General features: G+C 39.7%; 1 long non-coding RNA gene across 2 annotated transcripts; it reads right to left on the bottom strand.

The window, feature by feature from the left end:
* Window positions 1–30,037: 30,037 nt before the first annotated feature.
* Window positions 30,038–87,387, bottom strand: LOC116780792. Of its 2 annotated transcripts, none has more exons than XR_004354626.1 (3): window positions 87,256–87,387; window positions 60,902–61,001; window positions 30,038–30,287 (listed from the first exon to the last, which is right to left on the bottom strand). It is a non-coding gene; the product is annotated as an uncharacterized LOC116780792 (long non-coding RNA). The 2 variants fall into 2 exon arrangements; XR_004354625.1 differs by lacking the exon at window positions 30,038–30,287 and adding an exon at window positions 49,115–49,550.
* Between the last annotated feature and the right edge of the window lie 56,792 nt (window positions 87,388–144,179).

The raw sequence follows: 144,179 nt of genomic DNA, 5'->3' as shown, positions 1-144,179 counted from the left end.
CTCTTTTCAGATCTCATTTAGAAGACTTTGGTCAGAATATTGTCTGGTTGGCTCACATCTGTGTTCAGTAAGCAAGGGAAAGAGGTATAGCAACCAAGCACTTCCTCTGTATTAAGAATCATCCTGTCCTGTAAGCTCTATGTACAAGCTAGCTAAAGTCTGCCTTTAGGATATTCATGGGAGCAAATTTAATTTTCTCAAGTAGTTTAATAGGGAAAATTTGTTAAACTTATGAGAACAAGTTAGAGCATTGTGTGGTGATGCTCTCTCAGCTCAGCATTGTCACAATTCTCTGCTGAGTAAATTAAGGAAGATAGTTACACATTGGCAGCTCTGACTCAAAAGATGTTTCTGTTTTGCAGTAGGGATAACTGAGGCAGAAACTGTTTCTAACCCTGCCCTGATTCTACTCAGGCCCTACCCTCATCCCGGGGTATAGAAATACTTTAAACTCCACTTGCCATTCAGTCATCTTCTGGAATGCTACATCAGCAGGGCACTGCTTTTTGGAAAAGGGTTTGAGCTTTAATCTCTTTTACCCCTGCTGTCCTTCTGGGTGAGGAGATTAAGACAGGGTGCAGAAAGCTGGTTAAATTAGCTCTGTTCTAGAGAGTCTTCTATACTGGAGCAGTTTTTAAATATCATGTTTGCTGCCAGAATGGGCAAGGACCCCATCAAAGACTTTTGCCAGTAGGATTCTGTTAAAAAAAAAAAAAAAAGGAGTAACTGTAGTAAATGAGATACAGCCTTTTGGAATTGTACAAACATGTCCTTGGCTCATAGTCTGTTGAAATCATGTAACTTCCATTTGTTTGGACTATTTTTGTGATCCTTCAGTGGACAAGCTTTATGGCAAAATAGTTCTGCAAACAATTAGTGCTGCTTTATATTTTATGTTGTCTATTTTGGGAGAAGTAGTATGGAGAAGAGGTAAAAATGTATTCCAAACTTCGCCTAATACATGGAGAGAATAATGGTAAACCTTTTTCCTTGCTTTTCATTGATGATAATAAGCTAAGTGAAAACACTATTTTGAAAATATTTCCCTAACTGTTTATAGCTTTTACAAGTTTCAACATTAAAGTTATCAGGAACGCATAAATACTGACAAAATTACTATGAATGTATCAAGAGACTAGGTCAGAGGAAAAAAGATTAAAATGAAAAGTTGCAACCTTGCAGCTGCAAGGTTGTACTATAAATTGTTTACTGTGGAAGTTAACACATAAGTAGCCCTGGGCAGCAAGACAATCTAACGTATTCGGGCTTAAAAAACCCCCATTATTTTAGATACATTATACTGAAACCATAAATCCTAAGAACAATATGTCACTTCAAAACTAATTTAATCTTTAAAACAATGGCATTTTTATTAAAAATTGCATTTATTTTTTCTGAGTTTCCTTAAATAGCTCTGAGGATATACATATCTTCAAAGAAAACCATTTAATATCACACAGGGCTGAGACTTTAAACATGAGGACCTTCAGGAAATTCTAGTCTAGATGAGTGATTTTTTAAATTAGATTTTTTTTAAAAAATTATTTTAAGTAACTACCTGTATTTAACAATAGCTAAATACTCACTCTGGAGGAAAAGTGATGAATGGTATAATATACCAGGCAGACTTGCTTTTCTCCTAAGATTTCTATTCTTCCATTTGTTTCAGATTTGTTTAAGAAAAAGAATGTGAAAGACACGGTTTCAGAAACACACTGCCACTTTAAGAGGATACAACATGCCTATTAATAATTGTATTACTCCTCTATTATTGTTAAGAATAATGAAGGAATGGGAGCGTTGGCCCCCAAGCTGAATTTATCCTGAAATGTTTTCAATTAACTCTTGGCACTGGCAGGAAAGCATCAAACCTTTCCCATGCTGAAATATGGAAAATCTGCAGGGAACATCCCAGCAGGAGCGGAATTTCATTAAAACAAGCACATCATAATTCAACGACTTCTGCACCCTTTTTAAGCCTTTCTATTGATAAGGAGTCCGAGGTGATTTTTATGGATTTGCAAGGAGAAATGATTTCATAAGATCTTTTCAAAGAGTTTGTTTTGGCTGAGGCTTTTGAGTTATTATCTGCTCCCTAATGAAAAAAGAGTAAGATATTTGGCATAACTGTGACTACTAAATAAGAGGCAGGACTAAAGAGACTTTAAGCAAAATTTTATCCTTCAGACAACCACTTTCTGTAATCTCTATAGGAACTGACTCTGTAGGAACTGATTTTCCCAGATCTTTTAAAGAAAGTATTGCCATTAAAACCTGCCCTTTTGAACAACTACCTGTGGAGACTAAAACAGGCTTAGGGTTAATTACTCATTCAAATAGAGACATAGACATTTTAATATTAAATATACCACACGTATAGTAGTAGAATAATAAACTGAAGTGTGTATTGATTTGATAATATGCATATCACTTTGCCAGTACATGGGTTGTCTTAAAATGTTTGGCTATACTATATGTAAATAAAATTAACACATATGTGGGTTCTAGTGTATTTTTAAATACTGCTGAACACTTACTACTTTTTTGCTAATAAGTGCTGTATGATTTTATCTTGACATATCTCTCCACAACCTGCAAAATATTTTTTCCTGTCAGGATATAGCTAGGATATAGAGGCATGAATTGTTGCTCATTACAAAACACTAGCATTTATGTTTGTTAACATATGTTATAATCAAGTATTTATACTAATCCCCAGAAAAGGCTCAGGCTGCATTTATAGTGTAAGATTGAGTATCTGTGTCAGTCTTGGTTTCCCTGTTTTGAAGTGGTATTGAAAATTTATAGGAATGTCTTGTCTTTTTTCTACTCAGTGCTCAAAAAAAGCACCTACTTATTTGCTGCCATTCCCTCAATCTCACCACTACTCCTAAGGCAGAAAGAGCATCATGGAGACTTAGGAAAGAAAGCTGCTGAGGCTGGTACCACACAGGGACAGGTTATGGGGAAGATGCTGAAGAAGGAGATGATACTTTGGGTGTGCTTTCTGTTGTCAGAGTCATCTTTTTTTCCCATCCCTGTCCCACTCCTCCTAAAAGGCCTCCAGGCTAAGCATCTCCAGTGTTGATTTGAGCACACACACAGCTTTTTCTTCTGAGACTGGAGTGGTGCATGTTAACATGATGCCTCTGTTTGACATGTTAACAAGTAATTGCTCGATTCACATGGCTATCCTTTAGCAAGGTTGGACTGCAGGAGCCCTTTCCAGTCTGGCACGGGCAGGAAAACTTATATAAACAAATCAGTCTATGTGATTTGAAACCTGGCTGCCACAATATCACTGCACGTCTGTTATTCAACATGAACAGGACGACTTTGCAGACACACATATACCCATATTTTCACAGCGGTCTGTTTATGACCTAAGCAACAAAGATTTATTCTTAGATTTCAGCAGACTGATACTCTTACAGTTTTTCTTTCACATATATGACAGATGAAGAAACAATGTAGGAATTAGAGTATTAGGGATTCTATATTTCTGGAGGTACTGCAGGACTTTTCTGCCTTCAGTTTGCCATGTTACAGCTACACCTTCTGCATTCTCAACAGCCTGCAGCAAGAATTTACACTACTTAACTGCACAGTTTTAAGAAGGTTTTCCTTTTTTTGGTGGGACTTTGCCACCTGACCTTTCCCTTGCTCCACAGTGATTTTATAGCTCTTTTTCACATCCCTTTTCAAGCTTCCTTTTCTATCATTCTGATCATTCTTCTTGCTCTTTTCTGTACTACATAGAGTTTTATTATAACATGGTAGGGCTAGGAGGAGCAGAACTATAGGAAGACACTCTTCTTTTAGATGGTTTCTAAGCTCAAGAATATGGAGATAGATTTGAACTCAATGATTCAGGGAATTAATCGTGAAACAGTGTTTCTAGCTTGGGGTATCTGAAAAGTAATGACCACAAATGGCTACTAGTGCCCTAAATGCAATGACTTGGGTGTCTCAGTTCAGTTTGCAGTGGATGAGTCTAGTTGACGATAGAATGCAAGAGGGTTAGATTTTATATTTCTGTCAGAGTTCTGCATGATCAGTGTCTTTTTTCTCTTTTAATTTCTTTAAAAGGTGGATAACACACTGTGATCTACACAGATATGGAAATTTAAATTCAGTGATTTTTGTGATACTTTTGATGCGCAGTAACTGGGAAGATTTACTAGGGAAGGGATTGCACTGCACATTCCTAAGTTTATATACATTTCCATTATTTTTAACCAATATAGCCCAGGATTTCTGCTGCTGTGGTAGTCCATTCGATGAGCATGACATAGATTAGAAAAGAAAGAAATGTAGTGCACTACTAGTTGTTAAGGACAAAATCTACTTTAATCTCTTACCTTTCTTTTTGAAGGAGTTTTTTGCTGTTCTCATAATTAGAAATGTCACAATGTACTTACCCATAAGATGTCCAGAACTGCTTGTTACCATTTTGTTTTAGACTCCTGATCTTCCTACTTAAATACAAAAACTTACAGCTTTTGTTATAGCACCTGGCATTCTGCCAAAAGGTTGTAGTGTTTTCGGTTTCCTCTCCGTGTGATTTCCCACCATAAGGAGTATTTAAAGCATTGCTGTGTTTTGCAGTACATTCTCAGAACTCATCCACTCATCATGAACTCAGTATTATTTTTATGCACCTTATGACACAAGACTAATGATATTCAGAAGGAATTTCCTACCAAGCCACAAATGCCTGATGAACTAAATTCATCAGGTCTAGAACACCTGATCTAGCCTACTGATGTCATACGTATGATGAAATAAAGCTTTATGAAATCAGGATTTTTTTTTTACAGCTTATTGTCAAAAAGCTTTTCAAAATGCAGATAGGGACAGCATAGTTAGCACAGAAAATAGTGTTTAACAATACTAAGGTAATAATTAACTGGAGTTTAATTCTCAAAAAAAGCCAAGTGCTCAGAGTTTCTATTGACACCAGTTCCCTGACAGAAATTCAACCACAGATCTCGGGGTGGCTTATGAATTACAATATTACCTGACATCCTTCAGTACCCTGCCCTGTCTTCTCACTGAGCTACTAGAAACACAAAGGGAAAATAATGGTTTTTTTAATTGTTTTAAACAGATTTTGGGATCTGATGATAAGAATTCCATTTTTACTTTCCTCAGTTACAAACTGGTCCTTAAAAACATCACTTACAAACAGTATTATTTTAGTGTATCGGTAAATAAAGGGCAGAAACTCAAGCTAGAATAGAGAAATAATGTTTGATACAGTAGTTAAATCTACTAGATATTTATATGACTATAAGAGATTAATCCTATAGTACTTAACGAAGTTGGATGAAGCCATTTCAGAGAGAATATTCAGCCATTATTTCCAAAATGTTATAAAGAGTAGATGAAACTTCAGAAACCAAACCAAGACAAACTCACTGAGAAAACGGTGGAGAGAACAGGGCAAGGGCAAGAAGGGCAAGGGTAAAGGCAAGGCAGGGGAAAGGGTAGAGAAGGGAAGGGAAAAGGGAAATAGTGAGGAGAGGTAGAAAGAATTTCCAGCACATAAGAGATTATTGCAAGGAAGAAGAGAATAAGTTATTTGTTATAGTTAGAATTAGACATGTACCTACTCAGGAGTAAATCTTCACTCACTGACAATTTTTAAGAACATCCGACAAGATGTTGCTGGTCTGGACTAGTGTTGTGAGTTAACCCTGGTAAGCACTGAAATGCACACAGCCCCTTCCTCACTCCTCACTGGGCGACGAGGAAGAGAATCAGAGGGCAAAAGCGAGAAAACTCGTGGTTTGAGATAAGGACAGTTTACAGTTCAACAGGTAAAGCAAAAGGACGAATTCATTCCCTAATTCCGATCTGCAGGCAGGCGTTCAGCCATCTCCAGGACAGCAGACCTTCATCTTGCATCACATGCACTTGGAAATACAAACATCATAACCATGAATGTCACTCTCTTTCTTCTCTGTCCATTCAGTTTTTATTGCTGAACGTGGTGTCATATGCCATAGGATATCCCTCTGGTCAGCTGGGGTCAGCTGTCCCAGCTGTTTCCCCTCCCAGTCTCTTGTCTACCCCCAGACTACTTCATGAGAGGAACAGTTGGAGAAAGAGAGAAAGCCTTCCTTGACACGGTATGCACTGTTTAGAAATAGCCCAAACAATATATTGTCAACACTGTTTTGGTCACAGTTCCAAAACACAGCACCATACGAGCTGCTATGTGGAAAATTAACTCCATCTCAGCCAAAACCAAGACAACTAGTCTTACAGGACAGAGCCAGAACATTCAGAGGCACTCTGGAAAAGTCAAGACTTGTCCAAATTTGGTGTTTACAGAAGAAAAGACCATTGAAGGACAGAATTGTAAAACTTAAATATTTTGTTAATGCTACATCATAATTCTCCATCCTTTTGCATATCACCTTGCACAGGTTCTGTTATGTCGTATTCTGTTTATAGATGCACATAATACAATACTATTTTTTGTATACTGTTCTTCCTTTTTTCTTTTGAAGTAAAATTTAATAATTGGTATATTTAAAACACAAGTCTGTATCTCAGTCATCTGAAGAAGTATGTCTGAATTGTCCAAGATTTTCCCAAGAATACATGTTGAGTGACATCCCTTGTGTGTAGTTTTCTGTCTTCGTCTTACAGAGAATTTTGCAGAAGACATCCTTTTTTTCATTCTCTTCTTATATGTATTTATAAGTGTACAGATACTGATATACGTATTATATGCTATGTACTTAGCAAGAAAAGGTCAAAGTGAATCTGCAGTTAGAATGGAAGGTGCTGGGGTTTTTTAATTAACTGATATATGCAGTGCATGGTTCTACAGGCTGGCACCAGTATTTGAGAAAAGTCTGTTGCTTGGAAAGCTGAGTTTCACTCTTTCAGTAGATGACCCCAAAGTGTCATCAGGGAAGATTTGTTGATTATGTATTTCATTCCCATTTTATAAGTAGTGAGCTTTTTTTATAAGTTTTTTGCAGTCTTTCATTATAAACCTACATAAATTTCTTTCATGCCTCAGAGATATCTTCTAATCAATTCTTCTAAGCAATTCTTTATACTGCACGTAGTTTTTGTCCCAGTCGACACTTTCCGTGTAAGTGTTATGATCTTGTATAATTTGAAAACTCTAGTCAATTTTAGTCGGTTCATAATAGGACACATGGGTAATATAGATAGTGCGTGGTGATTACAAAAGAGGCAGCATTGATTGCCATATTTGTATTTACTGTAACCTTTTCATGCTGAAGTATTTTGGCCCTATAAATTTTAGGACTGACTGACATTTAGTGTGTTTTCATTCTGAGTACCTACTTTTTAATGGGTTATATGCACAATTTCTTTGTGTATAGTTTCTTTAAAATTTATAACTTAATTTATTAACTCTCTCTTTAAGGGTACATATGAAATTTCACCTGGAGACATAGATTATTATTTGCTTTTATGGAGAAATTGATTTGTATTTGATTTAAAAAATGCATGAACTACTTGCAACTTTCATTACAAAGACTGTGAATGCCTTGAAGCATTGTAGGTAGCCCATTTCCCTCAGAAAGACTGTGTGAAATAGTATGTTATTATTACGCCCAATTTGCAGGTTAAGAATGGAGGCTGAGAAAGAGGGAAGGCCACTTGCTCAGGGATAGGTCAATGTACTGCTCTCAAGTCTTTGGGGTCCTTGAACACTAGGTAGTGACAAGGACAACAAAATAATAGTAAGAATTACCATATAATACATCATTTTGTAGCTATTGTTATTTTAGCTTCACCTACGTTAAGAGAAAATATTCTATTATTATCGCTAAGGATCTGTGTTAAAATCAGACAGTGCAAGAGCCACTTAGTTGACAAAAGTTATTTTACTATATGGTTATTCTCACTGGAATAGGTATTATTTTAGAAATGGGATATTTTTCTATTTCTTCAAGCATAATTTTCTTCTTTATATAGGCATTAGTGCAGTTACCACACATTCATATCCACTGCAGCCATTCCCTCAGATCTAGACTTCAGGAAGCTCAAATCCAAATAGTTTTCAAATCCAAGCTGCCACTTTGATTTCATCACATCAAACCCTTGTTGAGATCAAACCTTTGAAATGAGAAAAGATTTTTAATCCAGTTACCCCAGATGGGGTACAACTCTCCAGGTCCTGAGAGCTGCTGGATTAGGAATTCTCAAACTCCCCTCACCCACCCGTGCACACACACGCGGGGAGCAAACAAATGCTTTTGCTCACAAACAGTACTGCAAACAAGCCAATGTCTAAGAATGAAGAAACATCTTTCTCCCCCCTTCTTTCTGATATAAAGAAACATCCACATCCCCAGTCAATTCTGTCCTTATGTTGCAGATCTAATTTTTCTTATTCGATCAAATGATTTTGAAAACTGGATAAAATTCATTGTAAATCTTGGTGAATGGTGCAATTCACTATCTACCTTTAACATGATTTAAAAATGGATTTCTATTTCAAAATGTCTTTGCTTCACTTTCATAATACAATCCTTAGTCTTTGATTCAGTCTTCAAACAACTTTTTCCTTAAGATAAATGTGGAAAGACCATGGATAATTTGCAGTGCATAAAAGCCAAAACTAGCTATTCCATTATCCTGATTTAATTTTCAGAATCTGAAATTGTTTGTTATGATCTCAGATTCAAATTACATGGAAGGACAATTTGTGGAGATAAAAATTACATTTTTCAGCAATAAAGCTGAATGACGCATTCTTACAATGATAAGAATTCACATGCATTGTTGATATTTGGCAATACTATATATTCTTGTAATTTGATGGCATCATACTCAAACTATATCCAAAAAGTATGTATGTACTGTTATTATATGAGTTGGTATGTTGCCCTGTGACCCATGAAATGAGATCAAGAAATAAGTCATGAGCAGAAAGGCAGAATATGATGGGTAAACGCATGAGTGAGAAAGTATAAAGCCATGTTTAGCATGTGGCAATTACAGCTGGCATTTCTGCAAGACATCAAGTGTATGTCTGTTTCTGTGTCTTGTGTGTCTGTGTGTATGCCTGCATGTAATTATACACACAGGAACACAGGACTTAGACATAATCACTTTTAAATTTATTTTTTATTATTTTATACTGGTTGTCTTGGTCTTTCTAGGATGGATGAGCAGCTAAAGGAAGTCTGTTCATATTCTCTCAAATGTTGGTGACTTAATGTAGTTTCCATTCCACAGGCAGCAGGATAAGAGAGAGAACTAAAAAAAGTTAGGCAATAAAGTCAGTAGAAAAAAAATATGTCTGTTACTTTTCTAAGGGACAATAATGAAGGAAACAAATGCCTTTGAAAATTACAAGGAAATAAGGCAATATCCATAAACCTCAGGTTTATGTGACTTTCCCCCCTCCACCATCTCCCCCCGAATCAAAGTAAAGCAGTTAAACTTTAGTTACAATGAGCAACAGCCCAGAATTAGACAGACAGCCACCTCTGTGTGGAGAAGATTTATAGGGACCCCTCCCGGGCCCTTTGCAAGTCCAATTCATGGGCTCCCCTGACGAAGGCTCAGAGCTGTCACTCCAAAAAGGAAGAAGGGAAGGCTTGTCTTTTTTTTTTTTTTTTTTTTAAATCACCATTTGTTATTAGAACACAGACTTCCAAATGACGAAGGAAAGAAAGGGTTGAGGGAAAGATATTTCTCCCCTCTCCCTTGTGTGGTCCAGCGTATTCAAAGCAGGGGCCTGTCTAGTTTTACTGAGAAGGAGGAATGAGCTGATTTAACATGGATTGCAGCACTGCTGAGAGAGGGGGAGTGCAACTTCCAATCAAAGTGTGAGCTGTTTTGGTGTCCATGTGTGTGGATGTACAAGGAAGAGAAGTGGCCAGTCTCTAGGCACCTTCTTTCTAAGAGCTCAAGGGCAGATAATTGATGTGACAGACAATTTTCCTTAACTCCCTGCCAACAAAACAGCTCTTGGGCAGCTCACAGCTCTCCTCACTCAATAAAGGCCTGAACTTATCACAAAAAACATGAGAAAGATTTACTTGTTGTGAATAGCAGCAACGCAAATAAGAATAGCAAGCAGCTCTCCCCCACACACTGATATGTATTAGGAGGCTGAGGTATGGAGGAAAACAACTGCAATGGTAAATCTAAGGCCGAGTTGGTCCCAGATGTCATTGTCTCTGCTATTATCCAAGCAGAATTAAAAGTGGTTCTTATTTAATGTTTATGCATCACCTATGTAGAAGATAAACTGCAAGACCCTTATTCTGCCCCCATTTAATGGTATCCTACAAATTCCATTATCAAATAATTTGTGTCAACTACAAACAGAAAGTACATAAGGAGACACATGGCTGCTAAAGCATTCTTAGACAAGGTTTCCTGGTCCAGAATCCTTTGGCTGAAAGTCCTGTCTTCTCATGAACTCATGAATTTTTCGTGCCTGTGAAGAACATCGCAAGTAACCACTCAGTAATAATGGCAAAAATTTCATTTTGTCCCAGCTCTAGACACTTTTTGGTAGGCTGGGGAAGTTCAGCTCACACTGTGTTGGCAAACATCCTTCTAAGCATATTGAGCAATGTGCTGTCTATGAACAGCAGGTTGTACCTAGAAACAACTGAGGAGAGCAGGGAAAAACTGCCAAGTCCTATTAGCAAATTAATTCCAATTTAGAATGCCTTAATATTTAATCAAGCATTCAGAAGCTAGAAGTAGCTGAATATGCTGGTAGTCAGATTCATCCTCTAGTATCAATACACACAGAAACAGTGGAACAAATAAAGAGCTTAATCAAAGTACCCTGCATTAGTAAGCCCAGGCACAAATAATCCCATTGAAATCCTTGGCCTGGATTAGAATAGAAAGCTAACTGCAAAGTGTGCAAATCTGAAGCCAGAAGCTTTTGGCTAAGTTACTGCATATGGTGTAATGCAAGTCCTTCAGATGGACAATATTGTTTATATTTAAGGTATATCTATATGCTCATTAATAAAGATAGGCTGAGACCAGGAAGAGGTAAACTAGCCAACATATTGGCTTCATATCAGAATGGCGAATTTCTATTTGAAGTCTTAATTAGCTTACTAATTTTCCAAAACAAAGATTTGCCAAACAACTCTGACTTGACTGAAGAGGCATAGGTCATAACTGTCATAACTGTCATAACTCAGTATCTTGAAGTATTATAAATATGATATAGAACAATAATTTTCAACCGTTGCCCATTTACACTATGTGGTTGTGGGCATCCTCAGGAAGTTTGTAAGGAAATCAAACCATCAAGTCCCAGATCAGCATGTTTAAATTAATCTTCAGAGATTAGAGTTTTCAAGGAATTAAAAATCAAGAGCAGATTGGAAATGAATGACCCAGAATATAGATAGGTTTGCAAATGATTATGTCCTTTACGTTTCCTTATCTCTTTCTTCTACTCATACATCCCTGCTCTGCCAGACTAAATACTAATGCAGTTAATTTCTCATGCTTTAATAAGTTCTATGTTCTCTCGTTCTTTACAGAGTGAAGAAAGGGAGCTAGAGAGACAGTGGAGATTGCTATTTCTTTAAATGCAAAACGCCGCACTTGTTCTTGGGCGTGCTTGTGCGTGCGGTGTGCACCAACACATGAGGCCCTGACCTGTGGGAAAAGGCATCTCCGACAACGGGAGCGTAAGCCTCATGTGACAGTGTTTAGCAGCGCAAGGGTCTGGCTGGTGCATGAGCCAAGGAGTCGAGGGTTGGGCAGTGCAGATCCGCCGAGATGCCGAGGAGAGGGGCATCGTATGAGCGAGCGAGTGTCCGACAGCGCTGGGAAGGCAGAGTAGGTGCTTGCGTGTGCTTGAGCAGGGAGGGCTGCCTTTGCCACTGGGCGTTGGGGAGAATAGGAGGAGGAACAAATCCCTCCATTTTGATGGCTCCTCTTCACCCATCAGCTCCATTTACTCAGTCTCAATAGCTGGGGCTCAACAGCAGCGTGGCAGAAGCTCCTGCCGGGCTCCCACCTCCTCCTTGGATGCGCACTTCCCAGCAAAAAGGAGAATGAAGAAGGGGACAGGGAGAGAGAAAGAAAGAGGGAGAGTGAAGGGGGGAGGGTAGGGAAAGAAAAGGGAAAAAAACCTTGCTGACACGGGGCATAACTTAATTTTCACGGTGCCGGGACAGCTGTATCGTGTAATCTGCCATGGCATGCCATTAAAACTTCAATGCCTTTACTGACCCAGAAGGGAAACTCAGACCGTGGAGAGCCTTTTGAAAAGAAGTGGTGATCTTTCACGATTTATGAGCTTGTCTTAAAGAAACAGACTCCACTCACTTTAAATTAATCACCCTTTTAAGGGTACATTGAAATCTGGGGTCTCTCAGCTGAAGAATCTGGAGACCTGGTACCTTATGAATGCCTGTCTCGTCTTTATTATTATTTTTATTTCGTTTTATTTTTATGCTTACCAAAATGTGTTGGTTTTCAGGGGAACTGTATCTTGCAAATTGAGGTGCAAAATCCAATTATACCAATTCAGTGAAAGTCTGAATGGGGTGGCAGAGGCACTTACACATTTTTGTCCCCGCATACATTGTGCAAAGGGGAAAGAACCTGAGAAATATGAGGAGTTAAGGACTCAAACACTAATGAAATGTGAGACATCCTCTGTGATTCATCAGCTAAAAGTAAAGTAGCAGTGAGTCTCCCTGCTTCCACTCTTCACACGGTCCAGGGAACAAAGAGCTGTAAACTCATACTAATAAAACTGGAACAATTTTGAAATCATAAAAAAACCCTGTGTGTTACAAGGAAGTGTAGATAAAACACTTCTTTACTATGTTCCCAGAAAAACTGCTGTGATTTACAAGAAGAATGCCTGGGTTTAGAATTCACAGAGGATGTAAATCAGCATCCTTCCATTGTCTGCCATTACTATAATATCTGATTTACTCCAGCTGTTTGTCTGGACTCCTCTTCAAGCACTTGATTTCCTTGGCCAGCAGTATTTCTTAATTGGCATATTTTAAATACAGAGATACTAAGTGACCTGGCAGTTTGAGGATTCAAAGCAATGTAGTAGTGATTTTCACGTCCTTAAAACTTTCCGTATCTATCAGCAACAACATGCATTTTGTTCCTTTGGTGAAGGAAGTATAGAGTAACTTAAAGCAAAGCAAAAAATTCATGAGCTCATGGGCAGTGATGGAAATAAAGTGATAGATGGAAATAAGATCTGAGATCAGAGTGAAACTTATGTATGGAACTTGAACATCTGAATTAGTTAAGCAAACCCCTGCCCAGAAGACTGGGCCAATGAATCCTCTAATGCTCTTAAGTGTCTGCTTTTTCTAGTCTGCTTTTGCCAGAGTCTGACAATCTTTTAAATTGTTATTTATGATAAATACCAGAAGTGACTACTCAAAGTAAAAATTCCTCCATAGTTTTCAGGATTTAGAAGTTTTGCCTGCCTCTCTGGAGTTTGTATCAGCCAGAGGTAGGGCATGAAAACTCCTTTACATATCAAACTATTCTTTAGACATGGATCTAAAGAACTGTGCATTGATGTGCGTATCACCTATACGTACCCAGATGTGCTTGCCCATATTTTTCAGAGCTAGGGTACCCTCCAGAACTCCAGTTTATGTAAGGCTGGTTGTCTGTTTGCGTTATCTGTCTCCCTTTGTATGTATATTGGCATACTCCCCCTTGGCTCTGATAAGCATTTCTACTAATTCAGATGTCCTTTTTAAGTTTTAAAAATGTCAGCTGCTGCTGTTGCAGTTTCTGGGAGGCAGCTGTACTACACATGCATGGAAGCTTCCACATCTCTATTTTGTAGATTATCTGTTTTTTTAGAATTATTTTTCATCAGCTTGTTACACTCAGAGCATTTGACATCACATTTCTAAACTATATATTTCATTACAAGCAGTTTACGCTCTTGTTCTGTGACCCAATGTGACCCACTATGAGACATTATAACGTTAGAAACATCAATTCTAGGAAAAAAAAATAGTGTGTGTGTTTACTTACTATAAAACATTTCAGTAAGTTTGTCTCAGGGAAGTAAGCTTAACAGTGCTGAGAAAAATCTATTTTTCACACCAATAGAAAATAAAGACAGCTATTTTTCTGCAGAATGTTCCATTTTTTTATGTTCCTTCAGACTGTTTTCTTTAGTGGTTTGTACTTATGCACACAGAGCTTAATAACATCACAACAGTCTTCAGAGAACACACTGAATTACCGCATTTTTTATTCCCTACATTGCTGTTGGTATTTGTACTTTTTTAGAAACCTCGGGCTACTTCAGGCTCACTATGGAGATGTATTTAAATAAACCAGAACTTACTAGTGACCTTCGAAATGCTTGTAAGGAGATGCTCTCTGACTATCCCTTGTCAACTTCAACAAGGTGTAGTCCTGCAGTCAGTCCAGCAGTGACATGAGGCTCTTTGTCTCTAGATGTATACATAATGTAGTTTTGGATTGTTACTGTACTTGACTTGTACTTCTGTCAAGATAGCTTTAAACATCTCTTCTTATTCACTGCAACAAGAGCAAAGAACTGGCCAAACAAAGCAGATAGCCAGTTAGTAACAGCCATTAAATCTAGCTAAAGCCTTGTTGGTGTTTTGTTTTGGTTTTTTTTTATTTTGTGTTTATGCAGTTAATTACAGCAATTTTTGGGACATGGCATAAGAGTCTTCTCTGTCTTCTGATGCCTTTATGTATTTCTCCACCCTGGCCTGAGATATCAGTTTTTCTTAGTGCTGCATGGCTCGCAACAGGCACTGGGGTGGCAAGGGAGCAACTTTACTGGCTCTTCAAGTGGCAGGGTTAAGTAATGTTGTGGTGTGCTCTATTGTAGAGTGCAGGAAGACACTGCACTCATCATTTTGCCTTATGGCATTCCTTTCTTTTTTTTCAGGAACACTACACAGTTACAAAATCTGTGTTCTTTTAGAGCAAAGTCATAACTAGCATACATTGGCCCATTAGGACTTCAGATAGTTCATGAAGCACAGTTCTCCTTGGGTTATGCATCATAAACACAGTCAGGAAATGAAATGTTTAGTTCTTTGAACCTCTTTGTGAAATGACAAAGAACAGCATATCTTTATGAAAATAATACCCTGATGCTATATCTGACAAGATTTCTGCAGTTCTTTCTCAAGCAGTATCTGCAAGGTGTGTGACATATAGTGCCACACAGGAAAGGGCATGAAATAAGAAGGTGAGAAGTTGAAAGGTGCTTTGTCAAACTGGCAAAGTCATACAACATGCTTGCTGGGATGAGATGTTATTCCAGTTTTTGGGCATCTTCAGAATCAACCAAACACAGTGCAGAGAGGAGGGTGGAAGGTATCAGCACCTTGCATCCTAAGTGATGTAGGAAGTTTATTAGCAGAACAGTTGTTTCATTTAATGTCTGTAGGAAAGTTATAAGCAGTTGCTTTTCCATTTTAATGCTTTAAAAATAGAATATATATAGGGTGAGACTCTAGATAAAAGAAAGGCCTAACACTTAAATTGATTCTTCCTCAGTAAATTTAGTCAAGACTCTACATTTAAGACAAAATTTAGTCAAGACTAAATTTACTGGATTCTTTTGTGCTGGGGTAGGTTTTTTTCCCCTGAAGATGCAGGAAATGAAAACCATTACATTAGCAGTACATGTGGACTTCCTGATTCTTTACAGATTTGAAAACCAGTGTAAATTCTGGACAGATAGGTGAAGTAAGTACTCAGAGTTAATCACCTGTGTACAGAAATGCATTCTGGTACTTTGGTTGTCATTGTCACTGGCCATACACTCTTGGGACTGCCAATGGAGGGCACTGGCTCTGCAGGAAATGGCCCAGCCTGGAAAGTTTTATGCAGGTAAGGGGTCCAATAAAATCCTAACTTACTTTAAAGTGTTAAGAATTTCCCAAAATTACTCTCACACTACAGCTAGTAAATTCTGCTACAAAAGAAGGTTGTATTTGAAAAATTTGCAAGGATTATGGATACATGTGCTGCTCTGACCATTGAGTAGCCGTTTGATATATCATAATGTTCAAATTTTTTTTTTTATCCCATGGAACAAAGAGCAGTTTCTGTCAGAGAGGAATAGGTATTTGGGAGTCTGAATTCAAATGTGGTGTGATAACTTAAGCAATGTGTTGCTAAATAGTTTGAAAATGCAGTTGGAACACTGTCATACAACTTTTGAATGGTTAAGTAGTGTTTCTACTCACCTGAAAGTACTCTACACTTAAGACAAAATATATATTTAAACCATTATACTCTATGTATTAAAAATTATAATTTACTAATGAATAGTTGTTGCTATATTTTCTACAAACAGAGACTAACTAAATATGCTTTAGTTTGTGTGAAAATAAACATTCTAAATGTAAAAGACACTGAAGACATTTGGCATTAATAATCTTGAGTCAGACACAGCATGCAACAGTATTTAAAATAGATGGAGCAATCTAGATGTTCTTCTGGGTTACCAAAAAAAATTGTCCTGGTGTTTCTGACACATAGGAGAATGTGGATATTTAAGAGGCCTCTTGATTGATCTGGAGCATGCTCTGAGGTTATGATGCCAGGAGAGAGAAGATTGCAGGTAGAACGGAGATTTTTAAGAGTTTGAACATCCTTCTGCAGCTCAAATTATCCAAAGAAATCTTACCAACTCCATGTGTTCTTTCAGCATTAATTACAAGCATCTCATTGGAAGTATTTTTGAACCTGGAAGATGCCTAGAGAATTTTGGTTCTTCAGTCAGACTGCAGGTTTAGTTAAGGTTTCTGTGTCTAAGAAGACTCCCACAGGAGGCAAAATTTGTTTTCATGATTACAAGTTGATTTTCCTGTCTGTGAACCTTTCAGCTTTCACTTCTGGATGGAAATTTTGCACTATATTCAAGCTGGTATGGTAAGCCTGGGGCAACTGAATTTCTGGTGAAATATTGTACTCCATTGGACCATTTCATATTCTGGGTCCAGACTTCTTTGGAGAGTTACTTAAGCCAGAGAAAAGCTCTAAGAAGAAAAATATTTACATTCTTAGAAGTAAAACTGCATTAAGTCCAAGTCTTCAGATTGTTTAAACTTGTGTTGGTTAAATATCAGTTCATTATAATAATGAGTTCTTCCTTTTTATGAAGTTTAATTTTTTTCCTGGTTTGCCTTGTTTCATCTCAGTTCTCTGTCCTGCAGTGAGCATCCTACCTTATGATAAAAATTAGCTAAATGACCCCAGACCACTGTTTCACTTGAAGCTTATCCTTTTCAGAGCACGGGACCATGTGGTCTACAGGGGTATGTGCAGAGAGATTAGGCGGAGAGATTATGCAGTTACGTGATACCTTTCCATTTACAAAGAAGCTGAGAAGTGTCAAAAGGGACCTGTGGGAGGAGAAAGAACTGCCCACAAGCCAGTTGACGGGAAGACAGGAGAACCTTGCTCCATCTTTGGCTGTCTTACATGAGGCTGGATGGATGTAGGACAGGCATCATTAACTGCATGTTTCTCGTGTTCTGTGTGCATCTCTTCAGACACCTGAGGTGAAATTAATCTCACCAAACATAAGTGTCTCAGACACATTTAACCTAAGTGATCCATGAGCCTTTATAGTCAATAGAAAGGTACAGGCACATCTGAAAGATGGCGCATTCCACTGCCACATACCTAAGACAACTGATACAAAGTGCCCTCAAGAAATGTCAGGGATTCTCCATTGAGGTGGTGATATCAGGTTAGATGAATCTCATGCCAAGAGACATGATGACAGGAGTGAGGGGCAATTAGAGTCCCAGCAAGGGTCAGTAGAAGCAAGGAAAATTTAAGACTGCTGAAAGATCAGATTGGACCAACAACTTCAGAATAATGGAAAGTAAGTGGACAACACCATGCTGTAGCTCTTATTTGTCAAAGCATAATTTACCAAAGACTAAAATTAGAATATTTATAATTCTCAATACTGGGAGGAGGTTTGAAAGATAACTCAATTAATGACTGAATTTCATTTTACAAGGCAGTTTTAGCTACTATGCTTTAGTCACTGGACATGTAAGAAAGAAGACTTAAGATGATATAGCCAACAGTCCTGCAAGAAAGTAATTAATACCTAATCATTTAATGCTCCTTAGTTGTCCATTGAGATCAAGAAGAATTGGGCATGTTGAAAACAACAGCATGAATACAAATTATACTTTTATAAACTTGTAGAATCCAAAGGGTGAAGGAGAATGATTATGTGTGTTATATATATGTGTTTAGACTTTCTGCAAGTAACTGATACATAAACAATACGTTAAAACAATCAGAAATTATGATTATCCAATTTATAATAAGGATGGAAAAGGGTATGATATAAATATTTTTATGGGATTATGTGCATCAATCACACAATCTGAACATCTGTATTGTATTCAGATTTGATAATTCTACTTCCAGAAGAGAACATCTAACATAGAATCGTTCTTTATGGAAGGACATGGCAGGATTGCAAGCAATAAGATGTTAAAATGGGAGATCTCTTTAGTTCGGCAGTTCTCAGTGTTTCTGGTGAACACCTTTGGGTGCACTATTAGAAATATCTGGGAACACAGACCAGTCTCACAGCAATACTTAAGATGACTTTTATTCTTTCTGGTTTTAAACCTGCTTTTTAACCTTATTTATGCAGGACTATTTTTTCCCCCTTAATTTTCTGAGAATTTCCTTTTGCCTCTGCTTTTTATGATGCCTTCCATTTTCGTTCCCTTCCTTTTCTCCTCCCCACCTCCCCTATCCCCCTCTGAAATATGCTGTTTGGTTTGGAAGTTCTCCTAATGATTTTAAGGATTAGAAAAGCTAAAGGGAAAGTGGATGATTTAAAGAAGTATACTAATACACCCTTTCAGAGGGGAGAGCAGCTCATAGGCAAGGATGGAGAAAACCACTAACTGTGCAAAAGTACCTGAAACTCTAGTCCATTTAGCAGAACTGATGTGAAGATTTGTCATTGTTCCTTGCAGATGCCCTCAAGTTTTTTGAAAAAACATTCATACCTGAACAGGTGTGCACTAGTCTAGATCCCTGAACATCAGGTATTCCCAGGCTGAAGGGAATGATTTGTTTTGTTAATATTGTATCTGTAAGACCTTTTGAAAATATCAGGTGCTACTTAAGTATTATTATATTCAAATAATAACTACTTGAAGAATCAAATATTTAATCCTCTATTTTGCAGAGAAACACACAAATACAGTGCTGTTCTAATTAATACTTAATTTTACAGATTTTCTGCTGAAGTTTCTGATTAATGGTAAGTTATTTGTTCAGAAAGATTTTATGGTGCTCATAAAAATTCAATCACAGTTTTAAAATAACTTGTAGTTTTTCTGTAACATGATGCTGCCATCTTAGTTCCCAGAGGGTATATTAAATTCAAGTAGCAATAACAAATCATTTAAGCAATAAATAAATAACCTGAGACTGAGTTGTTAAGAGTTAATAGTCTCCCATACACTCAATAGAGACTGAGGCTCCACTCTATTAAAGTGACCCCCGGGGCCATGGGCCAAATTGTACCCAGTTGTTTTGTGGAAGGTATTCATCCCTCACACATTCATTTCCTTCTTTATGTTGTCTCCTTTCATCAGTGAAGGCACTCTGCAGTCCCTGAGTCCAGAGAACAATTACGGTACAGTCTCAGAGAAAAGAAAGAAAACTGGGGTCATAAATATGTTAAATGGGTACGTGGGTTTAAGTGGCTTTGTAAACTAAACACGAGGGAAACCTCAGACTAATTAATGAATATGAAGCAGCATGATAGGAATGTTTTAAGGGGAAATTCACATTACACTCCCCCCCAAACTTAAAACCAATTTTTTTTTCTTCACATTTAAAAATTCATTCCAGCAGGATGGTCATGACATAACACATCCTTATGTTTTACTGAAATGGTATTCAGGTAGGAACTGGCTGCAGAGATAGCTGAACTGATAATTCATTCTCATCACCTTACTGGAAACTAAATTCTTTGCTCCACAAAGATCAGCCATTTATCATGATAGTGAAGCTATGCAAAAAAAGACAGGAAGATTTAGGACTAAAGCCAAAATCCTGTTTAGCTTTACCTTATATGCCAATTCCTGACCTGGTTTGTACTCACAGCTAAAATAAACATGGATTCATTGAGTGTCAGTGGTATCAGAATTTGGTCCTATAATAATAGCAGTATGGGCCCAAAACTGCAGTCTTCATTCAGTCTTAGCAGTGGGACAGTTTTTGCTTTCAAGGTCTTCTGTTCTCATGTGGGAAAACTGGCAGGAGGCAGAACAGGGGAAAAAGAATCTGTGGGCTTTCCCTTACTTATAAAGTTTTTCCTTTTATTTACGATAGTCCAAATTCTGGTGAATTTTGTTCCCAAGATTGGCTGGCTTCTGCTGCCAGCATCCAATGCTGTCTCTAGGTCTACAGTTGATTTCCATGGGGATTTCCATGGATCTCACTTTTGGGAAAAAAAGAATGTTAGAAAACAAAACTATTTGTTTTAGCTAAAATCATACTCTATATTGGGAAAAGCCAAAATATAAGGGAGGTATTTTTTTATCAAAAATCCAGAATAAAATTGGTATTTCTGTGCAGATTATTTTGGTATGCAATGTAGTGTTCCCATTGTTAGTACAGTTCAGAGTGGTGTCACACACAGTACAGTAGAACTTTGCTCTGAAGGTCCATGTCATCTTTGCCTTTAACAGAGCCTCCTCAGGACACCACTCATTTGTCATGAGATTGATGCTGTCTCTGTGTCTTGTGTCTGTGCCAAATCCCAGGTTACCTTAGTGAATTTTAAGGAGGAAACAACATCCATGGGGGTGGCAGCTGCTTCTGCAGCAGTGGATCAGGCAAGCTGCATGCTCTGTTAGCACAAGAGGTGAGATGACTGGAATTGAGGAGAGTTGCTGCTCCTGCTGCTGTTTGTAACCCCTTTGTAATTTCCTATAGTGTTTTTGTAAAACGTGAGATCCCTCCACCTTCAGCAGTTATGGCCAGGTGCTTTTTAGAGGACAGGGACCATTTCCTCTGAAGGGAGATGGAGGAGCAGAAACTAACTAGTCTTCACACTGCATGGAGGAACAGCAGCAAAGTGCTCCCTTTTCTCAAAAAACAAGACTGCGGCTCTTTGCAATCAATAACATGTCTTGGCTGATGGGCACTACAGGAACTGTCTGTGAAAGGTAACTAGAGAGTAATCTATTCAGGTAAAATAGGACAGGCCACCTGAAACTGGTAGCAGAAGTAGTTTGAGCTGCTCTGGCTGATTGCCCAAGGCAGGAGTGGGAGTGGCCATGTGATCCCCACCACCTGCAGTACTGCAAAGCTGATGACCTCTGCCTGATAGGTGGGGTTGAGCTGCTCATAGGGTTCTACTCTGACCCTGAAGGACTTTAAAGACCAGGTCTGCTCGTGTTGTAAGTCATTATTCTTCCCCTTACTCTACAGGGTGTGACCATTGCACAAATTGCTCCTTTGCATGGAAGGTTTCAAAATCCATTAAGAATATTTCATAGAGGCATGAGTGAGCACAACAGAAGCTTGCTATGTATGTCATTATTGCTGCAATTAATACATGCATATTACAGCATTGATATCTGTGATTGACCCATTGTTTTTGTTATATTCTTCTGCTTTCATTTTTCGTAATTCTCCAGATTAGGATACCTAACAAATTTGATCAAGTCAGCTTTTAGACAATCATAATTTCCTTCGATGTAGAGACTTGATGGCTGCCATTGGTGTCCCAGGTATGTACACACACTGCTCCTCATGTTAGGCACCAGGCTCAGCATGTAGAAAATGTCCCACTCCCACACAATTAATGTTAAGGAGAGATTTTAGTTGAGTTCAGAGGAGGGAAGTTTGAAACCCCAGTTCAGAAGATGACTAAACGTCAGTCACTTCTCCTTCTAGGCATGGAGGGAAAAACCTTTCAACAAGCCCTTATCCCAGGGTTTCAGAATATATTTTTTTAATTTCTCTTTTTAAAAGTGCTGTTGAAAAGCAGCTATAGCATCAAAAAAGGGACAATGATGAAATTAAACCTGTGCAGTTAGCCTGTAATACTGTCAGTACGTTATTGACATAGTTACACAGAAATGTATCTAAAGCATTTATTCACCAACACTCAAAATATTCCAGAGTCAAAGCTTTCCATGGAAGGCACTGGAAAGAAGTTTTCAGAAAGGAGTAAGTGAGCTAGTTTAACTGTCTGCCAGGAAAAGACCATTTTCCTTCTGTCTAGTTGGCCTGCTTCTCAGCTGACAAACCACCATTGTCTTCAATGCGGTGACACTGATCTATACCAGTGTTTCAGCTAATGGATAATTTACAGGCCACTTCTGGTTTTTGTCAAGTGTAGTCAAGATCTGTAAGTATTTTCAGCTCCTTTTTTTTTCTGGTAAACTTTTTCCCAACTATTTTGCTTGCTGGCCTATCAGCTCACTGATCTGCTAGCTTAAATGATCTGAGCAGGAGTAAGGGTAATTTGCATCCTATAAATGAAATTAACAGGTGATTAATGTAAAAGGACTAAGGCAGAAAGCTTTCAAGATCAAAAAACATTTTCTGTACACCAACATGTAACAAGTGACACCACTCCACATCCAGGACAGAAACAAAGGCAGTGCTTTCATTGAGTCATCTTTTTCATGGTTATTATTTATTTATTTATGCTATTCATTCAGCTCAAAGCTGAGCATGGGCTGAGAAATTAATGTAGGATTTTAGCCATCCTCCCAACATCAGCAGAACTATAAATAGTTTTCAGTCTTTTATCCTTTGAACACTCCAAAGATCCTTGTAGTCTGCAGAAGTATTAGGCATGCCAAAGGAGCCCAGAGTGGGGTCTTTAATGAATAGACTTAATTGTGTCTGGTGATTACACAGGTAGATGGTGACAAGGCAGACAGTGTCCAGTCCTAACAGCAGTCTTTGTGTTTGGGAGATGATTCTTTCAGACCCTCTGTTCTGCTCCATCTGATCCTTCTGTGGTTTTCCTAGACGGGGTAGATAGGAACAAAACTGCATCCCTGTCCTTTCTGACTTCAGCTTGGGAGCAAGCATGACACAGACCGAATTGGACATTTTGTTTCTGTACCAGTGGTTCCTGTTCACCCGTTGTCTCCCCATTCCAGCTCCTGGCATATGGCTATGTTTTGAAACCATGCAAACACTATAACAATTTAGTATTTTTTTTAATTATAAAGAGAGAAATATCATCTAAATTTGTCCTCTCTGAGCTTTCCTTTTCAAACCAAATAGAGTGCTAGGTGGTAGGTTTTCCACTACTACTAGGTGGTAGCATTTCAAGGAAATGAGAAAAATTTAGCAATAAACAAAAATGTCTCTTTCCCTATTAAAATTATCAGGAGAGTAAATCAAGTTTTTAATGGACAGCAAAAAAGTTTAAAGAAACCAGGAGAATGTATCTTGTGGCATCTGTAAAAACATCATCTGATACCATTTAGCTTGGGTAAAGACACGTGTGACAAAGTTTATAGAGAAAATGTTAGTGTGCAGTTCAGCTTGAAATAGCCTCAAAACACACTCTTCATATTTTCAAATTGCTTCATGTATGATATGATCTGTGGCAAGAAGGATAAACATTGCCATCTAGGCAGTATTTGCTTTGAGCTTCATAAATACAAGCACAAGTGTCCAATTGATTTTTTTAAAATCTAAATATAGGTAGTTATGATATTTAGACACAGCCAATGATAAGGACCACATAAAAAACCCCCACAACTGAATTTGCATAATAAATTATGGTGCATGTAAAGATAATGGACAAGTGAAATGGAAGAAAAAATCTGCCTTTGAGGTGATTGTTGATCCTGCAGTCCTGACACCACCTGAAGGGAGGTTAAAAGGAGTTTTGGCACAGGGAGGCTGAAGGCAAAGAAAGTTTATGCCTAGTAGCCTTTTAGCCTTTTTTTTTTTTTCCTGTGGAAGATCGATCTTTCAAACTAAAAGAAAAATAGTCTTCCTCTCCATTACATATACAAGTCCTTGAATTATCTTTAGTGGTTGCCTTTCCACTGAACTGAGACAACTTAATTTGAAATTACTCTTTTTGGAAATCCTAAACTCTTGACACATTTCATTAGGCACAAAATTATTACAGTTATCAGTTAATTTGTTTGAAGACTTGGTAAACACTTGTTACAAAGAGTTTTAGAGACATCTAGTAGTTAGTAGAAAAGGGAAGCTGTCTCCAATCCTTAGTTTATTTACTTAGCACTTATTAAGCACCACTTCTGTATCTACCCAAAAAAGAAATATTTTAAGCAAACTGTAAAAGTAGGTTTGACCCTTTCACAGGCACATCATAAATCAATTGTTAAAGCAAGGGTGAAAACTCTGAAAGAGGTCAGAGGTGGAAGAGAGGTCATCCCTGAGAAGGGACAGTGTGAAAATCCATGAGGGGTGGAGCTTAGCTGGAGATAAAGGCTGGAAAAAGGAAATTCTAGCAATGTATGGCACTTACACCATGAAAGCATCGATAAAATCGTAGCTATGAGAGTGCCGAAGTTATTCACAGATCATTTCTATGTCTGCAGCTCCAATTGCCAGCTCATCTGCCTAGTGACAGAGAGGCATTTTTTTAAGTGGAGCATTTGCTTTTAGGCATATGCAAAGTCAGAACAACACTTCTATCCGTTTCTCAAGAATTGTACCATTTCTTCTGCTAAGCTTTGCTTCATCTTGCTGCCATCAAGTCAGAGAGATTTATCTCAGTGACATAACGATTTCTGTGGACAAACTTTGATAACTTTGGAACAAGTACTGTATAAAAATGTTTGATTATATTCTCTGAGCAAAAAAAGAACTCTGTGTATGTTTGACATCATGGTTTTGTCTTCATGTACTAACTACTAATGCACCACTATGTTCAGGACTGAAACTTCAGACAGACTTGAGGGAACTGTATGGTGACATGAAATAGAAATAACACTCTGAATGCATTTACAATACCATAAATAAAGCACTACCAACCACACTAATTTGCCTCTTTATAATCTCCAGGTTTCATCTCATCTTTGGTCAAAAGCCATTAAATGATGCAATTGTAAGATTTTTTTTCAGTCTTTAACCAGACTCACAGTTGGTTTTGTTTTTTTTTTTAATGCGGACTTTAGCTCAAACTCAGAATTTCAATGAAGAGCTCTATTTATGCATTTGTTTTACTCAATAGACTAAAGTTTAAATTCCCAACAATTAAAGTTATTCAGATTTAAATAGGAAGATTTCCTGATTGTTTTGTAACTGCACAATTTATAAGTCATAATGACATTCCTTCACTTTGTCCAGAAAAAACAAAGGCTGATTTATTTCCTAATAACAAAGGCAAATGGTGAGGCTGTATGAAACTGCTTCCTTATTTTCAATGGGTCAGTGCCAGGCTGTTAGGTATCTTTGAACCCCTCCTCCCATCTGTAGCCTTCCCCTGAAGCACAGTGCTCCAAAACATTGCCAGTCTACAGAGCACACCACCTGTTGAGTTATGCTGGACACCCAGATATGGTACAGCTGATACCTGCACAGTCTGTTGCAAGAGACCTGTTTGATATTCATTGTATCAACATTGATTGCACTGAGCTTACTGAAACACAGTAGAGTGCATTCATCTGTCTAATGTATATACCTTCATTGATGCTGCATTGTGATGTAAACAATGTCCTGTTCCTTCCTTATAGTAACCTAATTGACAGCCAGGCATTTTGAGTGCTCCAAAGGGCTATTGTTGTGGTGAATGCTGTAACAATAGGATTTCATATAGGATGGGGCTTAAGAAAAGTACAATGTCCTTCTTCTGATATAAAACCAGGAATTGTGTACCAGTTGAGAGTGGGATAATGGGTTCATCATGGAATTAAGGTTTTGGCTTTGTTGAGAATCAGCCACTTGATTTTTATAGATACACTTGTTTAAAAACTTCCCTTTGAATTAAATGCATAAATAAATGCCTCTGTAGTTGTATTTTTCAAAAACCACGTCTCTTACTCCCCTGAATGATAGATTCACATGATGAGAAGCTTTAAACTACATTACTCTTTGTTGTCAGTTGGTGGTGAATCCTCTGGTGACTTCCGCAGGCACCAGAAGGAAAGCCAACAAAATCACACCCTTCATCTGAAGAACAATTTTGTGATAATATTGCTAACAGCTCAGCCCAGAAGTGAGAGTTTTAGGCACAGGGGTTATTTCAAAATGCCCTTTAATTTTAAGGGCTTCCCATTTTTTGCCTCCTCCTGGAGACAGAATCCCTTCCTCTTCCATCTAGCAAATTGAGATACTGCCAGTCACAGGCTCTGTTTGAAGATCTGGCCCTTAACCTCTGGGGTTGTGAGAAAATATTGAAAAAGAAAGCTGAAAAAATCCTGGTGTTTGGAAGGATTTCAACTAAATAATCACTAGTTAGAACCCTCTGGTAATGAGGGCATTGTGGTACCTTCTGGTTATTGAACTTGAAGATGTTTCTCTCATGGCCGTGCATTTCTTGGTGACAGAGGAATCAAGAAGAGGTGGATGGGAAAATGTCTTCAAAATTTGGAATGACCACAAACCAAAGTGGACAAGGGGCTGTAATTTGTGCTACTTCAAAAAAGATGCTCCCAGACCCCAGCTGATGTTGAACTCACCTGGTTCCTCTAGGTCCTCTTGAAAGAGCATTTTGAAAGCCTCCCTTCCTCCTGGGGATGTTTGTTTTCCATAATTGAGAGGATTTTCTTGAATGGTTGGGCTTTTGTCCCTTCAGAAGCCACACTTCAAGAATGCTGAACACCCAACCCTTCACCTGAAATCAGTGAGTTTGATTCTGTCTCAAGTAAGATAACCTTTTTACTTCTGATCAGTTAAGATTAGTTAGGCTGAAATTCTCAAAACTGCTGAAGAAGCTTATGTATGCTTTTCCTACTGAAGAAAAATGGTTCTTGTGTTTTCAGACAGAAATTCAATGACACACACATAAGTCTTGTCTCTAACATGAATGATGACAGCACAATCCAGTACACATGGACTCTGGCAGCAGTAAAAATACTGCAACTCCTGTTCTGCCAGGTTCCTGTAGGATATATGTGAAGTTTGTACCCTCAAGAGCATGGAAGTAAATCAAGCTCAGATATTGAGATATCTTTCTCTCTCTCTCCTATTTATGTGTTCAGTCATGTGTTTGAATGATCTTTTCCAAAACACAGCATACTTTAATTCAAATTTTTCCCACACTTACGTTCATGTGGTCAAAATTAATCTTTACACTGATTATTTCAATTGGTTTAGTATGTTTTAAGAGGTGGAGAAGAATGGAGTTTGCAATATTTTCCTGCTCCCCTTGTTGGTGTACTTGTGAGTTCACTGTTCAAACAGCACCTTCCCCTCCAGCCCTCTTTCCTGGGATTCCTGAAACACGCTCAAGAAGCTTTGCAGAAATATTTAGCCATCTCAGTGAAAACTGGACTGTTGTGATGACAGCAGCTGCTACGTGAAGGATGAACAAACTTTTTTGGCACCGTTGTCAAGTGCATTAGGACAAGCTATCTGCAGATGTTGAAACTTGATTTGGGTGGAAGAGTAATTTCCTGTTAGTATTACTGCTAGGGATGGGCAGGTTCTCATTGCTTAAATGGGCTCAGACCCAGTACGCTTGAAAATCCACTAAATGTTCACATAGTATTTATTTTGAGTACCTTTGGGAAAGGAGCAAAACCAGTCCATTTTTGCCAGAAAAAAAAGACAAAATCTGTACTGAAAAGATATAATCCAGGGTGGAGGACCCAATGCAGTCAAACAGAAACAGATAATAGTAAATAAATCCAGACCATAGTATATCAGTTTCCTAAATCTTACTCTCTGAAAGTACAGTAGGGATTTAAAGATAGGAGTTGCCATCCTATTGTCCACCTGTTTTGAAATAAAGAAAACTTTTTAAAAAAGTATATCAAGTTATCCATTTCAGCACGGAAATTTTAGTAGAAAAAGGATTCCAACTCCACCAAAAACAAAATCCCAAGAAGGGAAGGTTTGGGAAGGGAAAGGAAGGTTTGGGAAGGGAAGGGGAGGGAAAGGAAAGAGAGGAAGGGGAGGGAAGGGAAGGGAAGGTTCGGGAAGGGAAGGTTCGGGAAGGTTCGGGAAGGTTCGGGAAGGTTCGGGAAGGGAAGGGAAGGGAAGGTTCGGGAAGGGAAGGGAAGGGAAGGGAAGGGAAGGTTCGGGAAGGTTCGGGAAGGGAAGGTTCGGGAAGGTTTGGGAAGGTTTGGGAAGGTTTGGGAAGGGAAGGTTTGGGAAGGTTCGGGAAGGGAAGGTTTGGGAAGGGAAGGGAAGGGAAGGTTCGGGAAGGTTCGGGAAGGTAAGGGAAGGGAAGGGAAGGGAAGGTTCGGGAAGGGAAGGGAAGGGAAGGGAAGGGAAGGGAAGGGAAGGGAAGGGAAGGGAAGGGAAGGGAAGGGAAGGGAAGGGAAGGGAAGGGAAGGGAAGGGAAGGGAAGGGAAGGGAAGGGAAGGGAAGGGAAGGGAAGGGAAGGGAAGGGAAGGGAAGGGAAGGGAAGGGAAGGGAAGGGAAGGGAAGGGAAGGGAAGGGAAGGGAAGGGAAGGGAAGGCTGTCAGAAATTTTAACAGTAAATGCAATCACACTTTACTGTAGAAGTTTACAATGTTGCCTAAAGAAAAATTCAGGGAGAAAAAACTCAGAGGCAAATTAGTTTTGGAGGTGAGATAAGGAAAGGATTTTAATTTGTGCCTCTGAGGCATAAAGATTACAAGACATGTGCACCCTCCGTGCCTGAGATGTTACAATTTATAATATTGCCTGACCAATCCAAGTTTTGTCCATCCCGTAGCTTTTGCCCTGGTCCACCCCCTGGCCCTCCCCCTGGGAATTGGGTCTGGCAGCTTTTCTTCATCATCTTCATCTTCTTCAGAGCACAAAGGGTACACGGTCACCTAGTTTCTGACCGTGTTCTGTGGTTCAGGCCAAGATTAGATGTCCTCAAACAGAAGAGGCCTGTCTTGACGAAAGACTAAACATTTTCTGCTGGAATTCAGGGGTAGAATTGATATGGGGAAGATAGAATGGGGTGATGGGGTAGGGAATGTGTAAACTATTGTACTAAAGGGTGAGGGAATAAGGCTGCTGCTTCTAAAACCTGCTTCTACTACTTAACTACTTATAAAGCTTATAAAATTAGGAAAATAAGAAAAAAACAGATGGACCTTACGGCATCAACAGCTTTTACAAGGTTTGCATGGAAAGGGTTAAAAATAAAGCCAACATATCAGTGCCTGCAGAGGCTTACTGGGCATTGTGTTGCTGTAGTCCCACTCGAGGAAGGTCACAAGGGATGAGGCCCTTACCATGTCTATCTCTTTGCCTTATGACTTGAAAACTGTGTAATTGTTTAAGAAGCCTCTAAAAATTGCAAAATGTGAGAAGAGAGTAGCTCTGAAGCAGTCCATAATCTGTACCAGCCTCTGATTTTTGAACATTGTAATATTTTACCTATATGGAAGGTTTCTCCCCAGAGGTTAACAAAGTCTGTAACGGGTGAGTATTTCAGGAGATTTGCTTTCTGGGGATGGAAAAATATTAGTGTTGGTGAGTCTGAACTGCAAATGATAGCTGGGCCACATGTGTGGGTGGCACCAGGACCAGCAGGCTTTATTTGCATCTGCTTATGCCCAAAGCAAGAGCATGCATATAGAGGCAGTCAAGCTCTCAAGCAAAAGGCATAGGTTAAAGGGGTAAAAGTAAGGTATAGACCCAGTCATGCTTTAGTCATCAGCTTTTAATTTGAAAGTCAGCTATAGAGGAAAATGGTTTGAAGAAGCAGCTCTCTCAGCAGGAAAAGGTTGAAAATGGAGCATGACATTTATAAAACAGCCTCTGAGAGAGCAGAAACTTTCCCTCAGACATACTGCAGGTTTCCACATTTCTCTCAAGCAAAGTGCAACATGAGGAGCACACGTTTTACAGTTCTAAGCATATTTAATACAATGTTTTTACAACAGCTGTTGCTTTCACAGAACTTTAACCCCACTGTGTAAATGCATCACAGGGAAAATACTCTGTTGTCTTGGAGACAGCCTTTGCTCGCTAGCCCTTTTCTACCGAGCTGGTGTCAGCTTTCAGCTCCGGCCGCATTCCAGGCAGGCAGGCACATCCTGGCCTCTCTCTTCTGTCTTCATTATTAGCCCCGCTGAAGGACAGAGGGCTCAGGAATCCGGGATAATTATTGGAGCTTCATACCTCGGTTTCCATCACCACATCTGATGAGAAAATGGAAAAAAACAAAAAGTCCAAAATAGGGAAGGGAGGAGAGAGAGGGAGTCTGTAAAAGATTTTCTGATGTCCCATTTTTTTCTTTTTTTTTCTTTTCCTTTATGTTATATTTTGTTTCTTGCTTATCAAGCATGGTACAGAGCCAAATGTCTTTTTCCTGTTAGATTTAAGCCAATTTATTGTCTTAGTTGAGAAGTGTTATGTTACATCTGACACTTGGAAGACCGTTGGAGGTATCATGTGACAAATGCCTCCCATTAAAGGACTCAGGAAACTTCACTTGTCTTTGAGAAAGGTGATACTAGCTAGTGACTTGACCCTTCCAGCGCTCTAGCATAGGGACTCATTGCTGCAGGTAGTATGCAGCAAACACTGCCGTCATAACATCTGTTTGTGGACACAGCCCAAAAATGTGTTCTAAAGTTCTGTCTTTAAACTTGGACGTATGAAAAAGAAATAATTGGAAACTTTTCTAAAACCCCAGAATATTTGTTTTTTTCATCTCAGTTTTAGACATATGAATGTGCTTGAAGTGGCTGTGCTCCAAGCATGAATAAAAATAATAAAAAAATGATGCCATGAACTTCAAATATAGCCACCAAGCATCAAAGAGATTTTTCAGAATTGCGTAGCTGGACCTAATCCTGCAAGGCACTGAATGCCTGTAAATGCAGTGAGTGTTGGAAGAACTCAGGTCTTCCAAGAAAACACTAGTGATCTTAAAGAACTAAAGCCCAAAATCTAACAATCTCTCTGAAAACAGCAAGGTGCAGCCATACCTTTGACTACCTTGTAGTCAACATTGCTTTCCTTCATGTGTAGACACTGCTTTTGTTGGCAGGTAATGTAGAACTAATGCATATCTAAAAAGTATAGAATCATAAAATCTTAGAATCGTAGAAACATAGAATCAGCTGGGTTGGAAAAGACCCCCGATATCATCTAGTCCAACCCTTGATCAAACACAACTGTGGTTCCTAGATCATAGCACTAAGTGCCACATCCAGTCTCATCTTAAAAACCTCCAGGGATGAACAATCCACCACTTCCCTGAGCCACCCATTCCAATGGCTGATTACCCTCTCTGTAAAGAATTTCTCCCTAATATCTAACCTAAACCTCCCCTAGCACAGCTTAAGACCATGCCCTCTTGTCCTACTGATTGCTACCTGGGAGAAGAGACCAACCCCCACCTGGCTACAACCTCCTTTCAGGGAGTTGTAGAGAGCGATGAGATCTCCTCTGTTATTGTTTGCTATCGTAGTTATTGTTTGTCCCTGGACACCCTCATTAATGCACAAATCCAGAACATACTCCTATCCAGACAACATTTAATGGAAATATGCATTTCAGATCCTTTGGTTTAACTGACAGTTCCAAGGCATATGCTTAACATTAGGAGTGTCCTTTCCTGAACCAGAGCCCAGAAGCTTAGCTGTATGTTTTTCCAAAAGGTTTAAAAAGTAAAAATTCCCTGTGTCAGAACACTTGCATGAGGGAAGACCTGAGGGAACCATTTGTAACTTTAACAATGCTTGACTGGAGTAAAAGCAAGGTCCCACATATTGTCCTCTCTGAAACAGAGCAGCTCTCAAGAGAAGTAAAAGTTTTGGCTACTAAACAAAATTACAATGGATCTGCAAATAAGCTCAATGCAGACAAAAGGAAATTTTAGTGCTATGTAGCATTAAAGCAATGTAAAGCTCATAAAAGAGCTGTGTGTCCTACAGCATTGTAGGAAACTTTTCCCTGAATTAGGTTGCTTTTTAAGCTTGTATTTTGACTTGAGCATTGCACATCACACTGGGTTATACCTGCTGATGCTTACAAATTGTTGGTTACAAAATGGGGAAAGAGGGAAGATGCCTTCAGCACAGGTCTATCTTAGCTGGCACAGACTGCAGCAATGTCTTCCTCTCATGGACAAGAGGCCCAAGAGGCAGTTTATCCAGATCTACACAACCAATGAATATGCTACACAACCAATGAATATGCTTCTTTTCCAACATTGGCTTGCCCCAGACTCATGAGGAAGAGCCCTCCAGATGGAGAGCTACATGAGCCAGCAGTGTCAAAGGCTGCTGGCAAGCCAGGGATCACAGCAGTGCTGTGATTCTGAGCAAAGCCAACAAACTCTCATCTGCAATTCTACCTGCAAGGGGCTTCCCTGCATGGGTTGGGCAGCCATACAACTGCAAATGCAGTAGTGCATGGCTTCACAGTCCCCAGAAGATCATCTGAAGTAGGCTTTCTACCCATCCCTTTGCTCCTGCCCCAAGAAACAGTTTGAGCACCCTCAGTGGGGTATATTTTTTTTTCCATCCCTGATGATTTTGTCCCAGCAAGACACCAGCAAATAAAGGAAAATAAGATTGTAGATTTCCATCTTCCTTGACTTTCTCCTGCTCCTGCTTATTCTGCAGACACCAACAGGGGACAATGAATAACACTGATCACCATGCTTTCCCTGATGCATCTGGGGTCATGGTCTGAGCCCCAAAAAGTTAGGGTGAGCAGAGGGTGTTTACCAAGAACAGTAACAGTATCTTAGCATAGAAATTAATCTAGAGGAATGGAGACAAAGACACAAGGCAAACGTACTCAGAGTGAAGTGAGCAGGATTTGGCCTCTTGCAAGATGTGTGCGCAGCTGTCTGCAATCTCAAATAATATGCCACATCCTACAAGTGTCACACATCTACCCTAGATACAGGGGTTCATTAGGAAATGGAACTGAGAAATGCTGTCAGGCTAAAACACAGCAGGGAGAGCCACTCTGATCTGACTTAGCAGGAGAATTAGCATATACTTGACATTTAGCTTTAATGAAGATATTTCTGACCTCAGTATCATAGGCATGTTTAAACTGTGCCACCTCTGTCCTGGAAAGTACAAAGACTTTCTGAGTTTGTGCTGCCAGCTGCATTGTTTTTTTTTATTTCTGCACATTTAGAAGTGCTCCTAAAAGTTATACACTGAATAGGTAGAAGGTTGCAAAGGCAGCTGCAAAAATCAGTGTGATACTTCAGTTACTCCCATTGAATACTCAGCAGAGGTGAGCAATTAGAAATGCACAGTACCTAATCACATCCATTTTGCTTTTGTAAAAGGGCGATCCTTATCTGGGTTCAAATGAAAACATGCATGTGAAAGGTTTGCATCCAATCACAGACTATACAATCTGACATATTTCTAGTCAATATGAAGCAGCCCAGCTGGAAATCTGAGGCTCTAAATGTTCCCAAATACACAGGAAGCCAGAATTATTAATAAATGCATTAGCAATAGACTTGGCTCAGTTCAAAGTATTATATTTCAAAATGGGCTTAGGGATTTTTTTCTGGCTTAAAACTGACTGAAGTGAGATGGTTGTGATTTATGTAACACTAACCCTGACACATAATATTTTTTATAGATTGCACTCCTGCATTTGCATGTAGTTAGAAGCAAAAATGTCCTGTAATTTTCAAGTAGGAAATCCTTCAATGTCAGAGTTATATTATTGGAATTTCATCTTGGCCTTTCAATGTGTTTAGCTAGTATTTTATTTATCTCTGTTTGTGATCTATAATATCTCCACTTGCTTATCCTCCCTGTCTGCTGTCTCTGTCATTTTTGGTGCAGTTGCAGACTCCTAATAGTCCATGATAAAAACATCAAGACTGTTTAACTCTCTTGAAAACAGAGAAACACATATGGTCAGTCAACATTTTTTCTTTGGTTTTTTTCTCTCTGGAATCCAGAAATAAAAATGGGTGTGACAGTTATTTATAGGAAATCACTGGTAAACAATATTGAATCAGGTTTTTCTGTCCTCTAGCAAAATATCAAACTAATAAGATTAAAAATTTTGAACCCTAGCACATGCTTTTGCTTGAGAAAGAAAACAGTGTTTAACACATGAAAATTAAAGAAAAACTATGCTATTTTTGTGGTGGTATTTATGAATGAGGTAGGCAAAAATCCTGATTTTTAAAACTGAAGGAGGCATCGAAACTTTCCTAGACAAATGGCTAGGTTTGAACAACAAAAGAGAAACTATAGGAGGCTTTATGTCCCATTGTAAGATCTCCAAGTGTCCTAAAGAGGAGAGCAGAGCACTGTGCAAGGAGTCAGGTGACAGATACCTTGCAGTATCCTGTGTCCTGGCCAGGCTCCAGCTGTGGAGCTCTGGAGTATGTCTGTGGGTGCAGTCATCTTTTCCGGTTCTTCAGCTTTGAAGCAAGTCCTTTTGTGTTTCCACACCTCACTCAGGAGTTCAGTAGGTCTGGGGAACCCCCAGGCTGCCCATTACCTTGGCTCCATTCTCAAGTTCTTCAACACATTCTTGGTTTCTGCTGCCTGCAAAAGGATACTGAAGAGGAGAGAGTGGCAGTGATTACCCCTCCCAGCAGGCATCAAGGTGGGTCCACCAGTTGTGTCAGACACAGGAGCCTGCCCTACAAAATGTCCCCTGTGAGCCTGGAGCCCCAGCAGGAGTGGCTCCAGTGGCTTGGTACTTACAGTCTTCTTTCCTGATGCCTCTTCTGACAGACAGTTAAGTAAACTTCTGGTTGGTCTATGAGAGTTTTCCCATTTGACAGGACAGAGCTGGATATCATTAGGCATCGACAACAAATTATTTCAATGGCCTTTTCTAGGGAGATAACTATCAGGTTAAAAAAAAAAAAAGGAACTTTCTGGCATGAGAAACATTAACATTGGATAAGATAAAGTATTATAAGATATATTCCAGTAAAAAGCTTTCTCTTCTGAAGTCCATGAAACACTGAAAGAGAAATAAATTAATTTTCTATGGAGAAATCACCTGCAGGATTGAGGGGTCACCAGATGTGGTTTGATGCGCCACTTCTTTATTTTTTGGACTCAGTGGTCTAAGAAGTCTTCTCCAATGTAAATGACTCTGTGATTCTGTGATTTATTGGACCAGTTGCTGAAATTCTTGTGCCCTGTCACCTGCTAATGGTAACAAATCTATCAGCTGTCTGAGATATTTGGCAAACAGGTGGGATTCAGAATGAGGTCATTCGCATCTACAGGTTTCTAAAGGCACTGTTACTGATGCTGGTCAGTCTAAGGAGCACAAATGTAAAGAGAAAAAGGGTTATATGGGTGTTTTAAAAAGATTTTTGCTTGACCTAAGCAAAATGAAAAATCAGAGAAGTGGAATCTGAAATAAAATTCTTTTCATGAAACGAAGCAAAGCATTTTCTTATGTTTTCTCACTTTTTAGTAACCTAAAATATCAAAGTACCATGTATTACCATTTATAATCATTTAAAGACATCAAGGGAAATATTTGACACAGAAACAGTCGCTCAGGTGAATTTAATCCAGATGGAATAGTTTCAAGAAGCATGATTTTCTTTTTCAGCAAAAGGATCCAGTATATCCACATTTGCCAATTAAATTATTCACCAGGGGCCCAGTTAGTAACACAGACTCAAGGTGAGCACTTGTTAGAGCCAGGAGATCCCTTGCCAGAGCCAGTATTGGAAGGCTGATCCCTCAGGGAAGAGAAGGATTGTAAAAAAGGTGCTATGCTGAAAAACCTTCTAGAAGGAAGAAAAAAAAGCCCAAACATCCATGGGAAAGCCTCCAGGTACTTCTTGTAATTAGATACAAATTCAATATCGTTTTCCAAAACAAATAAGTAATTATCTTCATTGTTTCATTTGAAGTACTGAAAAAAGCCCCAAACATCCTGTTTTTCACCAAGTTCCTTGGGTGTGCTGATGAAAGTGCAATAGCTACTTAGCTAGTCTGGCTGGAACTACACCTAAGCCACTTCTGTGTCACATGCTGGTCAGAGAATTGGAAAGGGAAGCCTCCACAGAAAGAGCAGTCCACAGTTTGGGCACATGCAGACTAGCCACGAGTACCTGGCCATGTCATTTATGCTGCCCATGTCTCCGCCTCACCCTTTCCTGCAGTGTTACAGCACACTGTATAGTTTTCAGCCTTTGGAAGAGGTTGAAGTCTAGTACAGGTGATAGCTCCGGTAAAATCATTGCCCTCAACACCTGTTCCACAAATAAAAAGTGTGCCTGGTTTCTCTTCTTGAATCACCTGATACTGTCTGACCTGAGCTTCCATACAGGTACAAAGTTATCTTGAGAAACAATTTGCATCAGAGTACATGAGATTTGTATTAAATAGCATTTATTTTTGTTTAACATGTGCATTACATACTAAGCATATACTGATGAGTGATTTCTGGTTTTGTCAGTGTCTGTCACTAGAGTTACACTGTCATGGAACCAGAGCAGTGAAGAGATTATCAGTCTCATGAAACAATGTGCAAAAGGGTTAAAGTTATGGTTACAGTTAGCATGAAGTGCTGGTCCACAGAAGGAGCTGCTGCTCTAGTTCCACTAGGTAATATTAGTGTTTTGATTTAGGTAAGAAAACGCTTTTGTGGAAGTCTCCCAATCACTCCATCTTAGCTCGTGGAGTTTCAGATCACTCACTGGTCTCAGGGCACATAAACCACATTCCCGTATGGTTAACTAAACCAGAGGACATCACTTAGTAGCACACTGTATGTATTCCCACTGCTAATGGACATTTAGCACAAACTAGAATCAGAGCTAGTCTGAGACAAAACTCCTGAAACACATCTGTTCTGAGTGTTGTCTCTTTGGTATTGCTCCAAGTGTGCTCCAGGAGTTGTTTACTTATTAGGTACACAGATGTCTGGGACACTGACATACATTACATCGTTACCTTCTGAATGTGTGATTTTCTGCCACTCTGTCCATCACAGAGTCAGAGTTCACACTCTGACTCTACAATCATCAGATGATGATTGTAGATCATTCTAGATATGACTGTATTTAAAGACCCTGTATTTTTTCCAGGAAGGTTCTCAAATTGTTTCCTTTGTTTAGATGACCTTGCAATGTGACAAGTGAGCTCAGCTCCTACTGTCTCAGACTTTTGTTCTGTGAGCCTCTTTTGGCTCTGAATTCACTTACAAACTGCATTCAATAATAGATTAAAGATAATGATCAGACAATAAAACAAGGATAAACAGTTGAACCTGCCATTGGATTAATAACAAATAGGAAAACACTATATAGAAAATTTCACCACCTCTTTCCTTCATACAATCACTTCTCAACTATCTCAGGACTGCCGACAGAACTTCTCTGCTGCGTTTGCTTAGGCAAAATGTGCCCAAGCAGCAAATTAGCTCCTTTGCTCCCCTGGATACCAAAATGTTGTTCTTTTAGCAAAGGTTTCGTTAGTATATAATCCTACCTTCTGTAGTAGCAGAAGGGAGATGGTTGGACAGGTATTTCCTTCCCAAAATCACAGCAAAGAGAGCATCTTTGTCCACCATTAATGACTTGAAGGCATCAAATGCTTTCCTAAGCTAGTGTTTACTTTCTGTTAAGACATGTAGTGGTGTTAGAAAGCCTATGACTCAAAGACATGGAGCCTTGACATTTAAATTAGTAGCTTGTTATTGCAGTCCTACTGTTAGTCACACGTGGTAGTATTAGAGAGATACTATTGTATATTCTGACTTTGTTAGCGTTCTAGATCCTGCTTTTGATCCTGTGTGGTGATAAAAACTATACAAAAGCTTGAAATGCAAATACATGAATATGTATATTGCTCGAAAGACATCTTTTGCACACACAGGTTGTGCTGCAGTCATCATTGCTTCAGTATGAGTAGGATGCACTGTGGTATAATAAAGGTGCTATTTTTATTCAGTAGTTAATGCTAGAAGTTAAATTTCAGAAGCTTAGTCTTGTGCTGATTGGTATTTTCATCAGATTGTTACAAATATTTTAGTACAAAACCACACTTTCACAACAGACAAAATAAGCAGCTGCTGAACCTTCTTTTCATCACAAAAACAAACAAACAAACAAAACTTTACAAAAAGCAAAATTTTACAAGTATGACGTGACCTGGAATAAAATGGCAAATGCAGAATGGTTAAGCCTGTAAATTCATATATTTTCTTACTTTACACTTAAAGTTGTTTGAAAAATACTACTATGTAGACTTGATTTACACCTAGAGCTAGGAATGTGTTCACATGCTACTGTTCTGTATGTATGGCTTTTGGCCTTGGCAAAAGCATCTGCTTCACATGGCAGAAAATTGGAATCAAACTGACTTGGTTTAAATTAGTTCATTATGTGCTAAGTAGTGGTTTGGAGCTGTGGGTGTCATTAGAATGTTTTTCTTGTCTATAGAAAACTGGAAATTACCTAAAGTAAAGGTGGAAAATATTAACTAATGCCAACAGCACTTGAAAAGAATGGCTGGAGGTCTTCACTACATAAATCGTATTAGATTATTAGCTGTCTTTCCTGAAGTGCACCTGTAATGGAGGGGGTTTGATGAGAAATTATTTTAAAAATATGTGAATGATAAATTAGAATATGCAACGTGCTTCATGTAACCACAACGTTCAACAAACACTGTTAGCTCCACAGAAAATGTTAAGTGAAGCCCACTGATTTCCTGGGAAAACTCAAATAAAAAGAACATTCCTGAAGGAAATATTTATCGTAATCAGCATTTCAGTAGTTCTGCTAGAAGTGTTTTACTGTTCTATGGGATATATGGCTTTTGATTAAAATCTACTTTTACCAAAGTAAAAGTAGAGCACCAAAAGTGCTCTTCAGTGGTTTGAATGGGAATCGAGGGGTTTTTTGATACTCTGCTTTCATACTGCACTGGCTGGGAATCAATCAGTGGAGAAATGGTGACTGTGGCTCTTCCCAGGAGGCTGGGAAATCTGGTTATGAGTGATCTCATAGCATGAACACCAAGTCTCTGATCTCTGACCACTAATGGGTCATCCATCAGGACATTGCCAGACACTGAAAACTCACCCTTAGCAGGTGAACCAGCTGGCCAGCTATCTGAGAGATGTGCTGAAAAATATATGTTGTCTCACTGCTGAAGGGAGAAAACCCAACCCCCAGTTCAAAGATCGAGGCATCTATTTTTCTTTTCTAATTTTCGCCTTAAAACATTTCAGTCTGAGGCAATAAATGCTATCCGCAGAACACATGGTTACTGAGTAGTGACCCTTTATCCAGGCCACTGTTCCTCTTCAGAAGCGACTGCAAATTAATTACTTGTTTTCTTTTGGCCTACCATGATGCAGAGCAAAAGCTGTTACCAGTTTCTTCTCCCTCTCAAACCTGTTACTTTATATACTTGTATATGATAATATACAAACACTCGACATAAGCCACAATTTATTTATGCCCTCACATACACCAGCCATGACTCTCAGTAGCTCTCTGCTCCCTCTCTGAACACCCTCTCTGATGATTAATTCTCTGCAGCCAAAGCCCTCAAGTCTCTGGATACAGCTTTGCTCTCTCCTCTAGTTTAGTTAAGTAAACCCTCCTGGCTGCCTAAAAAAATCCAAAAATATGTTGGGCATCAACAAGAAGGATCCTGATGGCAGAAGACATTGTTTTGCCACCTAATAAAACCTTGTAGTGCTGCATGCAGAACCTGTCTCTGGAGCCTGAGAGTAGTGTAATGTAGTTGGAAAACACACATAAAAGGGAAAGCAAAATGCTTTGATTGGCAGAGCATAGTATTAGCAGAAGGGTCTGGAAGGACTGTGACTCTAATGCAGAAGGGAGAGGGCTCAGGGATGATATGACACATCTACAAAATCGTAAAGGTAGTGAATAACTTGGATGCCAGGATCCTGTTTGGTAAATCTCACAATGCTAGAGGTAGAGAGCACTCCATGAAGTTCATAGATCACCTTAAATCAGATGAAAAGGTATTCATTTGCAGTGCACGCAGTGAACCTCTGGAACTTGTCAGAGGAGGGTGAGAAGGCAGGCATTACCAGCAAGGCCTCAAGCAAGGCATTAGAGAAATTTGTATGCAACATCTATTATCTCTATGTGGGCACTAAGAAGATGAGGCAGGGATATAGCCTGTCTCATCCCTTGGTGATGCTGAGGAAGAAGAGGAATGGGTTCCAGGTGTGCAGGCTCACATGTTCTCCTCCAAAATAGCACATTCCCTTATGGATAGACATCTTGAAAAGTGTCCTGGAACTGCAGACAGGCTGCCAACATCTAGCAGAGTCCTCAAAAGATTTCATCTATAACACAGGCTGCAACATGGAAACAAATATCAGAGGCTAGACCTTTCTAGGGCATAGGTGGAAATCATTCCTTTTCCTGGTCAAAACTGTAACAAGTATTCTTGTCTCTAGAGCAGTGTCTCTAGAGGAGAACTGTTGTTCTGCTCCTCTGGAAATATGGCTTTGGTCATACCATAGAGGTATGACCAAATTGTAATACAGTGTCACCATTGTCACTGTACCTCTGCATATCTTCTGACAGTGAAACCCATTGAATTCAACTAATGACAGCTACATGGTTGTGAATGGGCTGCTGGCTTGCCAGGGTTGAAGACAGTACTCATAGGCCAAATGACAGCACAGCAGCTACTAGGTTTGATCAGCCAACTGAGAGACCTCAACAAACTAGAGGATTGGGCAATCACCAACCAGATGAAGTTCAACAAGGGAAAGTGCCGGATTCTGCACCTGGAATGGGGCAACCCGGGATGTATCTACAGACTGGGGAACAAGATGCTGAGAAGCAGTGCCACAGAAAGGGACCTTGAGGGGAAACCATATGAGGAGAGGCTGAGGTCACTTGGTCTGTTCAGCCTGGAGGAGACTGAGGGGAGACTTCATTGCAGCCTACAACTTCCTTGTGAGGGGAAGAGGAGGGGCAGGTGCTTCTCTGTGGTGACCAGTGACAGGACCCAAGGGAATGACCTGAATTTGTGTCAGGGGAGGTTTAGTTACATATCAGGAAAAGGGTCTTCACCTAGAGGGTGATTGGGCACTGGAACAGGCTCCCCAGGGCAGTGGTCACAGCACCAACCCCGGCAGAGTTCAAGGAGAGTTTGGATGATACTCTCAGGTACATGGTGTGACTCTTGCAAATGGTCTTGGGCAGGGCCAGAGTTGGACTTGATGATCCTTGTGGGTCCCTTCCAACTCAGCATATTCTGTGATTCTGTGATTCTGTGCTTCTCTGATTTTGGCTCAATCAACTGTACAATGGGAGAGATGTAACCATGTCAATCATTTTGCCTCATCACTCAGAACTTTGAATTCATTCTCAGCTTGGTTATTCTGGTGGTAATAATGCAAAAATACGTATAAACAAATAAGGAAAAAAATAATATGTACTGTTTTGTTTCCTTTTGCTCGCGTATAGTCTCTGGTGCCATACTGAAGAAGGTATCCAGTCCTTTAGGTCTGAATTCCTAACACTTAATTTAGTAGGTTAATTTGTTTCTTAAATCAGGATTGAAAATGAATGTGATTCATTCAGCCTTTAAGGCAAGTGGCCAAAGAGAAGGGGCACAGAAACACTGCTGATAGGCACCCACTGATGACTGGCAGTATCCTGGAGTCAGAAACAGCAGGCCCCAGCTCTGGCATCAGGAAAATAAATCTGCTGTGTTCATGTGAAAAACTAGATCCTGGCCCCTTCCCTACATCAACTGGGAGCTGTGTACTGGACAGTGACAGCTGTATTGGGTTGAAAAAACAAACTCAGGGTAAGTGTAAGGATTTCCACGCAAAATACAACTGCATGCCCATACACCTTGGGGACATAATGATATTAAAAATAAGAGCATGAGTAGTATAAGAATTGCAGAAGCTAAGCTAAGTAGCTACCTCCAATATTTTTCTCACAACAGTGGGGATAAAAGGCAGTCTGTAAGAAAAATTGCTGAAGAATTTTTTCATCCCCAAAACACCAAACTGAGCAACAGTGTCATAGAACAGAGAAATGCTGAAGAGCCACATGTCTCAAGAATTAAAATAAAAAATTAACATTAACCCAAATGAGGGAGTAAGAAGATATTTTGAGGATTCATGCATATTGTGACAATGAGTGCATTTCCCTCTTTTGAAGCAGGAAGCTGTACTTTCATTTGATGTTATACCCTGCAGCAAATATGAAAATACCTTCATTTCCTGTTTGGTGAACAAAGGCAGAAAATAAAAGTTGGTATCTGGGGCTTGAACTGTATTATTCTGAGTGTGAAGATTTGTGAAAGAACATGGAATAAGCACTCTTCAGCTTCATGGCTTTCTTCCCTGCTAACAGCTGGTCAGACACAGGTGCTGGCAAAACCCCCACCAACCTACTGAAATGTACTGGGAAGAGCTTTGTTATTTTATCACCACATTCAGAGAGTTCCTAATTTGTTCTGGTTTGAAGTGCTCCTTGTGAACATAGTGAAAATAAGAAGAGCTCCAGAAGGAACCTGAATAAACACAGAACTTATTTGCAAATGCAACAGCTAAGGAAACAGTCATGTGATATCTGTGCAACAAGCACACTCTCTGGGATGAAATTTGACTGTAGTTTCACTTTTTAGCCATGCTATCCATCTACAAATACAGTTATAGAATCTCTTTCCTCTGGTATATACCAGAAGAGCAGGTAAAGCACTGAAGAAAATGCCTTTTTAGGGAGTGTGGGAGACTGTCTGGGAACTCAAGAAAACCATAGGACAAGTAGTCAAGCAGTCATTACTCCTGTGGGACATCCAATAACCTTAGTAATGCCAGCAACTTTCCCCAGAATCTTCCTGAAAACTGGAGCACTAGTGGGAACTTGGCTCTCACAGTAATACTTTGGGAGGTCATGAAAGCAGCCATGGGGCATCTGAGATAGCGTTGGGGAATGTCTCCAGCATTAGACAAAAATCACATTTGGAGAGGATGTACTACTCCTATCTTAGTAAAGAGCATCAGGCTATACTCACAAAATATCTATTTCAGACAGTGCAATTTTTGGGACTGGACCACAGTCACAGGCAGAGAGGGAAGCAGAGATTTCCATTATTTCATTGTGGTGTCAGACAATATTCTGGGGAGTTCCTTTTCCAATAATTTTACCTTTGCAACCTAAATGACATTTGCTGTGCCAGGAAGCTAATAATAATGAAAGACTGAAAACAGCATGGATTCTGGTATCTCTGACAAATCTGCTCTTACCCCGTGTCCCATTTCAAGATTGCACACCATACTTCTTCAGTGGTGATACAGGTTTTGGTGGACATAGTAGGTCACTGGTGCAAAGAATATCCTTTTGAAGAAAAACCTATTTTTTTCAGCCATATCTGCATTTTTAGATGGCATTAGCAGAGTACCAATATAAAACAAGTTATTTCCATTAACTAGCTCTTAAAGCAGAGATATTTTTTTCTTAAAGACAGATACTGTATGAGGCACTGCATTGGAAAAAACAAAAGTTATTTCTCTACACTGATGAAATTTTCCTCTGTCTACTGAACAAAACTTATGGTATTATGTTTAGATGGTATTCCACAATGCTTTTTTCTAATAGCATTAATAGTCCCAATTTTGCCAACATTTGACACTTTTGCCTGTGCTCTTACCTAAGTATTTGCAGGTTTTAGATCTATGTTTTCTAAGGCTTTTGGCAGTTTTCTGTGCCTTTTTTTTTCATTTACTGTAGTAAACATGCAACAAGTAGCGGTTTCTGGAGTTACATTTTTTTCCAAATGGGTTCCAGCTTCTCCTGACTTATCAGGTTCAAGGAAGGAATGAGAGATTAGTGCAAAGTGAGGGCAGGGAGGTGAGAATAATGTAGCCTTAGGAAACTTTGTTTCAGGTCTATGTAGTAGGACAGACAGTATGAAGTGGAAGATGATCCATCTTGAGGTCTGAGTCACAAACAGCATAGAGGTATCTCCCAAGATGTAGTATTCTCTCAGAGCCTTTGAGGAGATCAAGAACCATATATTACTTGGCTGCCTATCTGCTATTTTCAGGGTGGCAGTGGAAAAGATCTTGCTGAGGCCTGTGAGAATGATTAAATGCAACCTTAGGCAGAAGATTGCAATGATATAGATAATCTGGTCCCTAGGGGAAGCTTGGTGGCCTCAGCTAATTCAATTTATGGGCTGCTTTCCTTATTGCAGAAATCCTAGGAGAAACTTGCCTTCACCAGCTGCTTGATCCACAAAAGGTGCTAAGTTTTTCCAGCTATGAGTAATTTCGTGTAAAGTTTTGGGTGCTTGCACCTCTGAAACTCAAGCCATACATCTGATGCATGAAGAATCTCCAGGGGCATAAAAGTGATTGAAAGAGAGGAGAAAAAACAACAAACCCAAACTTCATAAACATTAATTACAGTCCATCATCAGTATCTAAGCAGCATGATAGCATAACAATATGTCAGTTGTCACTTTGTAGCATGCAAGTTTTATTCCCAAATTACCCCAGTAACCTAAATAAGAAGGGCAAAATGCACAAAGAATATGGCCATCTGGAATACATAATGTGGAAAGATCTGCAATGCATTACATGGTCTGGAAAGTGGCTGGTCGAATTCCAGAGAACTAAGATAGACTTCAAAGTCTGGCCGCACATCAGTGAAACTGCGATCAACTCAGATATTTAAAGTGGGTGTAGATGAATGAATTTATTACGTTTTTTATCTGTTGCATTCATATGGGAAAACATGTCCGTAGACAGGTTCTCTGCTGATTTCATGCTTGCTTCTTTTATTTTAACTGTATACTATATTTTCAAAATTTTATATCATATTGCAGTTTTACAAAAAGAGTATTTTCCTATCATTTATAATGCCGTTATGCAAGAGAGAAAAAAAACAAAAAAGCCCAAACAATTGTAAAGAGTAAGACATGACTCAAATACCTAAAAAAAAAAAGAAAATTTTGTGATTTTAATTTTAAAGTAATGAAAGACAAATTAAGCTGGGTTTCCACCTTTGCTCTGTTTTTAACTAAACCCAAAAACATCCATCATTTGGGATTTGTCATATTTTTAATGCAAAACAGCTTCCTCCTAAATTAATTGATATATCTGACTCTTATTCACCCAGACTTCCAGCTTCTCTACTCTTTGTTGTAGAAAGGGAAAGAAAGATGAAGCCATATACTTCATTATTTTCAGGTGCTGATCCTAGAATCATGTGCATCAGACCTGGAATTTGATGTGTTCAAGGCATATTTTACTGAGTGTATGAATGAAACCATGAATCTCCAAACTTTGATCATCTCTAATGGGACAACTGAGTTATTCTGCTCTTCTTTCTCCTCTATTAAATGGTGGTTTTATTCCATGAGCTCATATAAACTATCCTTCACTTGGCTCTCCAAAGCTAAAACTAATCAAACTAGGCACGATCGTACTATTTAACGTAATATTTACCTAATTCGCTGAATTTAACTATGAGTCATAAATAGATTATTTTTACTGTAAGGTACAAAAATTCTGCTCATGACAGTTTTTCATAAATTAGCTAGATCATGTTAGCTTTTATACTGAGTATTCTTCACTGTGCAGTTCAAAGTTTCCTGTTTATACAGTGCAAGTGTCGAGTAAACTGCTGGGAAAGTTGGTTTTAGTTGACTTTTAATTATTCTGCAATACATGATAGAAATTATAGTGTAATACACACATAGTACTGGCTGCAATGGAGTAAGAGAACTGTCCAAGAAAAATTAATTTGCAAGTGGGTTTTTGACCGGGCCTGTAACAAAATCTCAGTTTAGTTCATGCAGTTTTACATTCTTCAGCTAGACTAGCACCCACTCAGGAAGATGCAGCAAAATTCCTTCAAGTACTGTCAGTAGCTAGATCAGCAAATACAGCACAGCAGAAATTGCACTCCCTCCTAAAACTGTCTTTTCCCATTCAGGAAGATAAGAATAACTATCTCAAAATTGTACTGAGGTTGGAAGACAAACTATTTTCTCCACAACCTTTTTCCAACCCATAAATTGAGTCACTGAGGAAGATGGATATATTTCTGTAAGGGGAATGTGTTTAAGGACTGCTAGCTGCAGTTAGAGTGGACTTCAGGCAAGTCTGACTGTAGCCCACTTGATATGGCAATTACCATCTCCCTGCCAGGGGCCTTCCTCCTCTCTGAAGCCTTTTCAGTGATGCATTCTTAACCAAAGCCTCAAAAGCTGAGGTCTGATGTGATTTACGTCATTCTTGCCAACATCTTTGAAACATCCATAAGGGCAATCCCTGTGGACATTTGACTCATCAGCTTCCTGTTTTTCCTGAAACCCAGATGTAAGAAATAACATACTATGGCTGGAGAAAAAAAAAAAAAAGAAGAAGAAAAAGTTGGCTGAGCATTTCAAAACCTTCACACACCATGGAAGTTTGGGTGTCATTTTCCTCATGTTTTGCTCATACCTTTAAAAGACGAGGAAAGAAAAACATGTACTTAATCAAAATCCCTGCCATACTTCCTGAGCCTATGTGTTTTGCAGATGGTAAGACTTAGAAGTCAGATTGATTTTAAATCAATGTTAAATAAAGAAGAGCATCTGCTTCATGTAGTCAAAATATATGCTATAGTCCCAGTCATCTGACCCAGCTGCTGATGGCACCACTGACTCAGTACAGGGAAAGTATAGTGGTAGCACAATGAACACCACCTCAGCCAAGTGGGACCCTATAGCTTTAGAAAAACTATCTAAAACTCAAGACTTCGTTTACTGCACCTTGGCACAAGACACTGGATGAAGGGAGTAACTCCTTGTAAAATCCATAAAAATTTCTTCTTCATTGTAGCAAGAGATCCAAAAAACTCAACTGCTAAAATAGCTGACATTTCCAAAATGACTGCTTAGATAGTATCTAAGCTTTGTTGTCTGGTTGCAGTTTCATTGTCTTTTAAGCAAAGGAGCGCAAAACCAAAATGGACTTGGATAATTGGCTGGAACACATTATTCCCCTGTACAACTTGCTATTTGCAGTGAAGGGATTCCTATTTGAACGGAAGGAGTGGAGCTTTATTTGCCTTCGAGAAAGGCTAGTAGCCATGAGTACACTGCCATGATCTGTTACAGTTGTTTTCATGCTTGAGAAAACAAAATTTCAAAAACCATAAAAGTAGAACATAGAGAATAAACATGATAGTTGATATGAACAATGTATCAGCAACTTGAAGACTAACTTATTATTAAGTCATCCAGAAAAACATGTGCAAATTATTATGATATTTACAAAAATACAAGTTCACTTTGAGAATGAACCAGCCACAGAAATGTTTCCTAGATAATTAGTTTCCAAGAAAAATAGTTCAACCAGCTGTAAAAAGGTGTGAAAAGCATGCTAAACTAAGAACAATAACACGAAACTATGAGCAATAATGTTCTAAAGAGTCTGAAGTGTACTGGATGTAGCTGCTTTGAGAAGCTGTTTGGAACTCGGGTCAAAAGATATGGGTGTTTAGATAAAAGTTGAGAATCGCTCCAGTTAATTATAATGGGATTTGACCTTAAGGCCTCTCCAGTCCTACTTTAGAAATTGGACTGAGGGCTGTTTAACAGAAGCACAAGCTAATATTACATCCCATCCTCAAAGAAAGTGCTAACGGGTAAGAGGGAAAGGTGCTCCAGGTCTGAAGAAACCTCTCAAAACTAAGGCCTCTCTTGCAGAGTTTTTAGGACACAGGAATCTTTGTTTTCTGAGCATTTTCTGGCACACCAAGGTTTTATTTTGGCAGATATTGACCCAGTAAGTTTGAGGGCAAATTAAAGCTTTGACTTTCCTATCAACTATCTACTGCATATTGAAAGCATACTCAGCCTTGTCTATGCTTGTTAAAACATATTATTCCAAAGGTTCTAGAGTAACTTTTGGAGTCAATTTCATGGATCCTAGCTTCAGATCTTTTCAAGATCTTAAAGCATTCCAGGTTACCTTCATGGCCATTAAAAAGAAAGGAGGGGGAAAAAATCAGCTGTATCCTCTTCTTGCTAACAAACCAAAAATTTCTGCATAGTAGACAGCAAAAAAACCCCTGATCCTAACACAGTTGTGGGTTTTGAAGCAAAACTCTGTATTATGAAAATTAGGAAGGGAGGCAAGTGTGTAGTAGAAAAAGTGTCCATATATAAAAGAAACACATTAAAGCTAGCACTAGAAGGAGAAAGGGAGAGCTTGAGAAAAGTGCTAAGTTACTCATCTGCGGTGTTTCTTGGGTTCTAAGGTCTTGCATGTCTTAAAATCATCACATTTGGCAGTCAATCAAGACCAAGCTTGGCAGTCACTGTTACTAAAAGTCTGAAAGCAGGACACTTATCTGTTGTGTTTAGTTTTACATGCATGCCTTTCTCTTTCATCTTCCTCTCCTGCTTCATGTTTTTCCTATTCTCATTTAAATGTTCCAATTTTTAGAATGTTCTAATAATCCTTTGAAGCATTCAATTTCCTCTTTGCCAATCTAAGCCAAAACACAGGCTTAGATTTGACTGATGTTTGACCATGAGGATGTTTTGTATCTCTGTTTGCATGCACACACCCACCCCCACGTACATACAATGCAGGCGCACACACAGCACACTTTAAAAAAACACCAATCTGTTACAAATATGAAAGCAATCTTCAGCCCAAATTTTTCAGAAGCTCCTTCAGGGACTTACTCAAAGGTAATAGGAGGAATATTCCTTGTGTTTACATTTATTTAATGGAGAAACATCTAGATTGCTTTCAGAACACCATCCAGCAAAACATTGTGTGTCCCACTAGAAAACTGTTTTTTTTGAGAGCCGGTGATGATGAAAAGCTGTACTTCTTTTGCCATGCAAAGTGCAATTTAATGTGTACTCCCCTTAGGAGGTGACATGAAAAAACACCTAGTCTTCTGATCTAATGCCCAGAATATATTGCATTTATTTGCTTTATATATTTTAATGGAAAGAGTTCTTTTGAAAATGTGCATATTTAGACATAAAAGAACACAAATAATTTAAAATATTTATGTCATAAATGTCAATTCTTCATAAATGAAGCAGTGAAGCATATAGAGCAGGGGCAGGGAGACATTGTTAAGCAGGCACCCACTTTGTAAAGGTGTATTCCAGCAGCAAATATTTTAAAAAGTAAATCTATTATTTACATCATTGAAGGGATATTATCTTTTTGTGGGTGTTGGCCATTTCTTATCTCCTTTTGTTGGTTTCAAGGAAAATCCTGGTGCCATTATCATGGTCTCTTGGCAGTCTTGCAATGACCAACCACATGCTTCTCCAGTCCCCCATCTTAAGCAAGAGCTATGCAGTTTCCTCTTGAGCCTGCAGTGACCCAGGAGGATGAATGTTCAGAAGGGAAGAAAGGGTAGAGCCTGGAAAACCCTGTGAGAGTTTAATTCTTCTACAGTCTTTTTCCATGGTGTTTTCCTTTGCAGTCTGTTGGATAAATGAGAAAAAAAGTTGCAGAGCAATGGGGAGCTCATTTGTACAGAACAAAACCTTTTATGTAAAGATCTCCGTTTTTTTCTAAATGTCTACTAGAAACCTGCATGTTCTCTAGCAACTTGCTTGTTTCCATCTTGAGTAAAGCAGTGACAAATTTTGTAATGTTTCTGATTTCCAAAAGGCTCTCCTGCAGCACAATCAGTACATGACATGAGGCATTTTAACCCAATCAGTATGCTGCTCTTTTCCCAAAAAAAAGCCAGTAAGATACCCATGATTCTTTTTCTTCATGAAGAAGGAAGAAGATATAAGAGATATAAGAGATATAAGAAGAGAACACAAAAGGAGCACTTCTTCCAGATAGTCCATGATCAGTCCCTGATGAGTTTTCCTTACTTCTTTCTTCGGGAAGCCCCAGCTTGGCTATAGACAAAAAGAAATACACAGGGAAAGCTATGTATTCGGCTGAGTATAACACACCTGCACTCTCCCAGGAATGCATTTTAACTGTATTGCATTCTAATCCAAAAATTATTTGGTAGAAGCCTTACTAACAATTTTTTGTTTTGCATTTTGTATCTAGCTTTACAAATGATACAGGGAATAGTGAAGCCCAGTCTCCAGACTAAATGAAGAGGATCAGTAAACACATATATATCTCTTTCTTGATATCTGATTGAAGAATGGTCAGTCTTGTCCCCAGAAGTTCACAAAGATGTTACAGGATCCCAAGAGTGAACTTGACGCCCAGGCACAATATCATGTGTTTTCTGATCACTAGTCAAAATCTGAAAGCTATATATAGCTTTACAAGAATTGCATGTAGCTAAGAATATTTCTAAAATTTATAGCTCTAAAATTTATTCGAGCCTCATGTTGGGCGTGACTTGTCTTAAGTGCAAGACAAAGGCTTCCATTTAAAGACTATTTGCCATGCCCCATGAGGAACTGGACCAAGGTAGAAGACGCCATCCAGTACCTAAGAGAATTGGCATTGTTGGAAGTCATGCATGATGACTCTCCATGCGATCCTGTCACTGATGACCCAGAGAAATGTGTGCAATTAATATTTTCAAGACAAATCATTTTTGATTGTCCCTATACTCTCTGGAAATTACACTATAGTGGAAAAATTAAAAATTAATACAATTTTATATGTAGCATTGCATTCTACATGAGTGCACAGGAGAAAATTCAGCTTCCTAAGTGTGCTTTCTATGGATAGAAACAGAACAACCACTGCTTTAGAGCCATACCATCCTATATGATATGAAAATAGCAGAAATCACTTTTTGGCTCTGAAATTCTGTTTACTTTGTGAACCCAAGTAAATTTATCAGCAAGAGACAGAGTATAGGGAAAAAAAAGACTGGTATAAATCTGGAAAAAACTCTGTAGCAAAGGCTTCTTTCACATAAATAATATCACACAAATAAACTAAACCTGTGAAAAGATGTCACTAGCCCCATGCTATTCATCAGAGACAGGAGAGCTATTCTAAGCTGCTGACTTTCAAATAATAATGCCATTAATAAATATTTTCTTAATAAAACCTCAGTTAAGCAAATTTCTCAAAGTATACATTCACTAACAAATTCTATCAAATAGTTCTAACATTTAAATTAAGGATTTTATAATTACGAGGAGATTCCATGGGTGAAACAGATTTTTAGTTTATCCATTTAGTCCACCCCATTTGGGCTTAACAGGGTACTTCATAACATGGACACATTTTATGGGATTTGCACAGAGATTTGCTCTTCTTGTAGTACTTACTTTATATGTAGTAGTTACCATATAAAACATTTATTTTCTGAAATGAGAGGGTGTGGCATTTATCTGTGAAATTAAGAGTCTTGCTGGAGCTTTTTTTGGTATAATATTTGCTCCTTCTGTGTTGATTAATGGGTTAGTATGTTGGCATAAGGTATTGATCAATGCACAAGTGTGAGACCAAACCTGAGCTGTTGCTTGGGTTGTGCTGGATGAAATAAATTCCAACCATGCTTCAGTTATGATCCCTTTCTTCCTTCAAAGAACTATACAGCAGCCAAGTTTATCACAAGCTTGGAAAAAAAACCTGGATTTTACTGGCATATGAATCCTAGGAAACAGCAGGTCCTTGATTCTGTTCCCTGCATGTGAGTGTGCAGCTCTTCTCTCTAGGGACAGTAGGCTACAGTGTTTTCAATAATATAAGTAATTCAAGATAGGTTTCTTACTGTAGTTACTGGGCTGTCTCTTAACTGAGAAGAGCAGTTTTTCAGACAAAACCATGATAAACAAAAGAGTGAAGTAGAAATGCAATTCAAAGGCTTCTGACATAACTGATAAATGCTTTTTATATTCCTGTATTCTGTCAGGTATGATATTAAACATTCTCTAGTTGACACTGGCTACAGGAATTTCAGAAATGTAATAAACCCATAGTTTTGCAGTGAAATCACCCATGGTGTGAACAGAGTTTTGAAAAATGATGCATTTACCTGCTGTATGGAAAAGCCCAAACAGATCTGCTTTGTGGATTTTCGAATGCATAAAATACTTCTCCTGTTCTAATGTGTTTTTCTAAAAATCTGTCCATTTAAAATTCATTCAGGATGATACAAAATGCATTAGCTTCTGTGTGCTTGGGACTATGCATTTAAAATACATGTGCACATTTCTAAGAGAGCTTCAGAATACATTGCTGTTCTTTAGCCTGTTAAATTACAAAAATCAGTTTTTTACTGTCTTATTTTTTTTGCAGATGAATATCTCTATGACAAATAGTATAGGAAAACAATATATTACAGAATTCTTTAATTGCTTACCCTATTGTGAACATTTAGTTATCACTAGATTTCTTATGCAACTGCATGGAGTATCTCAAGTGTAGATACCTACATGTATCTTAGGAAAAGCAGTGTTACACACCTTGATAAGTTCATATTTATAAATTTAAAATGTCCAGGTACAAGGAGAATTAGTATTTTAGAGACAATTTGTGGGTTGCTTAAGGAATTTTTGTGTGGAAACATTGCCCAATAAGGAGAGTAAAAAAATATGTGCTTTCCAGCTAAATGTACCCAATAAACCGTAAATGACGCAAAACACATCTGGCTTCAGATTTTGCAATGCACTCCATAAATGAATTTTGATTAGTCACAGGTTTGCAAATCTACAAAGCAAAGTTGCATCCAGTGTCTCTGAACGTGGAACCTACTTGTGGTACTCTGCTGGAGACCCTGCAAAATTTGTATTTCACCAGCTTTGTGAACTCTTTTGTGGCTGTATCTGAACTGTACTTTGATTTTTGTCTTGCTCAACATAAAGCAAAAAACAAAATTCAAAGCTAAAAATTCTGTATAGGCAGAAGTAGGAGAAAATGACCATTTGAAAAATAATGGCTCCATAGTCAAATTTGCATAGGACTAGTCTTTTGTTTTTATTTGCTCTGCAATACATGAACAATTTGTATTTTGAAACTCAAGTGCAAACACTGGAATCAGGATTTAAAACGTGAGGTTTCAAAAACCTCTTGCATCCAAAAGCTGCTCAGATCTGTATCACTGTAACTAGCATTTTCATTTCATTTGTCATAAGGAAACAATCTCAATCCAGTACTTTGTTATTGCTCCAAGACTGTCAGAACATATTTCAGTCCATATCTGGACATATAGAGGTGATCTCAGTAGAGAGGGATAAAATATTGTGTGGTAAGAGGGCAGACATGAGAAAAGAGAAAGCAGGAAGAGAAGGGTGCTTGGAAGTAGGTCTTACTGTCAGTAAGCGAATATCCAGTCATTCCCTTCCTGATGCTCAGTAAATAGAGTAAATATTGTGTTCATCAGAGTCAGAACTTCAGCGTGACTTTCCTTTTGCTGAAAGAAAGAGAAGAAATTTGCCCATAATGATTTGTGAGCTTGAGTGCAACTGGAATAAATAAGCAGAGAAACTTTCTGGCATTCAGAGTCTCCCAAAAGAGATAGAAAGCTGCAGGAAGTATGGGAAACAGAGGACCAAAACCACCTTTGGTTTCTTCCTTTACCTCATCTATTCTGGTTTATGTCTCCGAATGATCTCGAAGAAATTATACGTGTAACCCATTTTGTGATGTTTCAAACATGTCCTAGATGTCAGCCCCCAGTACCAGAGGGAAGTCTGTTTATAGGGAAATGCGATAGCTGCAATTTATGGTCTGACAAAATCACTTTAATAACTGATTAGTAAGTTAGTGGGTTTCTGGTACTTTGCTTCTACTAACTGCTTTTCTGCCATCAATTGAGATGTCTCATTTTACGACTTTGAAGATGCTCAGAACAATGCGAGAAGGCAAATGGACTAAGAGCAGCCAATAGAGCTGGATTTTAATTTAAACAAGTACAAATACAATTACTATATATCCTTGCTAGAAATTTACCTTTCAAACTATGAAAATCACCACTAAACTATCATGTTCTTTCTAGTGTTTGGGCACATTAAAAAGTTCTTGGTTTTTATAAATGACAGCTCCTTTCACAACTGGAAAACATCTGTCAGAGAAGTTTGGTCAAACCAATCAGGCACTTCCACAGTCTCTCACTGCACCAGTCAATATTATAATAAATAATAATAATAACAACAATAATAATAATAATAGCAAGAAGCAGCAGATGTTGAGCTCCTATCTTTGGGTTTGCACCAACAATCAAATGAGAAGATCCAGTCGCAACATGTTTGGGGAGGCTGCAATTATTTTGCAGTCTTGCTGCATACCCAAGGCCATAAACTCATCTCCACCCGAAATACTCTGTGCCACAGGTTTTAAGTGACAAAGAAGGGAGTTTGGGTTGGAAAACAAGGACAGGGCTCAGATCTGAAACAGTGGAAGTAGTGGGGTGAAAGAGACAACTGAAGAGTAAAAAGGAGGGGCAGGACTTTTCATGTGGGATGGCACTGTGTGGCATAGATATGCAAGGGAGTATAAGCATGACAGCTGCATGATTACTGGTTTGTCAATGTCCACATAAGAGGTGAGAGACACACTGTGACTGCAGAGCACACACAGAGAAGAGCCAGTTGAGAGCTCAGCCCACACAGTTACTGTGGGCACCTCTAGCGCCATTTCAGCTTCATAGCCCAAGGTGTGACAAGGGTGTTGATCCTGTGCTGTGCAGGCAAGAGTGGACCAGAAAGCCTGGATGCCCCTGCCACAGGCCAACCGGGTCACAAGGCAAGGGACTCAGAGCCCACGAATCTGAGCAGATGTGCTCAGCAGTGGAGCAACCCTTCCTGAGAAGTTTCTTAGACAACCTGACTTTCTGACTGGGGAAACTGCATGGGCCTCATTACAAAGATTCTATTTGCTGTGTGGTAGTCGGGTCCAGGCTCGTACAAGGTAGGTGGGTGTTCTAGAAAATATCCAGTCTCATCTCCCTGAGAGAGTAAGGAAAGAGAGACATGCTGGGAGTTAAACTGAAAACATGCTGGGTCCCAGGGCTGCCAATGAATATGAGTAGATGTTGAATTATTTTTGTGCACAAAGCCTGTCTGGTGTGGCTTGTAATGAAGCATAAGAGTAGATGCGATGATATGTGTGTTTTGTCAGGACCCTTTGTTTGCTGTTGCCCCACAGTAGCTGCTAAGCAGGAGAGTCCTAGAAGATACTTACCTGTTTGCAGGCATTTTTCACACATTCCTGGATGCAGAATACAGATGTCTGCAGCACAGCTTGAACTATAATGAGTGCCTGACCACCCATGCAGGGACAAGGCAGACATCCTCATGTTTAAGAAAGTAAGTCCTACCATGAGAATGAAAAGCTTAGAAGGTCTCTCTGGATCATGTATTTGGAGACCAGAAAACCTCAATGAGTCCTAGTGAAATGCCGTAATCTGCCAACCAAAAGAACAAAGGATGGGCCTCAAAAGATTGCAGTGGACATGGCTCTACCCTGATTAAACTGGAGAAAACACTTGAATACCATGGTTATATAGAGACATAGTGAACTCTATTGTAATGTAGTCCTCAGAGTGGAAGTGTACTTGAGGTTCCAGTAGATCATTTTCTTCCCACATGTGGGTTGCCTGCAGCCACTCTGCATTCATAGGAAGGTTTGACTGGATCTCCGGAGAAGTGCCTAGAGGCTAAACTCTGGTTCTAGTGGAAGATTTTGTGATGAAAACCCAGAACTGAAAATGAAGAAATTGCATGCTGCCAGAAGCATGCTGGACTGTGAGCTTAAGCAGTCTGCTTAACATTTCAAATAAATTTTTCAAAACTGGAATAACTTCACTCCTCTGTCTCTAAGAGTGGCATGAGGGGGAATTGGATTGCAGAGATGCAGGAGATTGAAAGAACGTGCAGACTCTTCTGCTCCACCATCACAAAACCAAAGATAGGCTTACTTTTGTTATGGTGTCACGTAAGAAATAAGCAATTAGCATTACTGCAGTTCAGAGGCTGAACCACGTCCCTGCCTCAACACTTTCATTTTCCTGGGATGAAAAATTTTCTGGGGCTGGGTTGTCTTGTCCAGACAGGCTGAGGAGAAGCCTTGTACAGCCATCTTATCCCATGAGACAATGGAGGGAAATTTGAGGTTTTAGCTTTCTGTGAAGTGTTTGTCACCCACAGGCAGAGGGATCTCATATCTTGCCTGGGCAAACTACCTATAATGCTTGGCTTTTCTGATTTAACTCCTCAAAGAAGTCCTGTTTCTGGAGAGTAGCAAATGTGCCTTCAAAGTTGTGGAATCTAGCATGAGTACATCAGTACACTTGTCATGAATTCTTCACCTTTCCCTGCTTCACAGTAATTTTTCATCCATTTTGGATCCTTTGCATAAAGCAATCATCTCTTCAAGGGCTTAACACTAGTATTGAAAAGAAGGTGATGAAATATTTGTTCTCCCAAGGAGAACAAATAACAGAACAGTCTAGAAATGTGATCATCTCTGTTATTTCATTCACCCAGACTACCCAGACTTGCCATTATCTTTTCTCCAGTTTTACTGTGGATGAAATATTTCCTCTAATTCAGCAGCCAATATCTTGCTAGATAAGAACTATCCAGCTACACAAAGGGAGACATATTCTTGGTCCTCACCTGTCTTTGTGCAATAAATAAAAAAATAAAAAAATAGATGTGATGTTGTTTATAAAGAAGCCTGTTGGCATTTGCCAATTCAAAGCACAGAACTCAATTTGAAAAATGGAACAGGCAGAAGATTAATTAAAACTTTTAAAAAAGGGTTATTAGCTTCCATACATATTTCTCATTGCTTGGTGGTATGATTTCTTACAGTTGAAAGACATAAACATGGTAGGCTCCTTTCATCAAAGTAATAATTTGCTTTTTCTTTTTCAGCAAAATTCTTAATCAGATAAATAATTTTAAACCAAGTCCTACAGAAGTCAATGAGAGCTACATCCAAAGTTAATCACACGCTGGCTTATTTTGGGAAATGGTCCTAGTGAAGCTCAAGGATAAGAGCAGATTTCATATGCTAGCAGCTATCTGGATCACCATGGTGGTGATGGTGAGAGAGAAAAAGCATTCACAGCTGTGTCATTGTTTGTGTTGTGTTGCAAACAGAAAGGCGATTAAAAACTTAGAAAAGACAGAACTAAAGGCTGACCTTGCCTAACATCCTGTCTACAGCAGTGTCCAATGCCAGATGTTAAAGAAAGAGCTGTATTTCCCTTGAATAGTTTCCTAATATCTGATGACAAGCAGTTCAGTAATTTCCTGGGCCTTCATAAGCAGTAGGCCCCATCAGATTTTTGTCTTCTGAATTTGTGCGATTTTTTCTTGAAACTCTGCATACTTAGCATGCACACTGCCCTGATGCCCCCACTGTGGAGCACCCTAGCTTAACTGCACACTCAGTGCAGAGGTATTTCATGTTTTGTTTTCCACACTCATCTCATTTGATGTCCCCTGATTCCTGCAACAGAGGAAATGGTGCAGGAATTATTTTTTTTTCCCGTTTTCCCTATTATTTTTTCCCATTGGACTGATTACCTCATTAGGAACTACTAACAACAACCTCAGTAGTCTTTCCCATAGAGCTCTGGTCTATTTAACTGTTCTTTGAACAAAAGCATTTGATCACTCTTGGTGTTTTTCTCTTTGCCTCTTCCATTTCTTCTGTGTCCTTGAGAGACTACACTGTACTGAAGGTATTGGAGAATAAAGGTTATACCTTGAGACTCCTAAAATCCAATTCCTGAGTCCAAGCCCCCCTCTCACATCTCACCCCAGTGTGAGATGGGTTTTCCAGACACAAGACGATACTCAATATCGGGGGAAGGGAATTATATTACAATCACTGTACAAATAAATATTACAATACATCATATACATAATCTTAACTATCTCTCCTATGATAAATCAGTATTTACAAGGCATCAATCTCTTCTCCCTCCAAAAAAAGTCCAGAAGGGAAAAGGAAAGATCCTTTCTACTCTCAGGGCAGCAGCCTCTCTTCTTCCATGCAGCAGCTGTAGCTGCACTGTTGTAGCTGGATCTCCTTCCATTACACACAAGGGGGTCTCCTCTCCCCCCTCTCTTCCGTGGGCTGCAATATCAGGGAGAAGCTTGCGTCACCACGTCATATCACAAAGCGCAGAGGGTCTTCGTGACAGTCCCTTTCCTCAGGGGGTTTACCCCTGAGTTGGAACGTCTCGGGCAGCTTTCAGTTGAAAGCCTTTGCCTCAAGAGTTCTATCAGAGCTCCTGTGCTCTGTCTCAGCTGCTAGCTTGGCAGTAGCAGCAAGGGGGCCAAGGTTACCCGCTCTGCATTCCATCTGGCTGTCCCAGTCCAGCTCCGGGAAGTCTTGAGCTTCTTAGCTCCTCTCTCTGGTGCATACTGCACTCCAAGACTTCTCTCAAATAGGAGTCCATCTCCTCCTCCTCTCTAGGAGGTCTCAGAGGGGTTTGGGGAGTTTGGCTCAGTTCTTACCCCAAAACTCTGTCTCTGTAGAGCTTAGTTCTCTCTCTGCTGCTGGCTCTCTCTCTCCTTGCAAGAGTTCTCTCTGTGTTGCTGCATGCCATCTCTGCTGCTCCTCCTTATCTCTTCTGGCTCTCTGCCACTGTTCTCCGGTCAGTGCTGTTTCTGCCGCTGCTCCTTCTGCCCACCCATGGTGGAGAAAACTCCCAGCTTCTCAGTTACAGACCTCAGTCCAGTTTAACACTGTTTCCGAGTTTCTATGACCCCAGCCGGGGGCTGGGAGGCCATGGCCCCCCAGATAGGCTCCTGCCCCTTCTCCTCATGGCTCTACAAGATGTCCACTTCTCTCTTCAACAACTACAACAACCTTCTTTTCTGATCTGGTTTGTATTTTGCAGGAGCGCTGGTTGGCTCAACCCCAAGGGACACCACCCCCTCGGGGGTTACCATTTTTTTAACTTCAGGGGGAAAACGTTTTTTCCCCCACCGCAAGGTTATACCATTGCATTTTCTACTCTGATATTTTTTTCTCTCTCAAATAATTCCAAGCACTCAAATTGCCATTCTGACCCACATAGACCAATGGCTGGTTTTTTTTTCTGTGAAAACCAAGATCCTATTACCGTATAGAAACAGCCCCACTGGAGCTTCTCATAGTGTAAGTACAGCTGAAATTTTGTCTCTGACATGCACCAGTTTACAGTTGTCTACACGGAATTTCACTGGCCATTTTCTTGCTTAATGTCTTAATGCTGTGAAGCCTTTCTGTAGTTCTTTTTCATTGGGCTTTATCTTTACCTCCTTAGATAGAATCTTAGATAGAAACTTAGATAGAATCAGCAGATTCTAATATCCCTTTTCCAAATCTGAAATCCTTATGACCAACTTCCACTATGAAAAACGATTATTAGTTCCTGACATCTGATTTTATAATTTCTTTTAGTCTATGCAAGGTTTGTGCTTCATATCCTAAGTCTGATTAACTTCATGAAGAACCTGAGGGGACAATGCTGCTACCTGATGCCAAAACAAGAGCTGTGCATCCTTCTTGACTCACTGCCAGGAAGCAACAGCAGTACCTGAAAATCCTCTTGGTAACTCAGGTTTGGCCCCAGTTATCAGGACTCCATTAACAGTCTCACAGACATTGCAGTTTTGTATCTCTTTTTTCAGTGAAATGAAGGGAGATGTACTGATGAAAAATATTCTCTTCAGTCTCAGATGGAGTGGAACATGCAGCAAATCCAGCAGGTTTAGCCAGGCACATTCCTCATCCTGCAAGGTTTCTCATTTGGATCTTTTCTCAGCTTATTGTAGACCTCTTAGCCCTCCCTGTTATCTGCCAGCCAAATTCCTGAGGTATCTCTTATCATCCACACTCCCCTTCCACCTTTAACCTTTTGCAATTGTAAATGTTTATTAACGTGACACAAAACATAGCTCCTGTTCCAAGTGCTTGGCATGATGACAGGACAGTTGTTCCCTCTCTCTGGGCTGTGTGAGTGCTCAAAGATTATTTTTTTTTTTACCCACAGGGAAATTGCCTGTAGCAAATTTAACATATTTGGACTAGTGTGAACTGGAATATCTGTGTCATTACTCTGTCAGTTCATTAGGACAGAAAAAGTAAGGGCACACTTCATTGTAGAGAACCATGGGTCTTTATTTTCAGCAAAAATGGTTTAAAATCAGGGTTGAAAAGATATATCACATTGTTCTAGAGAATATTTACATATCTTGGAATTTTTTGAACTACTTTACTGAAAATCTTTAAGCCATACTAGGGCAAACAATGCTTGGTGTAAAAGTTATGCCTTCAGGTGGCTGTTTGCTTACTTTCTTCTCTGTGTAACATCAGAAACTGCCATAGCTACAGATAAGTATCTTACACCATCTGATAACTGAAAGTAACCCTTTTACACATTTTTAGCCTGGCTTTTTTGAGGATATTGACAATTAGAATAAAGTTTGAAATAAAATGAGGGCAAAGGTGCACAGGAGCTGGGAATTAGGCCAGTCACTTATCTGATACCGAATTACAGTTTGAAATAAAATCAGGATGATTTGCTAGCAGTTAGAAAGTGAAGCTGGGGGAACCTCAGCTGAAATGGCTTTGACTTATGTTTGGCAATCATGGCCATACTAACACTACTTGGATCATTTAGTACCTAACCAAAAAATAAAAATTTTTTGAAGTCTCTTTGATAACTGCAGATTGTTATATTTTCTCTCCTTTTTTTGGCCTACATATTTATTAACGTGTTGGAAAGTATTTGAAGTCCTACTTTGAGGGACAAGCACATTGACAGTAAAATTACCCCCTATGATTCTACTCACTGCCACAGCAGAAAATAGGAGTAAAAAAAAATTTCCTTTGTAGAGAAGCATCATTCACTTGCAGAAGTAAGGGAAAATTTCATGCTGCTTACCTCCAGAAGAGCTTCCTTCCCCTTGTGTGACTGATGGGGAGACCCCCCACTCCTTAGGTCATTGTCCTCTCTTTTAGCATTTCTGTTTGCTTCAAGTTACCTGTCAACAGAGTGAGAGAGAAGATACACCTCTGCACCAGCGCTTTGGGTTACCAATTATGAAGGTCTCCCCTTTACATTTTGGTTGATTATTTAGGAAATCTTCTCCCTCTGAAAGTAAAAGGCATCTTGGGACCAACATATCCTTAAAAAGAGATTCTGGTGTTATTTTTGTCTGACACATGGCTGCAGAAAGATCTGCATTTAGTTATTTTTTAGTACGATATGACGGGTTCCAATAGGTCTCAGCTCAAAACCAGCATTTCCCCTCAACCTCATCCCATTTAGCTGTAATGAAGCAACCGTTCAGACTAAGACATGACAACACGACACCTGTGAAAATACAAGGTCATAAATACCATGATGTCATCATAAATCCGCAGTAATTAAATAAAATTTTAAAAATTACAATGTCTTTATTTCACACCATATATCACACACAAGGCAATCCTGAAAGTGCAGATGTTGAGGCAGTAAGAAACTCAGCACCATGCACAGGAGAAAGCCCAAACTTCTGCCTGTAGGGCTGAGGTATGTGTCATTGCTATACCATTACATGGTCTCTGAAGTCCAGGTTTCTGTTAAGTTCAGTGGACTTTGGATGTGGTCCCAGATGCATGGCTTAGAACATCATCTTGTATATGTGCTACATTTTCCCTCTGATTCAAAGGTTTTGTCAACCTGCAAATGCCTGCAAGCAGCTCACAGACCAAGACAGTCATGATTCCAGAGCCGCACCATTTTCTTTCAGCTTTTGAAAGAGTAGCTCCAAACCCCAAATCCAAGCTTTGTTTAGTCTGTGGGCTTCTTCCTGCCCTATGGAAATACCTGGGAACCACACTTCAGCTTTCTCCTCCTCTGCCTGTCAGACCAAAGGTCAAATCATTGCAGCAGAAACTAGAGGTGTTCAGGGCCAAGATTTCAAAGGGCAAGAGCTGTGTTTGTGCACACAATATTTGAATGCGCACTTGTTCCATGCCTAATCTCCCTCGAGTGCAGGAGAAAAGGAGTGGATTTGCATTTGTAAGATAGTTGTGTCATGCCCCAGAGCTCATTTGGCTGAGGTTGCCATCTACCACTTTGTAGCCTGTGATTTGCATTTGTCCATTTTGCTGACAGCATGGGGGAATGTGTGGATCCAAGAGGGATAAATTAGATTTTAATCTTTGACAGTCTGCCCTCATGCCTTTTCTAGCCATCTGGGAACTTCCTATTCTGCATTGCCCCTGTACCATGGCTTCTGCCAAGGCTTGGGTGCTTTCAGCTGTGCCTTACAGTCTGGTAAGGCTTCATTTCTCTGTGGCACATGTAGCCTGGAAGGTGGCTCAATCTTTCGTCCTTTCCACTTCAAAGACCCAAGGCCAAAGGAGCATGTCAGAAGAAAATCTGCCCTGCTCACAAGGATGGAGTGCTCGATTTTCTGCAGGTATTGTTTGAATAAGTGATGTCCTGCTTCAGGACATTTTTCAGCATGAGATTCATGCAGGTGCTTTCATCACAGAAGTGAACTACTCTCTGCTGAATAGATGAGTTCACAAAAGAAATAATTAACATTAGAGGAGGGAAGAGGAAAAACAGTAGGTTCAAATCATTGGCATTCTCTTTCCTTGGAACAATTCGACTGACTTTGTGCCCTTTGTGTCTTCACACTGTATAGTTCTAGTCTAAACCTTTCTGCTTTCGTTCCCCATAGAGATATTCACATACTGTTTCGTAAGTCCCCTGCTCTTTTCTCAGCAGACAGGTTCTGTGTCAGCCAGGAAGTTTCTCTTTCATTCTGCTGCCAGGGAGCTCTGAAAAGATGAGCAAACCCTATGAACCCATTTTCAGTTAGTTGCATTAGCCCACAGGGATAGGTGTTGCAATAAGTGATATCTGATGGTGGCAGATATTTATCTCCATGGCTGCATGAATTTTACAAATGTACCAACTGTAGCGCAATCACCCTTTTTCTGGGAGATGCAAGTGTACTGTACACTGAGGGTAACTGATAGATTGTCAGACTTGTGGTCCTTTAAGGGTTAAAAAGGCCAGAGGCAGTGTGAGAAAGCTCTTTTTTCACAACATTTCTAACAAGCTGAACAAAATCCAGGCCTTGTTTAATGAGCACATATTTTATACAAATAAGCTCAAACGAGCTTACCCATCTCTAATTGAACTAGAAAGGAAGCATTTGTCCTAATTGGACTGCATAACTGAAGAATTAATTGTGTGGCTGCTTAGAATTGCAATCCTATGGCCCAATTCACAGAAAATACCTTCATGGTAGGACATACACAAGTTTGCTCCTGTCTTTTTACCAACACATAGGCCTATGTGTCATTTTGATGCTTTGGTTTTGTTTTTTAAAGAAAGATTGGTCACGCAGACGTACATGGGCCTTAGTAGAGGATAAGTACAGTATTTCAATATTCTAATTAGGCCACGAAAGAATAGTTCTCATTCACTGTAATTAGGTACTCAGTTAGTTCCAACAGGGGAAATGCTGCGCTAACTTATTTACAAATATCAGAAGGGTGACTATTCCATTGACTTGGCTTACAGAAACAAAAAATGTGGCATGGGAATTCATATTTCCTTCAAGTAAGGCCTGGCTCTGTGCATGGCACTGCAAGAAGCTGGGAAGCTGTTGAAGAACCCTCTGTGTTCAGAGTGTGCTTGTTGAAACAGAGGAGCAACATTGCTAAACATCTTCTCCCTGTGAATCTTGCAAGTCCCTCCTGCTCTGTTTACCAACCAGAGCATGTTTCAACGACTGATCATGCTGTACGCTGCTGTGAGAGAGGAATGACATGTACCTAGCCCTGAGCATTACCAGAAGGGCTGTCAGCACAGTTCCCACTCCAAGATCTCTGGCGATGATACATGAGACAGGGAGCTGCACGGCGGTCAGACACAAGCTGGGACCTGAAGCAGGTTGGCAGTCACAGAAATCTCACTTTGGCTTGTAAACTAAATACTTTCTATAGGATCCCACCTGAAACTCTGCTTGTCTCTGGCCAAGCTCCTGACTTCGTTTTAGTCCTTCTAAAAAGGTGTTCTCAAAGCAGTAAGTGATTTAGGTGCCTAGCTGTCTTTGGAACTTTTCTGCAAACAATATGTTGAAGTACTTCAAAAGGCCATGAAATTCCCTGTTGAGAAACAGTAGCTGTGAGAACACCACCCTTAATGTTTCATATGCTCTAGCATTAGCAACAATATAGGCCCAGTGTCAATTTTGTCTTGGCAGGGCGTGAGTATAATGTAGGTCAAGACTTGAAGATTTGGCTACATATAAATGTGAACAATGGAGAAAAAACCATGAAGAACTGAATGATAAGTTTTTCAAGCTCTTCCCAATTGTTCTGTCTGCAAGGAGAGCTCTGTTGTTCTGCAGCATGGAAAGTAAAGATGTGTTATATTAACTGCTCAATTTTCGATTCTGTTTGATCTTTCAATAAATAGGAAGTTTATTTGTTAGACTTATTTCTTCTTCCTGTGTCAGGTTTTCATTTAAAAGTTCCAAAAGTGCCTATCTGTCTTTTCCTTATTTAGGACTTTTTATTGCTTGAGTCATGCCTGTTTTCATTTATTTTCCAAGATGTACATGAAGTGGACAAAAAACCAGAGGATCTTCCTAAATTAGACACAGTAAATAGAATTGGAGACCTGAATAGGATACAAGACAAAATTAAAGACTTTCAAAAAAAACCAATCTGTATCATACAGTCACTGCTGTAAATCTTGGTGGACCAAATTTAGCCAGGAAATGCACAGAATCTGGCAGAATTTTTCCTCCAGAGCAAATGCTCACATTCAATTTAAAATGTACCAGATATGTTAACAGTATGTGTGTGCTTTTCCACATGTCCTAAGTTAAAGCAAAGGAACGTGAACTACAGGGACCAGAAAAAGAGTTATAAATGTACCTCTTATGGACAAAGTTCTGCTATCAGCACCACAGGGTGCCACTTCTAAACCACTGGCACCCAAACTTTCTGCACTTCTGGGTCTCTGCTGAGAAAATGTTTGGGTCCACAGCAGGTATCTGTCTCATGATCAGGTTTCCCTAGGTGGGACCCGATTTCTAACACATGCCATCAAAAACACCTGCCAGGATGCCAGAGCTAGCAGCCTGTACACTCCTCATTTAAAGGGAGTCTCTATAGGGAATCTCTAAATAACGTATAAAACATCAGTCATTCTTTGGTTTCCTGAGGTTCAACCAACTCAGCTAGGGTTAATATAGAGTCACTGTTAATGTACAATTCTGTTGGCATTTTAAAGAGGGAAAGTAAACAGGCTTTGACCCTTCTTGCTTCTACATGGGTCAGTTGTAATGATTCATGCCCAGGATTTTAAATAGGCATATGAAGAGAATGATTGCACCTCCTTGTGCAGGTAAAGCAGTACAAAACATCGCATCTACTTTCTAGGATTTTTTATTTAAATGAAATTCTGAAGCATTGAGTAAAAGTTTACTCCTAGGATATGTGAACAGTACTGTCAAGGGCCTGTGGAGGATTATAGCATGTATTTTTTAATCTGTACAACTGGCAGTGGTATGTGAACACAATAATGGAAAAAGAAGACCCCATGCAAAGTAACAGCTAAAAGATGAGCTCTTCTAGCCTGTATGAAAGAGCTCAATGATTGCAGTCCAGTCAGTGACTTAAATGAAGAGTTCAGTTCTCTGGTGTTCTGTGGGAAACAGGTTGCACTGCCAAAAGCCTTGACACATAATTTGATGCAGTTGGCTAGTCTGCTGCAGTGAGAAGAGCCTGGAGCAGTCCGGAGACCAGATTGACTTGCAGTGATAGGGAAAACAATCGCTCTTTTCAGAAAATTGTGGTCTTTGCCTGACGGCCTATTCATATTATCTGAGTCTATATCATATTATCATATTCCTTAGTACAGGAAATAATACTTTACCTAGTTTAAGGGTATATATGTTAAGAACTTCTGGTTTTATCCATGGTAGATTCATTGCAATACTAGGTACTAAGTAAGGGGGTACTTCTTAGCCACACTCTTCAGGAATACAGCATCCTCAGGCAACCACCTATGTTTTTAATTTAGTCTCTTGAAATTACTGTGTAGCATTACTCACTGCTTTCCCAATGCACTCTGTATATCTTGGCCTGGAGTCCATCTATCTCACCACAGGAATGAAGAGTTAAAATCTGCCACCACTCACAGTGGTGTAAATGCTGAGAAAGTACTTGAGCCCAGTATACTCATACTGGATTTATGTAGATGTAAGTGACAGCAGAATTATTAAGGGTTTGTTTAATACCAGCAAAAATCTATGTTGTTTTATGATTCAGTCTCTAGTTCTCAATCACTTTGCACTGGACAAGTTAAAACAATATTTGACACATTCTTAAACAGCAGGGTATAATTTATTACAAGCCAATTACAAAAGTGTCACAAGATAAAGGAGTCAATTGGTTAGACTGGGCAGACATAAAGAGCCACTGATAAGATTCACAAAATCAAAAAGAAATAGGAAAAAAACCTCACAGGGTCAAAGACAGGAAGATCTTGCCTCTTCATGAAACTCATGTTTCTCTTTCAGTTGACAAATGTTCATATATTTGGGAATGCTGTAGGAACACCTACCTGTCTTCTTGGGACAGAGGCAGTGTGTGCCAACTGTCTAAGGCTGCCTGAAGGTAGAGTAGGCCCAGACTGTTTTTGGAGTGGTATATTGACAATGATTTATGTCTGGTATGATAGACATAACAGAGAAGATAGACTTCTTGTCAAAGGAAGTTCCTATGGAACAGCATGTTCTGTGTAACTCTCTCCTGCAAGAGAGCACGGGGATACAGTGTGCGCAATCAAAACGGAGCTGCAGGCAACTGTAATCAGTGAAGGCATGTTGAGCACAGGCCAGTCTCGGGAAAGCTGTAGGTGATGCTTTCTCTGCATATAAATGAGGTCTGCTAGTCATAACTTGTGTCTTGAACCAATTTCCTGTTCAGAACTGTATGCTCATATATTGTTCAAAAATCATAAATTGTTCTTGGAATAGCACTTTCCTTCTCATGAAGAACTGCTTAAAATTATGGTTGTGGAGTCACAAATCCCCCAAAATTTCTTCGCATGGTTTGTGAGCCATGTCTCTGTCACAATGAGAACGTGAGTTCACCATGCAAGATTTTCTGGAGCCAATGTAAATCGTCCAAACTGTGCTGAAAGCAATATGACTGTTCACATCAATGGAGCAATTGCCTGTGTCTCTCCAGAAAAACTGAGCTTCTCAGTTTGCTGCTGCAGCTGGTACATAAGTTTGGAAATGAGGAATCATCTTATTGTGTGCATCACCTCGTCCAGGCACACCTTAAAAAGGTGACAGAAGAAAAGATTCTGAGATGCCTCAGAAAGCCTCTACTCTAATACACAATGTAAATTATTTTTCCCATCCTTTGCATCTCGTCATTTTTCTCATAGTCATGTGAATCTGTAGGGTATTCCAAACGTCAAAATATTCTTCAGCTCTAAGTAAAAGAGACAAAGTAACACAGCCTGGCTAAGGGTGATGGGGAATGTCCACTCAGGGTCCAACACAGGTTGTAGGTAGTGCAGGAGTGAACACTTTATTAAAATTGCTCCCCTTTATATAGAGGAGCTCAGAGAACTTTCTGGAGTATTACAAACAGGGGGAGGAGTTCGTTAAAGGGAAGGTTGCAATTGGATACAGAACACAAGGGGAGGGACTACAAATGAACATGGATAAAGTAGGAGGGGTGACGCTCTTGTCTAGGAACAAACCATTACGAAACTGGGGATAGGCATTTACCATTCAACTTGCAAATACCAACTTAACATAAACCCATCATTCTACTCTGATAACTTTTCTCCTATTAAGTTATGTTCATTGTCTTAAACAAAGTCCTCTTCTTCTGCTGATTCTTTTAGGGCTACAGTCCATTTTCGGTAGGCTTCTATTTGTCTTTCCTCTGCATCCACAGCAAAGTCTTGAATTGTTCAGCTTAATGGCATGAGACCATTGCTCAGTTGGCTGTGATAGAGTTCTCAAAAAAGATCTTGCAACAATATGTCAACAGGACAGCTTCTTTTCTGTAGAGGCTAATTTGAAAGTCGTTGTTTTGCTGATGTCCTAGCCACAGAAAGCCTTCATAACAAAGCTTGTGCTTGGTTAGTATTTCATACCATACTATTGGAAAGAGGTATAATGCAAAGTGGAAAAGACCAAAATTCAAAGGAAATGGGGTGCAGTCAGACTACTCAAGAAAAGAAAGAAAGCATCAGCAGAACTAATGTTCATCTTCTTATTAAGAAAAAGTTCAAGATGACTTTCATCTTTTGAGTAATATCTTTCATTAACCAAACTGTGAAACACCACTAGGTTCTTTAAAATATCTTTTTGGGAGTAACAAAAAATTAAAAGTGTTCTTTTAAGCTGGTTTCCTATGAGTCTAATATTCAGACATCACATTCTTTTAGTGAATCTGCATATATACACGTTAAGACAGTATGTGAATAAGCAAAGGAGGTAGACTTTATTAGGGCCCCAAGGTGAGGAACTCTTTCAGAAGTGCTTCTTGGTAGCTTACCTTCAGTAAAAAAAGGACACAAAGTCAGAAGAACAATGTGTGCTAACTATTTTCTGTGCTAACTATTTTATTTCTTTTCTAAAATCCAAACTAGAAGAAAGGGCTAATTTTATTTTGGTTAAGCTGCATGATGCAACCAAAAGCACCCAGAGATGAAATACATCATTCTGCCAGGGCTACCTTCTAACTTGTGTTTCTATCATGTGGTAAAAAAACCCAACATCTGAGTTCCCTCCTTAGAGGCCTACTTCTCATTTCCCATACTCCAGCTATGTCACTTGAAATGGGTAGGTGGGATAACAGTAAAAGATGCTTCAGCAGAGTCTGCTATATGAGACAAAATTAATACTTTGTTTATGGCCTAAATCTGAATTCTTCAGCATCTCCACCCCTAACATCATTTATTTGTTCCTAGTTGATGTAAGATAATGTAAACTACTTTGGAAGTTCTAACAGCAAACACACCAACTTCTAGACCAGTTCTGCATCTCTAGAAAAACTATAAAAATGATGCAACAACAAGGTCATGGGTTCAAGATAGAAAAGCAACATATGGATATGAGAAACTAAAGATGATAAGGCAAAGTTTAGGAGATGTGACAGTGCCTATCTCCATGTGGGTACAAAAATGATAAGATTTGTTTTTCCTGTCCCACAAGCTTGCCAAAGGGAAGAGAATTCTTCAGGATGCCCCATAATTTGTCTATGTGGTATTGTCCCAAAATCCTTTGCAGAAAGTGCTACAAGTCATAGAATATCTTGCAATTAATAAAAATCTATGAAAGGCAAATGTTCTCCAATACAGACACTTCTCCTTAATAATAATTACATCATCAGAAATAATTACAGATTGATGAAACATTGCTTGATTAGCCGAAAAAGAATCTTTTTTAAGAGATCTGTTAAGATACCAGTATTGCCTGGTATCATTCAAAGAACCATTTTTCCAAATGTTTGTACCCTTACCTTGCTCTGAAACCTAGTGCTGTGTATGTAGGACTGCTTACACAAATTCTCTAATTTATATTCAAAGTAACAAGAAAATTCCATAATGAGTTGCAGGAGGAAACAAGCATCTTTAGATGGTAATTAGTAATTTAGATAGTAATTAGATTAATTAAGACCTTAATTAAGAGGAATGAATTTCACACTTTCCCATCTGAAGTTTAGAAGACAATTTTGTGTGTCCATTGGTACATCAAGAATCAACCATGATAATAAAACCATAATTGAGATATTGATTTTATTTATTCTCATTTGAGCAAGATATTGCAATGGTGTCTTTTCTTGACTACTCTGTCTTCTTTACTCCCCACTACATCACCCTGAAGTCATGTTTCTCTTCTCCTGTTCCTCCTTATGTTCCTCTCATGTTCTTTTCTTCATCAATATCCTTTCCAACTTCTTTTCTTTTGAGAAAAAAAAAAAATTTCTCTTCCATGGTGTCCTTCTGGCCATTCTTTTTGGTCTTTGTTCATTCTGTTATCTACCAAAATTTACAAACTTACTATTTGTAAAAGACTGCCATCTAAGTAGGCAGACGAGTATGCCTTTGGCTCCTTCCTCTTTCTCCTAGGCATGGGAGGAGAGCTGGAGGGGGTGAGATGGCAGCTACACGGTCATGCCATACGAATGGTGTGGCTTCCTTTGCCATTTTGAGAAGTAAATGCCAAATAGAGAAAGATCTCGAGCAGATAGGTCTCATTCTGCAACCGTGATCTTTGAAAGAGTCCTTCACTGACAAAGTTTCTGGGGAAATTACTCAGGCATGACTCCTGCCTTTGGGTGGCTGTTTGCCCTTTTACCTTTTGTGAAGCTCATGGCAAGAATTAGCGACATCAGCACCAGAAATGCCAGCTCATCTCCCCACTTTTCTCCTGATGCCTTCCTGTGATCTTGCCAGAACCTGATTCATCAATGATTCATGAATGATCCACAGAATCTCATGGTGGGACTGCCACATATCAGATTGGATGTCCTGCTCCTTGTATAAGGAGATTTTTCTCTTTCTGTTCCAAGGCAGTCACTGTTTACCCTTAAAAACGTGACCACATAAGCGTGGTCACTGTATTTTACCAAAGAAATGCAATAAAATTAATGGACCTACTGGTCTGCTGAAGACTTCTTGATGAGAATGGGGATCACACTTCTTTCAGCCTAACTCCCCATGAGGGTGCTTGTTATGGCAATGTACTCATAGGAATACCACCTAGTCCATCCTTCGTTCTCAGATAATGGTCAATTACCATTGCTCAAGAAAGTAAGGATGAGGCAAGTACCTAGTTCAGGGTTGTTGCAATTCAGTTCTGAATATGGTGTTTGTGCTTAAGCAAAGACATAAAATTATGACCCAGTGAGGACAACATACTCTTTAGCTACCATTTATGTTGTGGTGCCTGCTGGCAGTGTCCTCATACTTCCACAGAATGGAGCTGATTCACTGGGACTTCAGCTGCAAAAGGTAAGATTATTCTGAGCAACTGCCACATCAGGTTATCCATGCTGCCTCTGTGGAGACACAAACCCTCAGTGAAAATAGAACAGTAGTGCCCATATTTCAACAAATTCCAATTTAGATGTTGATAGTGTAATTGTTCTTGAAAGATTGAAAGTATATCCTTAAATACAGCAATGTCAAACAAAGCACAAATCCTTTGATGCTTAGTGAATACATAGGACCAAATATACTTTTCAGCCAGATTTTTTCAAATTTACTGTCGTCAATAAGCCTACACAAGCATGACTGAAAAGAAAACTGTCTCTCAAATGCTGGTCTCTAATGAAACTCTAGTTAATATGCACCTATGTTGAAAATGTATGTGCTGGTTGATTCTTTTCTCTACCATATCTGGTTGTAGAAATATTTTACCTATGGATTCTTTTACAGGTCAAGCATCCATGTGATTCTTTTTGAAAGCCCTGGGTAGTACTGGTAAACCAGAAGTTTGAGCTGAAGCTTTACAGGAAAACACCAACACTACTATCCTTCATCTTTGCTCAGAAATCCTGTTAACATCAATACTGTCTGACCAACCTAATCTCCTTTTATGAACTGGTGACCTGCCTGGTGGATGAGGAGAAGGCTGTGGATGTGGTCTATCTGGACTTCAGCAAAGCCTTTGACACCGTCTTCCACAGCATACTCCTGGAAAAGCTGCAGCCCAAGGCTTGGACAGGGGCACCTTGTGCTGGGTTAGGAACTGGCTGATGGCCAGGCCCAGAGAGTGGTGGTGAATGGTGCTGCATCCAGTTGGCGGCCGGTCACCAGTGGTGTCCCCCAGGGATCAGTGTTGGGCCCAGTCCTGTTTAATATCTTTATCGATGATTTAGATGAGGGGATTTAGTCTACCACTAGCAAATTTGCAGGGGACACCAAGGTGGGGGGTGTGTTGATCTTCTGGAAGGCAGGAGGGCTCTGCACAGGCACCTGGACAGATTAGAGAGTTTGGCTGATTCCAACGGGATGAGGTTCAACAAGGCCAAGTGCCGGGTCCTGCACTTTGGCCACAACAATCCCATGCAGCGCTACAGGCTGGGACAGAGTGTCTGGAGAGCGGATAGGCAGAAAGGGAGGATTGACAGGAAGCAGTGTGCCCAGGTGGCCAAGAAGGCCAATGGCATCCTGGCCTGGATCAGGAACCGTGTGGCCAGCAGGACCAAGGAAGTGATTCTTCCCCTGTACTCAGCGCTGGTGAGGTCACACCTGGAGTGCTGTGTCCAGTTCTGGGCCCCTCAGTTCAGGAAGGATTTTGAGGGGCTGGAGCAGGTCCAGAGAAGAGCAACAAGGCTGGTGAAGGGACTCAAGCACAAGTCCTATGAGGAGAGGCTGAGGGAGCTGGAGCTGTTCAGCCTGGAGAAGAGGAGGCTCAGGGGAGACCCCATCACTCTCTACAACTCCCTGAAAGGAGGTTGTAGCCAGGTAAGAGTTGGTCTCTTCTCTCAGGCAACTATCAGTAAGACAAGAGGGCATGGTCTTAAGCTGTGCCAGGGGAGGTTTAGGTTAGATATTAGGAAGAAATTCTTTACAGAGAGGGTAATCAGGCATTGGAATGAGCTGCTCAGGGAAGTGGTGGATTGTCCGTCCCTGGAAGTTTTTCAGATGAGACTGGATGTGGCACTTAGTGCTATGTCTAGTAACCATGGCAGTGTTGGATCAAGGGTTAGACTTGGTGATCTCAGAGGTCCTTTCCAACCCAGCTGATTCTATGATTCTATCTACATCTACAAAATGATTCAAGATGATAGATTGAGGAATACCCCAGATGATGGCAGATAATAGAAAGTTGGAAGGAGCACACTGCAGCTTATTTCTTTTTTCTGGCTGATCTCTGAAATGCTTTGGAGCACATCTGAAATAATTAAGATGAATAGTGCATATCTTGTTTCCTAAAAAGATTTTAACATTTGTAGGGATTGTTATTTTGTCTTGAGTGACTACTACCTGTGTCACAGGTCTGATTGACTCCTGTCAGTGTAAGGTTACTTATACATGCTGAATCAGTATTTCTGTTGGTGGCAGTAATCTGCTTCATTTTTTCCACAATAAAAATTGCTTAGAAAGACAATAGAGTGAATGAATTTCTGGTAGTTCATTTAGTGGTGTTTCATTGTATATTCTGTCAGAGACAAAAAGGGATGAATGGGAGGAATTGCTAACGCTGCATACTTTCAGGCAACGAATAAATGAGTAAATTAATTAGTTGTACCTGGTGTAATTTCTCTAGAAGATTTAGTTGCTGAAGTTCATAGCAATCACAGAATCGAAGGAACAAAACCAAGCGGAATGATTATGCTGTAACTCACAGAAAGCACAGAGCTCAGCCACCATGTACATTTGGAGCTCTTTTCCACTTTGAAACATGTTTGTAAAACAAAATATGCATTTTGAAAAATGTTAGTACTCATTTCATGCTAATTTTTGTTTCTGACATTGAGGCTTTCTGGGCTGACTATTACCCACCAGTATGAGCAGTCAGTAATACTGCATTCTCTTATCCTGAATTGCAATGGGACTGGATGGCTGCTATGGATTTTCTCCAGTGGGAATGTCTCTGTGTATGCACCATTAGCTGTGATGTATGCAGAATGTTGAGGCACATATAGACATCCTTAGAGACCTGTTATCATTTAGGTGCATCTTAACAACATAAGGACAGTGGAAGAGGATGCTGCTTGGCTGGTTTTGCCCTCATTCTGTCTGACATCCAAAGCAAAACTGAGGGTCAACACTGTTGCAGTCTCAGACAGAAATGTGTATTGAAAATTTATATTGAAAAGCATATTGAAACATCCATGACAGAACCATAAAGAAAAAGAAACTTATAACACTAATTCACTATATTCACAGTGTTTTAACCATGAATTGTGATAAAAATGTTAAGGTATTTTCTTCTTTATGCACAGTTTTCCTCATCTAGGCACAATGTCTCATCATAGCTATACCTAAGAAAGAAGATAATGGAATTTTGTCAATGCCTTAAACTCACAGACTGATAGGTCAAAGCCAAGGGGACCAAATACAAGCTAGCCTAGTCTGACCTCCTATGAAACAGTTGCCAGAAGGCAGCAGCCAGGACCTATACGCTACAGTTTCCTTCTCTGCCTATCAGAACAGCCAATACAGTGACTTTAGCCTGCTGTAAGCACATCACTGAGAAAATTATGTGGAAGAGCTGTCACAATTGAAATTGTACTAAAGATCATACATATGTATATGTATTTAATAGGGAGAGAATCCCCTCCCAACTCACAAGGGAATGGGAATACAGTGATTGCCCTACTGACAATAAAAACACCTTGTTGCATAGCTGTTTAAATCCTGGTGACATTGTCAGAGAAGGAGCTCTGCCTTCCAGGATTATGGCACCTCTGTACTTTGGGGAACAAGGTACAGAGGTGCCATTCCAATTTCTGATTCCTCAGACTTACAAGAATAAAATCAGACCAGTACATTCAGTTGGTACCTCACAGGAGAATGCAGGACTTCAAGAAACTTTTGGTGGCTGAAGATCGTGACTTTACAACAAAGGCTTATACCAATTCAGAAATCAATTTATCAGTGTTTCTACAGCTCAGCTTCTTTCACAAACTACAGATCTTCCACTTTTATCCCTCATTTGCTTAACTTAGGTCATCCTTGACTGCAGTGGTATACTCCTGTTCTTCCCTCATGGTTTGTTTCCAAGCTAGCAAAAAAGCCGCATTCTTTGGTTTTGACCATGACTGTTTCTACTTGAGTTGGTGCTGCCCCCAATGTTTCTGCTGTTCATAACTGCAGCTTTAATTTAGAAGTACTGATAAGCCATAGGCTTTATGCCTTGATAGATCCCACACTGGTTAGGTTGTAATGTTTAGGATTTGGGTAAGTCTCCAGCCAGCCCCTTTGGTTGCAATTAATTTGAGTGCTCAGAAGGATTGTGAAAGCTCTGTGGCTGTTTCAGACCCAGCAGATTCTGCAGCAAGAAGGACCTCGGGGATTTATCAATGAATCTAGAGTAGTTCAGAGTTCCTTGGTTAATAAAATCTAAAATAAAATGTTGGTTATCATCATTATAATTATACAGTTACACAAGTTAATTCAACCTGATTAGAAACAGCCCTGTGAAGAAACCACATGTTTTACCTCTTTTTAAATGGTTACAGTGAAACAACTTCTCACAGCTCCTATCTAGGGAGGAAAAAAAATAGCTAAAACCAAAGAAAAACACTGATTCAGACTTTCAGCTTGTTCCCCTGTGTGATGTGGGGAAGCAGTGAAGAGAGAGAAAAGGGTCTTGCTTCTCCCCTTTTCCTCATTTATTAGACTCTAATATTTCTAGCTACAAGGAGGACTAAATAAAAACCATATTATCTGTGGGTTTTAACATTAGATCAGCTGAAAACTGTCCTCCTTTACTAGGAAGTGCCTATATTTGCCAACAATTCTTTGTGTCTGACTCATTTCCTTACTACCTCTCACCCCTCCTCTGTTTTCTCTTAAGGGATTGACTTTCCTCCACCTCAAACAAAAATAATTTCTTTGGCATATGAAGGTCAAGGACCGATCTTCTAATGTCTGCCTGCTTGCATGCCTGTCTCTCTCTCTCCCCCTGTCTCCTTCTATCTGTCTACTTCTCTAAGGCATCTATCCACATAAAACAGGTTTTGCTTCAAATTAAGGCACTTCTTTTTTTTAAAAAAGAAGGTGAACCTAGATGTGCCGCTTAAGATTTCCATATTTAGTGATGTGACCAAGAAGTCTACCTGTGCTCTGCAAACCTGACTCAGTAGTCGAATAGTAACTTAAAGCAATGTATGTAACAGCAGAAAAGATTTATTTTAAGACCTCTCTCAGCTCAAAGTTGAGTATCAAAGCACTCTTCCTCCTTCGTGAAAAGTTCGAAGGGGCAAGAGCTGCTTCAATGGGCTATTCTCTCTCAGATCCAATAATATATCATGAATAAGAGAAAGGTAGCATGTCCATTGTTCTCTATTTTGATGATGCCCAAAGCTTGAAGGATGCTCTTTGTGCATTAAGTGGGTACTGAAAGAATTTAACACTGTCCTTATACTGCCTTTTTCTTTTTGAACAGGAGATAACTTTATAGTATATGATATACCGAAGGTAAAGCACAGAAGAAAAACAGCTGCAACCTACGTAGGGTAGGCAAGCATGCTTTCAGCCCTGCATTTTTATGATTTAACCAACAAGGGAGTAAAGGGTGGAACACAAAAACTGCAGCCTTACTGCTAGCTAAAAAAACAGATGCCAAGGCAATTAGTCAACCCAGAACAAGGAAAAGCCAAGCTTTTTAAGGAAGCAAGAAACCTTTAACATCTTCAAATCCCTTTACTCAGTAGTGGCTTTTTGTTTCCACTCTGAGAGTATATTTTCACTCTCCATTTTAGATTTTCACTTACTAAATAATCTACGTCTAAATTACTAAATAATCTGCAACTTTTAGACTGCTTTTTCTTCTGGCACTGTGTGTCATCTCAGAGATAAGTATTGTAGATAGATTGGTTCATCAGAGTAGGATGGAAAGCAAAAAAGTTGTAGAGTAGAAGAGTGACCAGGGAAGAACTCTGGAATTTCTGTATCCTATAGATGATCAATAGGCTAAGATGACATTTTATCTTTTATAACCAGGGCTCAAATAGAAGAAGAAGCTCAAATGTGAGTAGAGATTTTGTTATTCATCCTTAGATATAGTAATAGAGCCTGGCCTTCAGGGAACACAAAAACTTCTTCCTGAAGGTCAGATGGCCTTTCAGCATCTCAAAAATGGAAATCAAAAATGGAAACATTAGGCATCTTTAATTGCTTTTCAGAATTGAAATCCTGTTGTGCAGAGTTGCAGCCTAAAGAGATGCCTTTTTCTAAACTCTGGCTTTGCAAATGCTACTGTCCAGGACAGTGAGGGAACCAGTTAAAATGCTATGTAAACTTTACAGAATTTGTAGAAAGAGATACTGAAATTATAGTCTGTAAGTCTTCTCACAACAATGTCAACTCTAAGAGTAATGCTTATTCAGTTGGGAATGGTAAACATGACTACTATCAAAACATACTTCCTGCCAGCACTAAGCTGTGTAGGGTTTTACTTATTACTCCTAGAGGGTTATTCACACCATCAAATTTGGACATCTCACTTAGGTATGATTCAGAGGATCAACACTACATTCCTTAAAGAGTCAGCAGAGAGAGATGAGGGCACTTCCCAGGCACACAGTAATTTGTGTAATTAGGTCAGATGCCTAATGCTACATAAAGTGTATGGTTTGTCTGCTTCCTGCAAGGGCCTTGCTGGCCTTTCTAATCCTATGATAGCTTCCCTGGATGAGATTTTCTTGGGGTGACAAATGTGTCCATTTCTCCTTTCCCTGCCATCACAGCCTCAGCTATCAAAACCCATCCTTTAATTTTTGCTTCTTACTGCTGTGACCATTCTGTACTTTGCTCCCTTCCCATGACAATCATGAACCTCTGTATGAGAATGAGGATTGTGCAGAGGGTGGCCATGGTGGGGATGGTAAAGGCGGGGACAGGCATGAGCATTAACGATGCAGACAACCATACACAGGTGTAATGAACGTTGTGGATGCAAAGTGCAGCTACTCCTGGTGCATCCTTCAGTCACCCTGATCAGTAGCCTTGGCTTTCTCTGTTCTCTGCTTTGCTGTACCTGTCAGCTCCTGAGACGCTTTTTAAGTGTTGGTAAACTGCAGGAAAAGGTACAAGAGGAATATATATAGTTATGGTCTGCTGTGTTCAATATATGAGCTGAATCAAATGTCTCTATTTGGCATGAAAGCATGCTGCAAGCACAACCCTTCCCTGCATTTTGAACATTTTGGTAACTGGTAGCATGAACTACTCAGGAAACATTTGCGCCTCCATAGAAAGTTTAGACAAAAGTGGCAAACAGTAATTTCAATGTCAAAAAAAGCAACATCTCCACAGACCAACTGTGACTATTATTCTTTATACAGACTGAAAAAATAAGGTGAAGAAACAGACCACGAAATACCATAACTAAAATTGCAGATGTCTGTCTAGCCCAGAATGCTATAGATCCAATGCTCAGAGCTAAAGCTGAGAGTACCTGAAAGTGCCCAAATGCTTAGTTGTAAAAACAATAATCAAAAGCATAGTGTCTGGCTCTAGGAGCAACTCCAGCTCTAAGTGGGCTGGGGAAAATTAACCCTATATTTTGTAGACTGCTACACCTTTAAATTGTTAATATAAGTTCAGCAAAAGATATTGCCCTAGGCATGACCAATTTTAAATGTTGTATTTGCATTCATTATGTTTTAAAATAACAGTCTGGGTAAATTAGTCCCATTTGGACCACATCTGCTCTTTCTCAGTTGCTGGGACTCTGATGTATCAGAAATGAGTGTGAATGGAAGATTTTGAAGTTGCCATAGTCTCCAGAAAAACCTTTTTACCCCTTTACCACTTTAAATAAGATATATGATAATAATGTTTTCAAGTGTAATTTTAGATCATAAAGTTTTCTTGTGATATTGCACCATGTAGTCTGGGCTTTATCAATCTGGCTTTGGTTACCAGTAGTGCTAAATGGGAAAAACAAAACTCCACATGACTCAATGATACTTGAAAATAGTTAAATCATAGTCCACAATAAAATTTTAGAATTCAATACAATACATTTTCTTAAGTTGATCTCACTTTCATTAGAGCAGCAGTAAAGAAGCAGCACTAGAAGGAGTTTATGGGCACAGTGGGCCAAATGGCCCCACTTGGGGCAGGACAGAGGTTGCCATGAGTGGCAGCACTGCCCTGGGAGCACTGGAAGGTGATGGGGTCCCACAGCTCTTGAGTACTGACACAGTCCCAGTACATCACATTGGGACAATTGAACCATCATGGTTGGGGGTGGGAACTGCATGATCCTGGAAAGACACAGCAGTTGCAGGGAAATAGTTTGCAGAGGCCCATAGAAGGCAGGTGAAGTGCCTGCTTCTGTCACGTAGTTGCCTCATCCTCAGTTTCTTAGTGTTTAAATATGATTAAACTTCTCCATTACCTGCAGAGCTCAGTTTCACTGCTTTCATCTCCATGCTGTCTTGCAGAGCAGAGCTGCACCTCTGCCCTTCCACCTTGTCAAGAACAATCACAATTTGACTTTTCCTCTGGAAACCAGTGTTTTAGTAAGGGTTGGGTGCAGTAGTCAAAGGCCTGGTGACTCAGCTTATGAATATCACTGAAGAAATGGATGCATGAGTTCCTTTCTTCTTGGTTTTCTCCTTCATGACTCAGCAAATCCAGCACCAAGTACTGGCAGTTGTGGTAACAGCTCTGGGACCTGTCTTCTTGGCTTGCACTGCGGAAAATTCAGTGAAAGTTCAGACAAGCACAGACCAGATGTCATGATCTGAATGCTATGAAATCTTGCAATCTAATTTAAAACAAAGACTTCAGACTAAATTAAGTATAAGAAAAAAGGATCTTTCCTCATCTTCAAGATCAGTCTTGAAGTCTTTTGCACTCTCTCACTGTGCACAGTTGCTTGTTGTATCATCATCTTGGCAAATGTTAAACATGAAACCAGGATCATTTGGAGCAGAAGACAGTTGTGCTTTTACACAGAGTTCATTCTTGCAGAGGACTTGGACACACACCACATTGTGTATGTGTGTGCAGAGAACATAGTGTTAGAAAAAGAAAAAAAAATCACCAAGAAGTGCTGTGAGAGTACTTTTGCTCATAGAGCTGATAATTCTAGATGATAGTAATTTTGGCTCTCCCTTCAAAGTCTCTAGCAATAGAAAATCAAAATAGAAATCAAAACAGGAAGGACAAAGGAAGATGAAAGAGAGAAATATTAATGATAAATTGAAAAATTATACACATGAAACTATTCAATCCAGAACTGAAGACAAAATGATTGCCAACTAATGTTTTAGTCAATCAGTATGTCTCCCTGCCTTTTACACAAAGGCCAGAGATTAAAGTAACTAAGTCGTACTTAGATGTAGTATATTTTCAATTTCAGAGGAGAAAGAGACTCCAAGACAGCTATTTCCTGAAGATTTAAATGCTTTGCATGAATCTTAATTTCCACCAAGAAAACAAAGACATAAAATGGAATCTGAATGTTATTTACAGAGGGAAACTTTGGATAATGTGCATGAAGGTTTCAAAGCCTCAAATATGTAGACTGGGATCTTTTAGAAATGAAATCAGTCTTGCTAACTGTAGAAAACCAGTGGAAAGAACTCAAAGAGCAAAATGGCAAACAACTGTTGGAAGGGAGCAGCAGGCAAAGAACAAGTGCCTATTAGAATCACAGAGCCATACGATGGCTTGAGTTGGAAGGGACCTTAAAGATCATGTAGTTCTAATCCCCCTGCCATAAGCAGGGATGCCACTCACTAGATCAAGTTGCTCAGGGCCCCATCCAGGCTGGCCTTAAACAATTCCAGAAATGGGGCATCCACAACTTCTTTGGGCTTCACTACTCTCTGAGTAAAGAATTTCTTCCTAATATCTAATCTAAACCTGCACTAATTCTGTTTAAAACCATTACCCTTTGTTCTGTCTATATCTGCACATATAAAAGTCCCTCTCCATCCTTTTTATAAGCCCCTTTAAGGTACTGGAAGGCTGCTAAAAGATCTCTCCAAAGAGATCTTCTGTTCTCCAGTCTGAACAAGACCTCTCAGCCTGTCTTCATAGGATCTTCTTTTCATTCTGTGGTCATTCATCATAGTCCATAATAGTTTGTGAAATTAAATTATTATTGATGCTTTGACTGAAAAAATAATCCCTGGAGCAAGGGAACAATCAGGACCTCTAAATAAAAGGCCTTGTTCTCGCATATTTTTTTTCCTGTGTTTCATTTCTTTGCTATTAGAGTTAAAGCAGCAGCATGGTCATCTGAAAAATGCTGGAAACCTTTGCTCTTCAGCAAGTGCAATGGCAGCTGCGGCAAAAAGATTGGACTTCCTGTTGGTTCCTTTCATCCGCTGCAGAGGGGAAGAAGCTGCAGGCTTCAAGATCTGTTGGTCTGAGTTCTGGGGTATCCCGTGGACACCCTGGCTCACAGGATGAGGCTCTTGGCATCTGCTTTGACATGGGAGCTTACTGCAACCTCAGAAACACTGCATTACCCTCCAGGATACCAAATAGGGACCTTTGTAGGCCTCTGCCCCTTTTGTGAGCCTTGCAAGGATGTCTCAGAGGCTGAATGGAATCTTGCATGGAACCAGGTGCCTATATATCCCACCTGTGCTGTCCTTAGTATCTGGTGGTAGATATCACACTCACATCCAAACGGAGAAAGAAAATAAGTGGGGTTCCCTTTTGGAGACTGGATCTGTTTCACGCTTTTTTTTTTGAGAAAAACTGGAAATATTTTTGATAGCATATATAGCAAACATTTTGAGAAAGAGTAGTAAAATACTGAGGGAGATATGTTGTTCTTAACCAGTGACAACACAGATGATTAAACATTAAAAATTCAGTGTGTGAGATGATTTTTGTAGTGTTCTTGTGATTTCATTAAAATCACTTCAGATATGATCCAGGTCTGAATCTTGCACTAATTTTCTTCGAAGATAGTTTAAAAATAGGTCAAAAGCTATTTTAACTCATAAAGAAATTAATATTTTTTAGTAAATCCTAAGAAAATTCATTTTTACCTAAAAAGCATATGTAGTATTTCTGAGTCTGATCTGTTGAATTTTTCATGGACAATAGTAGCAATTGTTTTCTTTCCTTTTGTTACAAAGTTTGACACACCCATCCGTATGGTAGACCCGTAATCTGCCTCCTTAAGACTAGTGACTGTAGATTGGCAGTAGGAGTCTTAGACAAATTCTGAGGCCAAAGAGCATCTTTTTCATTCTTGATAATGTATGAAATTAACACAACTCTGCCAAGAGCAAACACCTAAGCCTCTGTGTACAAATATTGGGCAGGTAGGTAAGACATATTTCGACTTGTCAGGTTGTTTCACTTTCTAAAAGCAGTAATTTGGAAAATGGAAAAATATATTAATAGAAGCCAACTCTTCCACAATATGTACCAAAAGCCTCTTTAAATACAGACCTAAAACTTTTTTTCTTTAACCTTGTTGGGGTTTTTGTCTTCTTTTCTTTTTCCTTTCCTTCCTTTTCTTTCTTGTGAAAATTGCAGAATTACCACCTGTTTTCATCACCATGTATGTTCATACTTGTTTGAATGTGAGTCAAACATTAGTCTGTAATTTAATTGAAGGCTATAAGGTTTATGTTGGGCTGAGTGCTAAGCAGCTGCATGTTGTGCCTGTGGCCTTGAATCAGAAAAAAAAAAAAAAAGGGGTGCAGCATTTCAAGTGAATATGAAACTGGTTTTTGTGAAATATCAAAGGTTAGTTTTCTTCACCTTCACAAAGGCCCATACTGTAGGTGGGAAGACTTTGTCCTCCTTGTTTTCTCTATGAATTGGTTAGGAAAAGTTCTAAATTTTCAGCCACTGAGGAGCTAATGTACATTGTTCACAGAAAGTCAGGAAACCAATGTGTTAAAGGAACTTCTGCAATTATAGTTGTTCATAGACCCAAAACATTCATTTGAAGCACTAGAAATATAATATTGATCACCATGCAGGTATATTATATTTCTTAACCTTTAATATCTTAAAAGAAAAGGGTCATAATGATGATTTAATTCATTATCCCAATTCTGTTTCCATCCTTTATTGTTACACTTGATAGAATATAAATATAAGATCCTGTATTTCACCCTAAGCACTGAAATGGTTTACTGGATCAGCAACTGAATATACCTACTCATGTCTCTGTGGCCAATACATAGATAGTCAGCCAAAACAACTTATTACATTTTAGGATTTCAGTTCCTGATTAATTCAGACTGCAAAATGCAAAATCCTACTGGATTTTTGCTTTGGGTTGTGTTTAGGATCTTAGCTGAAAAGAAAAATAAGGTTATTTTTCCAAAATGGGGAGGAGGGTTGTCCCTCTTAGTGGAATGGAAGGACTCTCACTCAAAATTCAGTGTCTTTAAGTCAACTGCCATAAGGATATAGCTACCTAAAAGGAGACTCCCACACTCCCCCACTCCCACAAGGGGTGCTGTTCCCACTGCCCTTTCAGCTCTTGGCAGAAGCACTCTCTAAAGAAAGCAAAGAGTGCTTCTACTCAAGACTTCAGAAAGATTTACAAAATAGTGCTGATTAACTTATCACCATTTGGAAAGACTTATTATATGCTATTGGAGGCCATCTTCCATGGCTGCCCCAAAACCATCATCAATAGATGTCATTGCCCAGAGACGTGGTCAGACAAATGAAGCAGTTTGGAAATTAATAGCAGCCACTGGAAAAGAACTGCCAAGAACATGGAAAACAATTACAACAATAATGATCAACCCTGCATGTAAAGAGTTCATATTGCAAAGATTGGCGGAGCCATGAAACACAAATAAACTATGGAAGTGTGTGCTTACCCAAAATGTCCTGTTTTTCAGGTGGCACAAAACAGTAGATTTAAATAAGTAAGTTTATACCTTCCATGTATTAGCACAGCTATTTTATTACTTGGCAAAGCTCTGAAATAATTGTGTTTACTTATTTTGCTTTTACAATTATTTTCTAATTACAAACTATTACTGATGTATTTTAAGAACAATTTGCTTTGTCGCTGAATGCTAAAGACAAGTAAAATACTTTGCTTAGAGAAATCTGGAAATTGTTTTATTTCTTCTGCCTTGGGAATTACAGATGTTTCAGTGTTCTTCGTGCTTCATTTACAGACATTGACCTTTAACATATGGATTATTTTAGCCCAAGGATAAAAAACCAAAAATAATTTCAAAAAAAAATTTAGAAAGAAGCAGTTCTTGCTTCTTGCCAAATGTCAGTGCATCCTTGGGTTTGGGGAACAGCCTTGTTTTACAGGAGAAAAAAAAATAAGGATATGCTGGTACCGGTTAGGAACATATTAGTACAACACTAATTATAAACTGGAATGTGTCAGAATGAAATGACTTATGATCTGGCAAGGATCTGCAAACTATAGTCAGATACTCAATAAAGTTTAGACATGCAGCTGTGAATACTTCTGGATCCTTGCCACCTTTTATTAGTGGCGCCCAGCAATGCTGCTGTAGTTAAGGGTCTGTCAGCATTTCCATTATAAAACCCCATTTTTTTAGGTCTTGTAACTTGCCCATTTTAAATCACATCAAGTTCAAACTTGTCATTAAAATTTTCAGAAATCATTTCTTTTCATAAACAAATGTTACTTAGAGTTTTGTTCTGTCTTTGTTTTAGATTCAGAGAGGTAAAGAGAAGTAAGTGCATCTCATATTTTATTAGGCATTTTATTTTTGCCATACTTAAAAAAAACAACCCTCAAAAAACTAACAAAACTACAAAACAGGGCTTGAGTTCAAAAAATAAATATTTTTACCCCTTAGGGCTAATTTTAGGGTTTCCCACTGAAGCATAAGCAGAGAGTAAAAAAATGGCATTACATTCTAATGTCTCAATCTACTGTCTTGAATCTGACCTGCAATTTCATATGAACTAACAAGATGGTTTGAATAAAACACCATCTGATTATCAACATTGTGCACTGTGGTTTCTTGTGTTTCTTTTATTGTTTTGTTCACATTTTAAATTTTACAGCAGACTTTTCTTTTCACTACTGACTTGTTTTCTATCAAGGCCTCAAGTATTTTAGTCTGATGTTTATAAAGTCCCAGATCAATGCAGATTTACACCTAAGGACCTGATGCTCAGCTGGTTAAACATTTTAAAACAATTCCTTATCACACTGACTTCCCCATTTCTACCTTCTTTCATGAAAAGAAAACAAAGAAAATTACTTGGACAAGTTAATTTTTTACATCCTTGGTCACTGGTGTCATGTAATGCATGTAACTATGAAAGACGTGCAGTTCTAGCCAGAGTTCCTGTGAATTGAGTTTGTATCTCGTTTTTGTACTGTGTGCGCTGTGCAGGTGGTAAGAACAGGAATCAACCAATGAACTTCCTTAGGGAACCTTCACTTTTGTTCCCTTCTCTTCTACTTTGCTCTTAATATATATGAAAAACTGAAAAAAAGTAAATTATTCAGACTGAAATATACCACTGGTTTGTGGTGACCATATAACAGCAAAAAACCCATGAGTTTTCAGTCTAGATGAGCCTGAAAATCTAAGCAGAAATTGAGGGAGGAAGGGCTTGTAGGGATCAAGAATTTTTTTTTTTTTTTTTTTTTTATGGCTGTATTCGATCTGAGGAACAAAGAGAAACTTTGTTACCTACTGGAAACTTCTCAATAACTGTGGAAATTATTCTTTCCAAGATACAATAGATGACAGACACCTTCACATATTGTCAAGACATCACCTGGTCTCTCCTTTCCAAGTCATGCAGGCAAACCAAAACAAATGAAATGTAATGAAAGCAGTGATGCCTACAGCTTTAGATATTGGAAGTATATCTGTCAGCCCATATGCAGTCCAACAGTTGCAGCCCCCATCACAGCCAGGGCTGCTGCGTACCAAATCTGGGTATTCTGAGCAGTCTAGGGTCAGAATATGCAGCAAGTTCAGTTACCTGACCTGACATTCCTATGGATTTCCCCTTATGTCTTGTTCCTGTCTCTTTAGTGATGGCCTCTGATCTCTTTAATTGCAGCCATGGTTTATAATCCTAGATTTGGCACATCCCTGAGTTCCTCTGTATCACGCGTTTCATACCTGTTCTATGCCCTCAACCTTCATCTAAGGCTGGGCATGACTGTTGATATCCTATCTGACAAAAAGATAGACTGATCATCAGGAACTGATTTTGAGTTTTAACATGGCAAATTAAAGGTCATGTCAGTGGTCTTAGCAAAAGAGTTAGCTAATGTGCTTAGTTTTAGTTTGCGCTAGGCTAACAGGAATTCAGGCTTGGTTACTACAGGTCATCTGATGCGCAGTAACTGGTTAATCCACTTGTTACCTGATAGTGCATCTGAGACTTACCTTCAAAAATCCAGTCTCAAGTAATCCCTTCTTCTCCTCTAACTCTCCCCGAGCAATTGTCTCATTCTTCCCTGCTCACCCACCACCCTGCCCTCCCCCATCGCCCACCACCACCTATCGCCAGCCTCCAAATCCCCTGAGAGGCAAACATGGTCATTAGTTCCTTCAAAGATACATCAGAAACAGATCAAGTGTCTCTAAAACTCCGTGGGTTTCTAACAAGCAAAAGTAATGACTTGGATAGTATCATATCTGAACTACTGCAGCACACGCTGTGTGAGGTGTCACAAGCAGCAGTAGCAGGGCTCTGTGTTGAAGTTGAGGTTTTAGGGAACCATCATTTCCAGTCAATCCAAAGTCTCACCATTAGAATTTGTAAAGTCGGAGAACAGCTGAGTGTCTCAAAGAGCAGCAAATTAGCACCCTTTAAGCAAAACATAACTTCAGCACTTTGCCATGTTGATTTTCATTAATCAGTGTCTCTTGTTCATTCCCTTCAAGGGTTACATTCTCATAATTTATTTACCCCTTTTAGAAGGGGTTCAGTCCTACCTTCCTTAGTCCAAATGGAGTAGTTTATTGGCATTTTTGCTCAAGGTATGAAATCAACATGTGGATTTTCAATGTGCTGAGCACTGGGTTGTTATTCAAAGCAGTCCAGGACTACTTATGAGGCAGCTCTTGAAAATCGGGCAGGCTGCGTAAAATATGGAACTATGAAGGTGGCAGCTCTAGCCTCCAGATCCTGGCCGTGACCCATGGAGTGCTCTGACAGCCAAGGCATTATAGCACAAACAGCCCTACCATGGTTGCCCCTGCTTACTTGATCCCCAGTAGGGAGGGGACTCTTACAGTGCCAAAATCACAGCAACAGGCACCCCAATTTTCAGACCACTGAAGCCTGGGGAAAGTTTCTCTTTGGCCTATATATTGTATGTTCACTCTTTACCTTCAGCCAGGGGGGCATTTTCTTGCCAAGTTCAGAAGAAGCTGATTAAAAATCTTTTTTGGCCTGGAAGAAAATAAGAACTTAGGCTGGCTTAAGCTGCAACAAAAGCGTCTGCATTTTTTCTGTATTCATAGTTCAAAAAGTAGCTTAAAGTATTAATATCCAAACATTTCTAGCCCTTGAAAAGCTGCTGATAGAAGAATGCTAGAGCAAATTATTGGAACGAAAAGATTCTTAAAACTGTAATACTGACTGACCAGGTAAGCAGGAGCAGTTGCAGTGGAAAAGTGTTGTGTTGTTGCACTGGCGGCCAATTCCTGGGATCCTTCTCTTGGAGCACATTTCCTCATGCTCTCTGCTCAGCAGAGTACAAAGGACAGGCCCACGGCTGGCACAGCTTTGAGCAGAAGCCTGGCATATCTAAGGGCCCACAGGGGCAGACAGCCTCCTGAGGGGCTCTGGCCAGCTCCCAGGGGCAGAACCACTGGTGAGGTGTCAAGCATAACCTTTCATCTCTCTCCAGTTGATCATTTTCAAATGACTCTGTGAGACATTTTGCTATTTCCCTGTCCAGAGCTGCTGCACAAACTGACCTCTCAGTGATGCCATGACAATTCTGTGGTTTCCAAAAGGAATCATTCCTTCGTGGAGATGTGGTGAAAATGAATGCAGAGAATACCTGCTCTCAAGGAAGCCAGACCTGGCTGTCTGGGGCAGACAGCACCAGGGGACTTGACAACAGTTAGATTCCAGATCATTGCATGTAGCAGCAAGCTGTAAAGACAAACCAAGTGCCCAGACAATAATTTCCACCAGAAAATAATTTCATCAGGAGCAGTCTATGTGTCTGCAGCAAGTCTGTAGATGGAGCATAGAAGTCAGCCTCTAGGAAAGATAACACCACAGGAGAGGCCATGTTGATGCAGCCTAAAATCCACACACTTCCCTATGGATGATAGAAGAGAAAAAAATTCTGATGTCTTGAGGAAGGTCTAAAGCACAGAGTGACACAGATAGTTATTAGAAAACACTAGCTGCAAGAGGCTGTTCAGACAGGCACACTATTCCAAATGGAAAACACAGTAAAAGACAAAAAATAAGTCACCTCTGTGAACATCAATTTCTGCTATCAGTATCACAGGGAGCATTTAACTACCATGAATAGCTAATACTTGTTTTAAATTAACGTGGCCAGCTTCATCTGCTATATAAAGTCATTGACTTTGTTTTATAGAATCATAGGGAAGAGTACAAATAACAAGGCTTAACACTGCTTAACTCTCATACAATGAACAACTGAAAAAAAGAAATTGCCTGGACCATATCAGTGTATATGTCAAAATCTGGGAAATTATTTGCATTGGAAGGTTTAGTGAAAAAAAGTTGGCAAAGTTGGAAATCCTGACACCTTGAATGCACAAACAGCTGAGCCTATAGAAAGCAACAAGTCACTGAAACAAGTTCTGGTAACATTTTGTAGCAATCTGCCCTATATTTGCACTTTCTGGAGGTGAGATGCAAAAGTCAGAAGAATAGAAGTATTACAAACCATCAGTTATTCCAGCATTTTAGTCTTTCTTAGTCTGATGAAGCTTTAGTAAAAGACAGTTCTGCCTCTGCTGTGCAAAGCTCTCCCAGGGAAGCAAACAAATGACTCCAGGGCAACTCAATTCATATTTACTTTAGGGCCCACTTACACAGCTTGATTAATGCAAAGAGAGTTAAATAGAAATGGGTATCGCTATAGCCCTGTAACTATTCACCCATTCTCTTTTGCTGCATCATGCTGAGTGTCTGTAATAGCAAAACAACTAAGTGGGAGATACCAAGGAGTCAGCCTGGCTTCTCCCATTTAAGGATGCTGCATCGGCTCTTTGTGATCAGATGTGATTCCCACTTGCAGCTCTCTACACCACTCTGGTGGTTTAGAGGGACTTTGCTCTTCAAAGCTGCCTCCAATGCTGCCTAAATGCCTCACTACACCATTATTCCTTGGCTGCCACAGCATTCCTGAGCAATCCAGAGCTGTTGGCTTCTCCAACAGTCTGAACATCTTCATCTGAAGCTCGAAGGGCTCGGCATCTCCGAAGAGAACCACAGTGTTGCAAGACTGAGTTCATTTCCGTGCTGTTTCTAACTGTCATGTAGGTCTGCAGAAAGAGAAACAACAGTGTCACATTCTTGAATGGATCTCATTTAAGGGAAGAATTCAGTCTTATGAGAACAGCCACAGTTCGGACAGCTGGCTGATTGAAATACAGCCATTTTCCAATAGGGGAGGCTGGAACTACAAAAGATGGAGGTGTTTGGTTTTCATTTCACAGATACTTTATTAGGGTTTTAATTTTACTACAGTACATGCTTAGGGCAGGCTGTAGATTTGAAGAAATTTGTTGTTGATTTTTTTATGTTCACAAATCAAATGAGTGTCTGATTTCTGTCCCAGTTCATTAATATCAGAGTAGTAGATCCATCAGTGTGCTGACCCTCTATTTCTAACTCCTCTGACCTATCCAGGGGATGGGATCTGGCTACAACTAAAGGATAGCTGCAAGAAAAACATGCATATTCTGGAGTTTAGAGAAAACTCACATCCATGAGAGCTGATGTTCAGGATACTGTGCACGTCACTAATGTCTCCCTTTCCCAGCAGTAACTACCATACTTTTGAGGAAGCACTAAGAAATCTGATTAGAGCCATAGACTCGGGCAAAAGCGTTTGAAAGGCGCAATGGGAACAGCTTCATAACACAACCAGATGCAAAAGTTGGTTGGCAAAAGTTTCTTGAAAGTGCAGCTGGAATATTTTGGGGTTTAATAAGAATTTCATAAGCTTCACAAACCATTTGGGGTTTCAGCTTTCTTTTTACAGCTTGTAAGTTTCATGATATACCTAGTAAAAGGACATTGTTATCTATGTAAAACTCAGGGCAGATATATAAAGAAACAGAAAGCAGCTATGTGCTTGTCTTGTTGCCTAGTAGTCCTTGTGTGCTTGAGCTGCTTCACCACCTCACCACTTAAATCATGAATGACTCTACCACATTGCTGTGATGACTGTGGTAGTACTACTGAAACAAACCTTGTTTAACAAGAAATAAGAAGGTGGTAATGAAAGGTGAAAAGGCTCCTGGATCTATCAGCTGCAACATACCCCTGTCGCGTTGTCTGTTCTAGGATGTTTGTGGAGGAAGGCATTGTCCTACAAAACTTTAAAATGTGAATGTCATTGCTGTCTGCAACTACTGGGACAAGGTAATTGTGGCTTTTTTCCATTGTCTGAACATGCAAATAGGTTTGTTTGCTTTTAGTGAATGGATGAGGATGTTTCCTTCATAGAGCTTGCGTGGAACTGCAGTTAAAAGTGCTGGAAATATAATCTGGTTCTGGACAATAGCAAGCAAAAGCTCAGATTGCTTATCTACTATACTGCTGTTTCTGGAAACAGAGCCAAATACATGTTTTCAAGAAGTGACAAAAGTACCTATGTGCTGTCTGTCTTTAGAGACCGTAGACCACAGAAGAGCCAGCAGCTGGCAAGTCATAATGTAAGGCCTAACATTGCCATCCGTAAAATAGAATTCAGCTCCAAAATGCAGATGAATGCTTGAATGGTAATCCACAAACATATTCACTTGTTATATACTTTTATTACACTCCACTGCAGATGTTGCTGTTTCCAATTAGAGATGTAACTCCTACCACTGGCTGTTAATAACTATTTTGCCTTGAGACATATCTTATTTGCTAACTGAAAAAGGCAGGTTAATGGTGTCTGCACTATAGTATATTATTAGAAGTGAGTTTGTGAAGTAAACTCCCAGTGACTCTAATCTCAGGAATGCTGACTCCTCCAGAGGTCAGTAATTGGGTATTTTGGAATTTGCCATAGCAGCAGGCCTAAGCCTGTCTTCAGCTTTCTTTGAAATTCAGACCCCAAGGTCAGCAAATAATTGGTTCATTTGAACAGAAAATCAGAAAATGAAGGCTCCACTTTTCCCCCAGTATCTAACTTCCAATTCACCAGAGATTTTGAGATCTTCCTCTCTCTTTTAGGTAACACAACAAAGCTAGGCACTGTTCAGTTTCATTTCCACTTTGCTCTCCCTGTCTGAAGCTCTAAGTTTTTGGCTTGCCATGAATCCTAGGCAACAAGTGGAGCAAAGCATAGTTACTCTCTATATGTAAGCTAGAAACACTTCTTGCTTTCACCGTTTGACCACTACAATAAGACAAGATCTATTTCAGTTTTTTCTTTCCAGTTTAAAGTTAGAAGTTCTTTCTATTGTTCTCAAAGTGTAGCTTTGACTGCCTCAAGGGCTTGCTTTTGAACCCCTTGCAATGGCTTTGGTCTCAAGGTCTTTATTATGAAGGAATTTGGCTATAATTATTGATCAGTAGTCACTGTTTCTCCAAACAGTGTTTGAAATGAAAGCTCCCTATCCATATTCACTGCCTATGGGATTTTATATTTATTACCAAGTAAATCTTTGGAAGTTTAGGGTTTATGATGTTAATAAAATAGTAGAATAAGGCCAGGATAAGTGAAGACATCAGTGTATCATGGAGTCACAGAATGGTTTTGGTTGGAAGGGACATTAAAGATCAGGGGAGGTTTAGGTTAGATATTAGAAAGAATTTCTTTACAGAGAGGGTGATCAGCCATTGGAATGGGCTGCCCAGGGAAGTAGTGGATTCTCCGTCCGTGGAGATTTTTAAAAAGAGACTGAATGTGGCACTTAGTGCCATGGTCTAGTAACTGCAGCGGTAGTGGATCAAGGGTTGGACTTGATGATCTGGGAGGTCCCTTCCAACACAGCTGATTCTATGATTCTATGATTCTATGATTCTATGATCTAGTTCCAATCCTTCCACTAGACTAGGTTGCTCAGATCTCCATCCAGCCTGGCCTTGAACACCTCCAGGGATGGGGTATCCACAACTTCGAGTGCCTCACCATCCTCAGAGCAAAGAACTTCCTCATAATATCTAATCTAAACCTACTTTCTTTCAGTTTGAAGCCATTACCCCTTGTCCTGTCACTACATGGTCTTGTAAATAGTCCCTCTCCTTTTTTCTTGTAGGCTACCTTCAGGGACTGGATGGCACCAATTAGGTCGCCCCAAAGCCTTCTGTTTTCCAGGCTGAACAACCCCAGTTCTCTCAGCTTTCCCTTATAGGATAGGTGTTCCATCCCTCTAATCATCTTGCTGACCCTCCTCTGGACTTGCTCCAACAGGTTCATGTCTTTCTTGTGCCAAGGACCCCAGAGCTGGATGCAGCATTCCAGGTGGGATTTCACCAGAGCAGAGTAGAGGGTCAGAATCACCTCCTTTGCCTTGCTGGCCACACTGCTTTTGACGCAGTATGGCTTTCTGTGGCTTTCTGCCAATTGATACAATTGGCTTTCTGGGCTGCAAGTGCACGTTGCCAAGTCTTGTCCAGCCTCTCATCCACCACCATCCCCAAGTCTTTCTCGATGGGGTTGCTCTCAAGCGGTTCATCCTCCAAGATTGTATGGATAATGGGGATTGCCCCAACCCAGGTGGAGCATCTTGTCCTCGGTCTTATTAAACCTCATAAGATTCCCATTGGTCCACTTCCTGAGCTTGTCCAGGTCCCTCTGGATGCCATCCTGTTCTTCAGGTGTGTATCCTTCCCTAATGAAAACACTAAATATAGCTGAGTTTGCTTTGAACGGCACAACCTAAATGAGCCATAATAATTCTGCATCTCCAATGGAAAAAAAAAAAACGAGAAAGTGCAGGATAAACCCTGCAGAGTGCTAAACACGCTGCAGTTTGGCTACTATTTCTGCAAAACTTTAAATATGTGACCTTCCTAACAGTAGTTCAGTGCACATGGCTGCTTTGCAGTTTCAAACATGTAACAATTGACTCAAAAGCACCAGATTTTGTTCTTTCCTATGGTCTTCTAAGGAAGAAAAGTGATACATAGGATATAGGTAGTGTGACGATTACCAGTACTCTGGAGCAGACATACTCACAATACAGTAGATGTCTCTGCTGAAAGAAATTAAAATTGGTTTTGCAAGTGGGAATGCCATTAGCAGGAACAGACACTGAAATTTTTCCCATATTTTTCTCATTCGCCATTGTTTTTAGTTTGGTTTTGTTTTCCCTATGTTACTTATGACTTAAGGTTTCATTTTCCATGAAGGTCTGAAAGTTTTTGTTACTGCCAGATTCTGTTCTGGAGTCCGAATTAGAGATGAGGACTCTCTGTAGTATTCACCACCCACATTTTATATGCTTTGTGATAATGACAATGTCTATTTTGAATTGTTAGGCACCTCAAATTATACAAAATACTAAAGTTATGAAGCCTTTGCATACTCCTTAGGTCATTTTAAGAAGGATATTAAAAAGCAGCCTATTCCTAAAAAAAATTATGTTCTTTCAAGCATTACTACTAATAAAGTAAGGTATTACAATGCATCCATAATACCAATTGCTTTCTCTGTCACTATGATTCCTGACTCGCTATACTCTACTGTGCATTTCTTCTTTGAAGCCTAGTAATTCAATCAAAAAGAGGGACTTAGATTGTGGATCTATGGAGAAGAAAGCAACTCCACAGCAGGTGGGTTTTTCACAGGAATGCCTATAAAATCCTCACTACTGAAAGCAACAGTAGGATACCCAAATTGTCCAGTGCCGGAGATTTGTTATTGCAATCAGCTTTCTGTCAATACAACGGGGAACTGGCTACATAATAGAAAAAAAAATGAGAGGATATTTGTTAGTCACCAAACTTCCAATTTGCTGTTTCTGCCATGGTAGTACCTGTAGGTTGACTCTGAAACCGAATTGCATCCAGCAGAAATTAGAGGTGTTAGGGGCAAGAGTTACAATATACTTCTCTCATGCTAGTACAGCTCTCAGGTGGGCTCATGCCACACAAATTAATTGGAGGCTGATCAATTTTATGATGGCTGACAGTTTTCCAAGAGGTTTCTTTGACAGCTTGGAATTGCTAAGGAAGAACAGAGCCTGAAAACACCCATCTCTCTCAGACAAGATCCCACTGTGAGTAGAGGCTGATATGGTGACAGTGCCATGGAGGGACCAAATTCTGGGGTCAGAGTTAGTAATTTTCTGCTGCTTTTTGTGCCTTGAGAGCTGCATTAATCAGATGAAGGGGAGGCAGGATCTGCCTTATGGGAGGAACAACCACTGAAAACGATCTGTAGGAAAGATGACTTCAACACTTGGGACCTGCCAAATGTATCCAGACCTGCTGGATGACATTGGTTACCATCATTCCTGACTCCTGCAGTTTTAATGACACTTCTTTTCTGTCTGGAAATCTTTGCCTTGGCTCCTTCTTGGAAATAAATCCCTTATTCTTAACTCCTCTGTTTCTATGTTGGTTTGATTAAGACTTCTGTGGGAAAGTTTGAGATCTTCTTTTATTTCACTGGCAATGTTTCACCTTTTCCCCTGACCCCTCCTCATTTCTTCAGAAAGATTTCATTTCCCAAACAGATGTCTCTTATTTCTGAAAGCAACATCCACATATTCAAGATTTCTTTCTTTTACTTTACTTCTTTATTCTTTTTCTCATCATCTTCTTTCTTGCATAGATATATTCCTTACGCCCAGCACTTGAGACTTGGACCATTCCAATGAGAGTCTGGCAAGCTGCAGGACCTTGCTGCTGTTTTGAAAGCAGATGTACAAGCTGAACAACCATACTTACACGGAACACTGCTTCTGCGTTTGGTAGAGCTCAGCCTTCAAAGTGCCCTACATATGCTGGCCAGGCAGAAAGAATTCAGCTTTTGTTGTAGGATGTGCAGGTATGTGCTTGCTGACTATCCACATGCTTAGGACTGAAATAATTAAGTACTAATTAGGTGTCCATTTTTTTACCCCATAACCAGTTAGCATCTCTGCCCAAGAGAATGACTCTCTGTGACACATAGCCATGGTTGTAAGTGCCTGTATCTCAAGATGTTAAATTTTTTTTTAGTTAGGACAATTCTAGATCAGATTTTCAAAGCTGAACTTTGTTGATTTCTTCAGTTCCTATCCTTGATGTCAATAGGTCTTGGGTTTTTTGAACTCTGCTAGGTGCCTAAGTAACACTGAGTATTTGTGAAATATGAATATAACCAAGACCTTGCATGTTTCCCATATGCTCCAGGACAGCTGATGTCTGGACTTCTATGCAGGAGCACAACTAGTAGAGCCAATTCTAGCCTGACTTCACAGAATCACAGAATATGCCAAGTTGGTAGGGACCCACGAGGATCATCGAGTCCAACTGTTAGCCCTGCACAGGACACCCTAAGAGTCACACCAGGTGTCTGAGGCTATTAAGGAGGTTGCAAAACATGCTTGGCACTGAACTCATTAACCAATTAAGACAACTGTCTTTGAATGCTCCTGGGCTCTCCAGAGTCTCTGAACCTGGCTGGGGTGACAAAGGCATGAGTAGTGCTTCTTGACTGGGAGCTCTGTACCAGGCATGGCAAAGAGAACTCCTGTCCACCTCAGAGATTGTAACCTGGATAAATATTTACAAAAAGTCAGCCACATCCTTCCTTCTTTCTAATCTGTAGGTGCCATTGGCAAACTAAGGGTTGATTAGTTTTGACCAGATCCTTGAATCCTCTCTTTGCAGGCTCATAAGCATATGCACAGTGCCACAAAGATAAAGACATATTCTGTGCACATGGGGTTTGTAGGAATCTAAATGTTTAATGAGAAGTAGCTTTTAATTACTTCATGGTTCGTTTCTGGTGCCCAACTTAATTTTCAACTACTGAAGTCATGACAGGTCTAAGGAGAAGAGCCACAGGTCTATCAGTGATGGAAACCAATTCCATATGTCCCATGTATCCCATTCATTATGTGCCTGGCTTCCCACAGACAGCACCACCTTGGGATATCAAGGGAATGGGGAAAGAGGAACAGAAATCTGCTTTTATTTAAACCTTAATAAAAAGGGAGAATAATTTTAGGTGACCTATTCTCATTCCAAGAGATTGACTCCACAGCTCATGTAGAAAGTAGCTGCCAACTTTTCTTACTTGCTGCCATCCCTTGTCTCAGTCAAATATTTTCATAATCTTTTGCCAGACAGCAAGGATGGCACTTTGAACTTCTTTCAAGATTCATCCTTTGGATATTGAAAACAGCTGCCCGCCTCTGCCTGAGGAGCAGAGCAAAGCCTGCCCAGCAAGTGCGAAAAGCAAGCAACAACACCTCTATAGAGCTGCTAGTTGGAGCCAAGATCTACATTTCTAGTGTAGTAGCATGCTCACCTCTACCCCCATTTTTACTCCAGTCAGTTTCTTTCTCCAGTGTGATGAAAATGCACACAACAAAAATTAATAGGTACTCTGTGCAATGTATTCTAAAACACTTTTTAAGAGCAAGTATAAGAAGTAGTCTCTCCTCTTAGTCCTAGCATCTATTGCCTCGTCTCTCCTTGGGTAAGTCAAAATGACAAGACAAAACTGAGTGACTGAGAGAGACAGTTATGCAAGAATGGGAGGAAAGGGAGGAAAGAAGTCTGACAGCCTGAGAATTTTATGCAGCCTGACGGCCTGTGCCAAGGTGCCTTGGAAACGCACCAGAAAACAAACAGGCTTCAGCATATTGCAGGATTGGGCCACAACACATCATGCAATTCTATATCCATCATAAAATGTATAAGCACATTTTGACCCCTTCTGAGACAGTTTAGATTAACTAAACTCATTCTTGTCAATACCATTTTGTAAAATCAGGTTGCAAAACCTTTAGCAGATTTTTATTAACCTCTATAAATACAAAATGATAAGCAAAATTGCCTTGCATTTGTGCTAAAGCATTGTCATACAAAGAAGCAAATTTTTCATATATAAATGAGGCTTCCTTTATTTTGTCAGTAGAAGAATAATCAGGGCTTTGGAAGCATATATATAAGATGGAAACAAGTGTGAAATTTACTTCAAGTCAGACATCAACCCCCAGCTAGTCTGTCACCATGGAACTGTGGGATTCAGTTCTCTCTACAGCCAGGAAACACAAACATTATACACTACAGAGAGTTTGGGTTGACCCTAATTCATCTTTAAACTTTGTATGGCTTCAGATGGATGAAATTGACTATATATGTGCGATTGTAAAAGAAAAATAATTGGCAAAAAATCAGTCAAAATGAAATATTTCAGTTCATTGGATTACTTGGCTTATAGAAAGAAGGTGTTTCTGGAGATATGAAGTCACTTCTGTTCTCTGTTGTTCATGACTTGGAAATGCCTTCTGAAATACCAGGTACAGCCCAATCTGCAGAGTTTTCATGAGTCTAATGCATGAATCCACATAATTTCTAAGTTCATGAGGGACTCATAAGGTTGCACATTTGCATTTTTTTCAAGTCTTGTAAACAAAAAGAAGAAATATATACTTTTGTAACTGAACTCCTCACCTTTTTTTTTTTTTTTATTAGTAGAAAAACAGTGGAGTTTGTCTCAGCTGCATTCAGGTGGTGATCACTAAAATAGATGTCCATTAAAAAAAAAAAAAAAGACTGGACATCTTCTCTGTGTTGGAAGAGACTGCCACAGCTGTAGGTCCTCTGAGAAAAAAATGAGGGTGGGTCCTGAGGGTGGCAATGATGCATGCAATGGTGAGAAAAAATGTATGTACTAAGAACATGAAAAACAGAAATATAGGAAGACAGAAAGAGTGTCCAATTTGAACAGTACTGTCAGTGGGGACTCTGCTGGTCTAACACATAACACAGCTGTAGGCACAAGGCTCTCTGCCTCTTCATTTTTATTTGTAAAAGAATAATCCTGTTGCCAGGATCATAAGAGATTGTTATTCTTCTTTAAAGCCATGAGACCTTGGAAAAACCTGCCCAGATCATTTATTAGAAACAAAAATAAGTTAAGTCCTGTAAGTGCCCAAAGGAAGGATAAGGTTACTTATTGTTGTTTAAAAATTCATTTGGTGCCACATCAAGGCAGCAGTGGGTATATTTAAAAGTGACAGGTCTAAAAAATATTGGTTTTGCTCCCACCTGGCCCTGAACTCCTTCACTCCAAAAGAAGCATTCTCCTTAGTCACCAATTAGTGAGCTGGAGTATTTAAAATTCAAACAAGGACCTTCTTCTCACTCTCATACTCATTAGCTCACTCCAGCCCTCCTTAGTCAAGGGATTTTCTAAAGAATCCATTTAGGAGCGCTAATAATAGTAATTAGAGGTCGAGAAACCATCTTGAAACCTGACCCAAATTCTCACCCAAAACTTGAAATGAACACAAACCCTTTCTCAGTTTTGAAGGAACTGGGAACTCCTTCAAAGAAGAAGTGCGCGACTTGGAAATTTCCTTTTTAGAATGTTGTTTCAGTCCTGCATACCAAGTCCTTGAAAAATTATCTAAGCAGAAAGGCTGCTTTTTAGGAACCTTCTGGAAGCATTTGTTGTGCTGTTCTTTTGCACCTGCTCAAAATGCATGCAGTATTACTGAGCCTATTGTAAACTGTAAGCATCTTTTCTCCTTCATTCACATTTATTTTATGCCAATGGGGTGATTAAATTACTCCTGCGCCTCTCAGGAGTTCAAGCATTCTTTGCACTACCTTTTCCATGTCACGGATTCCAGGCTGCCACAGTCTCCTGCAGATAGCTACAGCAGCCCAATAGTTGCTTTGATATACAGATTTTTTGTACAGCTCAGTTTGTTCCAGTCTGTAGCTCAAAACAGCTAAAGTGGTAGTGGCCCAACCATTCTTCTTTCTTTCATGATAGGACGTTCATCTGTACATTGCCAGTGCTCAGCTAGGATGGCTACTGCAGCCTTCATGCACAGGACTGGTGCATAAAGCCATACTGGGAGCTAAATTCTGGTTCCCTGGCTCCAATTGGAGGTAATTATGGATGCCAGGGCAAATAAAAATGCAGTAAGGTCCAATGCTTCTAGAGATGGCTTTACATCATCTGCATCCATCCATCTTTCTCATGTATCTGTCTCAGTGTAAACAGGGCATCTGCAGAAAGACACAAGAATCAAGCCTGAACTGGGCAACACATAGTCTTTCAACACTCATAGGAAAGTTTAAGCCTTCTTTCACTGGATTTACATGATAATAATTTGGATCTGGAGCTACACACTGGCCTTCTACAAATACTGTTAATCTTTTTTAGTTATAATGTAAGCACTGAGCTTTACTATGACCTTACAGTGCCTGAATAGTTTGTCTTCTAAATCTTATTTTATGGGTATTCCTTAAAGCTCCTAGAAATGTTTTATATGTTATTGTATATATTATGAATTATATATTTTCAGTTCTGATAGATCACTCTGAAACAACAGGATTCTGTATCTTGCAAAGCACTTTTAAAGTCACTGGCAAGTTTTCCCTTGTAATTTGGATAAAATAAGAACAGTTTTTTACATTCATAACATATTCAAAAACTTTGTATGCCACTCATTATCAGAAACAGACCTGGGCCAAAAGTGGAATTTCTTACTGCAGGGATGTTTTAATATTTGGTTTTGTCCTGAACTGAAACAAATGTCAGAATGGTAAAGCAGCATATAGAATGACAAGTGGATAAAAGACTGATTCTAAAATATGAAAACATTTCATTTTGAAAATGCCAAAAAAAATACTCTGGAAATGTCTAAATGCTTCAGTTAAGAATTTTCCATCCAGATGGAACATTTCAGCATTCTTAAACATAAATTATTCATATCTGTCTGGGCTTACCTAAGCATCTTTATTAAAGCTGAATTATCAAATAGGATCATTTTGCTTGCTGGAAAGTAGGTTGTTGCTTCTAAATGGTGCAAGAACTATGTGCTGGTTTAAAATTATCTCAATTATATTCAGGTTACATGAACATATTTTCTTTCAGTATCTAGTCACAAAATGTTTCTATCATGTAGATTTTCAGATAAGCTGTGCCTCTTAGTTAAAAAAAAAAAAAGGGGAAAAACTGAATCATAAACTATGTGAAAACTCAAAAAAGCAGATATAGCTAGTTTTTGGTTGCTAATGCACAGGACTTAAGAAGAGCTGGGATTCCAGCATTTCAGTGATTAAAATTGATGAAATATTACAGCAAAAACAGAACAAGCTTTACAGAGATCCATCCATGGTTTATACAGATTTTTATCCAGATTTTGCAAAGCATTTCTAAAAATCTTTCTCTTCAAAGCATAAAATATATTTAGATGTAAATGTATGAAGTATAAACTACCCCTGCCTTTTCCCTTCTCAGTTCCCCTGCTGCTCAAAAACATTATTTCCAATGGAGTCATATTACATTAAATTGCATTTATATTGCATTTCTGCAGTACTGGACCATGCTTGAATAAGTATTCTTTGAAGACAATGCCTTTTTCACAGAGAGTATAACAGGATATTGTCTTGAAGATGCCCTTTGGACAATGAATATTTGATTAAAAGTACCTTTTCATTAAAAATGTTAATATATATAAAAATTGTTTAACTAAGGCAATTTTTAGTTACTGAGCAAGTTTTAGTTTTTCAAAATCCTTTGTATTGTCAATATAAACATTGCCTTCCTTAACACTAGACATTAGAGCTTTACGAATAAACACCTAAGTTGCTGCCACATTGATACTACTCCTCTAGTTTTAAGAGAAAAAAAATAAATATTTGGTTGGTTGATTGATCTCTCTATGTGATACCACTGCAAAAAAAAGTACTTGAAACCTTCCAACTACATAATGGATGGCATGAATTTTAAGGGTGAGAAAGCCTGGGATCAATTTCACTTACTGTACGTTTTACATACAGTTCCAAGCTCAAATTAATAATATCCTGCCTCAACATATTGCTTTCACTAAAACCAATAGCAGTGTTGGATTTTGTGAGGCCACACCAGTAAAAGGCATGAAAATATTCAGTCTAAACAAAAAAACCCTCAAGAATTATTGATGACATATGATAGTAAATTTATAATTTCCCAGCCATCTTGAAGAGCTGTTCTACAGAGTCAGACAGATAATGCACAAGAAAAATCTGAGTGTTAGAAAGACACCCATGGTCTCCCACCATTGGGTTTCCTCTCATTCAAATTGCTGCAAGTCATGAGCTGCTCTACTGAACTCAACAGCAGTATAAAATAAGGTGAATCAGGCTGTGTGTAACACATTCCTCGCAGTGTACAAAGTTCAGTCCTATAACCAGTTTGTTAGATTCGTTAGACTGTGCATGGTAGGCTGTGGATAAAGTAAGCTTTGAGCACATGACAGCATGTACATGACCCACTGTAACTGCACCCAGTAGCATCTTCGCTGATCAGCAGTCTCTGACTGAACCATATGGCCCTAATCGTGCTGGACAACAGAAGAAGATGTGGTACTTTTTTTCTCATGGTTTGAGTGTCACATACTGCTCTAGATAGAGCAGTACTCTGTTTTTTACATAAACCAAAAAGGTTTATGTAAAAGCTTTTATAGCCTCCTGTGACCAGTCCCATATCCCAAATCAAGTCCGTAATTAGAAGGTATCAAAGGGTTCCTGTTCTTTGTTCAGATATTTTTTTTTTAATTTGGTGCCACTATAGCACGTAGTTTAAAGCACTAGGATGGGAATGAGGAATGAGGATCAAAGGGTACCTGCCAATGCCCACTTCTTTCTGCCAGTGCCCTGGAGCCTACGGTATGCACAAATGCCTCTGCTTTCAGCCATGTAGCTACTGCAGTGAGCTAACTCACTAACTTCAGTATAGTCAGCAAAAGTCAAAGCATATCTTGGTATTACACATTGAGCTCTCTGGCACAGTGGCTATATTTGGTCTTTATCAGGGGTTGTAGAAGCAGTAAGTGGCAGTTGTGGTTGCCAGTGGTGTGACCTGTGATTCTTGAACCCTGGGGCCAGCACACACAGCTATTCCATGGATTCTGTGAGAGAGCAAGGGCAGATAAAGGCTGACTGTGATACAGTATTAGAAATCCTGCTATATATCCAAGCTCTGTGGGTGTGATTAACAATGAGTAAATCGAGGTATTTATTCCAACAGCTGAGGCGTAGACAATTTGGATGATATGGGAATGAATTAACAGAGTAACTCTCAGCCTTACATTTTCACTCCTTCTGAAGTACATACTCTCCCACTCTCCCTACCATGCCTGTCCCAGATATAATTATGTTCTCCAAAGATTCATGATGGCCTCTGTGCAGAAGTGGTAGCAGAGAGGAAATACTAACTGCACAAACTTGAAGCCAGGGCAGTTTTGAACATTTTGAATATGTTAAGACCAGCAGCATCCTCATTAAACTCTGATTAGCAAGTGGACTTGATCCAGGCTAATTCATGGCTGAATGGGATTGTTCTTCCTCTTTTTTTTTTTTTTCACTGCCAGTTTTTCAGAAGTAGGCAATTAAGAGCTCACACACCTCCAGGTCTTGTAGTTTTTTTGAAGCAGGGATCTCATACCAGCCTTGCAATAAAGCCTTATTATCCCTGGGACAATATTCTTCACTAATCTCACTTCTGGCAATTTACTTTTTCTTGCTGAGCAGATTTAGAAACAAAAAACCTTGAAAGGGCATGGGAAGAGGAATAATCTAGGGCTATCTAATCCAGTCCCCAAAGTGGGAGTTTTCCATTCAGCTTCTCTTTTAATGAGCACTGGAGAAATAAAGTTTTACTGCAACACTACTTTGATTCAAGAGACCTATGAGGACCCAATTATCCATCCAGTGGGAGTGGGGTGGCAGTCTGGTTTTCAAAGCAAAAGCGATGTAGCAACACAGGCCCCTTGTAATTATGTCTTCCCTACAAATTTATAAACCCTGAGGTGAGCTTTGCTTTGGTTGATTGTTTAAATGCAATTATTACCTTTCTTTCACTTTCAACTTGTTAATAAAGCTTTCCCAAATGTAGTGCTCAGAGTTATTCTTCCTGAGCCCTAGGATTCCAAAGGCTTAAGTGGAAACCAATCATCTGCTTCACTGAAAGGAATACAGTCAGGTCTGGTCAAAGATTAGCTGAAGAGTCAAAATGTTTGACAGACACACTGAGGGGGTCACATCCTATTTTCCACCTGAGAAAGTGAGAGGGGACAGTGAGACAGAAAGACAGAAGCTAAAAGAGACTGGGAGTGACTCAGAGAATGGAAAGGAAGAAACGTTAATCGAACATAGTCTGGCTCATGGGAAGCATCCTGTTTATGACATTTGTCTGCAGCTGTCAGTATTATGCTCGCAGCACAAAGGTGTGTCTTCTTTGGAAGTACATGCAGATTTGTCTACAATCTAACCCTGTTTAATAGAAGAGAGGGAGAGAGATGTGCTCAGTGACACATTTTGTGATCTTGTCTCTCAAAATCCCATATTCAGTAGATCACAAGGAACTCCTTGTGACCCTTCCCTCTTCTAGGCCCAACAGATGGATGGCATCAGTGAATCAAGTCTATGACACGTAAGTGGAGGCATGGAATGTATTGCATTAATTGACTTTCATTGCATTGCATGTTTCGTGCAGCTTGAGGAAATCAAGACAATGACTTCAGCTCCAAGGTATGCTAAAGTTTTTATGGATACAGATATACATGAGGGTTTAAGGCTTAAATATATACCAATAACACAATATACTTTACATATGATATACATACAGTCTACATGTGATGTAAGTACATCATATTATGCTTTACTTATTAAACTTATATGAGATATTATATACACAAGTAAGAAGATGTAGGCCATTGCATATAATTCAAGCATAGTACCATGGCAACCACTCATGATTTAGTCCTTGTGTTGATTTGAGGGATTTGCTCATGTATACTTTATCAATTGCTGTTGATGTGAATGGAGTTGTGGTATTGTCTATTTTAATGCCTCTCTTAAGGAGCTAGCAGGATACTATTACATTGCTCCCAGAACAGATACAGTAGATAGCCATAGGACTAACAGAAAAACATTATAAGGATGAGAGGAAAAGCAATAGCCCTTCTTTCTGGACAGAGGAAGGATTTTGCAAAAGGAAAGCCATGAAGCACCAGTTGAACAAAAGTCAGACAGTCTCACACAATCATACAAGGCTGAGGGAATGGCTTTGCAGTGGTAATAGCAAAGCAATCTGGACAAGACAAATTATGGTTCAGAGTGAACAGCATGAGCTGTACTAAGCACTGCAGTTTGACCCCATGACAAATACTGGTTTAGAGCTGCAAAGGAGCTGAAAAGGTATACACTGCATATATCTAATTCCCCAAAAAGTAATGTTTTCAAAAATACCCTGTGTGTATGCACATATACATTCATGTGTGGCCAAGTCTAATTTCTGTCACAAGTGTTGTAGCTTCAGGTAAATGGGAGAGATTTTTGGTGAATTTTTTTGTACAACAAAGTGGTTCAGAGCATGGGGAACCCGATCAAGATGAGCCAGAGAGGGACTGTCCCCAGCATCTCAGGACCTGTCAAGAGAGTAGTATGGTCCCTGAAGTGAAACATCACAGGAAACTCAGGAGACAGGGGATAAAATCCCCAGTGCTTATGGAACTTCTTCTCCTGTTCCTGGGTGTAGTTGCAGAGGGAAAGGACCACCAGAATTGCCCTAGCTCCATGCAACATGGACCACTTTCAGAGTGGCTCTTGCAACACTCTCGGCCCCAGCTGAGCGGGGGCGCAAGCACTGCTGGCGCAGTCATGTCAGTAGCTCGGGAATTTCCCTTCCAGGAGCCCCATAGCAACCACCTGGAGGATCTAGACTGCTGGCCCCAGCACAGTCATCCTGGCACAACCAACTGCTGCTGATAGTGTAGATTTTCCCTTTGGGAAACTGCACAAAGTGCTGCTGTTGCTTGACCTGTGACTGCCCAGTGCCAGCACTGCATCGTGTCAGCCCAGCCCCACCACTGTCACTTGATGTGATTTGCTACATAGGAACCAATGCTACCACCCTGGCTGCACAGGACTTCTTTTTGAATGACATATCCATCCAGGTTTTCTTTTAATGTAGGGGAAGCGGGTGGCGAGGTGATTTTTTCTGCTACTGTTGGGTTTTTTTGCTTTTGTTTCTTTCTGTTTTTTAGTAAAATTATCATTTTTCCTTCTTCATTCAGATTCCTCATAATTTCTACTTTGCCAGTATTTGGGAGGAGGAAAATTAGAGAAAGAAAAGGGGATTTATATCATTAGACATCTCACCTGCTGAAGATATTGTTATTAAACCAATACATGAAGTATCTCTCAAGGGTTAAACAGTGTGTAAAATATGTCAGGGGATTTTAGAAAGGCTGTATTTTCACTGTGTCAGAGTTTGAGGATTTAGCATCAGTCTCAGGAAGACAACAAGCTCAACTGCATTCCCAGAAAATTATGCTGTATAGTGGAATTCTGTCCCCAAGTAGATTTATAGATACCTCTGCCAGAAGCTACTCCTGAACTCTTTTCAGACTTCAGGGGCTTAAAGAACATGGCACCTAGCAGATCTGGAAACCAAGCAAACCTTGACAAATAAGGGCTTATTTGAAAAAGGGTGTCACTTTTTTTATCTTTGCAGCAGAGTATTTTATGCTGAATGACTTTGATCCTTCCAAAACAAACGAACAAAACCAAACAAACAAACCACAACAACAACAAAGACTATTTGGAATGATTATTTAAAATCTCCAAAATGTTTCAGTTTGGAATTTCACATGGAGATACAGGTCAATGCTCTAGTCACAGTGTGGTAGAAAGGAAACCACTCACCCTTTACCCACAGGAGATAACTCAGATCCCTTCTCTCTGATGTGCAAGCAATGCTTAATTTTCAAGAATAAGCTGCAGTGTATCCCCATACTGTACTGGATTCCTTCAATAACTGTATGACAGAAGTCCATCTCGACACATAGGATCTCTAGCTACCAGTGCATGGTATCGTTCTTTATTCCTCTTGTCTAATGGAATAACAACAGCATAAGAACAGCCTGAGGTTACAATCAATTTCCTGCCCTTGTCACCTTTAGGTGAACACTGAAATAACAGCATCATGTTTTCTAATGTGTTTTTCTAACAGCTATAAACAGTAGAATAGGGGCACAGGTATCTTTTCCTGAAACTCAGATTGGCTTCTAGATGAGTAAGACCCTCAAGGTGAATAAAACCCAAGAAGTTCATTGACACAATCAAGTGATGGGAAGTTTCCTCTGAATTGTTATTGAAAATTCATGACAGTGGGCCACTTCAGTGTGTGTGACTGGTTAAAAATGAACTCTTCCAACATTCTGAGCTGTCCTGTGGGCACCCATCTCAGGAGGACCTGATTCTTTTCTGAGGTTTTCTCCATGTGTCATGGTTTAATCCCAGCCAATGACCATGTACCATGTAGCTGCTCCCTCACTGACCCCCAGTAGGATCAGGGGAGCTGGGAGAGAATCAGAAGAGTAAAAGCTAGAAAACTCAGCAGTTGAGACAAAGACAATTTAATAGGGAAAACGACAGTTGTGCACACAAGTAAAGCAAAACAAGGAATTCCCATGGGCAAGGAGGTTTTCAGCCATCTCCAGGAGAACAGGGCCCCATCACATGTAATGGTGACTTGGGAAGACAAATGCCATCACTCCAAACATCCCCCCCTCTTTCCTTCTTCTTCCTCCCACTTTATATATTGAGCATGATGTCGTATAGAATATCCCTTTGGTCAGTTGGGGTCAGTTGTTCTGGCTGTGCCTCCTCCCAAACTCCCACGTACCCCCAGCCCTCTCGCCAGTGAGGCAGTATGAAAAGCAGGAAAGGCCTTGGCTCTGTGTAAGCCCTGCTCAGCAATAAAAAAACATTTCTAAATTGTCAACCTTGTGTTCAGCACAAATCCAAAACACAGCCCTGTGAAGAAAGTTAACTCTATCCCATCCAAAACCAGCAAAACATGATAGAAAACTACACAACACCAATATGAGTTATTGTAACAAGGAAAAGCCTTAGCTTTCTGAAACACTGAAAAAGAAGAGGGAAACTACATTTGTCATACTCTTTTTGCATGACTGGTAGCAAAGACAACCCATGTGATCTTGGTTTACAACTGACCATCCAAGTTTCTTTTGTGAACCTAAAGTAAGCTTTACAGTCCCTTTGCATTAAAAAAAAAAAAATAAAAAAAAATCCACTGCTTCACTGTTTGAAGCACTCCTTTAAGAAAAAGATCTTCAAGGATTTACCAAGTTAGATTTTAATAAGTGTAATGTGACAAACTAAGAACTACCAGATGAGAGCTGTTTCTCATCTCTTCTGCTAGTAAGAGCTCACAAGCATCAGCCATGGGTTTGACAAAGAAGACACTGCATTTCATGACTGGAGCTGAGCACGCTTAGAGTTCCTCACCTCTAGAACATTCAATATATGTACAGTTAAACTCTTACTGCTTCCTCTTAGATGTCTCAGTTTCTGATTTTGATATGTATCTTACAGCAGTGCAGTCGTCTTCCTGCCCACTGGATAACTGCAGGGTACAAGAGCTCAGCCTATAGCTCAGCTAGGATAAGTTCACTGGTAGAATGATCTTTTTTCTCAGTGGTGTCCTTTTAACTTCCAGAAGCAGATTCTTTGAATCAAATTATCTTTGCACACATCCAGATACCAGCTTGTTAAAAAAAAAAAAAAGGAACACATGAACAGAAGGGCCTATAGTCCAGTTAAATAGCCTATCAGTTAATTGTGAAGGACTAGGAATCAGAATGGGGAAAATCTCAGAAATGGAAAAGGATATGCAGTGATTGAACGGACTTTATGATGCAGACTTTATAGTTATTATGTACACACACATTGTATGTTCCCCCAGAATCTGTATCTTCCGGGCATATCCTGGCCTGTTCACCTCCCTGCTCCCCTGTTTCTCTGCCGATTGGCTGGAGGAGCTGCAGGGAGGAAACAGCGTCCATTCATCCCTTCTCTCCCCCGTTCCTCCCACGTTCCTCCCTCTTTTGCCTATGCCCCTATCCTGATTGCTCCCCCATTTGTCTGTCTGATACCCCACCCTATGTTCTGGTCCTTTCCCTGTCTGAACCGATAAGAATCCTGCGCACGCCTGAATAAATCATTCTACCTGCATCCTAACCTCGTGTCCTGGACTCGTGTAGTGCCACAGTCCTTCCCCCCTTTTCGGACTGCGGCAGTTAATATTTCCTTATTCTACTCAGGGCTCTTCTCTTTGTCCCAGTTAGACTCCCTGAATCACCATGTAGAACAATATCATCTCCCAACACCGAGTCTTACAGTTTTAGGCCCTTTTAACATGAAACTCCAGTGTCGGTAGCCAAGATGCAGGAATGTAAAGGCATGAATGTGCAGTAATACTATGCATGCTGTATTCTCTCCTTTTACAGGACAGCAGATGTAATTAATTACAACCTTTTGATCAGAGAGCTGTCAGAAGGGGAGTATTTAACCTCAAGAAGCAGCTATTACCATCCTAGTCAAAAGTCATGGTCTTTTCCTCCTAGGCTGACTGTCCACTGCAACCTTTTTTCCTCCTCCTCTAAGCTGCTACCACTGCTTGCTCATCAGCTCTTGAACACAGCTCCAGCAACAGCAGTGCCGCACAGGAATCACTGAACCCTGTCTACGCTGAGATCCCTGGGCTCAGAGGTGTGGTTAAACCAACTGTTTAACCAAACTAGGTCATATTATCCAAGAACACTGGAAAGGAAAACAGTTTCTTAAAGTGAAAGCAAACCTATTATTAAGTGATACTATCCTCAGTTAAAAATCCCCACGGTATTGAACTGTGGTTGGCAGAGTCCACCAAAAAGGACTCTGGAATGTCATCCACCTTTGTAAAGGATGAAAACTGAAAGCAGAAAAACAAACAAAGTTTAAACCCTTCACGGAGTTCTGATGGCACTGCAGCACATATTTATGCGCTTGACAGTCTATAAGCATGTTCCTTAAAAATGATCTGATCACACAGAGCGTTTCACCCAGATTTGATATAGGCTTTTTTAAAAAAAAAATAAATATTAGCAACTGCAATTTATTTCATTAACCATTTGTCAAATCATGTAGATCAGTGGTACACTAGGGAAAATTTGAAGTGTGAAAGGATACACATGCTTATTCTGCTTGTAATACCAAAGACAAAACATACCCAGATTTAGAGAAGAGACAAGTTACACAGAGCGGAATGGGTTTTTTATTTTCTAAACCAGGTTGCATGGAACATGCATGAAGAGAAGTGTTGACTTTTGCTTTTGAAACTACCAAAATATGTGGTAGCTATGTGAAAAAGATTTTGGCCATGTTAGTGGAAATACCTTGAAATCACTTATTTTTGTAAAGTCTCTACCATCTTTACTAATGGAAACCTTTCCAAATGCAATATGGTTTCAAGAGCTAGAAGACCTGGAATGACAAATCCTTTAAGAATGAGAAATCTACTCATTTAGGGTAAAAAAAATAATGAGAAAATGTATCTCTTCCAAATTCTAATAATAGTGGACATATGCTGGCCTAAATTTTCAGATTTCATTCATCAGCCTTTACTTCTGAAATACCAAGATGATGTGCCCCACAATAGCAAAGAATTGTTAGATGTTTAGTCTGATTTTCAGAAGTAGTGAGGTTTAGCAATCCCAGTGAAGTCAGCAGGACTGGACAGGGGTTTGGTATTTGTGAAAAGCAGTCGTGTTTTGCAGCCATTCAAAAGGCTATCTACAATGATAATTTCACCTAGATCTAAAAACAGTGTGAAAAATACATTTCCTTACCAAAATAACACAAATGTTTTAAATAATTCAAATAAGCCAGCTAATTAGAATCAATGTTTATTTAATGTTTGCCTTTCAGCTGGGACCTAGCTACTTTTCTAGCCAATTTTGGTTTGAAGTTCAGTAATAATGTGATTAGAAATACTACATACAGCACAGGAAAATCTGGACCCCAATATTTTTCTGGGTTTTTTTAAACATCTGTTTTAAAAATCTGTCACTAATGGTGTCCCCCAGGGTTCTATACTGGGCCCAGTTTTGTTTAACTTGTTCATCAGTGGAGGAGTAGAGTGCCTCCTGAGGCACCCCAAGGTCACTGACAACACAAAGCTGGGAGCAGTGACTGTAGTGGTTTGGACTTTGTTTTTCCCCAGAGGATGAGAAAAGTGGTAGACCCCAAGGGGTGGAAACCCCTGGAAGTTTTGAAATTCTGTCCAATGAGCACTCCTGCAAAAATGTAAACATACCACAACCAAACGGAAGAGAAGAGTTGTAGTTTGAGGTTAGAAGAAGTAGCCATGTTGTGAGCCACGAGAGGAAGGGGCTCTGAGCCCCTCGGGGCCTCTGGGCCCCCCCCCCAGCCCCAGTTGGGGGCTACAGAGACTTGGAACAGTGTTAAGCTGGACTATGTGTCTGTAGCTGTGAGCTGGAGGATGTTTTCCATCGTGAGTGAGCAGAGAGAGCAGAAGCGGCGGCAGCGTCCAGAGGTTATGGCTAAAAGCCAACTGATAAGACCTGAACCAGAGAAGCAGCAGAAACAGTATGCAGCCAAGGAAGACTCAGAGTTGCAGAGAACAGAACTAAGTTCTACAGAGAGAAAGCTTGGGGGTAAGGACTGCAAAACTCCCCTAAACCTCCTTGGAGATCCCTCCAAAAATGGAGGGAGATGGACTCTTACTGATTAGAAGTCCTAAATGGGTAAAGGAGCTAAGAAGCTCGGTCGTCCTGAGAGCTCAGCCAGGACGGAGTGTGGGAGGTTGGCCTTGAGGGCCCTCCCTTGCTGCAAGCTACAAAGAAGCTCACAGCCTGAGACAGGGCACAGAGGCCCTGCAAGGAGCTTGAATCTCCTGGAGATACCAGACCGTCACGAAGACCCCCTGTGCTTCGTGATATGATGTGGTGAAGCGACCTTGTCTGGGGTTACGAAGCCCACGAAAGACCCCTCGGTTGGTTGACGATGGGGCCGCGAGGGCTTGGATTCCCCCTCGTGAGTGCTGGCAGAGATCCAGCAACAGCTGCATGCATGAGAGAGCCTGCTGCCTTAGAAGAAGCTGCTGCCCTGAGAGACTGGAAGGGATCTGTCCTTCTTTCCCTCCTGGACTTTTATTTGGAGGGGAGAAGAGATCTGATCCATTGTAAATACTTATGTCATAGTAGAGATAGCTAAGGTTGTATATAATGTATTGCAGTATTTATTTGTACAGTCATTGTAATATATTCCGTTTCCCCCACTCTGAGTCTGGTTGTGTTTTGTCTGGAAAAACCCATCTCACATTGGGTTGAGATGTGGGAGGGGGAATGGAGGTAGAAAATTGGATTTTGGGCTATCTCAAACCATGACAGTGACTAACACCCCAGAGTGCTGTGCAGCTTCAAAGGGATCTCAAGAGGTTGGAGAGAATGGGCAGAGAAGGATGCTCTGAAATGTGACAAGGGCAAATGCAGGGTCCTGCACCTGGGGACGAACAACATCAGGCACCAGCACAGGCTCAGGGCTGACCTGCTGGAAAGGAGATCTGTGAGATTGACCTGTTGGATAACAAGCTGTCCATCAGCCAGCAATGTGTCCTTGTGGCTGAGAAGGTCAATGGTATCCTGGGAAGCATTAGGAAGAGCATTGCCATCAGGATGAGGGAGTTGATCCTGCCTCTCTACTCAGCCCTGATGAGGGCAGTATCTGCAGTGCTGTATCCAGATCTGGACTCCTCAGAAAAGACATGGAACAACTGGAACAGGTCCAGCAGAGAGCTACTAAGTTGATTGAGGGTCTGGAGCATCTCTCTTGTGAGGAAAGGCTGAGGGAGCTAGGCCTATTCAGCCTCAAGAAGAAACGACAGAGAAGGGACCTCATCAATATCTGTAAGTATCTGACGGGAGGGTGACAAGAGGACATAGCCAGGCTCTGCTCAGTGTGCTAATTAATAGAACAAGAGGCAGTGGGCAAAAGCTGATGCATAGGAAGTTCCACTTGAATATGAGGAAGAACTTCTTTACTGTGTGTGAGACCAAGCACTGGAACAAATTGACCAGAGACTTTGTGGAGTTCCCTTACTGGGGATATTCAAGAACTGCCTGGACACAATGCTGTGCCATGTGCTCTGGAATGACCCTGCTTGAGCAGGAAATTGGACCAGAAGACCCACTGGGGTCCCTTCCAACCCCACCCCTTCTGTGATTCTGCATTTGGAAGGGGAGATGAATTAATTCTGCTCTTACGTTGTGTAGGGAAAGGGTTAATTCTTTATAGGAGATTGTCGCAAGGAAGGATGGGAAATGTAGTCTCTGCAGCAGGCCCTCAAAGAGAGTGCTCGACTGCACATGCCCGCTGGACGGGCTCAAGAATGACTGGTGGAGAGTAGCACGTGTTCTATGGTTATGTAACCTCTTATGTAATTGAGGGCTATAAAAACCTGGGCTTGACCATTCATAAAAGATTTGCCAGCTTGCACTCAATTTGGAGGGTCTGTGCATTACTGTCACTGTACCGTGTTTTCCTGAAGCTTTATTTGGGAAGAGATTTTTCTTTCCTTTGAAATTGCAATGCAATGAAAACTCTGACAGATCAGCATCCTTCTCTTATATATCCTATATGTCAGCTCTTTCTATGGCCTAGAACATGCCATGAACATAGAAAAAAGGATGTTGTAGAGAAAAGAGAAGCAATGAGCAAGAGTAAGCAGCCAAACATTACACCCCAAAGGGCAGTTTGAGGTAAACCAGAACAAATGAAAAAAACAACTGAGTTGCTTTCTGCCACTTCTAGAATGCCTTCTTTCCTTGTGTAATCATCCATTAGCCTCACACTGCATAAAGAGACAGCTGAAAAAACTACAATCAAAAGCAAAATATGACAGAGTTTTTTACAACCATAGAAAAACTGCTTAAAACAAAATGAGTTTATACAGAGAATTTTTCAAGCTGTATTCACAGAGAGTTATGTTCCATTAACATCGCATGTCATAGAGTACTGTTCAATAATTATGTGGCAAATATTGCAGTTTCCTATTGAGTGAAGGCTTCTAATCCTGGATGTAAAAACAGTGTAGCTATTACTTTGAGAGGACAGCCACCAGAGCACAGTGAAAATAACACAGCATCAAAGAGGGACAAGACAAAGGATGCCTCTTTAAATCATGGTGTGCAAGAAAAAAGAATAAAGTCTTAATATATGTATGTTACCTTGAATTCAACAAACTTCATAAGCACACTCTACTTGTATCCTGTGACACAAATTCAATTTAGAATTACCTTTGCAATACCAGTAGCAGAAAGGACACTGCCTCATTTCTAAATCTTTTTTTACAAATTATAGACATCCACGTGGTGTAATAGACATCCACGGGCTTCAGGGTGCTCAGTGTCAACAGTTTTCTTCCTAGTGGTCCCATGTGGGAGGCAACTGACAGCTGAATGGTAGGGCTACAAGCTACAACATTACTTATTGTGGAGGGTGGGAAGAATGGAAGTCCTTCCACTGGGAGTACCGAAATGCATTATGTGTCAATACCATGATGAGACAGGTCTCCTGTCTCAAACCAAGATGACTCTATGAGTTCTACAGATATTTACTGTGAGGCTCCAAATATGGACTTTCAATACATCCATACCATTAGCTACATCCAGCACTGCTGCCTTATACTGTGAGGTTTATCTCATCAATGCTAGTGTGGATCAGTTCTTAGGATTCCCAGGTGCACTGGGGGCTGGCTGGAGGAGAGCTGGTTCCATCCAAGACTGCAGTGGTAGACAGAGCCCCTGGAGCCATGCTTCCCTCTTATTCTATCAGATACAAACAAAAGATGATCTATTGGATGGGAAGGTACTTGCTTTTTGCTTCACTCTTTATATGGATCCTCCTGTTGAATGTACTGGACTCTGCAGTAGAAAAGATGTGGCCCAGCACTAAGAATTTATTAACCTTGGGCAGACTTTTAAATTACATTGTATAAGGACATTGTATGAGAGAGACAAAGAATATATGTCTATATCTATAAAGTATGTATATTTATAAATGTATAGGTATATGTATTCATATGCATATATAGAGACCAGAATCCTAGATCTGACAATAGCTTAGCTACTAGTAGGTGAGACCAAGGCAAGACCAGAATAGCCATATCCCTGCAATAATCCAGCTCACAGCTTCCTGTTGTTTATACAGTTACTACAATGAAGGGTGAATGTTTCATAGAACCTGATGAGTTTTTTTATTTCACCCAAGGAGGTCTCTGATCCCTCTTTGAGTCCATTCATACTTTCGCCTTTGTGACACCCTTTAGTTTCACTGTTTAACTGTATGTCTGTGTCATATGAAAAAAGCTTGCTACTTTTATTTGTTCATTTTATTTCTGCCTGATAATTTAATCAGAAGCCCTTTTTCCCAGATCAGTCACAAACACACTGTGTGATTTTGGGCATCACCTATAATCTATGCCTCGGTTCCTCATCTGCAGAGGATGAATAAAAGCATTCCCTTGGGCAGACTCCCACTAAAACCAAACGACAGTAAATACTACTTGTAGCCAGATGTATTTAGCATCCCAGCTTACCTGACAAAAAGATTTTGCTGAAAAGAACTATGACTTCTGTGGGAGTATGTCAGGTAAGGAAGAATGAAGGCAGTGAAAGGACTTCAGAAGTGGACATAAGGAATGCAGCAGGCAGTCATTGTTTGAAAGAAAAGGTGGTTGCCATCTTTGATAGCAGAGAACAAAGCACTCTTTGTCCATTGTATGGGCCGCTAGACCATGATGGCACAGACAAAGATGAAACTTTTCATTGCTATGAAAGGGTCATACAGGCCTGCATGAGCTCTTGTTTTGAGGTCTCAGTGAAATCTGGTCAACAAATTCCAGTTGGAGCTTCTGAAAGTGACATTTTAAAGATAATTGAAGCAAAGAGAGGCTGTCCTTAATAACAAAGGAGTCCAGGAAAGCTAGACATGCTTTAAGAAGAAAATCTTACAGGTGCAGGAGCAGGCCATCCCTGGTGGAACGGGGAGCTTTTGTAGGATCTCACAAGAAAAAAAGAGTTTCTGGTCATTGGAAGAAGGGGTAGGCAACTCAGGAAAAGTACAGAAATGTTGTTAGGTAATCTGTAATGAAAATTTGAAAGGCAAAAGCTCAACTAGGACTCAATCTGGCCACTGCTGTAAGAGATAATAAAAATATTTTTATAAATACATTAATTTTTATAAATACATTTATTTTTATAAAACAAAAAGAAGGCCAAGGAAAATCTCCATTCTTTATTGGATGCAAGGGGGAACAGAGGCATCAAGGATGAGGAAAAGGCTGGAGTACTTAATGCCTTCTTTACCTCATTCTTTACCAGTAAGACCATTTATTGTCAGGGCTGGTAGACAGGGACGGGGAGCAGAATAAACCCCCAGCAATCCAGGAGGAAGTATTTAGTGATCTGCTGTGCCACTTAGACAGTCACAAGTCTATGGGGCCAGATAGGATTCATCCAAGGGTACTGATGGAGCTGGTGGAAGAGCTCACTGAGCCCCTCTTGATCAATTATCATCGCTCCTGGATAACCAGAGAGGTCCCAGATGACTGGAGGTTGGCTAAAGTGTTGCCCATACACAAGAAGGGCTGGAAGGAGGATCCAGGGAACCACAGGCCTGTCAGCCTGACCTCAGTGCCTGGCAAGGTTATGGAACAGATCATCTTGAGTGTGATCACACATCACAAACAGGATAACCAGCAGATAAGGCCCAGCCAGCATGGGTTTAGGAAAGGCAGGTCTTGCCTGACCAACCTGATCTCTTTTTATGACCCACCTGGTGGATGAGGGAAAGGCTGTGGATATTATCTACCTGGACTTCAGCAAAGTCTTTGATACTGTCTCCCACAGCATTCTCTTGAAGAAACTGGTAGTCCCTGACTTGGGGAGGTGCATTCTTCACTGGGTTTAAAACTGGCTGGATGGCCAGGCTCAGAGACTGGTGGTGAATGGAATTACATCCAGTTGGTGGCTGGTCAATAGTGGGGTTTCCCAGGGCTCAGCATTGGGGCCAGTTCTGTTTTATACCTTTATCAGTGATCTGGATGACAGGATTGAGTGCACCCTCAGTCAGTTCCCAGATGACACCAAGGTGGTTGGGAGTGTTGATCTGCTGGAAGGTAGGAAGCCTCTGCAGAGGGATCTGGACAGGCTGGATCAATGAACTGAGAACAACAGTGTGAAGTTTAACTGTGCAAAGTGCTGGATTCTGTCCTTCAGTCAGAACAGCCCCATGCAGCACTACAGACTTGGGGAAGTGGCTGGAAAGCATCCCAGTGGAAAAGGAGATGCTGGTCGACAGCCAGGTTAACATGAGCCAGCAGTGTGTTCAGGTGGCCAAGAAGACCAGTGGCACCCTGGCTTGTATCAGAAATAGTGTGGCCAGCAGGATCAGGGAACTGATAGTCCCTCTGTACTGAGCTCTGGTGAGGCTGTACTTTGAATCATGTGTCCAATTCTGGGCCCTTCATGACAAGAAAGACATTGAAGTGCTGAAGTATGTCCAGGGAAGGACAACAAAGCTGGTGAAGGATCTGGATCACAAGTCCTATGAGGAACAGCTGAGGGAGCTGGGGTTTTTAGCCTGAAGAAAATGAGGCTCAGGGATGGACCTTACCACTCTCTACAACTACCTGAAAGGAGGTTGTAACCATGTGTGGGTCAGCCCCTTTTCCCAGGCAGCTCACACCAGGACAAGAGGAAATGGCCTCAAGCTGCAGAAGACAATGTTCAGGCTGAACATCAGGAGGAATTTCTTCACGGAAGGGGTTTTTCCAACACTGGAATGGACTGCCCAGCATGGTGGTCTAATCACTATCCCTGGAGGTGTACAAGAAACAACTGGGTATGGTACTTAGTGCCATGGTCTAGTTGATGAGGTGGTGATCAGTCAAAGGTTGTACTCAAAGATCTCAGAGGTCTTTTCCAACCTAAATGATTCAGTGATTCTGTCGTTTGGGTCTTTGTGCAAGTTTTGCATTTGTCTTAGTCCCTCTGGTTTCCTTTATTCCTGAAGATGAGACAGAGGTGAATCTGCAGCTCCATGCTGAAAGGGGAGCAGATGACCTTTTTTCCCACGCTTGGCTTCCCCTCTCATCTCTCTCCCATATATGCCAAGAAGATACTTTGGTGCAGACTCCCTAGGCAACAAAACTGATAATAGGTGAGAGTAGTCCTCCAAGAAGCTTTGGCTGCCACTATAAGGATGCCACAGGGCCAAGGGCTCCCTGGGGCTGTAGGGTCCCTATGGAAGTCCATCAGTGCCCTTGGCAGCTGGGGCTCATCACACTGCTCCAGCCAGTAGTGGGGGAGACGGGGGCCCCATGGGCAGTCACAGTCCCACACACTGGGCACTGCTGGGGATGGGCCAAGGCCAGGACAAGCCATGGCCCCATGGGTGGCCCAGCTGGTAGAGCTCAAGATGGGGCAAAGCAGGGCTTTTAGGAGCTGCAGAACAGGCTGGCTGTGACTCTCTCCTGTCAGCTAGCATTTAATAAACTACAGTATCTGGACACAGCTTTTAGTTGCAGCTGCCCTCTCAACCCCAGTATTTTCTGTTTCTGAGTAGTTTTGTTAGCAACCTGTGTACATATGAAATAGATGCAAATATATGCTGGTAAGAGCGTTTGGTGCTGAGGTCAATGCTTCAATTCCAAAATGCGCTTTTACGAAGCAAAATTACAATGAATGCTATTTACATAGCAATTTTGACCTTCATAAATGAGTTAAATAATTTGCATTCAAAACATGTCTCCTCAAAGGCCTGTAGGTTATACAGATGAAGAAGGCAAGCCTGCCTACTTGCTGTGGTTTCAGCAGCATGAACGTAGGTTAGGAACTTCAGGGATGATACAGGCTCTAGTATTGCCATGTTACCTATATGGCAAAATTCCCACTGACTTTGAAAAGCTTGGAATTTCACCCTGATAGGTATCCTCACTTATCTAAACTCTCCATAGTAAATGTTCATTGCTTTTCCAGTAAAAAATTCTGCCCTTACTTGCTGCTCTGTACCATGATAAATAGCAGGAAAGCTTAACAAACGGGCCTGAGCAGCATCTGAAGCCAATGTGTTTGAACCCCATCTGCAGGCAGGATTTTCTAGCTTGTGAAGACACAGTGCTCTTTAACTTTGCTGATGCTCTTTAGCTTACAAAACACATACATGGAAAAAGTCCTTTTTTTCCGACCAATTTTCAAATGACCTGCAGCTAAGGGTGACACAGATAGTGCACACTGACTCTGATATTACTGACTATAAGGACATCTGTTTTTCTCTTGTTAAAAGATGTATATACAAGTTTCCATAGTCTTTAAAGCCATTTGACTGTAAGTATATTGAAAGCACTGATATACGTGTCAGTAATGTAGCTGTAGACGAGGACCAGATCCACCTCCAGAGCATTTTTGACAATTTCCAGGCTTTGCTATTGAAATATAAGTAGATGCTGAATGTGGGAAAGGCTAAAGCTATGTTGCTTGGCTCAGAGCCCAGGACTGAGAGATTTGGATTCACTTTACCATCTGAAAAATGTACTTCCTTACAGAACTTCAAGGGATTTCATGCTCAGCTAGGGAGAGTGAGGATAGTTCCAGTGAAGTCAATGGAACTGTAGGCATGAACTGTAGCTCTGGATCTGACATGTAGTGTACCTCTTAGTAAGCATTAAACTTATTATAGTTGGATCAAAAACAACAATCCCAGAAACTATTTTATTATTTATTTAGTCTTTCTTATATTAATCTGCATCAAATAATGAGAATTTAGACTTAACAGCAGCTCCCTCTGTTAGTGCACAGAAATTATATGGGAAATCTGGGCAAAGAAACTGTTGGCCAGGAAATTCTTGAATCAATTATTAGGGTGTCCCTTGCTGTTACTTGCCTTGGATTTTCTTAGATTACAAAATCAATGTCTCAAGTCCACATTTTTCAAAAGTATTACACAGGATTCAATATATTCTGCTATTGGGAAATTACCAGAATTATACTAGTAGAGCATACAAACAAACACAAATGACTTTTAATATGCACAGTCACGTATGTATACCTCGGTCCAAGCATTTTATTTTCACTAATGGCTTTGGCCACGCAGAAGATGGGAGTGTTCTGATGAAGCACTTAGGTTAGTAGACGTGTGTTGTTTTATTTTTCTCCTTCCCATTTGCAAGTTCTTTGGAGAAAAGTCAGGCCACATGGCCCAAATATGCACCCTCAGGGCACTGGTGATTGGATCTGGTAACTCAGGTTCTTCCACTAATCCACATCAGCATCTGTCCCAGTCACAGACTTTATCCTGCAAGTCTCTGTGACAATGTGCAGCAGGAAGTGCCAAGTTATTATCCTCCTTTACAACTCTGAGTTAAATCTACAAAGAATGCAAAAAAGTTAATTACTGTGCATTGTCTTTCATTTGGAGATAAATTTCTGGCTTCTTGGGGCTTCCTTCTTTACTCAAGGGGTAAAAAATAGAAGCATTATCAGATACTAAGTATATCTATCAAAACAAGGACTGGCATTTACACAAGTTGGGACCTGAATTATATAGAATCATGGCATCACAGAATCATTAAGTCTGGAAAAGACCCTTAAGATCATTGAGTCGATCCATTAAGATCACTGAGTCGAATCATTATCCTGACAATGCCAATTCTGTGACCTTTTTATCTTTCTTTCCATGACTGCACAAGAATAACTTGATGAAAAAGTAGAGTAACCTCTGGGACACAGTACCAGAGTCTTCAGAACTTTCTAGTCACCTTGTGCCTTCATTTGTCATGGAATCATAGAATGGTTTGGGTTGGAAGACACCTTAAAGATCATGTATTTCCAACCCCCCTGCCGTGGGCAGGTACATGTTCTGCTAGACCAAGTTGCCCAAGGCCCCATTCAACCTGGCCTTGAATACCTCCAGGGAAAGTATCAGCGCATAACATATAACACTTTATCGGATCATAAGATAATTCAAGTTTGAAGCTCAACATCATGCTCAAAGCATGAAGTGGAAGGCTTTCTTAGGTTCTCTCAAAGCCTCTTCTGCCTTCTTCCTTCTTTTCCCTTCTCCCTCTTCTTGCATTTTCATCAGCTTTGTTGCAAGTCCTCCAGTCACACACTCTATGGCTCTCACTGTTCTGCCTCTTACCTTGGGCATAGGCATGTTCACAGCCATTAGCAGTTCTGGATCAAGTGTGCAAAGTCTGTGAAGTCTCCAAGGGTCTGGATATTCTCTGGAGTGAGACTGAGCAAGGATAACTGCTTACGCAGGAAGGTTTTCCTCAGTCCTAGCAAAGCTGCCAGTGCCAGCCAAGCAATATTTCTCTAACATCAGCAACCTTACCAGGTTGTGTCCTTTTCTTAGTGCAGTGTGTTTAAATGAATGCAAAGGAAAGAACAGGCCTTCTCTCTCTCCCCTGATGCCTCAGCAGCTTCAGCAAGTCAAGTAAGTGCAAAAAAACTCTCACAGATACTGCTTTGCGGGTGTCACAGATGGAAAGTTCAGTATCGTCTCACCCTGACCAAAGACAAACACCGAGTTCATTGTGGAAAAACGTCCAGAGTCCAGAGAGAGGAATCAAAAGTACAAAGTTAGATTTTCAGCTTAGTTCTGACATTTAGAGCTATACATTGGAAAGGAGAAAGAGGAAAGGGGAAAAAGAAGAGGAAAAGAATTGATTGGAAGAGCTGCTCTTATCACTAAGTGTATGCTAGATTCAGGATCAATAACAAGGTACCATTCTTAGCAGGGCTTGGCCCATGGACTGTTCTCTTGAGGAACTGATGATGAAATGCAAAATCTTTTTCCTCTTAGCCATTTCAGACTTTCCTAGTTGCAATCACTGATGAGCAACTCTAAGATTTCTTGCGTGTTTTACTCAGAGAAATGGTAAAAACCACATTCCCAACATCAAAGATTTGCAACTATTGCTATTTTTTAGTATTTGAGGGTTCTTAAAAATGTTTGGCTCTAACTTTTCTGGAAACATCCCATAAGCAGTTTGTCTTTTGACCCTTTAGATTTGGAATTTTCTTTGTATAACCATGGAAAGCATCTCCTGGAGAGTCCCCTCTGGAAATTTACTAAGGAAAGACTTAGCCAACTTACCAGCTAATCTCCTTTGATTCCTTTTACAGTCAATGTAGAGAAAGAGGTTATCTTGGAGAGAGAGGAGTAAACAAGTATCTGAGCAAAGCAATTTAATGCTGAAGCTATACATTCATGAACCTAAAGTCAGGTCAGTAGCAATTAGTAAATATTATCATGCTATTGAGGTTTAGTAGTCTACATAAAATGAGCATGATAAAGAAATGACAACTTATACTACAAAAATACCTTCCTATTTGCCATTTCAATTTTTATTGACTAACCAGAGACCTGAAGACTCTACAACTAAAATATCAATAGAAGTCTGTTGACCATTCTAGGTCTTTCTGTACTCATTATGCTACTTACAAAACAGACAGAAGGTGAGTCTCTGAGAAAAAAAAAATTAAGAGGGCGATCTTCAATCAGTGGAATATGAAAGGAAAAGAGGATGTGATATATAACATTAATTTGACATATTAAGTATTTGGTTATTGTTATTTAGCAATAAGACACCAAAGTGCTGGGGTATTTTAATTTAGACTAATGTGAAATGTGATATAAACTGAATACTAAGGATGACTGAAGAAGATTAGTTTCCTCAAGGAATATGGTCAGATGTTTGTTCCTAAAAATACAGGTAGTAATGAAATTATATTAATTGATTCCTGTTTACTACAGCAGTGAAGTATCCTAGTTGCATTACTGGACTACCTGAACATGAGATATTGCATAGCTGTAGATAAAATCATAAATTAGGTTTTCAGAGTTAAAAATTACATCTGAGGAGGAGTTCTTGAAATCTTTCTCTAAGATTCTTCAAATGTCAGTCATCTCATTCTGGCAGGCTACAAAGACTATGAATATTAATGGATAACAAATTTTTAGGAAGGGCTGTTGGACTGTCTTTGGAAGAGCAGGGTTTTTTACTATTATATTAATAATCAAAATGCTAGTGCAAGATTTCTTCTTGGTGATGTCTACTTACAGCCGGTGGCATAACCCTGGAGGTGTACTGCAGGGAAGGAGAGAGCAGTAACTCTCCCACCCTGGTTAGCTCTCTGCTGCCTGCAAGATGCAGGCAGTTCTTGGCTCTTACTTGAGGAGTACCTTGCAGAAACTTCTGCACCTGCCCTGGCATAGGAAGAGCTTTTCTTACACATTTCATTGTCATTAGATAAAGAATTTATCCTGGTGAACTTTCACTCTTAACAAGGAACAGTGTTGCGTTTTCATGGATGAGATTTAGTTTGGTGTGAAGAGAATCACATTTAATAACAGAAAGATTTTTTCACTGCTATACAATCCATTGAACGGTCAAAAAAAGGTGGGCTGCAGATCCACAACTACCTGCCATAGTTTGACTTGCAACTTATGTGGTTCCTAATAGAAGACTATCTGTATTTTATTAGTTTTTTTCTAATATTTCTGTTATTTTTCAACCCAAAGAGACAGCACTTCTCATTCCACACAAAATGTTACAACACTGGGGCAGGGAAGAGGGACATTTCCTATTTTTCTTGTCAATAAAATTTCTTAATGTTAAGGAAGAGAGATTTTGGGGGGAATGTGGAAAACAAGAATGCACTAGTCCATAAACCTAATGTAGTCAGTATGTCCAGAACACGTATAATAACTTGATTTCCACAAATGACAAGTTCTGTGTAACTGTTACTTCATCATTAGGTCATTCACTTCATCAAGTAGGAATTTTTATTAATAACTAGCATAAGGAAATGTCTGATATACATTGATTTCTATGTAATTTAATTTCTTATGTTTCAGATAGGAAATAAAAATAATTTTCTGCCTTTATAACCACCATTTGTACATTCATTTCTTATTCAGCATGATAGATATGCAAGTATACTATTATTTAATGTTTAGTCACTAGACCATAGTAATTTCTTTGACAAATTAATATAAAGTGTAATATTTTCATAAATACAAAACAAATCCAAACATTTATGAGTATGAGAATAATTGCTATTAGTAAAGGTCTTCAAGTCAAACATACATCAATCTTTGTACAAGGAAATTACTAACATAAACTGTTTATTTTGTTATCTCAGAAATCATAAATAAAAGAGTCTACCAAATTCTAACCCACAGCATCATTTTAACTACCACACTTGCACTGTTCATGTTGATATGCTGAACAGCCACAGATCACAACAACAGACTCTGGCACCTAATTATTAATTATAAGTAGTTTGAGATCAGTTTGACAGATCTGTGTTTGGTCTGGGCAGATGTAACACCTCATGAACTCTTCACAGACAACGAGTCACAAACACTGGGCAATAGGTTAAAATAATAACAATTCTGATCTAATAAACAGAGATGCAATATTGGTTGGTTTGTTTGTTTGTTTTGTTGGGTTTTTTTCCTGGAAAAAAATCACTTGCTCTTAGACACCTCCAGTCCTGAAGCAATAGGAAAAGCAAAGCTTTAGGCAGGATATATACACTATTCTGATCAACACAAAGATGTTAAGAGCAGCACTCTTGGCAGATATTGTTGGCAGGATCAGCAACACAAAACCAGAGTATTATAAAAGCTTAGCTCTAGACGCAGGAGGTACTCAATTCTTAAAAATGTAGCACTGAGGACTATCTACAAGACAGGAAAAGAAAATATGACAGGAATGGCAGAGAAACAGAGGGGTAACTTCATTCAGTTGTTACAGGAGGGCTGAGAAACCAGATATGATGAACTGTCCCCATCTCTGTGGCCCCAGGCATGTAATTTAATCCCTCATACTACTGCTTAGTTGGATAGTTCATCCAGAAGGGGCACAGCAAATAGCATGGATCTGCAGAGCAGCTATCACAAATGGCCCTGTTTTCACTTTATGATCCTAAAATACACCTAAATTATGCTTCCACACAAAGAACTAGCCCACAGCATGTTGCAGCTCTTCCTACCATATACCCAAAATTAATTTGAGATATGTTTTATAATTTATAATATTAGCATAATGCTCCCATCTCTACTGAAAATAACAGTACATAACATTTGTGATATTTGCTCTCTTCTGTTTCCAATTTTTTATTTGAAATCTGTTTCTATACTTCCTAGACCTCTGCAAGCCTAAGAAATGAAAAGCCTTTACTGAAAAGCCAAAAAAAAAAAGTGTTGTTAGTTTTTGGAGCTGTTTATTAAAAATATCTCCTCTCATTTATAAGCCTTTTGTTTGTCTGTAAAATTTGAAGTTTATTGGGATAAGGAGAATGCTGAAGTGGATTTATTTGTGATTATGACAATCTGTGATTACTTTTTTCTGTGTAGCTCACCAGACTTAGTGATAAGGATTTACATGTGTAGTTTCAGGTTAGTGCAAGATTGCTATTACTTTAAGAAACTGAAATCCAAAAATCATGAGATTTGCGTAAAGAACATGAGGTTTAAAGAAAGCAATACCTTTTGGTACTCTTTCACATTTTGTTTCTTTTAGGAAGTGCTCAGGTAACATTTTTAATCTTTCCTCTGAAACTCTAAAGACTAGAAAGCTACACTCAAAAGAGTGAAGTATGAACTTCTTGCCTCTTAAAACATCTCTGGGATTTGGATTTTAAGAAACACAGCAGTAGAGCACAAGACTTCGGACAAATCCATGAGAGTTTGCCAGGTTATCTGTACTCCGTCAGCCTGATTTTTTTTTACTTTTTTTTTTTTTTTTTTGGTAGAAGTCATTTGTCGGAGCAAGCGTGGCTGAAAGAGCTAAATAAAATAGTGAGACCACTGAAGGCGTAAAGATGGAAACCTGGGAATGGGGTGGTGGGGTATTTCTGAGTTAAGCACTTCCTAGGAGAGGCTAATGGGAAGTAATGAGAAGGGAAGTGGATGAGTGGAGCAAAAGTTGTAGAATGAGTGAACTAATTCTTATTAAGTTTATGGCCAATTTATGTTTGCCATACTTGGTAATCAAAAGTTTAGCAAGGGTTTCTCTGTATTAAAGGCAGTTCTTTGAACAATAGAGCCCTTTTTCTGCAATTCAAGCTATCAGAAATCATTTCACTCCCTGTATAATTCAAAAAAGTGATGCCTTTAATTGGCAGCATAAACACTGTTGGCTAGAGTGTATTGAGTTCGATTTAGATGCTTAGTGTATGGCACAGTTTACATCTGTCAGAATTTGTAAGGAAAAGCTACATAAATAATTCTAGACTCACATTTGAAAACTGGGAGAAGAAAACAGGATTCCAAATTGTCACATAGACAGCCTTGAGACAGGAAAGAAGGAATTAAAGATGAAACTCTTCCTGGAGGACCCTTTCACAATGATTACTTCCCAGGTGAAGTGCCACTATACACAGCAGTGCAAGCTTAAGATGGAATGGCACCTTAACTCTGCATTTTCTACCTTTTTTTACATTGATTTTACCCTTAATATTTTAACATAGTTTAATTTACTAATTGGGTTGATGGTTTGTCTATCTGTCTGATTATACTGCTTCTCACAAAACATTTAGCAGATAGAAGCACAGGCCTCAGTGCTATTCCTCTCATGCTATTTTGAATTTGTATTTGTCCTAGTTAGAACAGCTGGAACCGATTCATCACTGGATGGGTGTAGCCCAAAACTGTGTATTCTATAGCCTTCCATGCCATTTCCCAGAAACTGTTGTCAGCAGAGGCCTGCGAGGTGGGGAGATGTTCCTGTCCTCATGCCCTTTTATGGAATTCCTCACTCTGAGGGAAGGACTGAGCATCCTTTTATGGAATTCCCTGCTCTGAGGGAGGGACTGAGCATTCCTGCCTGAGTTGGAGAATATATAAACCTGGAGTTTCAGAACCTTTCCACCACTCGTGGGATCCAGAGGAGGACTGCAGCTCACCGCTCTCAGCCAGAGTGAGACCACCACCCTCGGCTGGACTGCAATCACCACCACTTTTGACCGGACTGCAGCAGCTCTCCCACCAGCAGGTTTTTTTCCCCTCTCCCTTTACTTTGGACTCGGGGGGGGCCCAGGGAGCACCGCTTTGTTTGTGCCCCAGGGTGCTGTGTTGTACATTTGGGTTTTGTGGGTTGAGACCAATTGGTTATCTGTGTGGCTGTGCTTGTTGTATTATTTTATTAAATTGTTATTCTGACTTATAATCTCTCTTTTGAGTTGAGTTCATTTCCCCTGCTGGTTAACTTCTAAACCAGTACAGTATTTTTTCAGCATCTCAATGAAACCCGGAGATGTATCTGGACCATTCACTCTATGAGGACTTCACAGCACAGGTACAAAAAACAGTTAGTAAAAGACCATGGAGTTGTTGAACATACTGCATCTGCAAATAGCCTCCACTCCAGATGAGGTTCATTTCATGTTCAGGTACAATCTGGAGATCTCCAAGCTCCAAAACACCAAGATTACCATGAAATCTGAGAGGGAGAAAACTAAGATATACACAGACTGAGTTTTGTTAATAAAATAAGCTATATTTCAAATACAAGGAAATGTTGAAAATTAACAATGTAATGTAAGGGACAATGTTTGTGTTATTCTTCCTTTTCTGTTTCTGTGGGGTCCTATCACCTGTCCTTCCTGTAGCACAGATCAATGTGGCAAAATAAAAATCCACTGAACAGAGACATTTTGCCTCACAGGAAAAATTCATTAATCAATCCAACACACTCCAGCTGCTTATCTAAGCTATAAGTCTAGTCTATCAACATCAAAATACACAACCATGTTTCAACAACTTTCAGTGTCATTAAATCTCAAGTTTGCTCCTGAAATTAAGTCTCTCAGCTGCTGGATTTCCCTCATCCTCCTTTGTCTCACTTCTGAAAGGCATGAAACACTGAAGGATATATGAGGAAGTCGTATTTAGCAGAACATCCTCATTTAAGGGGGATAAACAGTGAGAAAATATAATTAATATCTGATAAAAATTGAGTTTCATCCATGGAAATTGATCAGCATTGATTTTGTTACTCAAAAGGAGCAGTTAGAGCAGAAACACTGGTTTTTTTAATTATTGTTTTAATTTTTTAAAATTTTTTCTTTTTTATTTTAAACAGTGATTCAAGCTGTTATGTTAACCTCTTCACTGAAGAAAATTTAGTTCACACCCCAGAAAGTCACAGTTCACTGACATACAAAGGTCATCAGTGAGCAGTAAGGGAATGGTCTGTACAAATCGATGAAGTTTTCAACAAGCATGAAAGAGCTTTAAGAGATATCAAAAAACAAATGAGAGGGGAGTTTGTCTAAGTGGGGACTAGGTTTAGGGAGGTTGTCTGATGCAGAAGAGCCACGCAGAAGAAAGCATGGAGATGTTTCTTTAACAGGTGGGCCTATGCAACATGAGGATAGTTGGATGAAGGCAAAGGAGACAAAAAGGTTTATTACAGAGCACTGAAAAATGTGTTGTGGGAAAGGACATTATGACAGGAGGTTGGAAGACAGAAGGACTCACATCTTGCGTTGCTACACAAATATAATCTTTTAGATTATAATTTTGGAAGAGGGAAGGGAATCTAATTACCTGGTTAATTTAGAAATTGGAAAGGATGTGAGGAAAATCATAGCACAAACCCTCTGAGGAGAGGGTAAAATGGCTCAAAACACTTCATATTTCTGCTGCCTCATAATTAATTCTCTTGTCTCTTGGGACTGGTGCTCACTTAAGTAGGATCCTGCATAACAGGCACACTGTCCATCAAAGCACTGTTGTATCCCAATCTGCCTCAATATATAGGTTCTCTTGGCCTAGAAAACCCAATTTTCGTCTTGAGGAAATTCCCAAATTGTTTCAGGCTAAGATTTTCTTCTGAAACAGTGCCAAATAGATCCAAACATCAATTTGTTTAACGAAGCAAAATGTTCGGGAAAAAATTGCAGCCTGGAAATCTCATCCAGGAAAGACTGTCTGTATATGAAAAACTTGTAATCATATATATATAAAGTAATTCCAGTATTTGATTTGAATTGTCAGTGTCAATAACAATATTAGTTGGGATCTGGCATTGCAATTTGAAGAACATTCCCAGATGAATCAGTGATCCAAATCTAACCTGAAATGAGGACATGAGTTAGAAAACACTGCTCCATTCTTTAGTTCCGCTAATTTCATAATAATCTGTACAGACTCCCACATGTCTGTGATCTGTATTGGCGTGAAAGGCCAGTCCATAAAGTGTTGAAGCAAGCCTGGAAATATGAGTTGTGTGCACTTTTCATGCCCCTTTAACTGTATGGCAAGGGCAGGAGTAGTGAGATATTAGTTGTATGCAGAAACATTCTTGACATTAGGCCATCAGGCTTTTTTACAGGGTGGAATCAGGAATGTGCCCTGTGAGTAACAAACCCCTTATGATTATGGAACTCCTCTTTCAACCCCAAAAAATCCTAAAAGTGAAACATGCTGAAATTTCTGCAGGTCCATATGCAGCTCAAGACATTTACTAGTTGGAGAAAATTGTACCCTTTAAATCAATTGCTATTTCTAAAGAGCTGGTCACCTAGATGAAGTGCACTGAATACTGGAACCTTTGTCCAACCAGAAGTGTGGGGTACAGTTACCTGAACCAGCACCTTATTAACAGGGGTAAGAGATGCACACTGGTCCAGTCTCCCTGAAGTGGTAAATACCATCTGACAGATGTTCAGTAATTTTTGCATGGTTCAAAAGAGGTGTTCAACATCTCACAGGAGCAAGTAACAGGAATCCCCAGAAAGTAAAATGGAAAGTTCCTCCTGCTTTGAATAGGATATGAAGTTGATGTAAAAAAAAAAGGAAGTACTGGTGCTAACTTTTCCAAAGGAAGTCAGTTAATTTAGCCCTCCAAGTATGAACTGAAGTCAAGCTAACTGCACCTGCATAGTCCTCACATGAGGGAATTCAGAACAATGCTGCTCTTACAGCTGATCAGCCTCACAGAACCTCTAACCTAGTGTGAAACACAGGGCAAAATTTTATGCCCTACAGACCCTGCTCTTAAGTTGATGTTTGTTTGTAACAGTCCCATTGTTATCAATGATCTCAGTCCAGATTTGCAAGGGTGAGACTGTAAGCAGAGTGGGACCCATGCATGAGGAAGTTTTATGATCTTATTGTTTTGTACTTTCTAGTGTCAAGAGTGACAGAAACAGATTCGTGGAATGATTGCACATGTAGTGTTAAATAGCCATTAGCAGACTACAGGCATGATTTAAAAGTGATTACTTGTTCAAAGGAGTGGTTTCAAAATAAATAGCTGTCAAGAAAGTATTACACCTTGATGGGAAAAGAGGAATGTGATGGGAAAAAATTGCAGCCTTAGTATGTATCTCATTATAGTATGCATAAGGAGAATCAACTATACCATCACACCACATTTTTGAGACTACAAGCATTCTTAATTTTGTGACCCTAATTCTCATTCCCTGATTACCTACCAACAATAAAAATAAGATGTTTAGCACTATTTTTTAAACTTCCTATCAAATAGATCGATTAACTCTCTGGTCCCTGTGCTAAAGGACTAGAGAAGATGTCTTACAGTTGTGTGGCACTGAAACTCAAGCAGATGCTAAATCTGACAATGACATCATGATGGAAAAAAGCCTTATGAAAATGCCTGACTCCCTGTCACCCCACAGTCTCTCATTTGGTAGCTCTTATTCCCACACCCACCGTATCAAACAGGTGGAATTATTCTGAAGGGCAGTCTTGCTTTGGTGGGGCTGAAGAAACCTTTATCACAAGAATAAAGGCTTCCTAAATGAAAGGCTAGGAATAAGTGGAAAGGAAATGAAGTCTTGTGCTGCCCCTTCTCATTTTTTCCAGTGGAAGAGAGTTAGCTTACTTACATAACCTTCTTGTTGTGTGTAATTTTCTTAAATCTGATTAAGACCATCCATCACTGGATAGGATGATTCTTATGGTATTATTTTGTTTTTATAATGCATTCCTCAATCAGCACTTTCCAAATGTAACTTTATTTAACCTATGTTCTTTGGCCTCAGGGAGATCGTTCTGTTCTGTTGTCAGTAGCTGGGCATGACGAAAATGTGAAGGTCCCAAAATCTTTTCCTTCTTTAGGCTTACAAGTGTTAAAGGTACATTTGCAACTTGGCACATGAAGTAGGTATATAACTCTGGTAGAGATTCGCTGAGAAACAATGAAATCTCATGTAAGGACAAATAAGGTCATGTACATCTTTGCTCATAAATCTGTTTTTAAACAAAGGATGGCTTAGCCTTTCAGCAAAAAAAAAAGGGTCAATTCTGTATCCTTCTTTTCTTCTGGCACTTGAGCTAGGGAATTGAATAAGAAATTTAACATTTAAAATTTTGAAATATTTTTGGAATACTTTTACAAAACTGTAATCTGTTATCTTATGGATCAGAAATAGAGTGTGGTTTGAGAGGATGATTCAGTACTCGACTCTCTCAATCAGCATTGAACTAGTAACCCAACATGGTATTATTTCCATGAAGAAAAATGGTACAGCCAGGAGTATTTCTCAAAGAACAATTTACATTTAGGCTATTCATTGCAGTCAAAATGCTACTAAAATACAATCACAAAGTGCTCCCAGTAAATTTCATGCTTGATAAAAACCCTAAAAAATAAGTCTGTGTAAATATTAGAAGGCTGCTTTTTTTTTCTTTTTAAACAAAGAAAAGGAAAATAGAAAACAGATAGAATCTTAATAGCTATTCTGCACACAATATTAGGTCTCTCAGAGGCAAAGAATGCTTTATTGAACTGAGGTGACTGACCAAATGCAATCAGCTGGCTGAGGTTATTGATAATGATGATAACAATAAGTTTGGTGATATAGGTGATTCAGTCTTAATTACTCACTCATCAAGTCACAGGGAGCAGCTGGGCATAGTCACCTCTTCTTGCCATGATCAGTCACATGTATGGGGCAAGGTCTCAAGGAATTTAAGGACCAGGATGGTTTTGGTCTGTGTTGCTTTTTAAGACACCCTGGAGTGAAAGATGTAGTAGGGTGGAGCCTAAGCATTGTAAAAGCTCCACTAGTCATCTCTGAGAGCCCAAACAGGGCAAGAGGTTAGTGAAGCTCAGGTGTTTCTGCAGTTCACAATTGGGACTAGTCAGAGGAGGTAGATTTGGGTACTCTAGGACCAGTCATTATTATCTCTTCTTCTAGGTACCAGGTGGGGATGGTTTTGCAGTTTTTCTAGTTCCTAAAGACTGATTTTTGCTAAGAAATTGATGGATATGGTGTCTTTTGCTAAAAGAAATCCTTTCTCTTTACAGTATTACAAGTCAGTTGGCAACTCCTCTGTCATATCACAGCCGTCCTTGTGTAGACACTCTTCTGAGGGCAAAAGGAAAGGCTGGGAGGGATGAACAAGTGACCAAACACACCACTATACACTGTATGTATCATGGAAGCACAGAAGGAAGTTGTTTTCTCAATAGAAAGTTCAGCTTGTTGCTGAGAAATTTGTGGCCCAGATTACCAAGAGGTTTTGCACCAGAAGGGTCCTCCTAAATTACTGTCTGTAACTGGCAACCTCTGTGTGGCCAAGGGTTTGTGGTACAACTTCTTTCTTCTCTGTTTTTATAATTCACATCCAGAAACAGCTAGAAAGCCTCTTCCCAGCAATATCAGATATTTCTCAAGTTTTTATTATTGTTGTTTATTATTATCATTACAAGTTTTAGCCATTCTTGCTGAGTGCCCTTTTTGACATACAAATTCCAAGATTTATTCAGGATTCCTTCAGTTCTCTCATCAGCCTCATTGTGAGTTCTTGATCTCTGAATGTAAGTTGCTCAAAAGCTTAAGATATAGCACTTGTAATGAGTCATTTTACGTTCCATGCTGCTTCCTGAAATTTAGAGGTCAGTAAGGACAAGGAATCTGTTAATACAAGTAACACCAGTTTGAGAGTGAGTCAGATATTCCCTTTGTTAAAATAGTCTAATGATAACAATATGTTCCTTCCTAACCACAAGGGAGAACATTACAACTTTATAGAGAACTCCTTGGTGGCTATCTGACTTCTTGTAGTGGATGAGTTCCTTGACTGAGGCACACGAATCAGAACTTTGCAGGAGGGCATGCCAATGTCTTAAGGACAAGAGAATTTCCAAGATTTGACATCATCCTTTCACCTAGATAAGGAACAGAATTAGAGCATGCCTCTGATGTTGTCAGCTTTTACCACTTCTGAAGATGATTCAGTTTCCTCTGGATTGCGTTGGATGAAGTGTTTCGGACCTAATATTTGGACACCAAATTTGTATTTAATCTGGAAGATATTAGACACTACTCTTTATGAAGCACAAAAGGAAAACTGCATCCAAGAAAATTTTCCTGTACCGTTCTTAGTAAGAGATCTTACTAAGGTAAAGAGGTAGGGAGGTCTGAGAGGATTTCAGGACTTGTTTACAAATTTAAACCACTTTTTTGTAGTATCTCTCAAAGATTGACCTTTCCTCAGAAATACCTATCTACAGTTAGGCATACTGACTGTACAATTCACCCTGTTGGTGTGTTTTCACCAGCACTCTTATTTTAAAACTATTGTGAATCCTAGTCTTTCTTTCCCTAGCAGTGCAAGAGATTGCTAGCAACATATTTAAGATGTCGCATGTCCTGTTAGAAAGTTCTGGACTTGCTAGAAGCCTTTCTAAGATTTGCACAGCTTTTGGTCCTTGTTGCAACTTAAGTTTAGCTCCTGCAGAGACAGTTAAGATTATGTTCAGTTAAAATGTGTTTTCAGTGAAATTTCGGGAAAATTGGTAGGAATTTCCTAGACATAAAAGCTGTAAAAAAAATAATAATTAAAAAACCCCAAACTGATGAACTGAACACTTCTCAGCTTTTGGACATTTCTGATTATTTCCTCATGAAGTATTTCTAAGTTATCTATTTGCACAAGTAAAATTCTGATTTGGGAAGCAGTTACAATTTGTGTATTTGAGGCAGGGTCAACTGAAGAACTTCCAGTTATTTCAGTAACATTGTACCAATGCACTCCAGCAGAAATATTCACATAGGCTTTGGAGAGTTAACTGATAAAACTGCACATTAAAAAGAAATAAATCCAAGCCACAAAGTTTAATCTCTCCTATTGTTGCAACCGCCTTAAAATATAAATGCATTTGGATCATGAAACTTGGCCAATTCCATGATACAGCTGTGCTCCAGCAGCCAACCTTACGTCTGTACTTCTGCTGCATTCAAGAATTGCAGCTCTAGAATTTGGCTCCGTCTTTCAATTTCTATGTGCTCAGGTTGCACAGTGTGCAGCTGTCATGTGAAATAATCTGTTAAAACTCTGATCTATTTGAGTGCAACCCCAATGTATTTAAAAGCATCTTGGGACTGTTTTCTCACTTTCTCATCCTAGTTTTACATTGATGCTGTTCTCTTGAATCCTGTGTAATTTTTTGGGGGTTGCATTAGCGTAAGTGAGAGGAGAATAAGGCTTTACTTAGCAATGTACCCTCCCAAAGGACAATTCTAAGTTTTAGCATGTATTCTTCTTCCTCTTTTTTTTCCTTTGAGTCCTCCCCAAAGCTCAAAACATCTGAGAAGGATGAACAGAGAAAGTTTGTGAAATGTGTGATCTTTCCTTAGATAACTTATCACTGAAACAGTGGAAGTTTTGTATTCCTTGCACCTGTCAGTAGGAACTGACTCCAAGATACAGGAGATTAGCTGAGTTTCAATGACAAAGAAACAAAAACCAAAAATAATGAAAATAGGAGTAGAAAACAACAGCCTTTACCCAGATCATGTTGATGTTAGTTTTCTTGTGTCTTCAATTTTGTTACAAACCCTTTAAAGCTCTTATTAAAGAGATTGTTAAGTGAATTCAACCTATTGTACAGTTAATCACTTTGCAATATTTGCTACCTTATCACTAGGTTCTCAAAACTAGGTAAAAACTACTTGATTTCTTTATAACTAAAACAAGAAGTCAGAGACAAGTTGCTTCTGTTTTCCCCTCCAATTTTTCAAGGATGAACCATAAGGTAATAGCTGAGGACTGCAACTAGTCCTTTATAACAAGGAAAGGTTATTTGTAAAGATGCTGCATGTTAAAATTCCCAGTTATTGTTCAGTTAATCAGGCCATTGCTTTTGTACTCTAGTGAAGTACAGGTAGTGTAGTGTAGTGAGTATTCCAGTAGTGTTTCTGACCAACACATAATTTAAATAGCTGGAACACAGTAATTTTCACACCAAAACAATGCGTCTGGAAATGCAGCATCTCAGAGCAGCTGCAAGGCTGCCTCATTAAACAGTCATTCAACAGAAAGAATGGATCCTAACACTCACCCTGGCAGTCAATGACAGCTCTGCATAGCCACAGGACCTGAGCTCAAAAGTCTTCCAGAAATATTAACTCAATTTACGGAACAGAATTCATCTTAGATCTACAATGAGTGCCTTGTGCTCTGATGGTCTCAGATATGATATTGAGTTTTTCTGAGGGAATGCTGATGATGCCAACAGTTTCTATGTGGAAATTAGGAAATTATTATGGACTCTGATACTTGAGGTGGTAAACACAACTGACTCCATCAATTTAAATACCATTATCCAACCAGGAAATAGAAACATATTGTACAACATGATTATGCATGACCACATAATCTCTTTCCAAAAAAAACCCTCAAAAATGCTGATGAACATAGTTTAGATTTTAAACATTAAAGAATCATTAGCAGCACTTGTAAATCATAAAGAGGCAAAGAATTATCCATATGTGTCACTGGGCAAGTGTGATAAAATAATAAATAATTTGGAACACTGAGAATGCATATGAATTGTTTAAGTGTTCATTAGTCTACTCAGTATTTGTTGACTGTTGCTTAAACCATTCTTACTGACAAAGAAAATTCCTTACTAGTTATTATCCAGTTCAGAAAGGGCCTAGAGGCCATAAACCCTGTACAGGAACATACAGTTGAGGATAACCCTGGAATAGCCTTTCTAGATTGAAAAGTAACTTCCTCGCTCCCCTTATAGAGTCAGGCATTCCACAGCACACATCTAGCACCCGCAGTTTTGGAAGCATTTACACAGCCCCAAAACCAACTCCCACTCATACAAGTCATGATGCAAACTTCCAGTTATTGTTAATAGAACTGACACCCTCTCGTGTCCAGAAAAACCCAGCTTTGCCTCCATAAGCCATTTTAGGGGTGACTAATGGGTAGGGTTAACTGCCAAAGCTTCTTTGAGAGAGGCAGCCTGAACAACATGGAGAAAAAAGGCTTAGTGCCTGCCCTGTTGCTTGCCAGTCCACACCTGTACCACTCCACTGATAATCCTTTGGGGTCGTGTTCTCTCAGTAAGCCATCTCAAGTGATGGGAAGGGCACCCACAGAGAGGCAGGGGCCTGAGCAGGGTCATTAGTGAAAACTCAAGGCCATAAGCTCAGCTAGGCTAAACTGTCACACTAGGAGATGTAGAAACCAGCCCTGTGCATTGGCCAGATCAGTGGTCCCCTGAAGGTGCAGCTCACGGTCTCCCACAAACAGCACTGTCAAACTGAGGCCCTACTGTGACATTTGAAGGACAGGGATCTTCTACCTAAGCACAGCCAAGAGTTTGGCTTGCAACTGAGGCCATCACATAAGACAAGGCATGTTGTGACCAAATTTATGAACCCAGGGAATAGCTACTCTGGAGCTGAGAGTCAAAATTTTCTTTACAGATGCGGCAGCAGAGAAGACCCAAAACTTGCAACTGTTTTTCTGGGTCTTTTGTATTAGGTAAGAAAGGCCAGAAAGAAAACAATATAAAATTACTTTCTGGACTATCTTGGTGCATACCTGAAACTATAACAGCTTTGCTTTAAAGCCAAGAAATGCTTCCCTATGATGGTGTGAGACCATAGGAAGCCACCAGCAGGAAGGAGACCAGCATGGGAGCCTTAGCGTCTCACACGGACAGCCTGGTATCACCATTTTCAGGTGCAGATCAGCCCCTGTGAGCTAAGTCCCAGGAAATCACAGGCAGGAAAACACTGAGGCAGCCTTGAAGAACACAGCATTTCACTGCACAATCTCATTTAAATTCCACCAGCCCCCCCCCCTCCTGCTAATGGGTCTCCCAGCCATCAAGGAAGCTTACAGGTTAATTTTGAATGTAAGAAAGTCTTATAATTGGATGCAAAGGTCCAGACGCTCAAGGGATAAAAACCACTGTTCATCCCAGGAATATTTTAGCAACTGTCAGCTGGTAGAAAGTAAACAGATTTCAAAAAGTGTCAGTATGCCATAACACTGCATGCCAGTCCAAAATGAACATTGCTCCTAAATATATTTCCTGTGAGTAAAGGAGGAAAACAAATCTAATTTTAAAGAAATAAAACCAAACCAGATGTGCACAAGAGTACACTTTAGGCTTTTTTTTTAATAAAGATTTTTCGTCACTTTAGAGGTACCAAGTTAATAAATGTAACCAGAGAGCCCTTATGGCATTTGTTACCATTCTATTTAGCTCTCCTGCTATCCTTTAAAGCTGCACCAATTTGCCAATTTCTCAGAACACATAAATGAGTGTGGGAATGCAGCAAATACTTAAAAGTGATGAAGGTGTTTTAGACTTACCAAAACCTCTTGTGCTTTCATGTTTGTGCAAGGTGTGATGTTGAGCTTTGGCATATTATGAAAAATAGTTGACAGTATATGTAACTTATTAGACTGTTGCCAAGAAACACACACTAAATTATCTGTACATTGAAGGGCCTCTGTCGGTTCAATTCACTGCTAGTAGACAGTTCTGGAGTGTTTTAACCTGCAACTAAAACTCCTGATTGACAGATCTTCTGTTTATTAGTGGTCAGTGCCATTATACATCCTAATCTATCATATCCAGTATTGAAATATGAGTGACTGTAAGTCAGAAAGTATTATTGCTGGTCTCTGATGGAAAAACTAATACTTCTTTTAAAGAGGAAAAGCTTTAGGTAAGTGTGGTTGCTAAAATACCCTTTTTACAAGTGTGAACAAGATGTCAGTTCTTGAAGGTTGTCTTCTCACTACTTACTTCCTTCAGATAGAAACTATGGGGGTAGGGTACTGTGATGCTAAAGGTGTTTGGCCCAAAGGAAATTTTGATTGACTTTCAAATGCTGGTCAAATCAAATCCCATGACACACAGAGGGAATTTCCAGATGTTAGTATAGAAACAGGTATGTCGGAAATAAAAGGCCACCAGAGGAAAACAAATGGGAAATGCAGATTAATTATCTTGATGACCCCCCACAAGACAGGTCATGTTCACTGAGACTCACACAACACACCCTGTTACTTGTTACCATGACTATACACACAGTCTTTGCAATTGCCCATATAAATGACTGGTTGTACTAAAAAGTCATCTGTGAATTGTAATTTTGCACATAATTACCTGCAAATTTTAGAAAAGGATGTTTTTGAAGTTTTGATTCTCTGTACATCTATTCATGTTAGAGATCAGGCTGTGAGAGTGGAATATGGAAATTCCTTTTTAAGATACTACTGTATCTAGTAATAATCAGCAGATATGGAAGAAATGTTTCTGATGATGCTATATTGGTGTTCTGATCAATGTTATACTGGGAAGAAAGACAAGGAAATTTTTACCATGATAGCACTGCAGCAGGCTGAAGTGGGAATGCCAGAATAGTGAACTTTGTTAGCACAAGTCTGTAATTTTTCTGAAGTGAGAAAAATACTCCCTAATAAAGCACATGGCAACCATAAAGCTGCTGATACCATAGTCATTAGACAAAAGGTCAAGAATCCATTAGCAGCTGCCACTACCAAAAGCTGTAGGGCCAGTAACTGAGCAACACATCAGACTCAGAGAGCCCTGCAGATGACACAGGGCATCTGATAAGAATCAGGCTTTGCAAATTGTAATCCCATATCCCATGATGGATAACGCAACCTTGCTTTTGATTAATGTTTCCCAGGCCTTGGCTTATGTCAGGTGGCAATGGATCAATAGCTTTCCAGCTTTTAATGGGGCAGCCAAACTCCTCATTGAGATTTGCACATACAAGCAGTAGAAGTAAGTTCCTGCTCCTGGGCTCTTGTATTATTCCTTTTGATAGGTATGTTACCAAGTCCTGACCTCTGCTGTGTCTTCAGTTAGAAATGGCAGGATATAATTCCTTACTGTTAGGCAGCATACTGCAACTATTTAATGATCACTTTGCCCTGCCCAAGCTTTTCTCTCTAGTGTACAAGTACCTATACTGAGTTAGAAGCTCATTTGTCTTCTCCCATCCCTTTCTTTTTTCCTCCCTCCCACCAGATTGTATATTTCAAGATGAGAAATCAAGTTGCTAACCCTGAATGACCAAAAAAATAAAACTTAATTCAATACCACAACTATTCATGATGGGAGGTATTGAATCTTGGTGATTTTCTTCACCTGGCTAGCAAACAATCCTAAGAGCAAGTGGAGAAACAACAACATCTTTCTTAAAAAGAAAACTATACAAAGTGCTAACAAAGAGTTAAGCAAATTTGCATTACTGTACTCATGTGCAAGTCTAGTGTGACTGCAAGGCCGCCCCCAAGCTGTACTTGGGTGGTCCTCTACAAATTCATATGCAGCAATCTCTCAGTGGTATCTAGCAGTGATTTATGCAGCTGTCAAGCTGCCTTCATCAGTACAAGTGAATTTTGGGTACCATCAACTAATGTGGACTTCTTCATAGTGTCTAAAGTAAATGAGGGCCAAATTAAAAGAAAAACAGCCTGAGGTACCACCCACTCATCTTCTCAGTTCTTTAATGACAAGCTCTCTCTACAGAAAAAACATACAGCTGCTCATATGAGACCACACTTACAGAGACCCCACTGTCTAATCACAGACAGCCTGTGAAAGTCAGCTTTCAGGGCTTGGTTGGAGCAAGGAGAGCAGGAAAAGTTGGCAGAGTTCCACCAAAAACTAAAACAGTATTGATGGCAAATAAAACTGACACAGAACCAAATCAGTTAGTTTTCATAATAAATAATGATGCATTATTTTGTCAGGGAATAATATGAACCATCTGACAATGACATAATACATCCTTGTAGCATGTGCCTGTGTCTTTGTTTTAAATAGGAACCAGTGCTATAGTGGATCTTGGTCCAGCCACAAATGCTAGTCCTACCTGGGGGCTGATCCCACCCAACAATCTCGGTTTTGCTACTCCGAGTGCACAAACACATTGATGTTTTGCAAAGAGGCAGAACAGCATCCCTGAGTCAAGTGTGAGTGAAATGCCACTCTTCACAGTCAATAACTAGTTTATATGAAAATGAAGTGAGAAATTCTTCTTGACCAAAATGCTATCAACTAACAAATGGATCAGAAAAGCAGGCATATGCACATATGCACTCTCACAATTTTTTAGGAAAAGACTTTTCATTTCCTCCAAATCTGAAAAAAAGTTGTTCCTGGCAAGACCAGAAACATGACCACTCTGGAGCATAATTAATCATCACTGATTTTGACATAACAAAACATAATACTTTCTGCATAAAATTACAGTCTCTCTCCATAATTGTACATGAACTTTTCAAGAGCCTTGCACTTTCTTCAGCCAGCAGAATAGAATAAGATGGTGAAAACAGGATCACTTATTCAGCTTTACAGAGAACATGTCTAACATTACACTTTTCAAGAAGGCAGAATGAAGGAATCGCTTGTGGACACTGGCAGGGAAAAAAGTTGTCCCCAGGCAAAATGTGTATTAACAGCCCAATTCTGCACAAAATTATCTAAGTCTAGGCAATCTGGCTGAAGACTAATATGTGCCTGACTAAAATAAGTATGATAATCCCTAGTGGTTCCAGCTGTTAACATCTCCCAATAACAGCCCCTTAAGAAGATGCCATTCACCTAGAATTCAAACAGATGATGCGTTGATCTTGTCCTCAATCTTTTTTACAATTGCTCCAAAGTGTAGAGGCAAGTTGATATGTCACAGTGTTTTGTAGCATCCCTCCTGAGGGAGCTGCCATGGCAAGGACCGGCAAAGGACACTCAAATCAAGAAAGTGGTGTTTCAACCAAAGTCCTGTGCCAGATAGATGGAAATAATTGACTTCACTTTCATTTTACCAGCACTGGACTACCTGTGCTGTCAAAGACAGTAGTCAGGAATTAAGAATTACTGAATTGAGGAATTAAGAATTCCTTAATTGTCTAAATAGTTGTGCTGTGATTGTAAGAATTTTGTGTCTAACACATTCAGATTATAAGACCTTTTGCTGCCAAGTACAAATGTACTTAAAAGTCTGTACCCTGTGCTAATACCATATCCACTGGGACATTTGCTTTATCTCTGGCACCGAATGTAGAGTGAACAGCTGCAGGAACTGTAATAATGATTGTGGCCAACTTTCTCTTTCGTGATTCCCCTCTTTTTTCATTACTGTTTAACGCTGAATTACTGAGCTTTGTCCTAGCCTGAAAATTGCAAGTATTTCTTTTCTCTCCCTGGCAAGCCTCAGACATAATGGCACAAAAGAAATCTCCAAGCCATCCTAATTTTAGAAAGTGGTCATTTGCTGGACAGTTCCGCAGTGACCTGACACAGAACGCAAAAAGGATCTGGAAAAGGCACTTGCTGCTGTTTCGAAGCAGGCAGAGGCACTGAAGGGTCCTGCCTTTGGACATTTAGTGTGCTGCTAGAGACAGTGGGGGAGTGAGGCAGGTGCAAACACCCATGGCCAAAGTACCTCAGACTGTGTCCCACAATTGCCTTGTCTTCATTACTGAGACTGTGGGCAAAGCTGAGTAATGGCAAGGAGCATTTTTGGCCATTGAATTAAAATGTAAAAACATTTCTTCCAGTCAAAGAAATTCTGATGGACAGACTTTCTGTTTTGGTGTTGGTTTTGCTTTATTTATTATGAGATGTGTTAATTATAACTCACGAACTGAATATAGTACTCTTCGTCCCATCACCATGAAGATGCTTTCAGGATTGGCCAGATGTTGGTAGTTCCTACACCGAAATAAAAAAGGGGATATCTGTCAGCTAGGTCTTGTAGAATGATAACAACTCTGTCTCCAGACTGCAATTAAATAGTTAGGAGCATAACCCTCTGACTAAGTGGTGTTTGGGGTAGGAGAGACTATTTCTTGTCAGTCGTGACGGGTTCTTATTAAGACCAGAGTCTTTATGCTTCCATCCAAAAATCCAGAAAAGGTGAGACCGTCCCAGAGTGTCTCTTATTGGTAGAACACATTTGTTACACAGTTATATGAAGAACAATTTAAAATAGTAAAACATTCCTTCCCTTTGGCAAAAGTAGATTAACTTCATTCTTGATGTACCAGGGAAAATACAGAGTAACCAAATGGTTTACTACCACAGCATTTTCACATTCTCCAACCATCACTGTATTTGTAAATGCTTAGTAAACAAAATTTTAAGAAGATAAGTTTTACTGAAATCAGTCTGACTTGTGACTAACCATTGGAGAAGCCAACATAAAAGCAACAGTGCCCATAAGGCCCTATTGTAGCTAAGGGATATATTCTGGGCAGCATCATTTCACTGCCAGTGCTTTCAGCCATTGATAATAAAGCCAAGGCTCTCATTAACACCCACACAGTCTTACTGCTGTTTCCTGGGACATCCACAAAGGTCCTTTGCTGAAAGAAATGAAAGAATGTAAGTTATATGGTTCTGACAGCGTCACATTTGTGTGATAGGGTGTAAGATTTTAGGATTCGTTGTTCATACTTACTAGATCTGCAACACAGCAGAGATTTAAGAATACACTCAACAATATGACACATACATGAAGGTACGTATTAACTTCATTTTATTTTCTTTGGAGAGCTATGTTACTTGTCATTATTGTATTTCTTCAGGTTTTCATTCTTCTCCATTAAAAGACAAACATTTGCCTGATGTGGATGCTGCAAGTGCCATAAATTGCAATTTGGTGAATTTTAAGCATGTTCTTAAACATCTTGCCAGGTCAGGATTTTGAGAAGCACAGATTTGGATTTTAATGATAAGGTAAATCTTGTTGTGAATGAAGAAAGGTATAAAATGTATGCATCTGCATATGTGTGTCTTTGTGTGAAGAGGGATCTGGGAATTCAGGAGCATGTGCACACTGCACAGCAGAGATCAACACAGAGGTCCCTGTAGTATCACTGACGGCACTACACCCAGACATAGGAAGAGAATAACCTGCCAGTATGGAGCCATGCCTGGGTTACCTTGCCTTGATACAACACAAGGCTATTTAGCTTGGATGTTCAACTGTGCTAATGTAGCAGTACTACCTGCAAAAAAATACAAAGTTCAAGCTCATTTGGAAGAGATTCACAGATCTGTACTGTGACTCTGCACTGGGTGGTGTGATGGCTTGGGTCAAGTAGATGACATTCACAGTAGTGTAAATGAGTGTGTCCTAACCAAAGGTGTCCATGTTAAAGCACAGAAAGGAAAGAGAAATTAGTAGAGACAGAGTGAAACTGTGTGACCCCTTGAAATCTCATCTGGAGCATTAAATGGTACCAACAGTCCTGAAGCAGATGTGAACAGAGCCAATGTAGTCAGAAAAACAGATGACCTTAAACTGGAGCTACACTACAAGGACTTTAAACAGATGAAGATCTCCAAAAGAAAAGGACTTCCAAGAGTTGTAATAAATAAAGGAAAATGATTTAGAGCATGGGAGGAAAAGCCTTACTCTTGGAAAGAAGAAAATACTTTGGTGACAAAAGTAGATATAATGGCTGAAAATCTAATGCACCATGTTGAAAAGATCAAACTCAGCAGCAGCAAAAGGACAGGAGGAATAAAGAGAGCTGAATTCAGCATGAAGTATATTTCCAGAGGACAGAGAAAGATGCCTAATGAAAAAAGTAAGGCCAGAAAAGTTTGTCAAAGTTTCCATACCAAACAATTTGTTCAGCCAGCAGAACTGTAAATCAGAGACTATTTTATTTATGGCACAGATATAAATGAAACATTCTAGTCAGGAAAACATTTTTCATTGTGTGCTGTATAACCGCCCATTCGTAGAGACATGTTATATCCAGAACTAAAAAAGTGTCTAGAATGTTCTGTAAATCAGTTTAATTTTGCCCACAATCTCCTAGCAGTTCTATGGGTATCTCAACTTCCACAGCTTCTCTTCTTCATGTTCGTTTCCCACAACATCATATTCAAATAAGACAAGAGGTTCTGGTAGCTTTCCAACAAATTAGGTCCATAAAAATGTATTTTGCATGACTTAAAAATGGTTTGCACTATCTCACTAAAGGCAAACACACAAATAGATTACTAAATCTGTTAAAGGGACAGAAATAAATTTGGACTTGTGAATTTACATTTGAATACAGAACACTTTCTTCTAAGAACCAGCTGTACCTCAAAAGACATAATTGCAAAGAGGCTCCTATGAAACTGTTTTATGAGTGGATTCAAGAACAGCAGCAGGATGAAAATGCCAAAAATAGTCACGACTCCAACTACTTTGTTAAGCAGCACTTTCAGTCTTCAATACATTTATTCTTTGCACCACAACACATTCTCATGAAATAGACAACTCTTAATTTAAAATATTTTTTCTTATTGAAGCAGCTACAGTAGCTCTTATCTGTGTAAATGTATGCAATTATTTTCCTCCAACAGCCCTAGTCACTAGAGATGCTGTCATATTTTGACAAACAAATCAGATTTGGATTCAACTTCACATTCTTTCCTATAGTCACAATGTTACTATGACCACAACTCACAAGGATTTAGTCCTGGACTTTGGGCTGCTCATACCTGTCACACCAAAAACAAGGTAGGTGCAGCCAGCCTCTGCCTCGAACTCCTTTGTAACCCGGCTCAGGCATTTTCAGGCAAATTGCAACATAACCCTTGACCTTAGATATGCTGCCTAGCTGGAGCTCAATCCTCTAGCAAGCCTGTGTTGATTCCTCATCCCATTGCATGGTGTGCCAGATGCAGTCTCAACTCCCTCTTCCTACACCATATGTTGAAACTTGAACGGTAGGTTCTTATGGGAGTAGGTTTTCATTTCTATTTCAGCTCCTCACTGCTCATATCAGGTCATTTCTTCCACCTTCCTCCCCAGAAAGAGGACACAGCATCCCTCAGAGGTTTCTGTGATGCCCTTCAGCTCTCTCACATAGCTCCAGTGTCACAGAACCACTAAATGCCAGAAAGACCCCAGCAGCAACCTGAAGTATTACCTGAAGGTAAGTTATATTGATATAACTTACCCTAAAC

Source organism: Chiroxiphia lanceolata, chromosome Z, assembly GCF_009829145.1.
Source record: "Chiroxiphia lanceolata isolate bChiLan1 chromosome Z, bChiLan1.pri, whole genome shotgun sequence".
Classification (NCBI taxonomy): domain Eukaryota; kingdom Metazoa; phylum Chordata; class Aves; order Passeriformes; family Pipridae; genus Chiroxiphia; species Chiroxiphia lanceolata.
This window is presented reverse-complemented; position numbering and strand designations above follow the sequence as displayed.